Below are 133074 nucleotides of genomic sequence, written 5' to 3'. Positions count from 1 at the left end.
CCACATGCCGCGGAGCAACTGGGCCCGTGAGCCTGCGTGTCTGGAGCCTGTGCTCTGCAACAAGAGAGGCCGCGATAGTGAGCGGCCCGCGCACCGTGATGAAGAGTGGCCCCCGCTTGCCGCAACTAGAGAAAGCCCTCGCACAGAAACGAAGACCCAACACAGCCAAAAATAAAAATAAATAAATAAGTAAAAATTAATATATATATATATATATATATATATATATATATATATATATATTCCTCTGTAACTGATTAAATCAGCCAGGCAAAGACCAGGACCTAATAAGGAATTGGTTTTCTAGCCCATGCCATATCTCCCTCTACTTGCTGCTGTGTGCCAGCCCCAAGACGAACACAGTTCCTTTTCACTTTTTGGAACTGTGACAATCTTCTGGACATCAGGATGGGGTCAGCCCACCCTTGTCACTCAGAGCTTGAGCAGTCACTAAACCTCTCTACAACTCGGGTTCTAACTATTCCATAAGAAACTGGACTTGAATAATTGCAAGATCCCTTTCACTGCTGAAATTAGGTATTTTCATCCATCTTCAGGCATCTCTGGCATTTTTCTATTTAGGAATATGATGGCAACACAAATGAAATGTGAAGATTCGGTAGGAATCAAGACAAAAATTGTAGAGAGAGAGAACATGAAGGGCTGTTTTTCTTCATTCTTCTGTGGCATGGGAAAATCTATTTATAAGAGTTAAGGGGAGGTATTCAGCTCACAGCTAAGTGCCAGGCCCATTCTCTAAAAGGATTACTAATATCTATTTATAGAACCCAGCAGGTCATCATGTCCTGGATCAAGATACACACACTGTCACAAGAACAGAATAGGCAGCAACACTCCACAGAGTATTTGTGTAATATTTTATTTGACACTGTCTTAAGTATTAAAGGAAAAATTAATTTGTAGCTTAAAATTATTAGAGCACACTCAATATTTAGCATTAGATTTTATTTTTAAGGCAAAGGATTATCACAGGTTTTATATTATTAAGTAAACTGTACATAAATATGCGGGGGGCAATAAGCCAATAAATAACGTTGCTTGAAACACTACAGAGTCCAGTTTGTGGCGTATGATTTTCTACAGTACAAAACAAATACAGAAAACACATTTGGAAAGATCACAGTGTTTAGAACATTGTAACAGCAGTTTTAAAGACAGTGAGGTGCATCTCTAAGCTTCTGACTCAACCCTGCTTCCAAAGAGATTTCACTATACCATGCACTGTGAGCAAGTCCCCCACCTAAGGGGAGGCAACATCAACTGACTGTAGCACTTCCCCTTCCAGGAACAACCAATAACGAAAAATCTGATGAGCATTGGCAAGTTGATCCTTTTCAATCTGCACACCAGCTAACTTGCCCCAGTGACTATGTCTTTATGTATTATCGTTTGCCATTTTGTTCTTGAGAATAATGTATACATTCAAGCTTATGATTGCTAGTTTCCCTGTCAAATACCTAAATGGATTTTGACTAAAGATCAACTGAATGTCACGTATTGCATTATACTTCCTTGCTTGGACTGAAATACCCATTATTTTCTTAAAATATTATATTCACAATAATAGCTAGAAAGTGGTTTTTTGGTATAATAATATGTAATATACCAGAATACTTGAGAATTTGGTTTTATTATAAAATACAGTACTACAACATTTTGTGATATGGCAAAATATCTGACAGAATGTTCTGCTCTAAATTTAGATCTAACTGCTACAGATATGTCTTTGAAAGCGCTTCAAAGTATCCCTAAAGAAATATAATAATTAGCAATAGGTCATAGAACTGTTTTTGGCAAAAAAGACATTTTTGAAGAAGCCTCTCATTTTGTGTGCAAGACTTTCAACATTTTAGTTATATACAACACATAACTGGTGTGGGATTTAATGCTATTGGAAATTAGAATTTTAAAGTCATGATAACTAATCTGTATTATTTGGTATATTTTAAAATAAATATATGTTTTTAACTGCATTTGTGCTGAGGCAAATGTATTGTAAAGAGTACAATTTTATTAATAATATGAATTTATTGAGCAGTTCTTCAGAATTCAATAGTACTTTAAATAATAGTATATATTCATTCCTAAATACAGTTAAGAATAAGCAGTTATATTCTATGGACAGATTATTCTTTTGCATCCCCCCAAATAATTAAGGAATTACACTAGTTTACTAGTGAATGTGAAATGTATCATTAGAGAGGTGAGCTTTTTTTTTCTCCAATGATACAATCGTATTTCTGTAAGTATTGTGAATTGTGCAAAAAAATCTTTTTGGTGAAGTAAATTCTATTCACTTGGGAAATGCACATTCCAAAACTAGCACGTGGTGTTTGACTATTCCCCAGTATATGGCTTTGCTAAATGATTTTCCCTAATAATTGGATTCTACAAAATCCATTTTAAAAATTTGTGTTAATTTAGCGCCATTAAATCCATGAGATTAAAATTCAGACTTCTTTTCCAAGTAGAGCTCCCCCAGATGTTCAAAGTTGGGAAGGCTGTTACCTTTCTAGGGAATGGACTGCCCTTCCTAATCAGACAGATTGTAAAGCCAAACTTTTGCACTTAGAATGTTCCACTCCTACTACTGGAAAGTCTATATGAAACTCATGGTATAATTTGCATTTTCAAGAGCAAAGGGATTCTACTGCTACTAGAGTCTTCAGAAGACATCTCTAATATTGAAATACTAAAGTGCTAAAAAACAGAGACAAAACAGATCATTTAAATCAATCTTATTTAAATACATCCACATATAAGCATTACTACAGTCAACTTGGACCAAATTCAGTGATAGAAGTTATTTAACTGGTAATTGCCACTTACGTACAGATCATAAAACAAAACTTACGGGGGCAGCGTCAGAGGTCCCACTAAAACAAAGGCAAAAAGATAATTTGCTAAAGATTGACAGTTGTCAAGTATAGTGTATATCTTCTTCAAACTGACTGCTGTCACAACTACTTTACACACTTTACAATAACAGTACACATTAAAGCATGTAAATTAACACCACACACAAAATATTTTTTAAAAGAGCATTAGCAGGAACGGTATTACTCTACTCATGAAACTGTATTCCGTGTTTACACATATACACATTCAGATGTTTCTCCCCTCATCTTTGTAGAGTGCTCATCATTTCTGAAAGAATGAGAGGAAGGTGTGTATTTGGGTACTTTCTGAAAATCTGTGTGCACGTACAAGACATTACAGCCATCTGCTGGTTTCAAGTTAGTAGGTGGTTCTAGATCAAGAAGACATATCTTGGCTCTCGGGTGATTCTGAATACAAAGAATAAGTAGAGATAGGCTCTGAAAAGAGTGGAGGAAGGGAAGACAGTTTTCCTTACGCAGAGACACTTGTGGCAATTCCAGAATTCTTGTCCCCAAAAGTGTAGTAAAGAATGACCTCAGGTTTTTGTGAGGGCAAGATAATTAACAGGGATAAATACTCAGGGACAGAACCACTGTTCTGGTATCTTTCATGGGCCTGGAGGGGTGAGCGTGGGGGAGGCAAGGGGTGTTAGAACACCTCGGGAGGAAAAAAAATATTATAAGCATACCATAAATGTACCATGCCAGACTAACCATGTTGTTATAGTGGTAGCTGGGTAACAGTCACACTCAGGAGGTGGAACCTTACAGACACAGAAGCCAACTTCCAACAGGCTCCTTTACCCAAGAGAGTTTTCTCAGAGTCTGTGCTATGTTAGCACACCATGTAAATCTCCAAAAGGGGGTACTAGAATAGAACCTTCCTAATTTATTTCATCACCGAATCTATTTTTCCACAGGGCAGCTCTTGATCCTAGTGTCCTACACTTGGGGAAACAGTGCAGTACTCAAGTAACATGTAGCGTTTGGTTTCCATTTTCTCTTGTAACAACGAAAATACACATACGCTGTAGGAGGACCTTCTCAATACTGTGAAACAGCAGAGGGATGCTAGCCCTGCTGTCCAATGCAACAGCCAACCCATATGTGGCTCTTGAGCACTTGAAGTGTGGCTAGTCCGATTGGAGATGTGTAGTAAGTGTAAAATACACACCAGATTTTGAAGAGTCAGTACCAAAAACTGTCAAATATCTCATTAATAACTTTATATTGATTACATGTTGAAATGATAATATTTTGGATAGACTGAGTTAAATCAACTACATTTAATCATTTTTAATCACTTTCAATGTGGCTGCTAGAAAATTTTAAAACTACATATGTGGCTCCCATTTGCGGCTCTATTTGTGAAACTCACATCTGTTCTCTTCTACAAGATAGCCACTAACGGCTTTAACCTGGCAGCAGAAGTTTTCATGAAAATGAATGCTTAAGATAGACAACTCGAAGTATAACTAGAGCCCTCATTAATTACGTGGTAATTTTTTAGAGAGCAGTTAACACACAATGAAGAGCCACTCATTAATGTTTACGCTTGCATATATCTGTTCATTCAGATACATCTCCAAGCTAAATATGGGGTTTTATTTCATATGTGATTCTGACTCTAAGTCAGTCTCTCTCCCTCCCTCTCTCTCTCTTTCACACTCACACACACACACACACACACACACAAACTATTTCCTATAGGGACAAAAAAAAAAAAAAAAAAACCCAAACAGGAAACAAACAGGAAGTCCTTGCAAACTGTGTTTTCACGGTCTTTGGCAGTCAAGGCTTGTGTATCTTTTTCCCTCTCTCCCTCTCCTTCCTGGATATTGTGTGTGGAGGAGAAAGGCAAGGAAAGAAAGGGTCATCTGCTCTTTTAATCATGCTATTCACCAACCCCCACCCCTGGCAAAGAATAAAAATACGGATGATTTGGTTTTCATTTTAAATTATTTTTTTCAAATTCAGTTCAGGGGGGTAATGGATACACAAACGCAAAAGAGGTGCAGGAAATTCTGCAGATAAGGGACTTTGCCATTTGTGGAGAAGTCCACGTGGAAATGACAAGCTTCAGTACTTTGAGAAAATAAAAGCAAATATATTTTCCACTCCACAGGCATCATCCATCAGGACTCAATTCATTACCACTTGCAATTAAAGAAACAAGGAGAGAGAGGGCACCCTCCCTCAGTATGTGATTTATGATAATGCAGGAGGCCCAGATATTTAATGTAGCATGAATTTTGTTTTTTTTAATTTTCCCCACAGCGGTACAAATAAAATGACCAGGTTTCTTTATGGAGGAGAAGCAGGATAAACACAGCCGCTGTTCTCCTCTCCTGAACAGCTGCACCCCGGCTAGCCTGTCTTGGACCTGGGATGTGACTGCAGAATGGGTCCAACTCCTTCTGCTGCTGACCTTGAGATCTGCCCTTCCACCCAGAGCAGAGTCCAGCCTTCCTGAGCCTGGAGCTCTTAGCTACCAACTGACATGGATGGAAGGGATAAGGAGAAAGCCTGCCCTCCCAGGTGACAGGAGGTCACATGATTAAGCAGAAACAGGAAAAAAAAAAAATCAGAACCTACTATTTAAGAGGAGAAGGACAAATTGCTGAATCAGGGGTGGTTTGGGATTAGTGGTCCCAGGAAGCAATAAAACCCATGACTAAGATGCCTTTTTTTAACATCTTTATTGGAGTATAATTGCTTTACAATGGCGTGTTAGTTTCTACTTTATAACAAAGTGAATCAGTTATACATATACATATGTTCCCATATCTCCTCCCTCTTGCGTCTCCCTCCCTCCCACCCTCCCTATCCCACCCCTCTGGGTGGTCACAAAACACCGAGCTGATCTCCCTGTGTTATGTGGCTGCTTCCCACTACCTATCTATTCTACGTTTGGTAGTGTATATATGTCCATGCCACTCTCTCGCTTTGTTACAGCTTACCCTTCCCCCTCCCCATATCCTCAAGTCCATTCTCGAGTAGGTCTGTGTCTTTATTCCTGTCTTACCCCTAGGTTCTTCACGACATTTTTTTCCCTTAAATTCCATATATATGTGTTAGCATACGGTATTTGTTTTTCTCTTTCTGACTTACTTCACTCTGTATGACAGACTCTAGGTCCATCCACCTCACGACAAATAACTCAATTTCATTTCTTTTTATGGCTAATATTCCATTGTGCCACATCTTCTTTATCCATTCATCTGTTGATGGACACTTAGGTTGCTTCCATCTCCTGGCTATTGTAAATAGAGCTGCAATGAACATTTTGGTACATGTCTCTTTTTGAATTATGGTTTTCTCAGGGTATATGCCCAATAGTGGGATTGCTGGGTCGTATGGTAGTTCTATTTGTAGTTTTTTAAGGAACCTCCATACTGTTCTCCATAGTGGCTGTATCAATTTACATTCCGACCAACAGTGCAAAAGGGTTCCCTTTTCTCCACACCCTCTCCAGCATTTATTGTTTCTAGATTTTTTGATGATGGCCATTCTGACGGGTGTGAGATGATATCTCATTGTAGTTTTGAGTTGCATTTCTCTAATGATTAAGGATGTTGAGCATCCTTTCATGTGTTTGTTGGCAATCTGTATATCTTCTTTGGAGAAATGTCTATTTAGGTCTTCTGCCCATTTTGGGATTGGGTTGTTTGTTCTTTTGATACTGAGCTGCATGAGCTGCTTGTAAATTTTGGAGATTAATCCTTTGTCAGTTGCTTCATTTGCAAATATTTTCTCCCATTCTGAGGGCTGTCTTTTGGCGTTGTTTATGGTTTCCTTTGCTGTGCAAAAGCTTTTAAGTTTCATTAGGTCCCATTTGTTTATTTTTGTTTTTATTTCCATTTCTCTAGGAGGTGGGTCAAAAAGGATCTTGCTGTGATTTATGTTATAGAGTGTTTTGCCTATGTTTTCCTCTAAGAGTTTGACAGTGTCCGGACTTACATTTAGGTCTTTAATCCATTTGGAGTTTATTTTTGTGTATGGTGTTAGGGAGTGTTCTAATTTCATACTTTTACATGTACCTGTCCAGTTTTCCCAGCACCACTTATTGAAGAGGCTGTCTTTTCTCCACTGTATATTCTTCCCTCCTTTATCAAAGATAAGGTGACCATGTGTGCGTGGGTTTATCTCTGGGCTTTCTGTCCGTTTCCATTGATCTATATTTCTGTTTTTTGTGCCAGTACCATACTGTCTTGATTACTGTAGCTCTGTAGTATAGAAGATGACTGGTTTTTAGCAGCATTAAACGTGCCTCCACAACTCACGCTGAGATGCTGGGCTGAGGCAAGCTTTCCTCCACCCACCCCCTTGCCTGCCTTATCATTTGCTTTCCTTGCCAAGTTTATACCAAAATCACCTGGCCTTGGCGAATATGAGGCTTCGTCATTTTTCTATCGATTTGGGACAGTGTTTCCTTCCAGGTCCCCAAAGGAAGGCCTTATATCCCGTGGAGAGTATATTTCTATTGCTCTATGTCATGCAGTTCTGAGGCCTGAATTAAAGTGCAGACCAAACTCAACCCCAAATTACTTTATTTCCCAGTTCATGTTTTCTCTGCAGACTTAGCCTGCAGCTCCTTTTCTCAAGTTACTGGCACTGTAATCCTTTGTTTCCAGGGAGCAAAATAAATATTTCCATTAAAAGGAGCTCTCCAGTGAACCAGCCTATTCCTTTGTACTCAGCCCCAGTGAATCAGAACTTTCTGAGGCACAAATGCTATAGTCAGGATTGGTTCTAGAATATAAAGAACATACTTTGTTTTTACCCATCAAGTGATCCAGACTCCAAGCTCTGCATCCAGACAGGGAGATTCCATTTGGCTGAAATGCCTACTTGAAGTCATAATTGAGCATGGTTTTGTATGCACGTAATAGGTACTTAAAATATAGCTTCCGGGCTTCCCTGGTGGCGCAGTGGTTGAGAGTCCGCCTGCCAATGCAGGGGACACGGGTTCGTGCCCTGGTCTGGGAAGATCCCACATGCCGTGGAGCGGCTGGGCCTGTGAGCCATGGCCGTTGAGCCTGTGCGTCCGGAGCCTGTGCTCCACAACGGGAGAGGCCACAACAGTGAGCGGCCCACATACCGCAAAAAAAAAAACAACACAACATATATATATATATAGCTTCCATTTTAAACATATAAAGTACCTGCCTATTATAAAACTCTCTTATATCCATTTTATCACTGACTACCCTGTGAGGTGGAGAGGGTGATGGTGATGATGATGGTGATTATAGCTACCCATGGAGGTCACCAAGCAAGGATTTGAGATTTCCAAAACAGGGCTCTTTGCATTACTAATGTTTTTTCTTTTAATCATGTGTTCCCTGAACATGGCTATAAATCACAAACTTACATTTGTTGCATTGAAATTATTGAGATTTGCTCTCTACAGAAATTCAAACAATTTGAACACTGTCTTGATTAAAATATTAAGTGTGTCAAAGAAAGTTAAAGATACAAATTGCCATGGAAAAGTTCCAATTTATCACAGGCCAAGAAAATGACTCTGTTTCTCAGAGTTATCAGAAAGTGAATACAATTATCTTAATAGTGTAGTCAATTACCTAAAGAAGCACAGGGGAATATATGCTCTCAAACCTCTGTTCTCAGTTACCAGGTTACAAATGGAATAAAAAAGTAAAATCTGATGAGTGAAATGGGATTAGGCAAAATAAAGATACATGGTGGGGGGGTACATGAAAGAGAAGGTACATAATTGTGTTAATGAAACAAAATACACGGAGTTGTAATACTTTCCAAAACTTCCTGTTCTCCAAGTATAAGGCAGTCTCCCCCATTGTTGAGAGATTCTTTCAATCTATCCTCAAATTTCCACTGTTACCTTCAGGTTTATAATTGTTCGTATCACATATAGTAAATAACATTAAAGTTACACTAGTGGTGGTGAAAATACCCTCAAGAGGCAACACACTTCAGCGCTATTCAAAAAAGAATATTAGGGACTTCCCTGGTGGCACAGTGGTTAAGACTCCACGCTCCCAATGCAGGGGGCATGAGTTCGATCCCTGGCCGGAGAACTAGATCCCACATGCGTGCTGCAACTAAGACCCAGTGCAACCAAATAAATAAATAAATAAATATTAAAAAAAAAAAAGAATATTACATTGAAGGGAACAGGTTGGTTAATTAAACAAGAAGTGACATGCCACACTTTTCTACAGCAACACTAAAGGGTCTTTTTCCCACTTCTTGGGAAAACAAGATAGAAGAAGACCTACCCAAACTTGTAATTCTACTCTCTCAGGAAAATAAAAATATTCAACATGTTTAAGTGCTAAACAAGCTTACCCTTGTTTCTAATTTACTGAGGTGTCAATTCATAAAGACACAAACATGGCCTTTTCTTGGATTTGACAAAATGGTTGCCTTTTCACAATGATTAGCACAACAACATGATAGTTACCATACTGGACCTTAGAAGGGCAGGTGAGCAGAAATGAGTCCAGTTTTTCTGAAGTTCCTAGAGATGAAACTGGTATGTTGAGCTAGATGATCACTTCTTAGTGCTTAGGTCTTAAGGATGAATGGTGGAAGGATCAGCAAACAGAAACAGAAGCTAACTTCCTAGGGTATTTTGTTCACTGCTGTATCCCCAGGTTCTAGTCTAGACTACCAAATACATACACGTGGGAAGTGAAACCCTGGGTCTCAATCCTCATTCTGCCCCTTCCTAACTGTGAGACTTTGGATCAATTACGTAAATCACCTTGAAGGGTTGCTGGACGATGAAAAACGCATGCGTTCTATAAAGCCCTGTATATTGAATGTTTATTACCGTCAGCCTATAGGGGTCAGATGAAATGAATTTAAATCCAGATGGTGGAAAGCAGCTACCACTATCATTTCAAAAGGAGACTACTTTGTAGAAGGCATTTTGTCTTAAGGCTTTCTGAGAGGTCCTTGACCATTCATGAAAGAACTTGTAGAACCCAACTTTGGGAGTCACCTGAAAGCTGCTATTTATGGGGTATTGCCCCAATCTGAGTATGTTCAAAGATGAACAATTGAGGCCAATTTTATATACTTATATCTGAGGATGTGAAAATGAAACAATGAGCTACAAACATACATGCTTTTCAAAACCACTTTGTCCTAGTTTGTTCTGATGAGTGCAAACATAAAGAAAGTCAGAAAATATCCAAACAGTTCTTACCTTTCTTCAGCCCCAGATTCTTCGAGAATCTTGTGAATGCTAGAGATCCTCTTTCCAGAAAAAAGAGCGTGCATACACACACACACATACACACACACACACACACATTTTTAGGCAACAAAGTATTCCCCAACTCCTCCCAAAGTTCATCTATGAATCAAGAAGTTAGGAACTACTGAACTGAATAAGCGCTTAGGTATCTATCTATCTATCTAGATACATATCTAGATATATATACATCCTGATGTAAACCTAAGCACTTAATGATACATATTCTACATCTATCACGTATATCCAAATATTTAATGACTATTTAAATAATTGTTAAATATTATACAGTATGCAATTTCCTCCTCACTCTGATATATGTAATTGACACCGACCAAATTCTAGAAAATGGATAAACTCATGTTCTGAGTATTGAAGTGACAGATGCTCCCACAATGTTCTGGAAACACTATTTACTTGAAGTAGTTTTACAGCTTCTATGTGTTTATGGCAGGGCTGAATTTAATAGGACAACTTGGCTCACTGGGTATTGTAGACAAATTCTAGTGGAGCCTGTGTCTTGGAGGGTAAGGTGATCAGCCAGGGAGTTCACGCATCTCTTAATCTTACAGTATAAAATTGAGCAGCGTTCTTTTCATAATCCCTGGTCCCTTTCTAGGCCACTGTGTGCCTGTCCCAGGGGACACAGTATTCCATCCAAGGCGGAAATAACCCACCTTCATGGTGGTTACCCTGATCTTTGAGATGAGTGATTTTTTCCACGAGTATATTTTACAGTTCAGCTAATAGCTTCATAGGGATTACATAAGCATTTAAAAAATAACTCACAATAGACAGTACACAGCTTATGCTTCAAATTGAGAAAAACACTTGACAGTATAACACTTGCTACAGTATTTGTTAGCCTGTGAGTTTTGCTATTCTAATTGAGCTTTCGGAAAGAAAAAGGAACCCAGGAAGAGAGACGCTCTAAGATCTAAGGGAACTTGGAATTTGGGGGGTTAAACTAAGTTATGATATGACCTCTTTAAAGTGCCCAGGGTAATGATAAAAAATAGAGATTCATATGCAAATTTCTCCATTCATTAAAAATCATGAATTTCAATAAGTAAAGGCAAAGGACAACCAAGAGTTTCCCTTTTTGCCCTTCGGCAACCTGACACATCCCTTCCTAGCAGTTTGAGCTGGGCAATTACTTTAGTTTTCTGATCGTCTTTTTTTCTGAATTTAGGGGTGGAGGGCACCCACAAATGGTCAAATTCTCTCTCCAACTGCAAAGGTATTTTTGGCATTTCATTGCCATAGTCCACATTTCAATTTTGTTTTCTATCCCGCAAGTGAAAGCCAGATGATTTCTCTTTCCCTTTTTCCTCTGATCTCTGGTCTCACATCTATTCCCTGAACTATTCCATCTCTAGGGGTTTTAGAAGAGTTGTGGTGTCTTTATGTTTGCAGGTTCTCACACTGTTCTCCCTTCAATCAGGTATCATGTTGCCTTCACCTGCTTGCTCCCTCCCTTCCGACAGCAATGTTAAGGCTCATGGTTTTGATACCATTGAATGTGGCTTATGTGGAAACTGCCAGGTAGTAAGCTCAGGAAATCTCAGGAACCTTCTGCAGGGCCACGGTGGGACACGGAGCCTTCTAAACAAAGACGCTGAAGAGAGGGAACTCAGCCTGGTTGGGCTGCAGCAGATCAATCAGAAAGCACACCGTCCCGGAGAAGCCTTCATACAAGCTGTATATACTTTCAAGGACCCGGGAACCAGCCTTGAATTCCTCGGTAAACAAAAATTCAGCAAACCTAAGAGAAGGAGAAAATATGAACAGTTTTCACATGAGTGTTTCCATATTATTGGCCCTGGGTTGCTTCTTCCTCCTCTCCGCTAAGTTCAAGTTTTAGCATCATTCTCTTTCCAGATGTGTATAATATCTTAAGGAAGCTTTCTTCCCTGTTAAAAAACGGAGAAGCCATTATGCCATTGTGTATGTTTCACAACAGATCATATTGGCAAGCAAATTCAACTATTTTCAGCATTTGCAAAGCAAAGCAGTTTCTGAGGATTTCATTCCTTCTGTCATCCGATAATTAAAAGTAAAAAAGACAGATAAATAGCCATACTTTTATTTATCTTGAATAGAAGCAAGCTGATATAGGCCTCTGGCTTTAAAAACAGTAAATATGCTGTGTTTCTGCAGGCATATTATTTCTGAGCTAGGTTTCATTTATATGTGACAGAGAGCAGAGACTGAAAATAAATGGGCAAGGTTTTATACAATCTGTGCTTTGGGCAAACCAAAGAATAAGATGAATGGGAACAGGCAAGCAACATTTTATAATCATGACATCAAACGGCAAACTCAGCTACAAGATAGATTACTTTTAGGACACCTGCCTTAAAAATAAACCACTGACCTCTAAATTCTCTATGAGAGATCTTTTTTTCTTTTACCTGTATTTGCCACAAAGCCTATTCAAATCATTTATAACGAGTAACATTTTTAGTAGCTTACAGGTTTTAAAGTGCTGTCACCTCCTTACAGACTTCCTCTATCCATTCCCATCAACAACAAAAATAATCACCACTTCAGAGGCTAGAGCTCACAGGTTGAAAAGGCCTGACAGCTGATTCTGCCATAAATTGATTATTGCTACTACACAGGGGGTCCTATGAAGAGTAATTACTTGTTTGATCTTTTTAGGGCTCTTAGAATTGACAGTAGCTTAAAATAAATCAGCAGGAAACATACTGCAATTCTGTCTGGGACAATTTTTCTCTCAACTGTTTTCCTGAATATGCAACAATTTTTAATGGAAGTCAAAATTTGAAACAGTAGAATAATGATGCATCTTAAGAGTTAATTCAAAATTTGTAATTACACACTGAAACTTCGTGGTATAGCTTCAAGGAGTCTTAACTGTTTTAGTGCTATGGATCATTTGGCAGCCTGGACTCCTTCTCAGAAAAAAAAAAAAGTCTTCAAATATGTAAAGAAAAATACACAGGATTCCCAAGGAAATTAATTATATTAAAGCATGGTTAGTAAAAAGTTTTCAACCGAATTTGTGATACAGTGATATATGGATTCTTTATTAACACATTAAATAACAAGATCTAGTAGTGGGTCTAATAACTGCTGACATTTCTAAGTAGTGATGGGAGTAAAATACATTTCACAATATCTGCAACAAGACTAATAACATAAGAATATCTATGACATCTATTGGTGACAGAGTCACAGCTACTGCAAATTCAGAATTGAAGGAAATGCTACATTTCAGCTTGAAATGTAATACTTTTCTCAAGTAAATTCACTAATCCTAGATTGCGAAGTCCTGGTGTAGCAGGAAGAGGAAGGGCTTTGGGGTTGCAATATGCAACTCTGATAATTTCAAGTTAGATGACCTTTGGCAAATTTCTTAATCTGACTTTAAAACGGTGAAGTTGCAGAATTGCATAAGATTATCTGTAGAGATCAAAGATACCATATATTAGGGCTCTGAGCAAAGAGCAAGCATTCCATACATGGTAAACAGAATTTTTTCACAAAAACATAGTATAGCAGAATATTTGTAAAATAGAGACAACCATCCCACCACATTTTAAGAGAAATCCACAGTTAATTTTGCTCCCTCCTTTGACCTTTTTCCCCCCTAGAGTTAGATTTATTTATTACATTATTGAAATCATAGTCTGTATAATATTTAGTATCCTACATTTTTTTATTTAAAAGTAATATGATAAACATTTTTTGTGCTTTTCAAAATAACTTCTAAATGATATATAGCAATTTACAAGAGTACCCGCAGTGTGTGAGAGTAGCAGTTTCATTGTATTCTGACCTACACATGTTATCATACTAAAGTGAAAATGATTGTTTCCAAAATTTACCCAATGGTGCAAAATTCAAACAAACAAATTCATTTTTCTAAAAAGCTCTGTCAAAATAGAAGTCAGAATGGTAATTATGGAACTAAAAAGAATTACAGACACTGATAACATTACATATCAAAACCTATTGACTATGACCAAAACTGAACTCAGAGGAAAATTCATTGATCTGAGTTGTTGTTGTTGATGTTATAAAATGGAAGGTATTCTAATTAAGCACTTTTTAAAAACTGTAGAAAATAACAAAATAAAGGGAAGGAATACTGGAAAATCAAAAATAAAGGCAGAAAACAATGAATTAGGAAGCAAAAGAGAAAAACAAAAATAATTAATAAAAACCAAAAGCCAGTTCCTTGAAAGGATAAGCAACATAGACAAAATGCTGGTGTGTCTGGCCAAAAAGAAAAACCATTAGGAATGTGAAATGGCATGTAATCACAGACATGGGAAATTTTAAATATCATGGAACTATACTGTTAGAACTTTATGTCAAACATTCGAAAATACATATGAACTAGATGCTTTTATAGTAGTTTATTCACTACCAAAAATAATTCAAAAAGAGGTAGAAAACCTGAATAATTAAATAATCATAGAGGAAACTGAAAAGGTGGTCAAATATTTTTCTGGAACCATAAATTCCAACTCTGTGTTAAAAGAGTAGTAGGCGATGACCAAGTAATGTTTATTCCAGGAAGGTACATATTGTTTGACTTTACTGTTTTAGGAACGGCCAAAGGAAGTCTCCCCAATTTGGACCACACCATATTTAACTTTGAGTTATGATGAAGTGGAAATTTCAGTACACTAAACAATTAAATGCAATGCCCAAACAAAATTCAGATATAACCTGCACATTTTCAGTCCTTACCTGTAAGTGAGAAATTTAAGTTGTCTGAAGGGCCCTGTAATCCCAGACTTATAATTAAGACTCTGTAAACTAGGACCAGTCTCCCAGAAAAATAGAGGGGTTGTTCTGATTTTTTTTAATAGGCTTTCTAGAGAATGACAACCCCGATGAAATTTATTCCAAAGGTGATATCACATTAGCCTAAGTAAGATCCCAAATGACTTTTTTTCCCTATATTTGGGAAATAAAGGGTCAGGTTGCAACCTAAACAGATCAGGGAGCCATGAATCAAAATATATTAACAGACTTCCAAAACAATGGAGCTACAAATGGGGGACTCACATATGTTAGTATTTTTCCTTCTGTGCATACATGCAAATATCATAAAGGGTATTTTATGTTTTTTTTAAAGATCGAATATTAGAAAAATTGCCTTGGGAAGACCTCTCTGACAAAATGACTTTTGAGTGATGGTCTGAATGAAGTGAGAGAACTGGGACATATATGTAGAAAGTGAACATCACAGGTGAAGGAGACAAAAACTTCAAAGGCCTTGAGGTAGAGATTGTACCTGGTATCTTAACAGAGTCACAAGGAAGCCACTGTGGTGCAAAGAACCAGGAGCAAGACAAGTAGGGCATGATATCAGAGACGTAATGGGAGGCAAGATCCTGGAGGGCTTTTTGTTCAGAGAACTGACTTTGGCTTTTACTCTGATTCATGTGGGAAGCCATCAGATTATCCTGAACAGAGGAGTGTCATAATCCGACATGATACACATTATAAGAAGCAAATTTAAAAGATCACGGTGAGGGCTTCCCTAGGGCTTCCCTAGGGCTTCCCTGGTGGCGCAGTGGTTGAGAGTTCGCCTGCCGATGCAGGGGACGCGGGTTCGTGCCCCGGTCCGGGAAGATCCCACGTGCCGTGGAGCGGCTGGGCCCGTGAGCCATGGCCGCTGAGCCTGCGCGTCCGGAGCCTGTGCTCCGCAACGGGAGAGGCCACAGCAGTGAGAGGCCCGCGTACCACACAAAAAAAAAAAAAAAAAAAAAGTTAAAGTAACTTCTAAATTGGTGGGAGAAATGGGTGAAGGGGTACAAATTTATTTTAAAAATGAAAATAAAATCATAAAAGTATTAAAAGTCAATGTAAATTAATATTTTTATAATCTTAGAGTGGGAAAGGTCTTTTTAACTATAACACAAAGTCCAGAAATCTTGAAAGTTTGACAACTTTACCAAGAAAAATACTTAAAATTTTTGTCTGGCAAAAGACCATGAACTAAGTTGAAAGAAAAATGGCAAAGTAGAAAAATATTTACAGCATATATTGACAAAGAGTTACAGTCCTCAAAATAAGCATCACAATAGGAAAAAATGGGCAAAAGACAAAGTTTAAAATACCTCTGGATTTAATGACTTCAATTTAAAAATTTTTCTCATAGTGCACAGAAAGGTATGTATTGGATATTTGGGACAATTTTGTTTGTATTAGTAAAGATTGCACATATACCAAGTGTCCATTACTTAAAGATTGGTTAAATTAATCATGGTACAACTATAATAAATAACTATATAGTCATTAAAACAATGAGATAGATCTATACAAACTGAAATAAAGGATGTCCCTTAAAAATTGTTTATTTAAAATTATAAACTGCAAACAGTGTGTATAGTACTGTTACACATACATAATTGTTGGATCTTATTAATATGTACGTATAATACATATATATATATATAGGAACATACATTCATGCATAGAGAAATGTCTAGAATGATATAACTCAAATTGTTAGTGATAATAACAGTGAACACTTACATTGCAGTTACTACGTGCCAGTCACTGTTCTAAATGATAAATGAGGCCATTATGCTAAGTGAAATAAGCCAGTCACAGAAAGACAAATACTCCATGATAACACTTGCATGAGGAATGTACAAGTCAGTCAAGCTCATAGAAGCAGAGAATACAGTGAGGGCTGCCAAAGGCTGGGGTGGGGGAGGGGAAATGGGGAGTTTTTGCTCAATGGGTATAAAGTTTGTTACTGAAGGTGAATAAGTTCTAGAGATCTGCTGTCCAACATTGTGCCTACAGCTAACAAGATATTACTGTACATTTTAAAATATGCTAAGAGAATAGATCTCATATTAAGTGTTCTCGCCACAATAAAAAAAAATCACAAATATACATATCTTTTGGCCCAGTAATTCCACTTCTAGGGATTTACTTACAGATGTACCCATACGTGAACAAAATGATATATGTACAATGCTTTTCATCATAGCATTATAGGTAATGCAAAATATTGGAAAGAATCCAAATTGCCCTCCATATGGGACTGGTTAAATAAACTATGGCTCATTCAGAAGATGTAATACTATGCAGCAATAAAAATGAAAAGTCCTTTATTTACTGATTTAGGGTGATCGTTAAGATAGTGAAGTACTACCATTTGTAACAAAAAGAGGGACAAAATATTACATATATGCCTATCTGCTTGTGTATATATACAGATATGTATATCCCTGAGAAGATAACTAAGAGACTGGTAACTGTCTCCTGGGAAGTGAACTAAATCGCTATAGTGCACAGTGGAAGTATTTCTTTTTACACTTTAAAACTATGTGACTCGGGCTTCCCTGGTGGTGTAGTGGTTGGGAGTCCGCCTGCCGATGCAGGGGACACGGGTTCGTGCCCCGGTCCGGGAGGATCCCACGTGTCGTGGAGCAGCTGGGCCTGTGAGCCATGGCTGCTGAGCCTGCGCGTCCGGAGCCTGTGCTCTGCAACGGGAGAGGCCAGTGTACCGCAAAAACAAAAACAAACAAACAAACAAACAAAAAAACTATGTGACTCTATTACCTGTTCAGAACATTAATTGTATTAACATTTGGAGAAAAAAAAAAAAACATGCAAAGAAAGGCTGACCTTTGGGCTCGGTAGATGTATTTAGAGTTTCCCGTGAGCCGGTATAGCAGCAGGAAGACATAGGCACTGCCAGCTACCCCGTGGCAAATCCCTGGCCCCTTCTTTAGCAGGCCCTTCTGCCACGTGAGTTCCCCACACCGGATACATGTGTCCAGGTACTGTGGTTTCTTGGAAACCAGATAAGCTTTTGCAAACAGATAGGCAATTCCTGTGAAAACATCAAAGACATTAGAGGTGATTTTCAGGGCTTAATACTATAGAGCTGAACTTCTCAAACTCTAAGAGGCTCACAGATCACCAATGTATTGGTAAAATATCCACTCTAATCTAGTAGGTCTAAGGTGGGCCCAGAGATACTGCATTTCTAACGACAGCCCTTCCGGGGACCACATTTTGAGTAGCAAGGCTATAGGATCTTCTCCAAGGGAATCTTATTTTACCTGTGAGATTTAGTTTAAGTTGTTTGAATTGTATGGTGATACTGGCCCTGAGAGAAAGAGCAACAACTATCTAGATTGATAAAATTCATAATTTACAAATGGGCTAATATTCGATGACACATACCCTGGTAAGCATTATGCATATCTGGCTATTTGGAATGGCTAAATGGTTACACAGTTTGCCCATTCCCCCACGGATGTTCAGAATTTGTAATGTTAAAGTACTTATAACTACACACCTTTTCTTAAGAGCCAAACTGGGAGTCCTTCCAAAAACAACAATGATCCCAAGTAACCTGGCCAAGACTCTGGCTTCAGCTGTGAAGTGAGGCCCTCCCCACTTGATTGTTCTAAGGAAAGACACGTTCCTTCAAAACTCCTCAGCCAAGACAATCTCAATTACACAGGCAGGAATGGAAACAAGAGAAGTGACAGCTATTAATAGAAACAATTTCCTCCACATTCCAGGTGCTCATATTCAGAGAGGAGATTAATAACACAAGATCACTTTCTTTCCTGCCTCACCTACCCTTCTAGTATAGAAAGTGGGAAAGACTGGAATTTAGTAGATATTTTGACTAGCTCATCCATCAAGGGTATCTCTGCCTTTGTCTTTGACTAGCCTATTTTACAATTGTGTAAAGACAGAAATTACCTTGTAGAAAACTGACAGTAATGTAAATAATACCTGTCTCTAGAAACTCATATTCTGTACGGTAGACGCTGCATTGACTTCCCTCAGTCTTCGTGGAAGCAGCTAGTTTCTGCATCTATTAAGTAAATTCATGTCAGCATTCCTAATAGCCTAGAAATATGTCCACTCTTTGGATTTTCCTTTGAACCAGTTGTAATACCTTTGTGGTTCCCTCATTCATTTATGAGTTAAAATTGTTGACATATGTTTATGTTTGTATGAGAGTCGTGATTTTATTCTCTTTTAAAAATGTATCCTTTAACACTCCCTATGACGAACACATAACAACGGGCTCTCCTCAGCCAGTGCTTCCCAGTCAACCACCGACAATGGTCACCTATAGCACTGTCCTCCTTCAGTTTTAGGAAGGAAGTGTCATTCCCACAAAGAATGATTTTTAAAAGAATTGAACTCAGTTAATTACACATTCATTCATTCACTGTATCCATTCATTTGAAAGTGCTCATTGATGATCTGCTGTATGCACAGCCTTAGGCAGGGCCAGCTTCATGGGCGTGTGACCTGTACAGCCTCACAAAGGGCCTCCAGAAGGGCCCCACCCTGGATTGAATGCTCTGTTGTTGCCATCTTGAAATTCTTAATCATTTTTTAAAAAAGGGTCTGCATGTTTATTTTGTACTGGGTCCCCCAAATTATGTCGCCAGTCGGCCCTGGGTGATATAAAATAAATGCTAAACACGATTCCTGCCCTTCAGGAAGGCACTGTCTAGAAAGGGAGAGAAAAATATGTACTTTTGACTGATACATAATAAGACATGTAGTTCATGATGCTGTGGGGACATAAAATGAATGGCCCTGAAAATAATACTAGAGGGATCAGAAAAGTGGAAGTTCCCTGAGGGAGACAGTCAGGGGAAGCTTTGATGGAAGCAAGGCTTTCTTCAGGACTGTGTAGGATGCATAGGAAACTGCAGGCCTGAGGAGATGGAGAGAGAGCATTCCAGGCATCAAATCAGCAAGGGCAAAGTTTCTAAGCCACAATAAACAAGTCACATGAAGACCAGTGGGGCAGTGTTCTAAGCAACAGGACCATGGGCTGGAAGGGTAGATTGGGCTCACATTTTGGATGATTTTACAAGTCCAGTTGGGCAGCTTGGACGGTATTCATGCACAGTAGGGAACCAGTGGGAGTGTTTTGTTGTGAATTGGTTGGTTTATATTTTTAATGATGTGATTAGTATTATAGACAAAATGCCCCACTGTGGGGTCAACCAAGACTGAAAGAAGGGTAATAGGGTAGCTATGAGCTGATCGTGTCAGCAGAAAGATGGCAAATAGGCTAATGAAAGAGACAGCTCACAGAATGGATGGCTGTTTAGATATTAATTGAGCATCTACTATATACCAGGACAGTAGTAGGTGCTAAGGTTTTTAAAAGCCTCTGCCAGGGCTTCCCTGGTGGCGCAGTGGTTAAGAATCCTCCTGCCAATGCAGGGGACATGGGTTTGAGCCCTGGTCCGGGAAGACCCCACATGCCGTGGAGCAACTAAGCCCGTGCGCCACAACTACTGAGCCTGCGCTCTAGAGCCTGCGAGCCACAACTGCTGAAGCCTGCACTCTAGAGCCCATGAGCCACAACTACTGAAGCCCGTGCGCCTAGAGCCCATGCTCCACAGGAAGAGAAGCCACTGCAGTGAGAAGCCCGTGCACCGCAACGAAGAGTAGCCCCCGCTCCCCGCAACTAGAGAAAGCCCGCGTGCAGCAACGAAGACCCAACGCAGCCAAAAATTAAATAAATGAATAAATAAATTTATATATAAAAAAGAGAAGCAGATGGTTTAAAAAATAAATAAATAAATAAAAGCCCCTGCCTTCATCAGTCTTTACAACCTAACTGGGGCATTCATTAGGCTACGTGAGGGGACAGAGAGGCGTTGAGGAAGCACAGAGGAAGGCTCCTAACTGACACTTGGAGGTAGGAAAGGCCCACTGGTGAAATGACACCATCTAACCTGGGTGCCAGAGGAGGAGGAGGAACAGGCCAGGTGAACTGGAAGCCCTTGGTGCTCTATCGGATCCCTTTACTTTACTGGCAGGTGCCCCATCCCCCAGTGGCTGTGAGTTGATTGCTGACAAAGCTCACTGCTGCCCTCTTCTTGGGAGATATGGCCTTAGCCAAAGGGGTGGCTATGCTATGCACCTCCCCCAGCAGGTTTCGGCCAATGATTGGCTGCCTCAAGACAGAGCAACTCTGTGGTGTCATCTGTGCTTCTTAGCTTCCCCGCCACCCAGAATGCAGGTGAAGCTACTCTCCAGGTGAGACACAGAGAGCCCTTTGCCACCCAGCTCCTACTCCGTCCTCCTGCCACTTCTCCCCCATGCCCTCCATGAAGCGTTTACTTCAGTGAAACCAAACCACCCCACAGTTCCCCTTCCTTCACCATGCGGTTCCATGCCTCTGACTGACTTTTCTTGGAACAAACTTCCCACCTTTCTTAGTCTAACTTATCTCAGGCATCACCTCCTCCAGGAAGCCTTCCCGGAACCTGGAGGAGGACCAGAAATTCCTCCTTTGAGCTCCCATCACTCCTTATACAAACCTTAGCACTCACACAGTATCATATTAAAATTACCTGTTTTTTAATATAAGTAATTTTTAAATTGAAGTATAGTTGATTTGTAATATTATATTCGTTTCAGGTGTACTGGATAGTGATTCAGTATTTTTACAGATTAACTCCATTAAAAGTTATTAGAAGATGACTATAATTCCCTGTGCTATACAATATATCCTTGTTGCTTATCTATTTTATACATAGTAGTGTGTATTTCTTAATCTCCTACCCACATCTTGCCCTTCCTCCCTTCCTTCTCCCCACTGCTACCCACTGGTACCCACTAGTTTGTTTTCTATATCTGTAAGTCTGTTGAAATTACTTGTTTTCATGGCTGCCGTCCCTAGTATTGTGCCAGCTACCCAAGGGCAGGTACTCTGTATTGTTCATTTTTGCTCCTCGATCTGCGGCATGGTGTTTGACACATGGCAAGGCCTCCACAAATGTCTGTTGACCCTATAAAGTCCCATTTCGCACCCCAGCGCAGGCCGATGCTGAAGCGGAGATGAAAGATGTGGAAGGAAGACGGGTTGAGATGGTCTAATTGCTAAACCAGGCCATTAGCCCCAGGCAGCTTAATGGGTATTGATCCTATGGTTCTGGCCAGAGACAAAGGGCCTCTTCCTGCAGCCTGGCTCATGGAATGGTACATGGACAGGACCTTGAAAAACTTCTACACCTATTGTCTCCTTACCTAACCTAATGAAATCCACAATAAGGTGGCTTAACCTAAAAGGAAAGGACGTTGGATTTCTTTGCATTTTCTGGGAACGGTGTCATTTCATCCTGGGAACACTGATTATTGTGCATTGACATGAAACCCGGAGGCAGCAATGATATATGTCTTTGTCAAATACAAATGGGAAAATGAATTATTACTTAAGAAGTATGGTGTGAGAGGCTAAATCTTGGAAACATGTGATCCAGCAGAGCCTCGTGATAGCCAGACTTGGCACGTTTCGTTTCAACATCCTAGAGAATCAGCGCACAGGTCCATTCTGGGATCCAGAATTTCACCGAAGCACGCATTGTACGGTGTGCACTACAAAGCTTAGTGACCAAAGACACCTGCACTGTACAAGTACTTACTGTTCTCTATTCAAAGTCACCTACCCAGGAGGCCTAATGAAATAATTTTAAAAAAAATATAGCTACACCTGTGTTTCACCCAGAGTAAAGGAAATGTGCTGTCAGTGTGACCACAGTAATGATGTAACATAATGCGATCTAGAGTTTCTTTTAGCCACAGTATTTGTTTTAATGATTTTGTAAATGACTTTTGACCTGTATTACAGAATCTTTAAGGCTAGGAAGGGGTCAGGTGAATCTGCCTGCTATACTTCATTGTATTTAGTGAGAAAAACTCTACGCCGCACTGGGTATTTATAAATGTGGGTGTCTGCAAATCTTTTGGGCCATATCCCTCACAAACGGTAAGGGTCCACAGGATTAAAGGGGTCTGTGGTGAAAAAAAGACTGAGTTTCACTGCTCCACCTCAATGCACTCCTTCCACAGATGAACAAAGGCACAAAAGAAACAAAGTGGTTTTCTCAAGGTTACTTAGCTGGTTAGTGTCGGAACTATAATTAGAACCCAGAGTTATTAACTTAAGAGTCCAGAAGTATATTCACAGCGCATAAATGATAACTAAGGCTGTCACCTGTAGAGGTGGGTTGAAGGAAAGTCAGTAGGAAACAATTATAGTATCATTGATGAAGATAAGGTATCATTGATGAAGTTCCACACTGTGGATTATTTCTGGCAGGTTTTTAATCACAGAATCAGTCTGCCGCCCCAAACCATCTGCGCTGTTCATAAATCTACTCTCAAAAAATCTTCTCACATAAGTGAGAATTATTTTTCTAGGTCATCTCTTGTTTTAGAATTTTTGGAGAGCTTACTGTTGCCAACTTCAGAGGCATCTTCATGGGCTTTAACCTGCACTTACCATATTTATAATCACTCTTGATGCTATTTTTAGCACATCTCTTAAAAGGAAGACCAATACCCTTGAGATGGAAGTGCGGGTTGGCAGACATAATGGGCTCCATTTGGTTCTTTATTCATTTGTGAATTAGTTTATTTTTGGCAGTCCAGTGAATATGAGGATTGAATGATTTTACCCTGCAACCTGCGTTTAATCTAACCAAGATACTGAACATGAATGATAAATGAGGATAAATAAAGTCCCCAAGGTGATGAATGCTATGCTGTACTATTATGGTCCATGATTTACAAAGACAGATGGGATGTGATGTACAGAGAGAATGGAATAACTGCCCTTCAAGAACCCCACATCAATTAAGTGACCCAGCCACTCATTTTAGTATATTATCTTCCCACTCTTCACAGGGCTTTTACTATACATTGAATCCTTTCAAAATAGGCTGTATTTAATTTGGAACATCTCCAAAATTCAAGGATCCTGGGGTGCTTGGAGGATACCCAAAGGCCTTCACTGAAAATGATTAAAGGGAATAGGAAATGGGAGTGTTGAGCGTAACATGAAGAGATATCATTTCTGGAATGGTAAATAGCTGCTGCTTTTCTTTAGAAAGTTCAAAGCAAGAAAAAGGTGGGCTCAAATGATCACTGGTGGGAATTAGCCTGGACATAATGCACAATGCCCTGGCGCTGGTACAAGCACACACGGGAGCCTTTGAAGTCCTTCCTTAAGTACAACTGGCAGGCAGAGAAAATATGGCCAATGGACTAAGACTTCTATTATTCGTCACCTCAAACTGTACTGAAGAAAAAATGAAATTCCGGTTGGATTAAAGAACATTAATTAGGTAAGGAGGGGAAAGGAAGTAATAAAAATCAGGTAACAAATGAAAGAGAAATCAAACATATTTTAAAGCTGTACTCATGGCACTGAAGCATAGCCTTGAAAATTAAATAACACTCCTAATCAAAAATGTGTGTGTTGGGCTTCCCTGGTGGCGCAGTGGTTGGGAATCCGCCTGCCAATGCAGGGGACACGGGTTCAAGCCCTGGTCTGGGAGCATCCCACATGCTGCGGAGCAACTGAGCCCGTGCGCCACAGCTGCTGAGGCCCGCGTGCCTGGAGCCTGTGCTCCGCAACGAAGGAGGCCACCGCAGTGAGAGGCCTGTGCGTTGCAGCGAGGAGTGGTCCCCGCTCACCACAACTAGAGAAAGTCCATGCACAGCAATGAAGACTCAACACAGCCAAAAATAAATAAATAAAATAAATTTATAAAAAAAAATGTGTGTGTTATTTTGGTATTTTAAGCCTCTCCTCTGGCCAATCGACCAAAATGCACTGTCTTTTTTGAATTGCCCCTTCTCTAAGGCCTAATTAGCAGTGTAATGGGATTGGAAAAAAAAAAAAAAAAAAAAAAAAGGAAAAGATGGGGCCTGATAAGTTTCCAGGCTCGATTCCAGAGAGTTCACTGCAAACGGCTTCTCATTTCTCTAGACTTTTCATTAGGTGATAATGGAAACCGTCATTTGGAGAAGAATTACAGAATAGTCCATCTTCAACCTTAATGTGCGTACAAATCACCTAGGGATCTTGTTGAAGTGCAGATTTGGATTCAGTGGGGCTGGGGTGGGGCCTGAGATTCTGGATATCTAACAAACTCCCGTGCCACTAGTCCAGGGACCACGTTTTGAACTGCCAGGTTCCAGATCTGCACTGTCCCATGAAGTTACTGAGCGCTTGCAACGTGGCTAGTCTGTATCAGGATGGGATGTAAGTATAACAGAGACACGGGATTTCAAAGACTGGATATTTAAAAAATATGAAGTCACTCGATTTTTAAATTGGTTGCATGTTGAAATAATATTTCGTGTATATTGGGGTAGATCTATTATTAAAATTCATTTTGCCTGTTTCTTTCTATGTTTTTAACAGGGTTACCAGAAAGTTAATTTCATATGTGGCTCGTATTATATTTTGTTGGACAGTACTAGTTTAATTTGTATACAAATATTGTAGATAAAGATCATATATTTTTTAAACACAGGATCATTTCTGGACATCCTTTACTGATGGAGACTTTCTTGGCTTTGAAAAGTTTCATCTTGACCTTTTCATCTCCCATGGTAATGGCATAAGATGAGAAACACCCTCACTTCTCAGAAAAGGCACCCGTCTTTGGCTAAGCCCAATGAAAGGCAATGCTATCAGATAATAACATGAGTGAGACCTGGGGCGCCGTGGCACCAGTGCACCAGCTCGTTCTCCCTCTCGATGGCCTCGCCGAGCTCAGGTGGCCAGTTGCAGTTCTGCTCCTGCTCCATAAGGAAGTCCACGCTCTGCCACACCAGCTCCTGATCCGAGGGCTTAAGGTGCTCATGGTAAGAAAGAAGCATCTGGAGGATGGACGACAGGCCATGAGCTGCTCCTATATAGACAAGCAAAGCATCATGAATTCACATAATTGGGAGGAGAACCAGTTTGAAGTCTGGGCGTAAGTATTACAGATTGATGAAGGGGTTGGGGAAAGCCAGGCATTCTAGGCAAAGGTTACAAAGGTATGAGAACACTCTGCCTGCTGGAGACTACGCTGGACAGAACCAGGGAAGGGAGAGATAAAGCTTGAGCTTGGAGAGGGAGGCAGGCGATCTACAAAGGGGCTTGCAAGTCATGCTTGCAGGGAGTGATGGGGAGCCACTGAAGGATTCAGAGGGGTAGTAACTAACTTTCACTTTACAAGCCTCATAGCTCAAAAGTAGTCATTGTGATTCAGTAGTCTGTTATTAATCCACTAATGTTAAAAACTTGAAACTGTCAGCGGCTGAATCCTGCTTCCCTGTGCAGACGTACTATTGGCAGTGAGCATATAAGCTGTTAATTTTCAGCAAAATTAGGCCAGTGAGTTCACAATCAAGAATAAAGGATTTTAGTCTTTAGTGAAAGTCATTGTTAAAATAGCTCCATTTCTTTTTTTGTTTTAACATCTTTATTGGAGTATAGTTGCTTTACAATGTCATGTTAGTTTCTGCTGTATAACAAAGTGAATCAGCTATATGTATACATATATCCCCATATCCCCTCCCTCTTGCATCTCCCTCCCACCCAAATAGCTCCATCTCTGACAGGTAGACTCTGAAAACAAATATGAAATTGTGCTTTGTAGTATCCATCAATATTTGTTTTTAAATGGCCTTTCAAAGGGTTCTCAGTGAAAGCAATAGTCATGACCTATGCCAAAAACAAAATCTTCCAGTCTTTAGCCAATGCTGCTGTTAGAGACTGCCTTCCTCCTCCAGGCCTTTGCCAACACCCTCACTCACCCAAGTATTCGGTTCCATAGTAAGAATACATCAGTGGGAATGGTTTCCTCTTTTTCATGGCATATTGCTTCCCGGAGTCCAGGATTGCCTGGCAAATTGATTTGATCTGTGCTGGGGTCAGCACCTGAGTAAGGAAAAGAAGCAGAAGTCAAGTCAGGATCTTCATTATTCCTCAGACACTGGATTTTCTTGCTTAAAAAGTGCATCAGCATATCCCCCCAGGCCTTTTCCTATTTGTAAATAAGCTCAGCCCACCATACCTTTTTTTTAAAACCACTGATTCTCTCTTTGTTGTCAAGTTTATCTCCCCTTTTCAGAAAATTTGCAGTTCTGATGGGAAACACACACCTTTACTGCCATAGGTTTTTATAAATGGCAGAGACCACCTAACAGCTGTTGTTATATCATTAATCCTTGTCACAGGAACAAGAAGTTGCTCAGGAAAGAACAAAGACTGGTCCTAAGCGACCATGCTTAGCAAAGCTGTTACTTCTGATGTATGGCGCAGGTCTGGCTCAGACAATGGGCCTTCAGTTTGTGTCATTTCGACTGTGCTTATAAAGCCACAATTCTATGACAAGCTGCTGCATGACAGACCCACTGGAGCCTTCTGCAGTCCATGAAGGAAACCAAAGTCCAATAAAGACCAAGGCAAAAGAACTTTTACTATCAAAATGATGCTGAATAGAGAATGACTAAAAGGCCATCTCCCATATTTTATTTAATCTAGGTACCGTCAGTTTTAGGGCTATACAGGTTAAAATGTTCTCAAGCCTACATAGCATCATTGCATTTATTAGGGTTCTGCTCACGTTTGCAATGTTCTCTGTCTGCCACTCTGCCTCGGGGCACACTGGATGCTCCCTTTGGCACAGCACTTGTCACCTGTTGCGTTCTCTCTGTCTCTCTCTACTGGATGATCAGATGCAAAGACTGTGATGTCTCATCATTTTGGTATCCTTGGTTCCTGACTCTGAGCCCGAGGGGGCCTTTGGTAACTGATGAGCGAGTAAGTGCCAGGTGGACTGCCATGAAAAGCAGAGCCCCCCCTCCTCTTTTTTTTTTTTTTTTTTTTTTTTTGCGGTACACGGGCCTCTCACTGTTGTGGCCTCTCCCGTTGCGGAGCACAGGCTCCGGACGCGCAGGCTCAGCGGCCATGGCTCACGGGCCCAGCCGCTCTGCGGCATGTGGGATCTTCCCGGACCGGGGCACGAACCCGTGTCCCCTGCATCGGCAGGCGGACTCTCAACCACTGCGCCACCAGGGAAGCCCTCTCCTCTTTTCTTTATTCGCCCCCTCCCTCCCTCTTCCCTTTCCTTCCACAATTATTTCTTAAGCCCTTACTATAAGCAGGAAAGCCTGTTCTAGACGCTGGAGACACAACAGTGAACAACACGACAAGACCTGTACTCTCATGAAGCCAACCTTCCAAAAAGGCAGACCTACACAGGAAAAGTACTAGCCAGAGTAACCAGAAAAAGAAGAAATCACCTAAAGTTCAGCCTTGACCTGACTAGATGAATCTGGGATCAAGGAACAATCTATTGGATTTTGGCCTTTCTCCGAAGACTCACACATCAAATTTTCCTACCTGATATCTGCCATTAGACTCACCCATTCCTTTTGAAATAACTAATGATTTCTTAAGTCATAACTTGCTCCTGTGATTTATGCAACATTAGAAGGGCAAAATATAATCCAGGTTGTGGCCCCTTCAAATTCAGCATTTAATTTGGAAAAATAATCACATAAAGAGGAAGTTGTTCATTAATTAATTCTGCCAGTTAACATTACTGAGCTACTATTCCAGTGAGGCCCTCAGGTAGGTATTGTGGGGGAAACTCTAGAAGGCCTAGGACACATTTTTTTTCCTACAAGGAACTTACTATCCAGCACTGGTGATAGACATAGACAAAAGTCTACAATAGAGTGATTAAAGTTCATGAGCCCACCTCACACCAGTCAGAATGGCCATCATCAAAAAGTCTACAAACAATAAATACTGGAGAGGGTGTAGAGAAAAGGGAACTCTCTTGCACTGTTGGTGGGAATGAAAATCGATACAGCCACTATGGAGAACAGGATGGAGGTTCCTTAAAAAACTAAAAATAGAACTACCATACAACCCAGCAATCCCACTACTGGGCATATACCCTGAGAAAACCATAATTCAAAAAGAGACATGTACCACAATGTTCACTGCAGCTCTATTTACAATAGCCAGGACATGCAAGCAACCTAAGTGTCCATCGACAGATGAATGGATAAAGAAGATGTGGTACATGTATACAATGGAATATTACTCACCCATAAAAAAGAATGAAATAATGCCATTTGCAGCAACATGGATGGACCTAGAGATTATCACACTAAGTGAAGTAAGTCAGACAGAGAAAGACAAATATCATATGATATGACTTATATGTGGAATCTAAAAAAATGATATAAATGAGCTTATTTACAAAGGAGAAATAGACTCACTGACATAGAAAAAAACTTGTGGTTACCAAAGGGGACGGGGGGGAGGGATAAATTGGGAGGTTGGGATTGACAGATACACACGACTATATATAAAATAGATAACCAACAAGGACCTACTGCATAGCACAGGGGACTATATCCAATATCTTGTAATAACCTATAAGGGAAAAGAATCTGAAAAGAAATATATATATATACACACACATATATATATGTAACTGAACCACTTTGCTGTACACTTGAAATACTGTAAATCAACTATACTTCAATTAAAAAAAATTTTGTTAATTAAAAAAAAAAGTTCATGAGCCCAGGCAGGGGTGGAAAGAAACAGTAATGCAGAATATTTAACACATCAGCTTCACTAAGACTTCATCTCCTCATTTTCCATCTGGTTGCTCAGAAACAATTACGTCATGGGTTCCAACTTAAGTTTCCCTTTTATTAGGTACCTATCTTTGCCTCTTGGGTTTACTCCTCCTTTCTGCCTAGAAATCCTAAAGACCCTATCTTCCCATGCCTTGCCACCGTCATTTCAGGGCTCAGCCTCGGGTCTCTCCCTTAGCTGGATGGCACACTTCTCCTAAATGATTTCCTCCTCTGCATCCGTTTGAATTGTTACCAAAATTTCATTTGCCACTGACAACATCTTACTCTCTCTGTACCTTTATCAGCACCAACTGACCTCACATTTAGTCTTACTCGATGTAATATCTTGCATCATCAGCCTCATATCGACCCCTCCATCCTGGCTTACTCTCAGAAACCTGCCAAGAGCCTCAAAGGGCATGAACTTAAGAGGAGTCTATCCTGGTCCCATCCCATAATTTCCTGGGAATATATCTGGCTCTTCACCTGAACTGAGGTCCTGTATGCCACTATTGGTCTTGAATCCATGTGACAGAGGCAGTTTTTGTGACAGGAAAAGGCCACTGGATTTTCAGGGTACGTACTCATTTGAATGACTAGAATTTTCCCTATTTGACTTCTGTGCTGATAATTGAAAACCGGATTATTCTTTCCTCAGCTGAACATTTATTCATGTCTCCTTTCTCTCCCCGCCCCACCTGCTTGTTTTTTTTTTTTTTTTTTTTTTTGCGGTACGCGGGCCTCCCCCTGCCGCGGCCTCCCCCGCCGCGGGGCACAGGCTCCAGACGCGCAGGCCCAGTGGCCATGGCCCACGGGCCCAGCCGCTCCGCGGCACGCGGGATCCTCCCGGACCGGGGCACGAACCCGCGCCCCCTGCACCGGCAGGCAGAATCTCAACCACTGCGCCACCAGGGAAGCCCCCACCTGCTTGTTTTTAACCCAGAAAAGGAAAATCAACTTTGGTTCTATGTGGTGCCCTCTTTCTTTCCATCCCTGATCCACAGCTCAGAATAGAGAATGAGTTTATAAAATATTTCAAAACTTCCCCGGTCATGCATCATGTCTGGGTGGTTTCCTCTTATCTCACAGAAACACTGTGAAAAACAAAGAGAAACGGCGCTTGTTGGGCCGGATAAAGACCAGTTATGCGTGCAGTTCTTTATCGCTGGGAACAGACAAGACCTACCCTTGGCTTTATTGATCAGCAAGTAAAAAGGGGAAAAACAGTGTACATGAGAAGTGTGCAGAGGAGAGTACTGAAGAAGAGGGTACTGGTCCCCGCCCAACACACAGTACGTTAGGAAGAAAGGAGATGAGACACGGGGCAGGGGCTGCTTCGTGTTCTCTCATTTGTCTGACCTCTCAGACAACCCTCCAGGCTGCACTCCCAGCACAGAGGAACACACGAGCGCACACACTTCCAAGAAGACGGCCTCCGTGCTGCTGAAACACCCTGAGGCCTCGGGAAGGAGGAAATGGCATTTCCACCGGGGGAAAAAAGTGACTGGGGATGGCAGAGAGCGGCTCCCTGCGCATTAGGCCTTTATCAGGACAAACCCAAATTCCCTCTCCTGTATCTGTAGCACATAAGGCTATGCATGTGTTGATGTCTTGGATGGATTTGGTTCTTTTAAAAAAAAAAATTTTTTTTTAATTAAAGTATAGTTGATTGACAATGTTGTGTTAATTTCAGCTGTACAGCAAAGTGACTCAGTTATACACATATACACATTCTTTTTTTAATATTCTTTTCCATTATGGTGTATCCCAGGATATTGAATACAGTTCCCTGTGCTATACAGTAGGAACTTGTTGTTTATCTACGTCTGTATCTTTATTCCTGTCCTGCCCCTAGGTTCATCAGAACCATTTTTTGTTTTAGATTCCATATATATGTGTTAGCAATACGGTATTTGTTTTTCTCTTTCTGACTTATTTCGCTCTGTATGACAGACTCTAGGTCCATCCACCTCACTAGATTCCACATAGAAGTGATATCATATGGTATTTGGATTTGGTTCTTTAAATAAAAATTGGTTTTTACACTGGATTGAAATAAATTAAGATATCTCAAAAATACAAAGCAAGTCTCTGGTGGTTTGGTGTAAATATTTTCATTAGTTTAATCGATTCCCTTCGCTGATCCTTGAACAGAGGTGTTTGCTGTGAAATAGTCCCATTGGGCTGGGCTCTGAGTATGAAGAGAGGAGAGAGCAATAAAGCCCATTCTATGCTTCCTGGCCCCGCCTAAAGGTTGTGCTCTGATGGAACCAACTCCCTGCTGAGGAGAGAGGACCTTTGTTAAGGAAATGAGTGAAATGGGCCAAGCCACAGAAAGCCTGCCTCACCACAGACCCCTTTCCAGGGTTAAGTGTCCCGCCCACAGGCCCTCTGAAGTGGCAGTCTTTGCTAGCTTGATATCAACCACTGCCAGCATTAGCAAGCAGCAGTCCAAAATGCCCAAAGTATGTGACTGCCCATCCAGGTGGAATGCAGAAGGTCACTCCAATATCATGCCAAACACATATGTAACAGAGCAAGAATCTGACATTAACTTAGGTGATTTCCTCCAGCAATTTATTTCATCCACTCCTTTGCCCCGCCATTCTGGTGGTAGCACAAGCTTCTGCCTGAGAGAGAAAAAAGCCATTTGATGACCAATGAACATCAAAATGACTTTTTTTAGGTTAACTTTTAAAAAAAACTTATTGGAGTATAGTTGAGGTACAATGTTGTGTTACTTTCAGGTGTACAGCAAAGTGATTCAGTGATACATATACATATATTCATTCTTTTTTTGAGACCCATGGAGATAATAGCTCTGAGGAAAAAAGGCTGTGGAGTTGTAGAAACTGGGTATTTTAGTACTTGAAGTTGAGAATACAAACAACAGACTTGAAGGATATGTAGAGTCAGGATGGAGCTAAAGCTGTTCATGGTGGAAAGAGGCGAACCAGGAAACTGAAAGTCAGTGTGGAGTTCCTGCTCTCCTAGCCCCGCTCCCTTGCGCTAAGCATTAGGAGAGATCCTATAAACCCCCGAAAAGGTTTGGGGATCTATAGGTAGTTAGGATGTGTGTCCCCCACTCCCACCTGGAATTGGGGAGATGGCAGCCTCAAAGATGTGGCTCTTGCCTCAGGGTCTGGGGCCAGTAACAGAGATACTGCTGCACGGCATGTCCACAAGAGAGCCAGAGACAATCCTTAGTTTCCTGTGGGCACCATGGTGGAGCAGAAAAACATCCCATACCCTAAAGTAAATTTTTCTAAAAAAATTCACTACCCAAATTTAAAAGTTAGGGAAACTTTTTGGGTACAAAGTCAATATAAACATATGGTTAGAGTTTTACTTTTGAGGCCTGTTTGGGGCTTTGATTCAGTTGGAAGCCACTAGGTTACAGGTAAGAGCCAGGCCTTCAGGAAATCTCTGGAGTGGGTGGAGATGTACTTCAGGTGTTGAGAAGACAAAAACTCAGGGGAGCTGCTTTGATGCAGAAGAAGCTTAAAGAGATAAAGTAGGGCTAAGGGAAGGCTTTCAAATAGGAAACAGATCTCGATGAATCAGACAATTCATATTATGTGCCAGGCCTGTGCCAGGCACTTTGAGAGAAGATATCATCTTAACAAATAGACTTAAGAGCTGAATCATTTAAATAATGAAATATTTCGCATTTGTTTAAATTCTCAAAGTTATGATCTATAGGGGTAAGGTGGAGGGAGTGAATATTCAGGGCTTCACAGAGGAAGAGGGACATGAGCTTAAGCTTTGAAGGACAATGAGGAAGTGGATAAATGCAAGTGGCGGGGGGTGGGAGGGAGAGAGGGTATTTTAAGCTGCGGGATGATGGGGAAAACCCTGTGTATTAGGGCAATGCTTCTCATGCTGCAATGTGCACACAAATCACCTGGTGCTCTTGTTAAAAATGCAGATTCTGATTCAGTAGGTCAGGGACGGGACCAGGAGAATACAGTTCTAACAAGCTCCCAGGCGAGGCTGCTGCTGGTCCCAGGACCACACCTGAAGTAGCAAGCGATGGGATTATGGGCGCACAGAGGCTGGTTGCAGCAGAGGATTTCTCTTGGGAAGGGTGAGAACTTGGAAGGAACTGTAGGAAGTTCCCAAAGACATTCAAGGAAGCAAGAGGGAGCACCAGGCAAGAACACTGCACACCATAATTTCAATGGTCAGATTACCCAGAAAAGAGAAGGGGCAACGATGGGAAATTCTCTTCCAATATGCCATGCGTAGGAAAAGTGTGTCTGAATCTGCAAAACCCAGTGGGGAGCTCTCTTAGCCAATGTGGCCAGGTTTATTTTCTTAATTAGTCTCCAAATGGGGCGCATGTGCTGGTGCAGAATGAGCAAGTCCCTTCCATCTGGCTCTCCTGATGCTCCCTGACCACCATTATGCTGGGCGATGAGCAATCGGAAGGGGGTTGCTCTACTTAATGGTTATCTTCCAATCTTCTAGAGGGATTCAACAGAGAATTTCACTTATAAACACTTGGTCCCAGATACCATTTCAAAGTTGTTTCTTTTCCCTTCTCATGTCAAGAAACCCAAGCCAAGAAAACAATGGAAACTAGAAAAGAAAAACCGGTTTTACCCCATTCTTGCTGGCTTGAAAGATTTATTACAAGTACCTGGTAACCCAGTCTGCACCAAGCGTCACTAGATGATTTCCTGTTCTATTTCTTGCAAGACACGAAATGTCTCAGAGCCTGAGTTTCCTTATCTACAAAAGGGGGATCACAATGACTTGCCCTACCTACCTCCTCAGGTGACGGTGAGACTATTACTAAAAAAGCAGTTCCCATTTGGAATTAGCAGATGCAAACTAGTATGTATAGGATGGATAAACAACAAGGCCCTGCTATATAGCACAGGGAACTGTATTCAATATCCTGTGATAAACCATAGTGGAAAAGAATATGACAAAGAATGTATATATACGTGTAACTGAATCACTTTGCTATACAGCAGAAATTAACACAACATCGTAAAACAACTATACTTCAGTAAAAAAAAAGAAGTACTTTACTGTCTTGTTAACTTTTATATTGGCTTTCTATTGCTGCTTAAACTTGGTGGCTAGAAACAACATGAATTTAGTCTCTGACCACACCCCAAATCGATGACATCAGCCTCTCAGGGTGTGGAACATAGGCATCAGTATTTATGAAAACTCTCCAGGTGATTCCAGAGTGCGGTCAAGTTTGAGAATCACTGAGAAACTTCGCTTCACCACTTTCTAGCAGTGTGGATTTAGGCAAGTTACTTATACTTTCTAAGCCTCACTTTACTCATTTGTAAAAAGTATCGATAATAAGACCTCCCTGTCTCACTGGATTGTTATGAGGATTCCATATAAGACACTTAGCACAATTCCTGCCATGAAGCACGTGCGCAATGCAGTAAGCTGGGGTTAAGACAGACGTTGCAAGTCCAGCAGTGACTCAACCCCACCATTCAGCACCACAGGCCTTGGAGGTCTGTGCTCAGAATCTCCCTCATAAAATAACCCTGCTGTTGTTACTCACCTCCCGCTCCCCATCTTCCATCCAAGGACCAGCTTGTGTCAGCTTGCATTCTTAAGGCACCGTAACTTGTAAGTCATAGATTAGTAACGTATGGCTCTTCATGTCTGTGTATTTACTTTTCTTTCCTCAACACCACACTTCAGGCGTTTCACTGTCCCACTATCTCCAAACCACATTGCTTTGCTCTTTCAAAACTACTTCTCAAGTTTACCTGGTTTCTAGACAAGTCTCTGTCACTAACTTTGTTACTTTAGACCAATCACGTAACCTCTCTGGTTCTCAGTTTCCTCACCTGAAAAAACAAGGAGTTAAGCTGAGGTGGTCTTTAATGTGTCTTTCAGCAATAGTATTTTGTCATTTTGTGATTCAACACTTTATGACAACCATTTTACAAATCTATAAATACTTATTTGGGCATTAATTCTGGGATGTGGACGGGATGGTATGTTTCAGTGGTTTCATTCTGTACAGGCTAGGCAAAAAGCCCTTTGCAATGAGATTACAGTGCATGTTTAACTTGACCTCTATTCTAGGCATTTTATTTTATGAAGATGCATATTCTCCCATGTGATCCAGCAATCCCACCCCTGGGCATATATCCAGACAAAACTATAATTCAAAAAGATGCATGCACTCCTATGTTCATAGCAGCACTATTCACAATAGCCAAGATATGGAAACAACCTAAATGTCCAGGTACAGATGAATGGATAAAGCAGATGTGGTACATATATACAATGGAATATTACTCAGCCATAAAAAAGAATGAAATAATGCCATTTGCAGCAACATGGATGGACCTAGAGATTATCATACGAAGTGAAGTAAGTCACAGAGAAAGACAAATATCGTATGATATCACTTATATGTGGAATCTAAAAAGAGTGTACAAATGAACTTATTTACAAAACAGAAGTAGACTCACTGACATAGAAAACAAAGTTATGGTTACGAAAGGGAAAAGCGGGGAGGGATAAATTGGGAATTTGGGATTAACAGATATATATTACTATATATAAAATAGACAAACAACAAGGACATACTGTATAGCACAGGGAACTATATTCAATATGCTGTGATAAACCATAATGGAAAAGAATATAAAAAAGACTGTATATATGTGTATAACTGAATCACTTTGCTGTACAGCAGAAATTAACACATTGTAAATCAACTATACTTCAATAAAAAAGTCATAACTTCTTACTAAAAAAAAAAGATGCATGTTCTCTTATGTGCTTTCTTCCTAGTAGAAAGCTTAGGGACCTAGAAGTTGTTTTAGCCTCTTGGCATTGGTTACTTGACTCTCTGGAGTCTTTGTCTCCCGATGCCTCCAAAGCGAATGACTACGTCATTAAGGCCTGATGCGTAACTGACCATTTCACGTCAGACCTTCCTCTAAGCCACGGTTATGTCATTACACTAGTCTCAAACCATGGTTCAACAGACATTTTTCAAGTGCTTGCTGCGTGCATGACACTGGGCTAGAGGCTACAGGAGTACAGAGATGAGTAGTTGTGTATAGCTAGGTATCGAGTAAATGCCTTTCTTATTTGGAAAGGTCAATTCTGATTACATACTTATGGCTTATACTATTAGTTAGCCAGTCAACATCCATTCTCCCCTTACTCCTTGCTAACTGGATCTCAATTTTATTAGGCTGACAATTGTGTTTAACTCCAGGTGATAGTGAATATGAGCTTCAGCCAGTCATGTCAATCCTATTGTCCCTTGCCAGATATTCAGTTCTCAGCCTTCCTTGAAGCTCGAGTTGGCTATGTGACCTCACTTTGATCAATGGAGGAATCTGCTGAGGTGGGAGCTTCTTGGAAAGCTTTTGATTTCATGATAAATGGAAATAAACTGGACAGACTTGGCTGTTACCTGCCTTTTCTCTTTTTGGTGCCTTGAATGTTTATGTGAGGCTGGAGCTGTAGCATCCACTTTACATCCTGAGGTAATAAGCTTGTGGATGAAACACCAACATTCACAGAATGAAAGAGGAAAAAGATCCTGGGGGTTGTGGACATCGTTGGGCATCTGTACCACAACGAGGAGCACCTATCTCCAGACCCTTGTTATGAGAGAAAAAGTACTTCCTTTTTTAGAGTCACTGTTCATTGGATTACTTACAAACTCACATCAACTGGGCAGCTGTAAAGTGCCAACCTAACAGCACTGCTAGTATTCATTTTCCTGTAAAGCAATTTTTGCCCACATATTTCTCTGTTTCCATGGAAACCTCTAGCTCCAGAGCTCTTTAAAGTGAGGCTGACTGCCTGAGTGGACAAATTCAAATGCAGTTTTCAGTGCGGGCTGTACTCACAAGGTTGTGATCGATTTTTCTTGTTAAGTGCTATCCTAGAGCCCGGAGACAAAGCCTGGCAAACACACTGTCGCCTCGCTGCCATCGCCCTGGGTGACCTTCCTACTCCTTCCACTTATCTTGCTCCAGGTCAGGGACAAGGGACACTCTCCAATCTGCCCCCAGGACAGTATGTCCTCCAATCCTCAAAGTCGATTTGGGGAGACAGAGAGGAGACTTGCGGGAGCCTCAGCAACAAGTGCTGTGAAGCAATCATCTTCCTTACCAGGAACCGCTGTCACCTCAACTTAAGTGACAGTATTATGTACTACCTGCCCTGTCACTTGAGAGAGCTAGTCACGAAAATGGTCCTAGAAGAACAATATCTGAAGCATTTGTGACATTTTAAGGCTCAATAACTCTTTCACCTAGATATTTTCGACAAAATAAGCTAGGAGGGTTTCTTTGCCATGGGCCTGTGGGATTGATGGGTGCCCTGAAGGTCACAAGTGGGGGAGAGAAGGCAGAGATTCTTTAAAACGGCTTACATCTTTTTGTCTTTTTTCCCCCAGTACCTTAAAATACATTTTAATAAATGTGTTCCTGGGGGGGGGGGTGGGATGAAATGGGAGATTGGGATTGACATATATACACTACTATGTATAAAATAGATAACTAATGAGAACCTACTGTATAGCACAGGGAACTCTACTCAGTGCTCTGTGGTGACCTAGATGGGAAGGAAATCCAAAAAAGAGGGGATATATGTATACGTATGGCTGATTCACTTTGCTGCACTGCAGAAACTGACACAGCAGTGTAACGCCAACTATACTCCAATTAAAAAAAAAAGTGTTCCTTGGGGCTAAAGGAAGCTAAGGCCCTGAATAGTACCTTCTCTGCATGCAAAATAAAACCTAAACCTATTGGGGTGGTGGGGTGGACTGGGTGACCGTGGCTAGGAAATTTGAAATTTCTGGCTTTGTCATTATATGGCCCTGAACAAGTGATGTAACCTCTCTGCCTTCACAGTCTTCATTGGTAAAATGAGGTAGGTGACCAAGTAACTTCCTGAGACCTTTCTGGTTCATGATGGTTTATAAGTATGTATCTAACTTTCCTTCCTCCTCTTGTATTCATTGAGGCATTGGAGGGAATCCTCTGTGTGACCCTGTCCAAAGTAGTTTCGTTATGGTGACACCGTGCTTTCAGGAACTTCGAAGGGAAAATGATTCTGTTTTTTTGTTTTCTGGTTTCTTTTCGGAAACAGTTGTAGCCAGGGGTCTTTAGGAGAGCTAGGTTATAAGATTCCGAAAGAATCGCTTTCTATATAAACAACATATCCAAAAAGGAGATTTGAGGTGACCTGGACATGCAGGTACGCTGAAGGGAGTGGTCACCCCCCACCCTCCCCCCACCCCACCCCATTAGGGACCAGGCAGCCAGGATGAACAAAAGCGTCTCTGTGGCTGCTTTCAATTTTCATTTTAGGCCTAGGGGAAGGAGGAGAAGAGAGGGTCTCAGGAGGAGCTGGCTCTGTGGCTGAAGGGGAGAGAAGAGTGAAGTAAATCGACACCTTTGCTCTGTTAAGGACACGAAACTCCCCAAAGCCGCTTCCTTAGATTTCGGTATCCACAAGCTCCACGTGGTTGCTGTGGAATGAACACAGCTAGGGAGGCTTCGTCCTGGTCCTTACAAAGGCTGGGGTGAACCACCGGGTTATATAACCAGTACTAAGCAAAGCAGGATTTACAACCTCGTAAATTAGTAACTAAGGTCTTTGTCTCATATGAGGTTTGTCCTGTAAATGTTAATCGAGCCCTACTATAGCTCACTCAGAGAACGTCTGTCAACAAAAGAAAAACCTCTGCCATTGTGGAGATGACATTCCAGTCTGAATAAATGCATATTGTGCTCCATATTTTATTGCCCCCAATATGTCTTATGCGGCCACTTTCCATAATTTGTTATTATTTTAATGGGGCTGTCTTCATAAAGAAATCAGTGTTAAGTAAATTGTGTGCCACATCTCAGGTTGCCTGGGGAAAATTTAACAGGAGATGAAATCCATTCACAGGCTCCGATGTTCAACTGAGAGTAATCACCAAAAGTGTAAGGATGTACATAGGACAGAAATGGCCAGCTGGCCAGTTGCTATAGCAGATAATTACATGGAAAGGTTTAAAAACAGAGCTCCCAGTCTATACCAAGATTTTATAGGAGGTAGGACTGAACACTCACCTTTTTTAAAAAAAAAGCCCCACTCAGGATGCTGGGACACAGACATTGCTTTACATTGCAAATCCAGCATGATTTAGTATTGCAAATAGCACAGGTGGTTGGAACAAGGACCTCAGCTTAATCTTATGTGGTTCATGTAAGCTGTGCTGTTGCTATTCCTGGTCACGGACTAGACTCTTAATTATAAGCTTGATGCCAGGAACCATCTCTATAAATCTGCTTCATTAGTTGTGACACAAAATACTACTGACCATTTACCAATTTTTCAAAAGCACGTATCTCCATGATACTGAGAGAGGAGCCCCATGTTTAATATGTAAAGCGGGGAGATACATTAAATATAGAATTAGTTATGAAGAGGCACTTACAGAATAAGGTCTCCCAACTACACGATGACAGAACAACTCCAGACAAAACTGATCCACGTGATAAATGCATGTGAGATAAATAGATTTACTGTGAAAGATGTATAACTTGGACTTCTCCTACAGTACATCAGCATCAAAGGAAAGAAGTAGCTAGGTCCACTAGTATAAGAATGTCCACAGCAGCTTAATTCATAAGCTTTATTCATGAGACCTGGAAACATCCTCAGTGTCCATCGACAGGAGAATGAATAAATTTGGAATATTCACACAATGGAATATTACTCAACAATAAAGAGAACAAATTACTGATACATACAACAGGGAGTGGATCTCATGAACATGCAGAACTAAAGGAGCCAGGCACAAAAGAGTACTTGCTATATGATTCCATTTATATGAAGGTCAAGAATAGGCAAAATCAAGCTATGGTGATAGAGATCAGAAGAGTGGTGAACTCCAGTATCTTTTTTAAAAAATTAATTAATTAGGGCTTCCCTGGTGGCGCAGTGGTTGAGAGTCCGCCTGCCGATGCAGGGGACACGGGTTCGTGCCCCGGTCCGGGAAGATCCCACATGCCGCGGAGCGGCTAGGCCCGTGAGCCATGGCTGCTGAGCCTGCGCTCCGCAGTGGGAGAGGCCACAACAGTGAGAGGCCCACGTACAGCAAAAAAATAAATAAATAAATAAATAATAATTATTTTTGGCTGTGTTGGGTCTTTGTTGCTGCGCGCGGGCTTTCTTTAGTTGCGGTGAGTGGGGGCTACTCTTCGTTGCGGTGCGCGGGCTTCTCATTGCGGTGGCTTCTCTTGTTGCGGAGCACGGGCTCTAGGCGAACAGGCTCAGTAGTTGTGGCTCGCGGGCTCTACAGCACAGGCTCAGTACTTGTGGTGCACGGGCTTAGTTGCTCCGCGGCATGTGGGATCTTCCCGGCCCAGGGCTCGAACCCGAATCCCCTGCATTGGCAGGGAGATTCTTAACCTCTGCACCACCAGGGGAGTCCCTCCTCCAGTATCTTTTGTGTGTGTGTGTGTGAGGCAAGTGGTACTAACTAGGATAAAGGGACTTTCTGGGATGATGTAAATTTTTTTTTCTTAATCTGGGTAATAAATATATGAGTCACAGTGAAATCATTGAACTATGCATTTAAGATTCATACATTTTGCTATATGTAAACTATACTTCAATTTTAAAAAGCAAAATAAATCAAGGTATTGAACAGCTTATCTATCAAATGATAGAACAAATAGTTTAGCTGTTCATTAATACATTTTGTCTGAATTTCAAGGTCCTTTGGTTGGAAGACACCAACTTTGCTAGGTATCCTGAAGAAGGGCCTTCCTAAATCTTGTGTGAAATTAAAAAAAAAAAAAAAAAAAAAAAAAAAAAGGTGGTCTCCCTTCTGGGCAGATGAATTGCATAAAGTGGCACATTACCTCTGGGCTGATGCAGCCCCAGGCCAAGGCTTAGTGACCAGAACACTGAGGCTGGATTTCACTTCCCTCGCCGTTTTGGCCAGGTGCCCTTGTGCAGGGCACAACCCTGCCAATCACACAGGGCTGCCCAGTTCTCTGGAAGGAAGCTAGGGACCTGAGGGCAGCCAGGGCTGAGAAGGGAGTCACACTGGAAGCCAGAAAGCTGCCAGATCCCAGGCAGTGTTCTCTCTTTTGGTGACACTGGTCTCTGTCTCTCCCTTTCACCTTCTACAGACCCATTTTCTCTCCTTCTCTATGGCTGAAGGTGACCTCCATCACACCATGATACACACCAGCTTGCAAGTCTTATAGTGTCCCTCAGGTTTAGTCACACTTCAGAATCAACTAGAACCTCTGAAACCTAATTTCAAATCCCTGAGACAGAATCTGATTGGCTCAGCCTCGGTCAGGTGCATTCACCCCAACTGCATCAATATGGGTGCAAAAATCCACCCAGAGAGGGAGGAGGATGGTGTTTCACAAAGAACTGGGATTATTCTGAGCTAGGCAGACTTCCCTAAAAGGGTCTACTACACTCTTAAACTACTAGAAAATCCGACTTCCAGTGGCTTAATCAAATAAAAGGTTATTTTCTCACATTAAAGAAAGTCTAGAAGTGGCTGACTGCTGATAATGTTTACTGGTTTGTGATGTCACAGCCAGGATGTCACAATTCTCTCTTCCTTCCCTCATATTGGCCCATAGGCACAAAATGGCTGCTGTAACTCCAGGCGTCATGTTTATATTCAAGGCAGGAAGAAATGCGGAAGCCAGCGCCAGTCATGTTCGTTTTCTCAGGAAAGCAAAAGGTTTCCCCAAACTCCCGAGCAGACTTATATTGACAAGTCATTAGCTAGTACTGTTTGACACAGCCACCCTGACAGAGAAGTTGGAAAACCAAATAATTATCTGAGAACATTGCTATGCCAAACAAGATTAGGCTTTTGTTAGTAAAGACAACGTGGAAAATGAATATCTGGCAGGCAGCAGTGTCTGGCACCCGAATGAACTATAGGAATCCACATTCTCTGAAAAATTTATGTTAGCCATTCATGATCATGTCTGAACACAGGTGATGGAAAGCACACTTAACTCCTTTTTTAAAAAAATTCACTGCTTCTCACCAGACGCTAAGCCACTCGATTTTGCACTCCACCATCTAGGATCCTTTGGCTAGGATTTGCATTCTCTCTCAAAAGCTGTCAAGGCACGTAATTGGTCAAGGCAGGTTTATCAGCTCCCAGTCTAACGGTCCAAGCGCTACACAAATGCCTTTTCGACACCAAAAGACAATACAGGATTATAGGAAGCATGGTTAAAGGAGCTCTGCTTTCTCTAATTATACTATTTCAGAAGTGATCTCAAAGATAATTATTTCGGTATATGCAAATAGATCCTATTCCGTTTTAAATCTGCTCCTTAGTGTGAAACAGGTGTAGGAGTTGAGGTGAGAGTGAGCAGCCAACCGCAGGCAGGCTCACCTTTCAGAGGAATGGGTGGGACTAGATGACTTCTAGGAGTCCCTACATGCCTGATATTACGCTTTCTAAATGGTCGGCAATCACAGTCTCTCCAAACCACTAGGGACATCTCCAAGAATCAAGTGTCGATTAGCTTTACCTTTCCACCGACAGACAATGTATTCTATGAGGTGAGAAAGGGGCATGGGAAAGGACAGAATGTACCTACCCACAGGGCGAGTGGAGAAATTCAAATCTTCTAGCTGATTTTCACATACAAATAGAATTGTCTTCAAAGACAATGACACTGCTTTTTATGTTGAAATATTGTATTTATCATATATACATTGAATGACAAAATTGGGGGAGAACCATGTTAATCATGGGGGGGGAATCTTGTTTAGATAATTGTTCATAAAACCTACATTTATGTTACTGCATACTTATATATGTTAATCTTCTTCTTACTTCAACTCATATCCTAACTTCAAAGTTTAAGGAAAAGAATAAACTTTGGGGATCCATTTATAAACCAATATGAAGAGGAATTCTAAACCTCTACAGCTGGAAACTGAAGTAATTATCTGTGATTCCCCGGGCAAATCACTTTTGCTGTCTGGATCTCAGTTTTTTCATCCATGAAATGGAGGCATGAGAGGACCTTAAGAGCCCTTTCTTGCTCTAAATTTCCAGGTTTCTATCATTTCGTTAAAGAAATTTACCAAGGTCAGAGTTTGCTCTGGTGGCTTCACTTCAAGTTCCCAAGGTCCCCATGCTGCCCTGAGTCTGACATCTCTTCATTTAATTCTGTGAAGTTCCCCAGGATTCTGTTAATAAAACTCCCTTTTAATTTTATTTTTGTAAATGTTCAGTATAGAATTCCAAAGGATTCTAAGAATGATGCAAAATTTCCCATATACCATTTACCCATAGTCATCTTTTGTTAACATTTTGTCACATTTGCTTTATCATTGCTTATTTTCGAAGGGGGAATTTTAGAGTAAGTTGCAGACAGGATGCCCCTTTACCCCCAAATACTTCAGTGTATATTTCTTACAAACAAGGACATCCTCTTACCTAACTACAGTGTAATTATCAAAAATCAGGAAATTCAACATTGATACAAATATTATTATGTAATCTATAGTCCATATTTAAAATTTTCCAATAATCCCACTAATGCCCCTGAAAGATACATACACACACACACACACACACACACACACACATACATATACATATATATGTGTGTGTGTGTATGTGTGTGTGTTTTCTGTTATAGGATCCAATCCAGAACCACGCATTGCATTTAGCTGTCATGCCCTTTAGACTTCATTAATCTAGAACAGACCCTCAGCCTGCCTTTGTCTTTCTTGACTTTTACATTTTGGAAGAGTACGGGCAATTTATTTTATAGGATGCCCTCCATCTGGATGTGTACAGTGTTCCTCATGATCAGATTCAACTTATGTATTGGGGGCAGAAAGCTCCCAGAAGTGATGTCATGATATTTGATCCATACTGGTGCCCACCTCTACCCTTTTAGAATTAAGCTACTTCAACTTGAATTTCCATCGTCTGAGACTTTTTAAGTTACGACTAATTTAAGGCTTGAGTTGCTGAACATACACAAGCTCTTTTAATACTGTCTCAACAGTAAGGTGTGTCATCGCTTAGGCCTGGCTACATCCCAGCTGGACAGGACCAGAACTTAGGCATCTGGGCCAAAGAAGACCAGCTGTTAAATAGACTCCGGGAGTCATCTGAGTCAGCTAAGTCGGTGGAGAGCAGACAGGTATAGGCCCAGGAAGTCAGAGTCCACGAGGTCAAAGTTGGCAAGCGCCAGTCAACAAGGAACGTTAAACACTGATTGCTGGGCAGGGATTATGGGCTCATTGCCTGGCATTATAAAGCTGATGGGTGGAGCTGGCCCTGGGCCCATGGGTGTTAGTCACAGACCTCAGATGAGGGCAGGAGTAAGGTGTTCCTGCCCATGGCAGCTTCTGAGGTGCCCGCACTCTCTCACGTACCTCAGGCTTGGCATTACTGTGTGATTCCCCTTACTCCAGACCAACGCTTCTTGCATTTTAACATGCATCTGGATTCCCTGCGGGTCTTGTGAACGTGTAGAGTCAGATTCAGTAGGTCTGGAGTGAGGCCTGAATTTTCTGCATTTCTAACAAGTTCACAGGTGATGCCAGTGGTGCTGGTTCAGACCATACTTGGAGCTCCAGAACTGTCGGAGGAGACTGGTTTTGGCTGTGGCAGAAATGGAGGTGCCAACACTACCACACATACCTTGGAGTCAGCATTACTGTGAGATTCCCCTCTACTCTAAATACCATCACACAGAAGCTTCTTTGAGTCCACTGATTCACAATTCACTGAATACCCTTCTAAGTCATTTAAATCCAAAACGTGACTCCCAAAAGATAGAGAAGTGAAAAAGGAGAAGATGACATATTTGGCACCCTGCCAAGCCAGAAATAAAGTGGAACTCCATAAACATTAAGCAGTGAACAGTGGCTTTATAAAAAAAAATAAATTCACATGAAATCTCCTCTGGATGGCCCTGGAAACATGTGTGTCCTGAGAAAGGGTGGCTCCCGCCCCTGGCAGGGGCCAGTGCTGGCTTTGCAGCAATCCTCACTTTTTCTACACAAAATCATAGTCTACCTCCATAACATAACAAACCTGGTGACTCAGGCTAATTTCCTTTTAGCCTCTAAATAGGCCTGTCACAGCCTTCCCATAATACTCCCAGATGTCCTAAAACTGAGAAGGTCAGAATTGAAGTAGCAAGGGCATGACTCACAGGAAACAAGAACCTGCTTATTATTAACAATTCACAATTCTGGCAAATTCTTTAAAGTCAGTCTCTTTGGTAAGGCTCTGTTTTGAAAAGGCAAGAGTGCCGGTTGGTATTACAGCTCTGTGGCAGGGAAATTTAGGATGTGGCAGCAGAAACACTGTGTGAAAAGCCAGTCTAGCCATGCAGCAAATTTTTGATTACATTTGCTTTCAATTAAAGGGAAAGGATGTTCAAGTCTTGAGGACAAAACCTGATGTTTTACTCCAGCAGAGGGAGCCTATGAAACAGCCAAGCATCAATCCTAAAATACCAGTGTTTGTATGCTCTTGTCAGACTGAATTAAGTGTCATGTGCCAAAAAAAGAAAAAAAAAGTTACGGTTTATTGAAGCATGAAAGCATGACAATGACCTTGAAATGATGGTTTCAGGTGTTCAGTGAATAAACGGATTGCCTCCTCCCGCAGGGAGCCTTGATGTTGACTTCTCAATCCACTCATCTACCTCAGGGGAAGCCAACATTAAATCACACGCCACACCTGACTCGGGGGAGGAACTCATTAGGGAACAATCAGAATTTGGTTGTGGGGGCAGGGGAGGGCCACCTATGGTCTGTGTTTAATCTTCATACCAATCCAGAGCAAAGAGCCCTGTGCCATCTGGAAGATGAGGAAACGAAGGTTCTAAGAAGCTAGTGATTTGTTGATGCTCACACGTCTAGCAAGTGCGAGAGGTTGGATTCTTATTCTAAATCTTCATTCTACTCTTACAGGATTATACACCCACACCTTTGTCACATAACTGCAGCACTTCCCATTGTGAGCACAGCATACTTTGCTGCCTTATTTATTGATGGTCTTGGCCATGTGAACTGCTTTGGTCAGAGGAATGTTAGTGACATAAGTAGAAGCTTTAAACATGCTTGCATAGTTTGTCTTGTTCTGAAACACATGAAGTGGGGCTAAACCCTACTCACGGCCTGAAGCAGAGCCACCCCACCCCCTCCAGATAACCTGCAGACCATTAGCAAGAAAAATCAACCTATGTTAGTTATTGTAAGTTACCGAGATGTGGGATTGTTTGTTACAAAGCGAATCGGACTAATACAACAACACTGTGAAATATATCTAGCCCCAACTTGCAGATAAGAATATCGAGGAGTTGAGGAATTAAGTGGATTACTCAAATAGGAAAATAATTTCCCATGGGCACCCAGCAGGGTTCTCCTGATGTCTCATTGGCCAAAACTGTGTAACATGTCTACCTACAGCTGCAAGAGAGGCTAGAAAAGTATCTGGCGTTATAAGCCCGTACTGTGGGGACTAGTGTCCACCAGCATGGAAGGAAGAGGAGACAGTTTTTCAGCAGGCGTTCAACAGTGTCTGCCGTCCCAGTGTTGTCAGGCTCCAATGTCCATTATCTTCACCAGTTCCCTATATTGTGTTCTATCAGAGGTAGGCAGAAGCTACTTGGAAATCCCTTCAACTTGACCTTAGTGAGCTCAATATGGTAATGTGAGTTGGCCCGTCCTTTTGCACTTGCCATGAGAACATCCTCCAGGTAACTGACAGCCCAAGGAGAACGAGGACACACATGGAGCCAACTTGAACCCACACGGAGCTGCCCCAGGAGTGAGGAAAAATAAATGTTTGTCATTGTAAGCCACTGAGATTTAGGGGTGTTTATAAGAAATTTTAAAATGGTAACAATATTTTGAAGTTCACTCAGCCCCACCTTGCTATCAATTCCAGACTCCAAACTAATGGTAGAGGTAAGCTCCGATGCATAACCACCCAGGGGAGTCCGCACATGGCAGTGCATGTAGCTACCTTAGTCAAAGCACATTCCAAAGAATCTTCTAGGACATCCCCCTCTCCCCACTGCCCTCAGTTTGACTGGTATACAGTACTGTGAGTTTTCTTCCACTCAGAGACAGTTGAAGGTGACCAAATCTCACATGGGAGTGCCAGGAAAGTGCTGAATGTGGGGCGATACACTTCTGGGTGCTACCCAAGGCCCATCATGAGGAGGAAGTGATGGAGGTCAGGGTGGAGGTCGACTCCTTAACCATTACCATCACCTCCACCGCTGTTGCCCAACTGCTGCTACTTCAGTCAAGTGTGGTATGGTATGGCTTATCCCTCCCAAACTTCAGGTCAGAGAATCTTTTGAGAGAAAGTTGGTAAAAAGAGCAAAGAAAATGCCAGAAATGTGCTACCCATTGTATCTTGGCCACAACTGGTACTAAAATAATGTGTGAGATATGAGGTATACAACGGCTAATTTAAAACTTGGTCTCTATTCCTACGGAACTCACAATCATTTAGTATAATAAAATAATTTCCAGATGGATAAAATATTTAGACAACATTTAAAAAGTAATCAGAAAAGTTGCAGAAGAACACACATTAGGAATGATTTTACATATGTTGGCAAAATATATGACAGACGATATTAACATTTAAAATTTCACAAACCAGTCAGAGAAAGAGTAACAATTCAAAGGAAAAAGGAAAAGGACATGAACAAAGAATCTGCATATAATGATATGCAAAAAAACTTAATAAAACTTATGCAAAGATCATCTTTGCACATAATTAGAGAAATGCAAATTAAAATTAAAGACCATGTTTAATCTAGCAGAGGGGCAGAAACGGGTAAGTAAAATTTGTAGCACAGGCAACTTGTGGGGAAACACTCATACACTCTTAAGGGGGAAAGTAAATAGGTGTTGCCACTTGGGAAGGAACTTCACAACACTGATCAAAAATTGTCTTAGCAATTTCAACAAATATTCATTTCCAGGTGTACGAAGATATATGTATAATGCACTGCAGTGTTATATACAATGGCAAGAGACTAGAAACAACCAAAATGCCTGTTACCAGGGTACTAGTTAAATGAAGTGTGGTACCACCCACTCAATGAAATATTATTCAGTAATGAAAGGTATAAAGTAGATCTATGTGTGCTGATATGGAAAGTTCTCCAACTTATCTGGTTGGATTAAAAAAAAAGTAGAGAGTATAACAGTGTTTGTAGCATGTTCCACTCACACGTGCATGTGTGTGGTGGAATGTTAAAATATTCCTGGGAAGATTTACAAGGAACAGGTAAAACTGTTCACTCATGGGGATAACTGGAGCCTGAGAATCTGAGGTGAGAGGAGGACTAACTTCTCATTTTATGTAGTCGTCCCTCGTATCTGCAGCAGACCGGTTCCAGGACCCCACAGATACCAAAATCCTCAGATGCTCAAGATCCTTATATAAAATGGTGTAGTACAAAAAATACAGTCGGCCCTCTGTATCCCTGGGTTTCCCATCCCCGGATACAACCAACCGATCTGCAAATCCGTGGACGAGAAACCTGCAGATACGGAGGGCCCTATGTGTACCCTTCGTACACTTGGATGTGTGTGTTTACCAAGTACATGCAATACTGTTAAAAATGAAAATCTAGTTAATAAAAGTAAAAACTGAACAGTCCCTAAAGGTATACAGGAAAAACAAAAACAAAACCTAACTGCCTTTCTATTACTCTAGAAAAACGGATGCATTTAAAAGGATAACCTTTTTTTTTTTTTTGATCTAGTGATTAGACTGCAGAAGGTTGAATTCCCAAGGACTATTGAATTTCATTCAGTAGACAGAGAATGACCTGAAAAGCAAACTAATGACAGTTTTTCAGTCAGTAAGGAAGGTGGGGTCATTTACATAACTCTGAGGACACATGAAAGATAATGTCTGCATTATCGTCATGGCTCAACTTCTACTGCAGAGAGGTGGAAGGAACAAGACCCTCACGTTACCACTGTGGTATGACTGGTCCAGGGAGAATTGAAGTGTTTCTTAGGCACTGAGCCATTATGAAATTTCTAAGCTGTCACTTCAGTTAAATCAGGGGGAAAACCCCCATAACATTCATTCTCTCCTTAAAATAAAGTAGAAATAAGTATGCTAGGCTTTCATGGAGGTAAATGCAGGGTAGTTGCGTTCTCAGGAAGAACTGAACTGTACCTGGTTAAGGAAACCACACTCCATGCCCCCAAAACTGCAGATCAAAAGGTGCCACTTTGTATGGTACCTTGTTATCCATCAGTCAACGAAGAGGTGGTTAGTGCGTTTTTTACATCCTCAAAAGAAGCGAAGGAGAAACAGTGCAGTTGGATGTGATACGGTCATGCCTGATGGGAATGTACAGTTTCATTGCTGGGAGAGAATTAGGCCTTCACTTGGCGCAGGACTGGAGACAAAGCGTATTGGCAGTTGGAGGGCTGGAGAAGGCTTCACACGGGATTTGGAACATAAGCTGTGCCTAAGGGTAAAAGTATGCAGGTGGGTAAAAAGGCATGAGGAGTACCCAAATTTCTCCCCAACTTGAGTTCCCCTCTCACGTACATACAATCCTAACACCTTTTCACCACCCTAAGAACTGGTGAGATGCCATGTGGGAGGTCCATCCTGGGAGGGGTGTGGCTCTTAGAATAAAGAGGGAGCTGAGAATTAGGAGGTAAAACAGATGGCGAAGAGCAGCAGGGGCTCTGGCAATGATGTCTTGGGAAAGACAAAGGAAGATGAGATCAGCCTTGACCTCAGAACTGGAAACTCTCCTTGGGGGCACCGGAGAGAGATGCGTGTGAGAGGAGCTGATGGAAGGTGCTCTGGCTTGGGCTTGTGGGGGTGGGGGGGCGAAGGGATCCCACCAGTTAAGGGGCTGGGGGCAGAAGCTGAGCTAGATCCACCCCAACAGAGCTTTTTCCATCTCAAGCTTCCAAGGGCCTCCACATCCCTGGGATACGGTGGCTCGCTAAGGTGGACCACTTGAAGTTCAAGGTCAGCAAGTTCAAGTCCTAAAATCAGAAGGACTGAAATGCTGGACATAGGACCAGACACAGGCCAAAACCGGCTTTTCACACACGAATATTTTCTGCAAGAAAGCAAATCATTTTCTTGCAATTGGAGAGAAGACATAATTCTCAGGCGAGCTGAGGAAAATTAAAAAAAAAATCACCAAATACTAACTGCAGGTGATAAAATGTTATTAATAGTCTATTTAGAATGCCGGTTTTAATGTTTTGTTTCAGTGAATGTGAAAATATCTGTAATGGGTTCCCACTGATCCACCCACCCTTACCCTCTGCCGTAAAGATGACCTTCAACCAGGATTTCCTTTAGCCTCTGGGTTTTCTGGAACTTAATGCCTACAGCTAGAGAAAGACTACATAATTGATCTTCTTCAGAATCAACCAAACACCTTGAATTTACATGTTATGCAATAGTATGTCTGTGTCCGGCAAATACTGTGTCAAGCTCTGCGTAGAATCTGAAAAACTAATAAAAGACACAGTGCATGACCTCAAAGTATGTGTAATTCGACAAAAGGGGCAGGGCTACACAAATACTGTACTACCCACCAGAGCTGTAGACACTGCCTCAGGAGCAAAATAATGGACTGAAAAGGACAAAGGTACTTGTTACTGAGATACCCAAAGCCGGCCTGGTCCAATCTGGAAACGATGAAATCTTGTATTAAGATTTTCTTCATTTGAATTTAAATGAGACAGGGGAGCTATTGATGTGACAGAAACTAGGATGTGATCTGTGGGAATCAGCGTCGAGAAGTTGTAAGCTAAGGGTCGGTGCCACTTCACCGGTCCTTTTAGGTCATTCCAGGAGTGCTCTAGAAGAACTCGTGTGATGGCAAGGGCATCTCAAGCGTCTCTGGCAACGACACTCCTTTAAGTCGGGCATGTGGGGTTCAACATTAAAGGACAGCCAAGGATCCAAATGACTGTACTGGAGACAAGATCTCATTTATCAGTTTTCAACAGTTGCTATCAAGGGTGTGAAGGTGTTGAAGAATATAGCTGAACTCCTCAGTCCTGGCCATAGTCTCATGGTTAGTTCTACAGTCTTGGCCCCATTTGCAAGTGCCCTGTGGCACTTGGATGCAAAATGGCCATAGGCATGCTGGGATCTCTGGTTCTGGACGTGGGGCCACCAGCAATTAAGAACTGCATGGGCAGGGAAGAGTTTGTGTTCCAGTGGTACCCAAATCCAGGCTACACTGGACTTAAGTCCTTGGAACTTCTCTGCAACTTGCCCCAGCTTCTGTAAGACCACACAGACTCTGGAGCTGGTCCCTGTTTCCCTGGACCTGATAGGAACTGGGTAGATGAAATTCACTGACTCTATCACAGGTCTGAATATCTGCCTCCTTTTCTTCTTTAGGAGAGGTTTCATCCTTCAGCAGCCAAGTGGTACCCAAACCTCCAAGTGTGCCCTGTTGGTTGTAGTTGTCTTCCCATGTCTGAGACCTCAAGAGTTACCTGCTCTTTCGCCTTGGGCCCTCTTTCTCTGGAGACTCCCACACACTGCATTTCATCCTAGAAGTTAGCTGGGTTTTAGGAAAGTAGAGATCCAGAAAACCCCAACTGGTCGATAACAATGAGCACTTGAGGCATGACCAATTAGGAGGGCTACAGGGAGAGATGAGGAAGCCAAGCTGTGTCACCTCAGGATGTGTTTACCTGCCTTTCTGGGGGCTTCCCCATTTTATGCCTTCCTAGATGTGCTCCAGAACTCTTTCCTCGGCTAAGTATTCAATGAAGAAAGGAGAGATTTTGGCAGAATATTCAGAAGGAAAAGCATTCTAGGTAGGCATGACAGTGTAAGCAATGGTTTGGTGTCACTCGTCAAGTGCTCTGATGAGGAGAAATGAATGGAGCTTGTTGATGGACTGGGATAAAGGAGAGAGAAGACGTGATGACATGAATAAGAATCTCTGAGTACAGGGAGGGCTGAATGGAGGTTTTGTGCAGCTGTTTTTCATTTGCAGAGAAAATGGGGTAAGAGGAAATTTCCACTGAGTAACAGGAAATGATCATAACATCTGACAACTGGTCAAATGCAAGAAAGTGGAGAGACCAAAGCCAGTGTCGTAACTTCCCCTTTTTGCTTCCTTGATCAAGGGCAGATTTTCGTCACTAGTAACTAGTATTTAATTAGCAAGTTTCCAAGTTTAAAAAATAAAGCATGTCACCAAATTAGGACCATATAACCTAAAATAACTTGGCTCAACCAAATTTTGACCCCACCTTTGTCAGTGCCCTTACCAAAAAAAAAAAAGGTGTTTTTCTATAAATTCTATTTCACATTTCTTCAGTGTCTCATTTACTGTCTCTCTCCATCTTCCCTTACTTGGGTTTCAGCTCAGTGTGGCATGAACTCTGCTAAATTTAGGAAGATCCGGTTACATCTCTAAGTAAAGGGTTTTCTGCAGACAATCCTGTCAGAAAACATCCTCAAGGAGAACTTATTATGAGGTAAAAGGGGATGGGAACAAGGGATCTTGACCACTGGCAAAAAAAGGAACGTGTTTCCAAATGAGAGTCTGTGTGAAAGCGCTATACAAATGATAATAGTGGTAAAATTATAATAATTATTATTCAGTCTTTTGATTCCATTCTTATTTCTTCAAACTTAGGGTCCCATGCACAAGATTGAATATGGGTATATAATTTAGTCCAGAGTTTCTTTTAATACACTATTCTACACAATCATCCCTTCAAACAGAATAGTCAGGTTGAAATATTCCTTGAAATCACCCACGTTCCCCCACTAAATTCCACTGGTGTAAGAGTTAAGTGACTAGACTGTGACCACTGGGAACAAGAGTGGGAGGGGAAGGATCCAGAGAAAGGGAAGTGGGGGTTTGGAATATGGGATGTGTTATGGACTAAATTATATTGCTCCAAAAAAGAGATGTTGAAGTCCTAACCTCCAATACCCGTGGGTGTGACCTTATTTAGAAATTGATGGTTAAGTTGAGGTCATTACGGTGGGCTTTAATCCCATGTGACTGTGTCCTTATAAAAAGTGGAAACTCGTCATTGAAGCACTATTCACAATAGCCAAGACATGGAAGCAACATAAATGTCCATCAACAGAGGAATGGATCAAGAAGATGTGGCATATATACACAGTGGAATACTACTCAGCCATAAAAAGAATGAAATAATGCCAACTGCAGCAACATGGATGGACCTAGAGGTTTTCATACTAAGCAAAAGTAAGTCAGACAGAGAAAGACCAATATACGGTATCACTCATATGTAGAATCTAATTTAAAAAAATGATATAAATGAAGTGATTTACAAAACAGAAACAGACCCACAGATTTCAAAAACAAACTTATGGTTACCAAAGGGGAAATGTTGGGGGGGAGGGATAAATTAGGAGGTTGGGATTAACATACACACACTACTATACATAAAATAGATACCCAACAAGAACCTACTGTATAGCACAGGGAACTCTACTCGGTGCTCTGTAATAGCCTATATGGGAAAAGAATCTGAAAAGGAATGAGTATATGTACGCGTATAACTGAATCACGTTGCTGTACACCTGAAACTAACACAACATTCTAAATCAACTCGACTCCAATAAAATGTTTTTAAAAAGTGGAAATTCACAGATGGACACACACACAGGGAAGACAACGTGAAGGCATAGAGGGAATACGCCACGTGAAGATGAAGGCAGAGATCCACAAGCCAGGGAGCGCCAAAGACTGCCAGGAAACCACCAGGAGCTAGGGGAGAGGCCTGGAACAGACTCTCCTTCTCAGTCCTCAGAAGGACCCAGTCCTGCCCACACCTTGGTCTTGGACTTCTGACCTCCAGAATGGTGAGACAATACATTTCTGTGGTTTAAGCCACCAAGTTTGTGGCATTTTGTTATATCAGCCCTGGGAAACTAATACAGGCTGGTGAGGGCAGGAGGCGAGGAGGCAAGCCACTTCCCACAAGGAACACAGCTCCCCTTCCTCTGGCCGTTTCCTCACGAGGCTCTCCTCAATTCCTGTTTTAGTGATTCAGGGTCAGGAAGAGAATTGAGAGGTGCGGGGCCCAATGTGGCATTTTCAACGTCCACCACCATAAAAACAAGCACGTGTGGGCTTCCCTGGTGGTGCAGTGGTTGAGTCTGCCTGCCGATGCAGGGGACGCGGGTTCGTGCCCTGGTCTGGGAAGATCCCACATGCCGCGGAGCGGCTGGGCCCGTGAGCCATGGCCGCTGAGCCTGCGCGTCCGGAGCCTGTGCTCCGCAACGGGAGAGGCCACAACAGTGAGAGGCCCGTGTACCGCAAAACAAACAAACAAACCCCCCCCAAAAAAAACAAGCACGTGGACCCAGGCTGGATCATTATATTTCCCATACATAGCTGTGAAGTTCCAGTTTGAGGCCAGATGAGGGACCTTGCTAATTGTACCTCATGGTCTCCTGCGAGGAGGGGGCCCCAAGGAACCTCGGGCGTGGCAGGGTCAAAGGAGCGGGGCCTGGGGGATCGTTTTTCAGTCTGGCCTTCAAGAGGCCCTTTTGGTACAACACAGTGACTATAGTTAACACCGCCGTATGGTATATTTGAAAGTTTCTACGAGAGGAGAATCCCAAAAGTTCTCATCACAAGGAAACAATTTTTTTTTTTTTGGTAACTATACGAGGTGATGGATGTTAACTAAACCTATGGTGGTATTCATTTCACAATATATGTAAATCTAATCATTATGCTGGATACCTCAAACAGTGCTGTATGTCAATTATATCTCAATAAAACTGGGGGGGGGGCGGGAAGCAGCAGCAGCCCTCTTTCAGCTGGGGTAGGCCAGAGGCTGAGCAGGCCAGCTCCAGGCCTCCCATCCTACTTCTGATCAAAGCAGCTATGCTCTCCTCTCCTCTGTGAATTGGGCTTCCACAGAATAAAAATAAATGTCTGGAAATTCCTTTGTAAGACCCCTACGCTTCAGTCAAACTCATCTGGTAACTATTCTTCACACACCCTCCACTCTCCGTGCTTTTGTTAATGCCTCTCCCTCTCCCGGGAACGCCCTTACTCCTGATTTCACCCACTGAAGTCCTCCTGTGCCATACGGTGTTGGTGGATTACTCCAAAGCTCTGCCACTTACAAATACTTATTCCCTGCTTGAAACAAGCCCAATTCGACATAAGTATTGGGTTAGGATTCCTAGAAGCCCTGGAGGGTAGACCAGCCCCTTGTGGTCATATGCCCCAGTCCCAGTCAATAAGGCGAGGGGCGAGTTTGCTAGGAGGCCTCTAGGAAACAGCTGCCTCCTTGATAAGAAAGCAGAAGGAGAATCCTTTGGCCCTAGGGCCCTCTGCGTCTTACATCTGAATACAGTAGGGTGAGGATGGGATTCCTAGCTTGCCACAGTCATCTTGTGACCCTAAGCGGGAAAAAAAAAAGAGGGCAGACATCCTTCCGTACCTGAATCAGCGCTGGAGGCCACCTACCTCCAGGCTACTTCTTCTGTAAGAAAGAACCACCCCTCTTCCTTAACTCACTCTCAGTCAGGTTTTGTGAGTGACAGCCCAGGGCCTGCCTAGCCAATACGTTTCCTATCCTCCGAGGCCCTCTCCAGGAAGCAGATTTCCCCACCTGCCGTCAAGCAAAATTTTGCTACCGCCCGTCCCTCTTTGCTCCCACAGTCACATCTGTTAATGTTCCTTCTTATCACATTCGATTATTCATATTCAAATTGCACTTTTTCCTTTAAATTGCAGACCCTTGAGGACAAGACCTTAGAGTGTTCTTCCTCGGATACAAGTGATCTTCTAAAACAGTGCTTCTAAAACTTCAATGTGCCTACAAATTACCTTAGGATCTTGCTTAAAATACAGATCCCTGGGTCCCAACCACAGAGGTTCTGATTCAGTGGGCGTGGGGTGGGGCCCAAGAACTGTATCTCAAACAAGCTCCCAGATGATGCTGATGCACAGTCCAGGGCCATTCTTTGAGGAAACACTGCTCTATGACACTGTGTACCTTTTGTATTATCCTTGTCACACACTAGCTCTTGCTGTTAACCTCTTTCCTTTTTGTACAGTATCCTCAGTAATTCTGTGAACGCCTTGAGGGCAGGCACCATGTTTTATGTCCCTTGGGACCTTCAGAGTACCTAACACAGTGGCACTCAACAACTTGTATTGAGCAACTGAATGAAATGAATGAATGAATGAATGAGTGAGTGAGTGAGTGAGTGAGTGAAGTGAATACAGCCGCTAATCTTCCGGTCTAATTTCTCATTCCCAGCAGTGACTAATATGAGACAACTAGTACCTCAACTGACATTTCTGCAGACAGAATAACAGCTTCAGAATTCTAGTCAATAAAATACAGCCGAGAGTCCTTTGCTTAACACTGGACCCCATTACAATGTAGAGATGCTGGGATTTCACCCCTTATTTCTGTTGCATGAAATCACATATTTTTTATAAGTCACATATTTTCTATTACACAGTTTGTTCCCTCCAGTTCTGAGCCAAGAAGTGCCTCTTAAAATAACCTAATAAGTAAATAAATTTTCTTCCAGGCAAAGCCTCTTTGTCACATATACAGTCATCCCTCGCTATTCACAGGGAATTGATTCCAGGACCTCCCACAGCTACCAAAATCCGAGGATGCTCAAGTCCCTTACCGACAGTCAGCCCTCCTTATCAGCAGACATGGAGCCCACGGATACGTAGGGCTGACTGGATGCATTATCTAGCTGGAAAACATTGTCCAGGGTGGTGGGAGTGCACAGAGAGCTCTTCCCGGAACCTATAACTGTTGAATTGTTGCAAGGAACATGAAATTTCATTCTTATTTTGTTCCGATGGCCTTGCTCTCAGGAGGCCCCTCAGGGAGTAAATCTCTATTATCAGGACAGAGTGGCCGATGAGAGCTTGAATCTCATCCACCGCACAATTGAACTGGGCCTCCTGTGCAATTGGGGGCAGGGGTCAAGGCTATTCGTGGAAATATTTTCTTTCCTCCAAAAAGTGGAAAACAATCTATTTGCTGATGACAAAAGCTTAAATAGTGGCATTATTTCCAAATGAATATTGCTTCTACATCTACTGATACTGCTGTTCAGTTTAGTAAGAAATATTCACGTCAGCAGGATGCCAGATCTGTGCCACTTTTTCCAAAGCAACAGACACACGGAAAGGTAACCCCAACGAATACTTGCTGAGCTGTTTCATTTATGTTCTATCAACAGCAAAGGTGCAAGGACCTGCTTAGGCCATGAGAAGAAAATTTGGTCAAGATAAAAGCTGACAGTGGATTCAGTTCCAAGATGTAAAAAGTACCGACGAAAGATATGTGATTACCTGGGTTCTATTCATTATATTCCAACCTCTGGCTACACAGTGGTGATCTGTTAGACCCAGCACCCAATGCTTACTTATGGGTGTATTTTACTGAGTGCAAGTTATACCTTTACTTACTCACTCAGTAGCGGTATACCAAGGACCCAAGCATATTGGTTAAACCACCACCTTTGAGACCCCATTGCATGAATTCTAATTATAGCTTCACTGTGTATTTTCTGCGAGAAGCTGGTGAAACCACTCTCCTCTCTGAGCCTCAGAGTACTCACCTGAAAGTGGGGACGGAAATAGAAACGATCTCACACGGCTTGTCCTTGCTACTCAAAACGTGGACTATGAACCTATAGCATCGACACCACCTGAAAGCTTGTTCGAAATGCAAAATCTTGGGTCCTACCCCAGGTCTAGTGAGCCAGAATCTGCATTTTTAACAAGATCCCCAGGTGATTTCTACATGCGTTAAAATTTGAGAAGCACTGGGTAGGTGATAAGGAAACAGCCTCTGAGCCCAAATTTCTTGAAGCCTGGCTCTACCAGTTACCAGCTGTGAGCCCTTGGTACATAACTGAACCAATCTGTGCCTCAGTTTCTTAACCCATAAGATGGAGATAATAATAAAAACTCAACTCATAGGGCTGTTGAGTAGAGTAGATGAATGAATGCATGCAAAGAGCTTAGAAAAGGGGACAGTGCATAAGTATTCAGAAAGGCTGTTGTTACAGTTGAGGATTAATTAAGTTTTAAACGCCGAGTGCAGTAAATAACAAATGTTAGCTGCAGTGGACAAAATACTGTTGGGTATTGTCAGGAAACAGATGATTAAAAAATAGACCCTGACCTCATGACACTTCTGACCTGGTGGTACTAATTCTGTTTACATGTGGTGCCCACTTAAAAATAAAAATAATCACAAATAACAGTCTTTCAGACAAATAACATATGATATCACTTACATGTGGAACCTAAAATACAACACAAATGAACCTATCCACAAATCCGAAACAGACTCACAGACATAGAGAACAGACTGGTGGTTGCCGAGGCAGAGCGGGGTGGGGGAGGGAAGGACGGGGAGTTTGGGGTTAGCAGATGCAAACTGGTATATGTAGGATGGACAAACAGCAAGGTCCTACTGTATAGCACAGGGAACTATATTCAATATCCTATGATAAACCTTAATAGAAAAGAATATGAAAAAGAATGAATATCTATGTATAAGTGAATCACTCTGCCACACAGCAGAAATCAACACAACATTGTAAATCAACTATACTTCAATAATGTAAATTTAAAAAAAAACAAAAACAAGTAACAGTATTTCAGAAGTACCCATCCAATGGTACTCAAGGCGTCTCTGCCACAGCCTGGAGTTTAAATGATGGATCTCAATTGTAATACATGAACCAAACTTGAATTAATACTGCTCTACACACCATGGAGTGACTAATATGGTGGAAGAAAAAGCCACATTCCTTGACTTCCTCATTTTAAGCAGTTCTAATATAAACTGCTCACTGCAATTTATAACGCTGACAACATGCAAACGAGCCCTATCTAGTAAGTCCTGTAGAAACAAGTTGATTCTGTCTGATGGGGGGAAAGGGGCTGAGCTGATTCTACACATCTGCACCATTTCCTATGATAAGATGTGTCCTCTAATGGTTCTCAAACTTGGCTGGCTATTAGAATCATCTGGGAAGCATATGTAAAACACTGATACCCAGGCACCACCCCTCCAGGGACACTGATTTAATTGCTTTGGAGTGGGGCTCAGGCATGGTGGTGTTCAAGGTTCCCCAAGTGACTGTAATGTGCAGCCGTGGTTGAGAACCCCTGTTACAACACACATGAGGCCTAAAGGGGCCCCCAGTTAGTGGAGGGAATTAGCAGAAAGTGAACAAGAATCAAGGACAAAAGAGGAAGAGAAGGGAAGGCCACCAGGAGGGCTGGCTAATAGCGTTTTGCTTCTATGTCTTGGGAATGAACCACCAGGAATGTGGCTTTGCTCTACCAGGCCAAGTAGGGGTTTTGTAAATTTGACTGAGTTCCAGGCAGACATCACAGGTCCAAGCATAATCAGAACCCTGACAAAACAGGAGGAGGGGTAGAGTTCCAGAAATGGAGGACTGAGAAAATGGGGTAAGAGTAAACCACCCAAAAAAGTTGCCATGACATTCATGCCCTCTAACTCACAGAGCCTTGCAGGACCATTCTCAAAACTTATTTTCCTTATCAGCCAGACCTGGAAACAATCCACGTGTGAGCAGAATGGGTTAAATATATCGCAATAAATTCACTCAGAACATTTCAAGTAATGAAATAAAGCATGAGGTGCCGCTACACTGAGCAGCATGGATGAATCTCATAGGCATAGTGTTGAGAAGGCTGACACATAAGAACACAGACTACATGGTTACATTTACATGAAATTCAAGAATGAACAAAACTAATCAATGGTGGTGGAAGTCAGAAGAGTGGGTACCTTCTGGAGGAGGTGCTGACTGGGAGGGGTCTGAGGGACCTGCTGGGTGGGTGCCAGAAAGGCGCTGTATCCTGCTCTGGGTGGGGTTACAACGTGTGCATGCACGTACACCTGTTCCTTGAGTTGAACACGTAAGATGGGTGCATTTTACTGAGTGCAAGTTATACCCTGACAAAAAAGAGAGAGAGAAAAAAAGACATTTATCTGCTATTATTATTACTCACTCAATATTTATTAAACACCTATTCTGAGCCAGGTCAGGTTCCAGGTGCTGGATGCAGAGGTGGACTAAGCTGCCTCTTGGCACTTACATCCTAGGGAAGAAGGCAGACCATCGAACATAAATGCATACATGTAACGTGTCATCAGGAGGTGACAAATGCCACGAAGGAAAGTCAATCAGGGTAAGGGGCTGCAGACCGTGAGGTGGGGAGGGGGGCACACTATCTTAGACGGCAGGTCAGAGAAGGCCTTTCTGAGAGGGCAACGTTCCAGCAAGGTCAGGGTATCCAGTTTCCAGCCCACAGCAGATTAGAAGCAGTGCAGTAGGTGAGGACAGGAATGTCATTTGAACGCAGGCGAATTGACAGAAGCAAGGAGTGTCAACTGACAGCCAGGGAAGGACGCACGCAGAGGGCCCAGCGTGAGGGCCACATACCCCCCGCTCCCGCTTCCACAGCCTTTAGGACATCCCTGCGACAAAGCTCAACACCGCCTCTGTCCTATCACCCCTCTTGCTGCATCAGCACCATTTCCTGGCCTTTCCTTCGCTAGACGGTGAGCATCTTGAAGGCAGCGTTTTGGTCCTGTTTGTCACTGTATCCTCAGCACCTACCACACTACGGGGACACAGCGAGGCAGTCTATAAATATTTACTATCTGCATGACTGTCTCCTCCCAAAATACTGCTAACAGCAGTACTATTTCCAGAATCCTCTGCGCAAGCTTGTACTAGAATTTAGACTTCAGGATGAATAATACATCAAGTTTTAACTTTTATGACTGGGTGTTTAAAACAAGAGAAAAGCTCCAGACATCTGGGCAACGGACTTACAGGAAACTCCCCATTTCCCGAAGTTGCTGGGAAATGAGATGCTCCTGGGCTAATCAATCTTGCCTTGACATCACCTCATAGCTCTCTCCGTCTCTCAGCCTGGAGAAGTGGTGTTCAAACTTCAGGATGTATATGAATCACACATGAGGGGCTGCTTTGAAATGAAGGTTTCCAGGCTCTATCTTTGGTGATTATGATTCACTAGGTCTGGGATATGGACAAGAATGATAATAAAAACAACAACAAGCATCACTGAGCACTAAGTAATTGCCAGGTGTCATTCTATATGCATTTCATGTTCTCTCCTATCTAATCCACAAAACAATCATATGACACCCTTTATAGATGAGGAAAATGAGGCACACAAGGCTCAGGTAACTTGCCCAGGGTCATACAGCTGGGATTCCAACTCAGGCAACTGGACCCAAAGCTCAGAAGCACCCCAGTCTGTTGCCACCCGACATGTATTCACATCAAGCAGGCCAGGTATATTGGTGCTGGAGGAGTGTCACTTTAAGAACACTGGCCTGTATCAGTCGTCTTCAATTCTTTCATCCTCTAGCTATAATGACTATGACCTTGACCCTGGCCATTCAAGGGACCCTTCCATTTCCCACATCAGAACGGGCAGACAGGCCCTGTCCTCTTTGTTTTAAATGAGAGGATGACTCAGACGTAGAAAACAAACTTATGGTTACCAGGGAGGAAAGGGGGGGAGGGAGAGATACATTGGCAGACCGGGACTGACACATACACACGACTACATATAAAATAGATAACCAACAAGGACCTGCTGTAGAGCACAGGGAGCTCTACTCAGTACTCTGTAATGGCCTATGTGGGAAAGGAATCTCAAAAAGAGTGGATATGTGGCTATGTATAGCTGATTCACTTTGCTGTACACCTGAAACTAACACGACATTGGAAGTCAACTATACCCCAATAAAAATTTTTTAAAAAATGAGAGGATGGGGGCTTCCCTGGTGGCGCAGTGGTTGAGAGTTCGCCTGCCGGTGCAGGGGACGCGGGTTCGTGCCCCGGTCCGGGAAGATCCCACATGCCGCGGAGCGGCTGGGCCCGTGAGCCATGGCCGCTGAGCCTGTGCGTCCGGAGCCTGTGCTCCGCAACGGGAGAGGCCACAACAGTGAGAGGCCCCTGTACCGCAAAAAAAAAAAAAAAAAAAAAAAAAATGAGAGGATGACTAGGCCTGCCTCCATGAGAAGGATGAAATATGACACAAACCATGGTGAGATAGGTAAGCAAAGGCATCCTTCTAACCATGGTTGGGGATGGGAGACAAAAAATTAAAAAAAAAAAAGGAAACCACCAGAGCCGTGGAGCAGAGGAGATGCACAAGGGCTGGGGGTGCTGCGTGGGAAGAGGGGGAGGGAAAGCCAGTCGGCATTCAGCAGTTTACTTTTCTGTCTCGGGCTGAAGCACAGCCTCATGTGGGAGACAATGTCAAGATGGGTACTGTCTGCCTGAAGCCTTCCTTTGGCTTCGTGAGTGTGTTTGGTCTGGGCACGGGGCAGGCTAGAAGTGTCAGGGTTAATGCCCCCAACAAACGAGGGACAGGAACTGGTGGATAAACACTCCACTCTCCTCATTCCTCCTAAGGGACAGCTCTGGGGTGTGTTCTACACCATCTATCAGAAGTCCCCATGGGACTGTGCCCCAGAAGCCCACGGGGGAAGCGGCTCAGTATCATACACTTCGTTGGCTTTCCTCCCTTCCCTCCCTTACTTTCTACTCCCTCACTGTGCTTCCTGAGATCATCTCCCGACTAAACTACTTGCTCCCAAATCCTTGTCCCAGGGTGCACTTTAGTGAAACCCAAACTAAGACAAGGAGTATACACAATTAACATAGTGCCTGCTACAGGTGAAGTTCCAGAATCGGTGAATCTCTTAGTGTGTTAGGCAGGGCCACTGCTGGTTGGAAAGGCTGCTGATTAACACTTGCAATTTCCGCTTCTCTTGTGTAATTCTTTTTGACTCTCTCCTTCCCAGCTCTGTGACCTGAAATGTTTAAAAATGGCCCAAATTGTCCTCTTAAAAAAAGATGGGAGAAGATTAGGGTTGCTGCTTCTAGGACTGGACTTCTAGAAAGGGCTAAGCATTCTGTCTACAGGAGTAAAAGGAGGAAAAGAAGCAAGGTGAGAAGCACTGAGACATGTGTTTGACTTTTGTAAACACCAATTCAAAGCCTAGACCATGCCTTAGGTTTCCCTGTGTGGCAGATCACCCAAAAATGTCCATCCACATGCTTTTCCAGGGCCTTTCCATTCCCCTTCTCCTTGAGCCTCAAAGGACACCGTGATTTGTTTTGACCAGAGTACTTCAGAAGTGACAGTATATGACACCTGAGGCTAGGTCATGAAATGCCATGCACTTTTGTCATATTCTCTTAGGATGCTCACTTAATCCAGCCACCATACTGTAAGGAAGCCCAAGCAGTCCATGGAAAGGCCAATGGGGAGAGAAACCAAGGCTCTGAGTCCAGATGAGCTCCCAGTAGAGAACCAGCACCAACTTGCCACCCATGTGAGTGAGCCATCTTGAAAACAATTACTCTAGCCTCAAGTTGAGCCCTCCCAGCAGACAAAAGCAGAAGAAAAAACAAGCCCTCCCTGCTGAACCCTATCCAAATTGCACATTTTTGAGCAAAATAAAAGATTGTTATTTTGAACTACTGAGTTTTGAGGCAGTTTGTCACGCAGCAATAGGTAACTGATACACTGTTTCCCCAGAATGGAAAGGTGACTCAAGAGTTTTTACTAGAACCTTTTTTTTTTTTTTTTTTTCTGAAACCACAGTATATTTTTCCCTTTTTGAGGCCTGTAGTCTCAAGTTCTCCCCTGTACCTCCATGCCCTATTTCTTTCACTACTTCCACCGGAGCAGTGCAGAACGTTTCCCTTCTCACCAACAGCAAGAGCCCTCATGTGACTGTAAATATCTGTTAATTGATAGATAGGCATAATGTTCCTCTTATCCCATCCAGGCTGGTTTCCTTGGAAACCTAATTTTCCATGGATTCCCTTGACTCCCTCTTGCAAACAAATTTTATTAGAGCAAAGACTGAATTGTAGGTACTTTGAGTAAACTTAATAAATCCAAGGACGCATGTGGTCTAATCTTGGAGCAGTGTCTCTTTTAGTAGCTACAGACCATTGAAAAAGCAGCTCTTTTCTTTGTCTTTCAAAACATAGTAATAGAGATCCCTTCATAACCCACATAACACTTTCTCAACCCCTTCCCCAATCACTAGTTCCTTTGTCCCTCACAGTTGCTTTGGAACCTTTTACACACAAATGATCTCTTGAGCCCCAGAATCCTTTTGGGTTCTTTTCCTCCACTCTCTCTTCTCTCCCCTTCTCCCAAAACTTTGATTTAGTCTCTAGGCCAGCAAGGAATAATTTCTTCCTACTCTAGGAAGGTGAAGGGGACAATTTAGAGGGGTTCTGAGCAGGCAAATATGGGTTTCTTTTTAGCAGGTAGGAGATTTCTGAAAAGAGGCAGGAGGAAAGATTGCGACCAACAATTTTGATTTTGTCTCAATATATTATAAAGCATCCATTTCAATCTAACTAGCTAATGAATACCGACCAAAAGATAAAAAGAAGAAATAAAGATAAACTTTATGTTAATGAAAAGATGTGCTTAGAATCTACCATGAGAACTTGGTTTTTAGACATCATCTTACTATCAGACAGTGTTCACATTCTGTAGCAACAACGAAAACGTAAAGCACATTTCTGGCAACAAATTTGTTAATTGGCCCAGAAAAACAAAATTTGGAGGGATAAAATTCCTGCTTTAAGTTCAATTCTCTTTGTCAACTCAATTAACCAATTTTTTTGTCTGCAGTCGCCATTTCTGGCTCTCTTTTTTCCTATGTTAATGGGAATGCTCAAGATGAGTAAAGGCAACTTGATGATTTCCTGGTAATGATTTTGATTCTGAAGAGGTGTCTACAATCAACCATTATTCCATATTTTAAAATACTTCTTAGGGATTTTCTTTTCCTTGGCACTGATTTGCTGTGGTCCCCTTTACCCATTATCCAGGCCCGCAATGGGTCATAATTCTGAGTCAGGAAAGAAATTTACCACTTGGACTAATAGTAGAAACCTTATTTAACAATAAGTACAATAGGAAAAGTAAAATTACTAACAGACCTTCTATTCTCTGAGTATGAAGATACTCAGGAGTAGCTAAAATCAATCAGTCAGTCGTTCCCTCTTCCCCTGCAGAAAATTCCACATTTATTCTTAGTTTCCTCACTATCCCTTCCAACCCTTAGCCCAGGGGTTCTCCAAGTGTGGTCACTGGACCAGGACCAAGAGCATCACCTGGGAACTGGAGAGAAATGCAAATTCCCTGTCCCTATCCCAGACCTATGGAAACAAACTCTGAAGTAGGACCCAGGAGGCTGTGTATTAACAAGCTCTCCAGGTGATTCTGATGCCCCTAGATTTTGAGAACCACTGCCTTAGACCAGCAGTCCCCAACCTTTTAGGCACCAGGGACGAGTTTCATGGAAGACAGTTTTTCCTCGGACGGGGGCAGGGGTGTGGTGGTGGTGGTTCAGGCGGTAATGTGAGCGATGGGGAGCGGCAGATGCAGCTTCGCTCGCTCGCCCGCCGCTCCCCTCCTACTGTGCGGCCCGGTTCCTAACAGGCTGCGGACTGGTATCAGTCTGTGGCCCGGGGGTTGGGGACCCCTGCCTTAGACCATATCATTGGATCAGAATGGCACAGCAACCTGAAAGTGAAGAACCTGAGTTCTGTTCTGTGCTCTGCTTGAGTTTACTGTGTGGCTGTCATCAAGTCACTGCACCTCTCTGGACCTCAGTTTTCTCATCTATAAAATGAAGGACATGGATCAGAAATTTTTTTAGGTCCTTACCAGCTCCAGAAAGTAACAAAGTCACTGTCCTCAAGAGCACTGGACGAGTACTGTAATATCCTGCCATATGATTCCCTTTTTTCTAACATGTCAGTTTTGTTTTGTTTTTTTTTTTAAGTTTCAGGAAAGGCTAACCCAATCTTGTCAAGATGACTAAATACTTTAAACATCTAGAAGCTGTATTTAAAACGTTTCTGTCAAGACCAAGTCATTTGTTAAAGTCGCTGGTGAGGGGCTTCCCTGGTGGCGCAGTGGTTGAGAGTCCGCCTGCCGATGCAGGGGACACGGGTTCGTGCCCCGGTCCGGGAAGATGCCACATGCCGTGGAGCCGCTGGGCCCGTGAGCCATGGCCGCTGAGCCTGCGCGTCCGGAGCCTGTGCTCTGCAACGGGAGAGGCCACAACAGTGAGAGGCCCACGTACCACAAAACAAAACAAAAAGTCGCTGGTGAATGCTCCCTGACAGTTTTCTCCCTCAGAATTTACCATTTCTCAGCCAGAAATATTAATTCAACTGATCAGTCCGGCAATCTTGATGGGCAATTATTTTTTATTTGCCCTACGAGTAGATTCATAATTCCTTCCATTCAGAAGAATATTCTCCCTATACAAAAGTGACTCAGCATTAGTTAGAATTGTTATTAATATGCCAACCTAGCCTATTCTATTGGTAGGAATGATGGGTCAACACATTCTTGCAATAATATTAAACCTTAATTTTGATGACAAATGTTACATGAGATTTATATTCTCAGATGGTACTATGATATGCATTTTAAAAACCTTTCATTTTTTTCCCTGCTGATAAATGCAATTCAGTATTTTTGAGTTGAGACCAATCTTAAGCTGAGACACAGAATATGGGGCTGGGCGCTCTTTGCTGAATTTCAACAAATGATTCATTCCATCCGTTTGTCAAACTTCAGAATGAGACAAGCAAGCCTTTTATGAAACAGACTTTCCAGATGGGATGAAATCCTGACACAAGTAGTTTTGAAATTAGCTTAATCTTTCAATTATTGAGGGAACGGGGAATGAAAAACTGAGGTTTTTACCCTGAAGAGTCACTGATCGTAGGAAAACTACAGAGCTTACAGAGTCACAGTGAAAAATGGTTCAGGATCTGGAAAGAGAGAAGGAGGAAATGTATATCGTGTGAGGGAAAAGTCCTTTCACATGGCCCTTTTGCCTTTAAAAATAAACACTAGAAGAAGACACTAAGACATTGCTTGCATAAATGTCACAACCAGATGCAGGTCAAGTCAAATGGTCCACAACTAGGCCAGTTTTCATTCCAACCCTCGGCACTGTAGGATGGCAAAAAACAAACATGGGAAGAGGAAAACCAGGATCAAAAGACCTGGATCCTCACCAAGCAACTACTCTGAACACATTGCTCCTGGACAAATGGACTTGTGAGGGTGTGGAGGCCAGGCTTGTTTCAGGTCCCCTGGACAGGGGCTGTCTGGATGGCAGTCGTACATATATGGGCCTGCTGCTTCAGGTAAAGCCCCGTAGGGGTAAATCAGGAGACTACTCCTCCTTTGTGAGGTATTTCTGCCACAGGGAGTAGTCCACCCAAGGGCCTATATTCCTCCTCTTCATTCAATAAATATTTGTTAAGGACTTAGAGCACTTGCTATGTGTCAGACACTGCTCTAGGGGGCGCATGTTGGCACAAAACAAAGATCTCTGTCCTCAAGGAGCTTAGATTCCTGCGTGGTATGGAGAAAAAAGTTACCACAGCAGGCCCGAGGCTGCCATTCTTAGAGAGACCTGTTTGCAAGGCTGGCCTTGGCTGGCATTTGAGAACTGGGATTTCTAGACAACCACGCCCAGGCCTAGTAAAGGTGTGCCTCAACTGTTTGTGCAAACAATATAGTTTATTCTGAACACCTGCTTTCCTTCTGGGAGTCTAGAATTTTGATATGTGCTGGGCAGAGGGCGCCTACATGACCAGCCCCTAGTAAAGACCCGGGGTGCTGAGTCTCCAATGGGCTTCCCTGGGAAACCACATCTCCCATGTGTTGTCACAACTAGCTGCCAGGGGAATGAAGCGTGTCCTTTCTGACTCTGCAGGGAGAGGACCCTTGGAAGCCAGTGCCTGGTTTTCCCCCAGATTTCACTCCCGGCACCTCTTCCCTTCGCTGATTTTGCTTTGTGTCCTGTCGCTGTAGTAAATCATAACCATGGTTAGGACAGTGTGTTGAGTCCTTTGAGTTCTCTGAGTGCATCATCAATCCTGGGGTGGTCTTGGGGACCCCCAAAACACAGGAGGAAGAGGTTCAGAAAACATGCAATTAATATGATAAATGAGTGTCTAGTATACTAAAAGGTGATAAGCATTAAGGAGAGAAGAGAATGTAGAGCGGGGAAGGAGGGTTGGGAGGTTGTGGGGAGGGGTACGGTATTCTGTATTAAACAGGAGGGTCAGGGCACGTTTCGTAGAAAAGGCGCCATCTGATCAAAGACCTGAAAGAGGTGAGGACACTAGCCAAAGTGATGTGTGAGGGAAGAGTTTTCTAGGCAGAGGGCACAACTCATGCAAAGGCCCTAACGTGGGAGGGTATCTGTGTGTTTAAGGAACAGTATAAGGAGGCCGGTGTGTCTGCAGCAGTGAGAGCCAGGGGGAGACAGGCAGGAGATGAGGTCAGAGAGGCGAGGCCAGGAAGGGAGGATGCCCAACATATAGGACCTTGTAGGCCACCATGAAGACAACAAGAAATAAAAATGAGCAGGATAACTAAGATGAAGTCAAGGGTGGGGTAAATACACAAAATTATGTACACCATGGACCTTCATAGTTGGTAAGTAGGCTGTATATTTGTGTTGGTCTGAGGGGAAAAAAAATCTCAGGTGTTGAGTCATTGTATTTCAATCTTAAGGCAAGAACTATGGCAAAAGCAACCATACTGGGTTGACCCTTGAACGACATGGGTTTGAACTGCACAGGTCCACTTATACGCAGATTTTTTTCCCAATAAATACGTACCACAGTACTACATGATCCGAGGTTGCCTGACCCCATGGAGGTGGAACTATGGATATGGAGAGCTGACTGTAAAGTCATAATGCCGAGTTTCAGCTGTGCAGAAGCTCACTGCCCCCAATCCCCACGCTGTTCAAGGGTCAACTGTAATTGCTTAATAATTGGGTTAAATAATCACTATCCATTTTCGGCTCTTCATGTGAACAGCACCACACTGTTCTGGCCTCACTCTGTAGTTATATACATTTAATACCTAGCATTGGCCTTCTGGGAAGGGCAGGAGGACAAAGGGTCTATGATACCCGTGAGGTGAAGGAAGCTGTTGGGGACTGTTTTCGGCAGCCCTAATGAGAGATGCTGAAGGCAAGGGGAGGTGGAAAGCTCCTCAGCACTGCCCCAACCCCTCTCCAGCACACCTGTCTCCCCACACCTCCCCAAAGCCTACAACCCTGAGAACGCACATCCACACGCAACACATGACTTCAGGCTGCCTCTGACATCACACACTGACAGACTGCAAGGCTGGCCAAAGTCTCTCCCCCTCTGCATCCAGGCCCTTGCAGTTTTACTTTGTAGTTCCCCTCATCAAGAGGTGGAGTCCGGCTGGCTACCCTTTGACACTGACTGCCCACGTGACTTTGCTTCAGTCAACAGGCACGGAAGTGGTGATGCAGCACTTCCGAACCAAAGCCTCCAGAGGCCTTGCATACTTCCGTCCTCACTCTTGGAGTTCAGTCACCCCAATCACGCCAGCCATCAGCTAGCCAATGGAAAGACATACGAGTGAGGCCACCCCAGACCAGCCAGTTCCAGCTGACCTTTCCGCTCAGTGCAGACACGTGGGCAAGCCCAGCCACGATCAGCCAAGCCTGGCCCAGACCAGCCAAACCACTAGATGGACTCGGAAGTACTAAATCATAACCAAAACAGAAGCCAGGAAGTTTTAAGGTTCTTTGGCAGCAACAGATAACCGAGACACATGCCCAAGCTTGAATGTCTCTGCAAAAGCTTTCCAGATGCCTCCTGACAGGGGCTTCAAAGTTGAAATCACTGCAGAATCTCTCACGGGCTCTCTCAGGACAAAGGCAGGTCTGACAACCATTTCAAAGCCGGAAGGACTTGGAGGGTGGCCACTCACTTTAAAGATGGAATGCTTAGCTTCGGGAAAACCCTTACATTTTGGCTTGAGAGTCAAACAATTGTCACACGGCTTCTCCCTCTCCCTCTCTCTCTGGCTCCCCAGGAGAAGAGCAATTGAAATGTTGGAAACAGTCCCTGCTCAAGTACAACAAAGGGCAGATTCTCTCACAGCTCAGGGAGGCTGGCCTTTGGCAAAGCGGGGAACAGCAGGAAGGGCACAGACGCCAGAGCAGCTGAGAAAGAACTCAAGGCCTGGGTGAAATGCAGGCAAGCTGCCCAGCAGGGAGACTGGCAGCATTTCAATATCACAGCCTCATTTTGTAGAGCTCAGAGAATATTCTCATCTCCCAAGAAAAACAGAGCTGCCCACTTCACTGTATGCTTCTTGGGCAGCGACATGTCAAGTTAATTGAAAACCTGAATGTATCCATGCCCATCAACCTCCATGCTTTTTTCATTCTCCTCAACTCCCCACTTTTTTTTTTTTTTGGCTTGACTGCTGCACCAGGTATCCCCTTCTAATCATTGTGCTCTGAGAAGAAAAGGTCAAGATATTTTGAGTGCCTTTTGAAGTCACACCAAGAACTCTCTCAACATGAGTTGAAGGAGTACAGTGAAAGCAGCCATAACGTTCCCATGAAAATGGGGATCATAAGATGAGAGATGAACTCAAATCGAAGCATAACAGTGGGCTGCTTCAATCCCGCGTCCGTTTACTTGGTACCATGCACGGTGAGGAGCAAGACCGGACACACTCCTTGCCCTTTGGAGTCTGAGGCCTTGGGTCTAGCCTCAAAGAGCCCTCTGCCCTGGCAGAGCTCTGGACACAAAGTGCCAAGTGCTATGATAGGAGCAGGTTCCAGGTTCCAGGCAAACACAAAAGAGGAAGTCATGCTTACAGGTCTGTCAGTAAGGGCGGAGGCACCGATGTGAAATCAGAGCACAGCACTCCAACGTTCACCTCTCCCAGGGTGTGTGAGTTCAGGCCATCCACTTGGAGGTACACACGGAAAGCCCTAAAACTCTACTTTGTCTTATCTCTGCCACACAATCCCACCAGGATCCCAACGGGCCTTTAGACCCTGACACAAGCTATTCCGCATTCTCTTTGGAAAGCAGGAATGGGAAGTCTGCTTAAGAACTAATCTCCTGATTCAAGACAGAGCAAAAGAAGCGCGCCCATCTCTCTTCCCAATCTCCATCTCCTGCCAGACTTTCTATGGGAATCTGTGAAACACTTCTGTAGCCTTTAGACGAATGAAACAAAATGAAAAGTTGTCTTTTATTGCACTTTTCTCCTCCAAATTCTAAAACCTGCACCACACAAATCATCATTCCCTCTCACCCAGTGACCAGGCTACAGATAAAAATGTATGAGCTAATTCAGAGCCAGAAAGCACAGAGAGAGAGGATTCAACAAGGCAATCACCTTCAAAATGTTACAAAGCCAAGCTGAAAGGCCTGATCTTGACCACATACACACACTGTTTTTAATCAAGAAGGAGAAATACATCACCCTCTCCCCCACCAAACCGTATTTTCCTTCATCTTCAAAATAAGAGTGAACTCCTAGCAACTAAATTATTTTAATAAGGTTAAATGAAGAAGAATTTAAAAAGCAGTTACCCAGCTCCACGGTGGGCAAAACCCTAATCGAATGCAGGTCTAATTAACTCTAATTGATGCAAAAGGTCATCTAAAAATCAACAGAAAATATACAGTAACATCCTTGGAAAGATAGTCATTATTTAAGAATCAATGTCCAAAGAATGTTTCTAAAAGGAATATAATACCCCCCAAGATGTTCATGTTCCATGCTGCTTCATTCTTTATCAAAAGACCTTATCGACTGCTCCTTATCAAGAACTGAATCTTGAAGTGTCCCAAGAGGCAGTCTAATTATAATTAATAGTACAAGGTTTTTTTTCAAAATCTTTAGGGATTCATTAAGCTGACAACAGAAGCTGTTTAATACCTGAACTGTCTAATAAAATTGCAGGATAAGGGGTACCACCATATTTATGACTTTGGAAATTCTGTTGTTGAATTTCCAAACTACTCTGTGTGTACAGTGTGATGTCCATTACCTTTCCTTTTGATTTTAGGTGTAATTTGTGCCTTCAAAACCCAATATGTAGGGCTTCCCTGGTGGCGCAGTGGTTGAGAATCTGCCTGCCAATGCAGGGGACACGGGTTCGAGCCCTGGTCTGGGAAGATCCCACATGCCGCGGAGCAACTAGCCCCGTGAGCCACAATTACTGAGCCTGCGCGTCTGGAGCCTGTGCTCCGCAACAAGAGAGGCCGCGATAGTGAGAGGCCCGCGCACCGCGATGAAGAGTGGCCCCCACTTGCCGCAACGAGAGAAAGCCGTCTCACAGAAACGAAGGGCCAACACAGCCATAAAAAAAAAAAAAAAAAAAAGAAAAAAACCCAATATGTATATTTATCTCACTCGGAGGAAACGGAGTTTGGATGTTGAAAGGCTGTTTGACCTTTGCTTCTTCACTCTACCAAACCCACCCCCTACCCCCAGCAGACACTGGCTCTCTCTCCTAGTAGTGAATATTGGATTCTGCTAAGAACAGTTGAATCACAGAGGCAGGGACATTTTACTTCTAGTTACTTTAGGTGTGGCGTATAGTTAGTTGCTTACCCAATATCCATTTATCTCTTCTTTCTTCCTAACAGAAACCCAGCAGTTTTCAAGGTGGCCCAGATAAATGAAAGCTTTCCCAGTCTCCCTTGTGTGGCCATGCAACCACCCTGCTCAGCAGATACAAGGAGAAATTTGGTGATGTCTTGGACAGCTTTTGCTTCCCTGGTCAGTTCAGACATACTTAGTACAGCCTTCCCTCTGCTTCCTGCCTTGAATATAATCATGGTGTCTGGAGCTTCCCCACAGATTCTGCAACTATGACCTGGGAAAGACCCTGACAGCACCAACTCATTTTACAAATACCAGCAGCCATCTAATGCCAGACCTCTTTACATGTTAGAATAATAAGCCTAATTTGTTTAAGCCACCGTAGTCAGGTTTTCTGTCACCTACAGCTAAAACCACTGGTAAGTGATACATCTGGCCAGGAAAGGAATCCAGCTCCCACCCTCAGATCTGAGTAGATTTTGTTGTTTGAAATAATCCCTGTTAGGTTATGGTAATTTGCTCCTTGGGAATAGAAACATATGAGCGCCTTGTAGTTAGCAATGGCCGCACACAGGCTCTAATAATATCTCTCATCACTCCTGTGTCACCCAAGACCAAAGCAAGCAATGAAACCATTTTATTAAAGCAATATTCGGTCTCCTGCACCACTGATCACATGCTGAAGTTTACAAAGGAAAGCTGTGCCCTTCTGAGGACATCATTAAATGGCACAGCACAGAGTCTGCATTGTATCTCTCTCCTTGGGATTTGGGGTTTTCCTCTGCTACAATGCTATGGAATTACCTTCAATATGACATTCATGACAACTCTTCCCTCAACAGAATTTTTTTTTTTGGCCGTGCGGTGCTGCTTGCAGGATCTTAGTCCCCTGACTAGGGATCGAACCCGTGCCCCCTGCAGTGGAAACGTGGAGTCCTAACCACTGGACCACCAGGAAGTCTCCCAACAGCATTTTCTGATGAAAATAAAGTTGACCTTTCTAATGACCAAGGTAAAAAGTTCTTAAAGGACACAGACATAAAAGCAGTAGTTGCTAATGTGAATACTGTCCACAGAGTAAGCAGAATGTTTTTTTACTAAATGAACATAAAGAAGCAGGTAATGCCTTTAGGTGACCAGGCTGAGCTTCTGGGTGAAGAGCTATACCAGTACCCCACTTGCTAGTTTGCAGGAAGGGGTACTCTATGAAAGCACACTGTTCAAAAGTGTCCAGCAAAGGACCACTCAGTGGAACACTGGCATCACCTAGGAGCTTCTAAGAAATGCAGAATCTCAGGCCCCATCCCAGAGCTTTAATAGATTCTCCAGGTGATTCAGATACATTAAAGTTTGAGAAGCACTGGTTTAGAACACTAAAAATGTTCCTAACATGCTATAACACCTGAAATCAGGAGATGTTAATTACTCCCACCCCAGCGAATGGCAGGCATTGCCCAATATTCAGAGGGCCATAAATGTTGCCTGTGGACCTTGCAAGGATTTACAGCACTTGCCATGGCAGCAAGAAGGAAATTTATTCTGCCCGTGGCACCAATGATTAATATATTTGACTCACCTAAAGATATTAGTTTTCCCCTAAAGGGTCATTTATCAAAGTCTCTGAGGTTAATATATATTCTTCAAGATGACAGTGATAACAAGAGTTGTTGCTGGGAACTATGCAGTGGATATGCAATACCAATTTTTCATGAAGATGCTTCCTCCTGTCACCTCAACAAAGCAACACAAATAGCTCAGAAGTCTGGAGTGCGGTCTGGTTTATACCACTGGAAAGGGTTATCTTGGGCATTGGTGCTATTTGACCAGACCCTAGAATGCTGTCAATGGATTGTCCATGGCATTATCAAAAGAACTAGGAGTGGGCTTCCCTGGTGGCACAGTGGTTGAGAGTCCGCCTGCCGATGCAGGGGACATGGGTTCGTGCCCCGGTCTAGGAGGATCCCACATGCTGCGGAGCGGCTGGGCCCGTGAGCCATGGCCGCTGAGCCTGCGCGTCCGGAGCCTGTGCTCTGCAACGGGAGAGGCCACAGCAGTGAAAGGCCCGCGTACCGCAAAAAAAAAAAAAAAAAAAAAAAAAAAGAACTGGGAGCTTATTTACACCCAACCATGGCATCAATTCACTGAAAAAATAAAATGCACATTTTGCTCTTCTAAGGAGATTGTGAACATCTAACCAAATACGATCGCATATACCTTGGAGCCTACATTGATTGTGACAGCCCTGAAAGTCAGTGGTGTTCTGAACGGTGTACCAAGGAATGGAGATGAAACAAACTGAAGTTTAAAGAAGTTATTCTAAATTCATTAAAAAAAAAAAAATAGTGATCACCGGAAGCAGGAACTTTCCAAGAGAGCATCAGGATTTCTTGTCCTACAAACCAAGCCGGAAATCCTTGGCAATAAGATTTCTGCTTCCAGCAATACGGCAGTCTAGGGCAGTGGCTCTGGAACTGTGGTCCCTAAGACAGAAGCATCAGCATCATCTGGGAACCTGTTAGAAATGCAAATTCTCACACTCTATCTCAGACCCACCTAAAACCTGTTTAATGAGCCCTCCAGGTGATTCTGCCGGAAGTTAAACTTTGAGACCCATTTAGATCAAGGCTATCTACCAACTGTCATTGGTGAAAGACCAATTTTGTTTATTTCTAATACATCACGGGCTGATGTTTCTGTAAAATAACATACTGATATATTGCCAGAAAATGAAATGAAAAAGACATATGAAATATGAGTCCCAATTTTTTTTACTAGATCCAACTGACAAAACAATTACTTGGTATAATTACTAAAAAAGTTCCTAAATGCCTAACTCTCCATTTCTGTACTTATCCTTTTAGACCAGGAACAAATTTGCAGAATGGCAGTGGCCTGCAAGCCACACTTTCAGTAGCACTCATCTGGATACTCAGAAAGGTCTTTCCCTATAACAGAGGAACTGCATAATTTAATTGATTCTAAGATGCACCATTTTAAAAAATTTTAATATCTCTGTAATTAAAATGTATCTCAAAATCACTATCTGCCCAGAGGCAGTAGGACTTAGCTCTCCTGGTCTGTGCATGGTGCATCAAAACCTCCAAAATGGATGTCAAGCACTTGGAAAAATGCCAGAGACAAAGTGGAACACTTTTTAAAGAAATGCTGCATCACCAGTGCTTTTGACAGCACAGAGGATGATATTTTGCAGAAAAATCACAGATGCTAGCGACTCTAAGGAGAAAGTAATTAAAGCCTGTTGGAGTATGAATGTAAGAAAGTGTTGTGAATATCATGAACCAATTTATTTTGCTTATATTTTTCTTCTAGGTATACACAAGAGTGATATATGATAAAAAATCACTGTCTAAATAACTCTAAACGAGCTCTTTCAATAAGTGTAAAATGCTAGTGATAAGAAGTATTATGTCAGTTTAATGGACCTTTTTTTTCTTTCTTACTGGTACATAAAAAATGCATCTTAATTTGGCAGAATCTTGTAATTGATTAAATACCGCATATCCTTCATGAGACTTATTTACCAGTATATAGTTAGGCTCAAATACAGCAAGGGGAAGCCCCAAGTCCCCCTAAAGAAGCAAAACGAAACAAAAAACTTGAGCAGAACCATATGTGATAAGCCAGGCAAGGTCGCCCTGAGGGCAAATGTTGCATTCTCCTGCATCAAGCTGGGGACACCAAGGAAAAAGGCTAAAATGGTTCCAGGCTGGCAGCATCCCTGAATCCCAGAAGCAGAGAACACAGATCTCTGCAAAGAAGCATCCTCAATTTAGACACCACATATTAAAATCAACCAACTATATGTGCATGGTAGAAGATCAAGGACCCAAGGAAACAAGTCCCCATAAGTGACAGTATGCAGAAACCACAAACAAGAAAATGACACCATCAAGGACTTCCAACATTTATATTACCAGATATGAAGTACCCCCCCAAAATCACAAAACTTAACAAGCAATATGAAACCATGAGAAAAGCTCAGCTGGAACTTACAGAAAAGAAAAAGTTGATAGATGTAAAACTCAACAGATGGGTTTAACGGCAGGTGAAACATGGCTCAAGGGAGAACTGGTGAACTGGAAGATAGATCTAATGAAGTTACCTAGAATGCAGCACAAAGAAATAAGTAAATGGAGAACATACATACAAGAGAGGATAAGCAATATGAAGTGATACAAAGATGGAATATATGTGCATCTGGATCTCAGAAGGATGTAGAGCAGGGGTTCTCTACCTTGGTTGCACTTGTGGAGCTATAAACTATTGATGACTAGGTCCCACCCAGGACATTCTGATTTAATTGTTCTAGAGCATGGCCTGGGCTTCAGAAGTTTTAAAGCTCTTCAGGGGATTCTAATGTGCAGCCAAGGTAGAGAAGCACTAATATAAAAAAAAAACATGGCGAAGATCACTAACTTGATTTAGTCACTCTTCTTAGAAGTGATGCCAAAAGCACATCTGGCAAAAGAAAAAGTAGATAAATAAGGCTTTATAAAAATAAAAATTTTGTGCTTCAAAGGAAACCATCAATACAGTTAAAAGATAACCTACACAATGGTACAACATATTTGTAAATCATATTTCTGATAAGGGATCTGTATCCAGAATATATAAAGAAATTTTACAACTCAATAATAAAAAACAAATAACTTAATTAAGGGCAAAGGATCTAAAAAGACATTTCTCCAAAGATGTGCCAATAAGTACATGAAAAGATGTTCAACATCATTAGTCATCAAGAAAATACACATCAAAGCACAATTATATACCACTTTCCACCCGCTTATGGCTATAATCAAAAAGTCTGATAATAGTAAGTGTTGGTGAGGGTGTGGAGAAACTAGAACCCTTGTATGTTGCTGGTGTTGATGGAAAATGGCACAGCTGTTTTGGAAAACAGTCTGACAGTTTCTCAAAACATAAAATTACCATATGACCCAGCAATTCCATTCCTAGAGAAGTGAAAACATTGCAAACAGATGTCCACAGCAAAAACCTACACAAGAATGTTCACAGAAGCATTTTTCATAGTACCCAATAACTTTTAATTACTCAAATGTCCATCAACACAGAACAGGATGAATAAAATGTGATATATCCATACAATTAAATATATTTGGTAATAAAAAGGAATGAAGTACTGATACATGCTCTAACATGGATGGACTTTGAAAACATTTTGCTAAGTGAAAGCAGCCAATCACAAAAGACCACATAGGGTATTGTTCCATTTCTATGAAATGTCCAGAACAGGCAAATCCATAAAGACAAAGAAGTAGATTAGTGGTTGCCTAGAGCAGTGGGAATAGGAAGAGGGGTTGGGTGGAATAGAGGAGTGACTGCTAACGGCATCAGGGTTTCCTTCTGGGGTGATGAAAATCTTCTAAAATTGATTGTGGTATACGTATAGCTGATTCACTTTGTTATACAGCAGAAACTAACACACCACTGTAAAGCAATTATATTCCAATAAAGATGTTAAAAAAATAAATAAATAAAATCAATTGTGGACAACCCTATGGACACATTAAAACCACTGAATTGTATACTTCGAATGTGTGAATTGTTATATCTCAGTAAAATTGTTAAAAAATGAAGAGGTGATATTTGAAGGGCCAATGACTGAGAAATTGCCAGAACTGATTAAAGACACAAATCCATAAATATAAGAAGCACAACCTATAACAAGGAGGGTTATTAACATGAAATCTACTCTAGACACACTATGGTGAAACTGCAGATAGTCCAAAACAAGGAAATCCCTGGCAATCAAAATTCAGAGGGCATTGCGAACACATTGAAAGCATCATAGCACCTTAACTGCCAGAACATCAGGAGAAGAGACTACTCAGAAGGTAGCACCTTTGGCCTGAAATCTCTAGAAAAAACAAAACACTAGGCAGTAACAGAAATCAAAAGAGTATTATTGTTCTGTCTTTGATTCACATTTGGCCAGGAACACGGCTTGCCTAAAGAAAAAAGAATGCCTCAAGCTTGAAAGCTAAATGTCAAAAGCCATTTTACACAGTTTTAGTTAGAATCTCTAAGTCACCTGCACCAAGAAGAACTGGGGACTTTTCTCTGGCTGCTAAAAATACTGATGGGGAGTTAGTTACGTGTTGGTCAATATTCAATAGTATAAATCAGAAATAGCTGTGCCATACAGGGTACTGCCTTGCTAATTAAAAGCTCATGCTATCTAAGATGAAGAGAAATATTAAGTCACAGTATGCTGTAGAAAAATGCTGAGGGTTCATTTTTCCTTCTAATTTCTGATTTAGTTACCTCTTCAGGTATCTGTTTATTCACTATGCGATGGACGTGATGAGCTGTTCATTTCTTAGCTGTAGTAAAAGTATACTTACTGAAAACTGGCTTTGATACTTCTACTCCCCTACATATTCTTATTCATAAATATTTACTTTAACAGTTGTTTGAGGAACGGTATTTCGCTATGCAATTAAAGGGATAGTTTTCTACATTCAGTTCTCCTTTGCTGGAAAAGCATGTCCTTCCAAACAAACAAAAAAGAAATTCTAACAGCTGATTATGCGTCTACATCTGTCAATGGTTAATTTATCAAGAGTGAATGCAAGTTTTAAAGAGAGAGAGAGATAAAGGTTGAGAAACACATGCAAGTTTTTATCACCCGCATGAATATAAAAGTAACAGATTATTTTAAAAACAAAAACCTTTTTAGATGTCACGTACTGTACAAGTCCAGACTTAGAGTTTCCTAAAAAGTCTATTAAATGTTAACAATCAGAGAGTTCTGTGTGTCAGCACAGAAATGCATAAGTGGATCATTTTGACCTGTCACAAGCTGGGCACTCTTCTCATTTTGTAATGTAAAAGTGGTAGAATTTTACCATCCCTTGGCTGTTACAAGGCTGACTGCAAATGAAAATATGACAATATTCACGACCAATCAACTATCCTGTCCATCAGGTATTTCATCCTACGTGGCTCTGCTGTCAGACCCATAAAAGCTAAAACACATTTCAATAGGAGCTCCTTTTAAAATGTGGGTTGTCCCTTCTTGAGCCTCAAATAAAGGGGATTATTTAGTTTCATGAAATTAAAAACAGTTCATCTTCATTCCTTCCTTCCTTCCGTGAATATGTATTAAGAATCTTCTGTTTGCCGGGAGTCTGCCTATTATTCAGCTCAGTAGTAGTAAAAACGGAGTGGAGATGAAGAGCTTAGAGCTGCCCCAGTCATGCTGCAGGCAAGGCTCCCTAGGAAACATATAGGATGGAAACAAACACGATATGTGCATTGAACAGTACATCCAAAACGGGCAGCCAGAGGTGCCGGGGAAAGGGATCGATTGAGAAAAAAGGCTTGTGAGAAAAATAACAAAAGATCCTACATGCTGCGGAGCAAGTAAGCCTGTGCACCACAACTACTGAGCCTGCGCACCACAACTACTGAAGCCCGTGCGCCTAGAGCCCGAGCTCGGCAACAAGAGAAGCCACCGCAATGAGAAGCCCTCGCACAGCAACGAAGAGGAGCCCCCGCTCACTGCAACTAGAGAAAGGCCACGCACAGCAACGAAGACCCAACGATGAAGACCCAGCGCAGCCAAAATAAATAATTTTTAAAAAAAAGGAAGATAACAAAAGAAACTCAGGTGGTGTTAGGCACTTCCTGCTGAGCATCCTTTCTCTCGCAGCTTGCCATCCACTTTCAATCCCCACACTTAATCATCCATGCTTGGCTCCAATATCACACCCCCAGTTTTTTTTTTACCATGTTCTATTTGGGAACTTGTCACCTGTAACTGAATGCCTTCCAGACACCTCCTCTCTTTGAGTTTTCAAGCTACTATGTGGAATCTGGGGTGAGAGTGAGCAACTAATTTGGTCCTGAAGCCCCAGAACTGATTCAGAAGCTCCACCTACTCCCTCGAGGGTTCTCTCAACAGAAACAATTATTTGCCATTTATCAGTCAACATTTATCGGTATATTTAGGGAATGGGGAACTTTGTTTAACACTAAGGGTACCACCAGCCCAAGGTAGCAGAAAGAGCATGAGTTTGCAGAAGAACTTGAGTTCTAGACTAGATTTAACCCCTTATCAATTGGGGACTGTAAGTCCCATAGGTAAGTCTTGGTTTCTCTCTCTTGTCTTAGATTCTCAACTGGCTGGTTCCTACCAAAAGTATCCTGCTTGGGCAATAAATGTTATTATCCTACTTCTCGACCCTACGTCCTCGGGAGAGTTACTCAACCTCTCTGCAATGCTTTCTATTTTCTGTTCAGAAAATGGTAGTAGTAATAATATGTAACTCGAAGAGATATTGTGAGAATTAAATGGGACAGCTTACATAAAAAGTACTTAGCTGACTTAATGTTCTATATAATAATTAGTTACCACTGGCTGCAATGACTTGGAAGCATTTTAGAATCTTGGAGCGTCTTAGAGCTATTGCCTCGGAAAAAAAAACTTATTCTTATTCTGCTTTACGTAAGTGGTTCCACCAGTCTTCATTGTATTCTAACCATCTATCTTTTCACTTTTAATTAACTGGGCTCTCTCCTCCTTCTTCTTGGGTAGCAGCTTAATAAATATAGCTCTGATCCTCATTATTTTACTCAATACTTTATTAAGGAAGGCACAACTATTTAAATTAAACCATATGAAGATTTTAATTGACACTATTCGACCATTCAAACTAATAAAATATCATTAAATCCTAATTTAGTATTATTTATAAGAATAAAACACATATATCCAGCTATATTTTTGATGGGGAAATATCTGTTGACAAAGTTTATCTATATATGACATCAATTCTATTATTAGGAACATTCCATAGATGTTCTCTGGGAACAATCATCGAGCAGGAATAAGATATATGTGAAGAAGAGAATATGGAGAAATCACAGCTAAAAAGCTCAGGTGAGATTAAGAAAAATAGTTCTTATTTTCTTGGCATTTATATTTCTCAAAGAAATACATGTGCATAACTTAAAAAGTGAACAGTTCTTTAAAATAATAGCAGGCTCCCGCCCCACCCCTCCCCATCCACATTCTGACTCCTCCAAGGCAAAAACTGAAGACATTGTTTTGGGCATTTTTTTCTAGCTACTTATCTTCATATTTCTAGATGAGATGCTTGTACAGCTATTTCTTGACTTTTCCATCAAAGGTGTTATCTATTAACCTCCTAACATGGAAGATGAAGACTTTGCTCTCTTATAACCTCTCCACACATACATTTCCTTTCCCAAATACCCAAAACAGTTATATCACTTTTTTTCCCAAACAATATGAGGTTAAATCAATATCCATTAAACAAAGCCGTGTGCAGTGATTACCATTTCCTTTCTCCCCGTGCCCCCCGCACAAGTTAGTAATTTCCTTTTTTTAAAAAAAAATTATTTTTATTTATTTTTGGCTGCGTTGGGTGTTCGTTGCTGCGTGGCTTTTCTCTAGTTGTGGTGAGCAGGGGCTACTCTTCATTGCGGTGCGTGGGCTTCTCATTGCGGTGGCTTCTCTTGTTGCAGAGCACGGGCTCTAGGCACGCGGGCTTCAGTAGTTGTGGCACGTAGGCTCAGTAGTTGTGGCTCGCGGGCTCTAGAGCACAGGCTCGGTAGTTGTGGCACACGGGCTTAGTTGCTCCATGGCATGTGGGATCTTCCCGGACCAGAGCTCAAACCCGTGTCCCCTGCGTTGGCAGGTGGATTCTTAACCACTGTGCCACCAGGGAAGCCCAATTTCCTTTTCTTATTATATTGTTCGGTTTTCAATTTTGTCTACACCAAATTCATGCCCGAACTTTCCAACAAATTTGCAAAACTCCCCTAGGTACAGCCAAACATATCAGGTAAGCCGCCTATTCTATTTTTTGTTTTTTCTCTTAGCATCATCCCGACTATAGCTCTGCTTCAGTACTTACCAGCTGCCTTCAAGGCCTGATACCCAGCTGCCATCTCGGGCTGTCCTTTACCATCACTCTCGAAGTTTTCTGATCCCACCTGCGTTGGAGCTCCAGGTTTTGAGATCTCATATTTTCCTGTTTCTTGGTTCATTCTCCCATCGCAATGGACCCCCCTCAGAAATGTTTTACCAGCTCTTGCAGTGTTCCACATGGTGGCTGGTTCATTTGGAACGTCTGGCCCCTAAGTTTTTTTAACACATTCTGTGAAGCTAGATTACCTCTGCCTCATGTTTTTGAAAGAAAAAAAAAAGTTTTGTTTTTTTGAGAACTTGCAAAGATTTTTTTCTACTCTCACATTTGATAATTTTGGCTGCTATAGAATTCTAGTTGAGAATTTTCTTAGTGAACTTTGGGGGCCTTGCTCCATTGTCCTGTAGCTTCTTAAGTTGCTATTCTAAGTCCAGTGCAAATCCTTTTAAGGAAGCAGTTTTGTTTTTCTTCTTAGAAGCGTTTAGAATCTCTTTTTATTCTTTTCCCATCCAACATGCTGGTGGGCCCCTTAAATCCAGCAACTCATGTGCTTCACATTTGCCCCATGGTTCCAGAAGCCTTGAAGTACCTGGAGGATCACACCCCCCACGCAGCTGTAGTGAATTACTGGTGGGAGAGTGATACCTCTAGTCAGGACAAACTCTGAGATGTGATTTACACTCCGGAGCTCCCCTACAGAATGAGACAGAAAGCTGGGGCTTAGCCTAAAATCACACCTTTGTTTTGGCTTCTGACCCCTCACTGTTTCCCCCACTCCCATACTGGTTTCTCCTGAGGACTCTTCCTTAATGGAGCGTGCCCATATCTGAGTCAGCTTTTGGAGAACCTGGCCTAAGACCATTATCTAGTTGCTCGGGTTTGGGAAAGGATCCGGGAGTCTAACCACTCTATCAGACTTGTAAATGACAAAGTTGAAGTTGAGTCTTACAGGCTTCTGGAACTTTGGGACCAATGTAGAACACTCTCCTGGACTGCCATGTTTATTCAATCTGAAGTTGAACTTCAGAAATACCCTGAGGTTCAGAGAGCCAGGTTAAAACTATCCTTCCATATGGCTTGGGGTACAACGCACTCTCCTCTTGGCAGTGTATACATTACTAGAAAAACATGCAGAAATCTAACCTGACTTAAATCTCTAAAAGAAGCTCTGTAGTCTGAAAAATGTGGCTTTAACTGCTTGACCAGCTGTGTGATGACAGGCAAGTTACTGAACCTAAGTCCCAGTTTTCTCCCCTGAAATGGATATGTTAACCACAGTGCCTGTAATATAGTGAGTCCTATCTTTATTTATATATATATATATATATATATATATATATATTTATTTATTTATTTACATTTTCTTTTTGGCTGTGTTGGGTCTTCGTTGCGGCGACTGGGGGCTACTCTTCGTAGTGGTGCATGGGCTTCTCATTGCAGTGGCTTCTCTTGTTGCGGAGCACGGGCTCTAGGCACACGGGCTTCACTGGTTGTGGCAAACGGGCTCAGTAGTTGTGGCTCACAGGCTCTAGAGCACAGCCTCACTAATTGTGGTGTGCGGGCTCAGTAGTTGTGGCTCATGGGCTCTAGAGCGCAGGCTCAGTAGTTGTGGCGCACAGGCTTAGTTGCTCTGCAGCATGTGGGATCTTCCCGGACCAGGGCTCGAACCCCTGTCCCCTGCATTGGCAGGCAGATTCTTAACCACTGCACCACCAGGAAAATCTGAGTCCTGTCTTTTGAGTTCTTTTCTGGTGGTGGTGATAAGTTTGTGGTACTACCACCACATGCCTTCACCCAGTTCCCCCATTTCAGAGATGCTTGGCCAAGGTTAAGGGTATGGTCTAAGGCAGTGGTTCTAAAAAAGTAGTCTCCAGGCGAGCAGCAGCATCAGTGGAACTTGTTAACAGTGCAAAGTCTCAGGCCCGACTCCAGAACTACTGAATCAGAAACTCTGGGGATGGAACAAGCCCTCCAAGGTACTCTAATACACCCTCAAGTGTGCGAAACACTGACCTAAGGCCACAGATCAGAGAAAGATATAATAGACCCCCATGGAGATGAAGGCCACAGATCTAGAACCACGTGGTATGGCACTGAAGATTGTAAGCAGAACTAATGATTATACATGACACCTAAATGATTAGGGATAAGAACTCAATGATGCCTCTACTAATAGAGTAGTATAGTTTATACATATCAAGATCATCGTGTCATAAATGAATATGAATAGCAGCTAAAGAGTAAAACATAGATTTAAGTTTGTAAAATTGACAGTGAGTCTGTATGACATAGCCTTGAAATGCAAATAGAAAAGTGCATTAATGCAAGAAAAACATAATTTCTGGGCCCAGAAGCTGAAGAAACACTTGGAAGAATCCTTAATTGTATTAATCCTTTTCTGAAACAAGCTACCGACTGTACATGATCTGGAACATTTGCCGAGGAAAACTCATTTGAAGTTGTCATTTCGCCAGAGGCACAACTACTGAAATTTGTCTGAAATTCTGAACTGGCGCCATGCAAGCAAATGATCTTTAGAAGCAAAGAAGAGAACTTAAGAGCAGGAAAGAGGTCCTTGAATGTACCACTCAGGTTCTGGGGGAAGAGAGCAAAAAAACAAACATTCCAACATCACCTGCATAGCAATTTACTGCCGATAAAGCCAATTAGGTGATTTACTCTGAGGAGTACAAATCAGACACAGGAAAGCCAATTCCTAGATTAAGTCTTCAAGGAGCCTGAAATTTTAAAAAGAGAAAAGAACACCCTCCTGGAGGAAGCAAAGTGAAAAGGGTAACTTTCATGGCTTCGGGTTTCGGGGGTGATGACCAGCCACTCAATTTACCTTGACACAATCTCTGTGAGCTGCTCAGCTTAATCTCCTGTGTGGCAGAGCAGAGGATATTTCCCTCCAGCCCTTTATGGCCTCTGTTTGTAGATCTCACAGCTTTGCTGATGTGATCAGGGGCAGAGCAGCTCTGACTAACACCACAGGGAATATTAGACGGGCTGAATGTCCAAAAAGCATACTTGTATTATTTAGTCAACACAGGGTCTCACTTACATTAATGACAATAATACTCAAAATACTAATAAAACAAAGACTGACTTATACAGAGTCTTTACTCTGTGCCTAGCAGACCCTCTGCTAAGCATGTTTCATGCACATTCTCAGTGGATCTTCATACCACACCTATGAAGTGGGTGCTGCTTGTGTTACATTTTGCAGATGAGGAAATCAAGCCTGACAGATGCTAAGTAACATGGCTGAGGTCAACCAGCTACTGTGATGGAGCCACGATTCAATCCCAAGGCTATATGACTAAAAGCCCTGTTCTTTTAAAGTAATCTCTTTTTTTAAAAAAGTACTAAGTTAGGGCTTCACTGGTGGCGCAGTGGTTGAGAGTCTGCCTGCCGATGCAGGGGACGCGGGTTTGTGCCCCGGTCTGGGGGGATTCCGCATGCCACAGAGCGGCTGGGCCCGTGAGCCATGGCCGCTGAGCCTGCGCGTCCGGAGCCTGTGCTCCGTGGCAGGAGAGGCCGCGGCGGTGAGAGGCCCGCATACCGCAAAAAAGAAAAAAAAAACGAATTTATTTATTTAATTTCGGCTGCAATGGGTCTCAGTTGCAGCACACAGATCTTTAGTTGCGGTATGCGGCCCTGGGCTTCTTAGCTGCCGCCTGTGGACTTCTTATTTGCGGCATGTGTGCAGGATCTAGTTCCCGGACCAGGGATGGAACCCAGGCCTCCTGCATTGGGAGTGCAGAGTCTTACCCACTGGACCACCAGGGAAGTCCCAAAAGCCCTATTCTTAACCATCATCTTTTAATGCCTTCATTGAGACGCTAACCTATTTCAACAGCTGCAACTGGTGATACACGTGCAATTCTCTTTGCCTTACAAGGAAAGAGGAAACATTTTAAATAGCAAAATTATGTTACTGAAATGTGCATGAGAACAATACCTCCTTTCTGGTTGAGCACTGGTTCTCTTCAGCCTTAGATAGCTGTAAAGTTTGTTAGGAATGTGGCTCTCTCCTAAAGTCATTGTAGGAGTGGAGATTCAGCTGGTCCCCATAGTATTTGCTTTGAGATTGGTGATGCTTCGGTTGCCATGGACACCAGACCTCAATACACCACTGAGCATGGGGAATCCATTCCATGCAAAGCAATGGAGCCAGTAGATGGGTACAGTAACAGCTAACTGCACATAATGCTATGACCAATATTTGTTTTGCCACCTCTCATTCAGATGATGTTCTCACCCATGAAGTCTGTAAGACTGACTCTCATCTGGGAAACAGCTTCTTTATGGCCCAGGTAGCAGTGCTCACACTTCACAGTGTCAAAGGCATTCATTTGTCTGGGTTGTTGAATGTGTAAAGCTATTCAGAAAAGGAAATGTGACCTTACACAAAACACTTCTTTGTTCAGCTTGCTAAAAGAAAGAATGGATCAGGGGCTTCCCTGGTGGTGCAGTGGCTGAGAGTCCGCCTGCCGATGCAGGGGACACGGGTTCATGCCCCAGTCCGGGAGGATCCCACATGCCGCAGAGTGGCTGGGCCCATGAGCCATGGCCGCTGAGTCTGCCCGTCCGGAGCCTGTGCTCCGCAACGGGAGAGGCCACAACAGTGAGAGGCCCGCGTATCGCAAAAAAAAAAAAAAAAAAAAAAAAAAAAAACATTGTATGCCAAAAATTAGATAACTCGCCACAACTAGAGAAAGGCCACGTGCAACAACGAAGACCCAATGCAGCCTAAATAAATAAATAAATAAATAAATAAATAAGTACTTAAAAGGGGCTTCCCAGGTGGCGCAGTGGTTGAGAGTCCGCCTGCCGATGCAGGGGACACGGGTTCGTGCCCCAGTCCGGGAAGATCCCACATGCCGCGGAGCGGCTGGGCCCGTGAGCCATGCCCGCTGAGCCTGCGCGTCCGGAGCCTGTGCTCCGCAACGGGAGAGGCCACAACAGTGAGAGGCCCCCGTACCGCAAAAAAAAAAAAAAAAAAAAAAAAAAAAAGAATGGATCAAATGACTTCTTGAAAATTCCATCTGTCCAAGTGGCTAGCACCCCAAGAATAATGAGTCTGTTAACTTGGTAGGTTTCCTTAGTAGCTAAATCCATAAAGAAAGTAACTAGGAAAAGATAAGAGGTACTTAGATATATATAAATAACGCATGAGAACAACATGTTTTTCTTTGAGACAAACCAAACACCCAACGTCCAAGGCACTGTACTTAATTAGTGAATGAAGGTCAGAGAGTAATCAGTAAAAGTGAATCACGAAAAGAAATGCTTATTTGGACACATCATGGACTGTTGGCAAGTTTACCAAGAGACCATCACCACATGGGGATATTAAAGGACCCCCTCCACACATGGAGGAAATCCACTGTGTGTTGTGTAGGAGCCAGTCGAGTGACAAACATCTCTCATTAACCAGCAAAGAGGAAATTAGCCAAGTTAATAAGAAATTAATACAATCTATCATTTTCACATTCAGAAGTCAATAAATATAGTGAAATTCCATTAAAACCACCTTCTCATGGAACACTGGGAGGTCAGGTTATTGGCAAAACAAATAATTCAGTACATTTAAAATAATTTAGGGACTTCCCTGGTGGGCCAGTGGTTAAGACTCTGCACTTACAATGCAGGGGGCACAGGTTCAATCCCTGGTTGGGGAAGTTCCGCCTGCCATGAGGTGCAGCAAAAAAATAATAATTTTTACTATGCACAGTTCCCCAATTTACTTCTTCAGTAATAGGAAAATTATGAATCATGCTCTCTCCAAATAATTACAATACAAATGATAAGTTTAGGTTTTAGTGGAATGTATATTAGTAGATTAATTAAAAGGGGTAAACAAGTTATCTCTAAGGAAATCCAGATTATTCTGTGTTAAATCACTGTATCAGAAAAAAAAAAAGGAAAAAAGTCTACGCATCTTCAATTTAATTTAGAGTTGGGGCAGCACTCCTTTATGTCACACAGGTAAATTTAACTGAATGATTCTAAAATGGGAGTATTTCTATGAGCATCATGTTTTCGATCTGATCTGGGAATGATAGTGTCTCTTATTATGAAAGGATTTAAAACTGCTGGAGCATGGTCTATTTGGGCCTTTAAAGAAATGTAAAAAACAAACAACAACAACAACAACAAAATCCTTGTGTATATAGTGCAAAATTACATTTATCAGAAAAAAAGAAATCCATGTAGTCACTCGGAGTCCCTAAACCTGCAAGAAGATGTGCCAGGCAGTGATTCTTTCCTTCAGCATCACCCATGAATTGGAAAGCTGATATTCTGGCATTTGTGGAAGAAATCATTTTCAGTACAAAGGCCAAACGATGAAAATCATGAAGTTTGGCGGAGGCGGGTGGGGGGGATCAGTCAAATCTGTTGACAGGCAATCCCATGAAATTGAAAAAAATATAGTGATTTCAAGCTTTTTACTCAAATCTTCTCAATGAACCAGCAGCAGCAGCATCACTTGGGAGCTTGCTAGAGATGCAGGATCTTGGGCTTCACCCCAGACCTGATGAATCAAAACCTGATTTTTACCAGGATCCCCAGGAGATCTGCGTGCACGTTAAAGTGTGAAGAGCGCGCACTGAAAGCACAGATTTGGCGACCAGCCGGTGGGGATGGAACCCCCCTCTGCCACTGACTAGCTGTGTAACCTGGAACAAGTTCCACAGCCTCTCTGTGCCTCGGTTCCCTCACTGGGGAGGATGGAGATAGTACTGGAGCCTAGGTCATAAGTATTAAATGACATAATATCTGTAAAGTGCTTACAACAGTGTGCACAACAAGGGATCAAGCAGTGCTAGTTCTTATGTCCTTTTAGCCATCACAGGGTTCTGGATCAAGAGTAACAAAGGATCTAAGACGCAGCCCACAGAAGTGCCCCATTTCCTGATAGGTCTATAATCGAGCAATTAGGAACTGGACTCAGCTTACAAAAATCCAGCTTCCCCAACCTGCTGTTATTTCAAGCCAAACTGCAGGGTTTACTTATTCAATGAACAACACACAGCTGCTTACAAACCAGGGACCACTCAAATTCAGACTGAGTGAAATCTTGCATGTGCATTTTGTTCAGTGAGTGCTGAATGGAACGATAAGAGGACACATCTCCTACCGGAGAAATTTCCATCCTCATTTTTTACCCATCAGTTTGTCATATACTAAAAAGTCTCATGAAACCTAGTATTGAAGATAATGTGCGATTGCAACAAAAAGAATAAAATACCTAGGAATAAACCTACCTGAGGAGGTAAAAGAGCCATATTCAGAAAACTATAAGACACTGGTGAAAGAAATCAAAGATGACACAAACGGAGAGATATACCCGTGTTCTTGGACTGGAAGAATCAATATTGTGAAAATGACTATACTACCCAAAGCAATCTACAGATTCAATGCAATCCCTATCAAATTACCAAGGGCATTTTTTACAGAACTAGAACAAAAAATCTTAAAATTTGTATGGAGACACAAAAGACCCCAAATAGCCAAAGCAGTCTTTTTTTTTTTTTTTTTTTTTGCGGTATGCGGGCCTCTCACTGCTGTGGCCTCTCCCGTTGCGGAGCACAGGCTCCGGATGCGCAGGCTCAGCGGCCATGGCTCACGGGCCCAGCCGCTCCGCGGCATATGGGATCCTCCCGGACCGGGGCACGAACCCGTATCCCCTGCATCGGCAGGCGGACTCTCAACCACTGCGCCACCAGGGAGGCCCGCCAAAGCAGTCTTGAGGGGAAAAAAATGGAGCTGGAGGAATCAGACTCCCTAACTTCAGACTATACTACAAAGCTAGACATCAAGACAATATGGTACTGGCCCCAAAACAGAAATATAGATCAATGGAACAGGATAGAAAGCCCAGAGATAAACCCACACACCTATGGTCAACTAATCTATGACAAAGGAGGCAAGGATATACAATGGAGAAAACACAGTCTCTTCAATAAGTGGTGCTGGGAAAACTGGACAGGTACATGTAAAAGAATGAAATTAGAACACTCCCTAACACCATACACAAAAATAAACTCCAAATGGATTAGAGACCTAAATGTAAGACCGGACACTATAAAACTCTTAGAGGAAAACATAGGAAGAACACTCTTTGACATAAATCACTGCAAGATCTTTTTGGATCCACCTCCTAGAGTAATGGAAATAAAAACAAAAATAAACAAATGGGACCTAATGAAACTTAAAAGCTTTTGTACAGCAAAGGAAACAAACAAGATGAAAAGACAACCCTCAGAATGGGAGAAAATATTTGCAAACGATTCAACGGACAAAGGATTAATCTCCAAAATATATAAACAGCTCATGCAGCTCAATATTAAAAAAACAAACAACCCAATCAAAAAATGGGCAGAAGACCTAAATAGACATTTCTCCAAAGAAGACATACAGATGGCCAAGAAGCACATGAAAAGCTGCTCAACATCACTAATTATTAGAGAAATGCAAACCAAGACTACAATGAGGTATCACCTCACACCAGTTAGAATGGGCATCATCAGAAAATCCACAAACAACAAATGCTGGAGAGGGCGTAGACAAAAGGGAACCCTCTTACACTGTTGGTGGGAATGTAAATTGATACAGCCACTATGGAGAACAGTATGGAGTTTCCTTAAAAAACTAAAAATAGAATTACCGGGCCTCCCTGGTGGCGCAGTGGTTGAGAGTCCGCCTGCCGATGCAGGGGATACGGGTTCGTGCCCCGGTCTGGGAGGATCCCATATGCCGCGGAGCGGCTGGGCCCGTGAGCCATGGCTGCTGAGCCTGCGCATCCGGAGCCTGTGCTCCGCAACGGGAGAGGCCACAACAGTGAGAGGCCCGCATACCACACACACACAAAAAAAAAATAGAATTACCATATGATCCAGCAATCCCACTCCTGGGCATATACCCAGAGAAAACCATAATTCAAAAAGACACACGCGGGCTTCCCTGGTGGGGCAGTGGTTGAGAGTCTGCCTGCCGATGCAGGGGACACGGGTTTGTGCACTGGTCCAGGAAGATCCCACATGCCATGGAGCAGCTGGGCCCGTGAGCCATGGCCGCTGAGCCTGCACGTCCGGAGCCTGTGCTCCGCAACGGGAGAGCCCACAACAGTGAGAGGCCTGCGTATGGCAAAAAAAAAGAAAAAAAAAAAGACACATGCACTCCAATGTTCACTGCAGCACTGTTTCCAATAGCCAGGACATGGAAGCAACCTAAATGCCCATTGACAGACAAATGGATAAAGATGTGGCACATATATACAATGGAATATTACTCAGCCATAAAAAGGAACGAAATTGAGTTATTTGTAGTGAGGTGGATGGACCTAGTGTCTGTCATACAGAGTGAAGTCAGAAAGAGAAAAAAATATATCGTATATTAGCGCATATATGTGGAATCTAGAAAAACAGCACAGATGAACCGGTTTGCAAGGCAGAAATAGAGACACAGATGTAGAGAACAAACGTATGGACACCAAGGGGGGAAAGCGGTGGGGGTGGTGGTGGTGGTGGGATGAATTGGGCGATTGGGATTGACATGTATAAACTAATATGTATAAAATAGATAATAAGAACCTGCTGCATAAAAATAAATAAAATTCAGAAAAACAGTTTAGATTATAAAATGTAAAAAAAAAAAAAAAAGAAAAAAGAAAATAATGTGGGAAAACAGGCACCCCCAAACGCTCATGGAGGGAATGGAAACTGATGTAACCTTTTTGGAGAACAGTTTGATAATCTCCATCAAGAGAAAAATATCTATAAATTTTGACTCAGCAATTGGGTTTTAAAAATTTATCCTACATATATACTTGCAACAGAAGGCAAAGATACATATACAGACATACGTATGTATGTATATGTAAATGTTGTATACGTATATATGCACATTATATGCAGTAGTGTGTATACTTTACAGAATTAATTTTGATAGCGAAAAACGAAAAAAGTTTGAATCAACTTAATGTCCATCAATAATGGTTAAATTATGGTATAGCTATTAAATCAAACCAGTATAAAGAATGAGATCTCTCTACACGGTCATGTGCAAAGATGCACAAGGCACATAAGAGAACAAGCTGTAGTGTGTGTATGTATATATTGGGTTGGCCAGAAAGTTCGTTTGGTTTTTCCATCAGATCTTACAGAAAAACCCAAATGAACTTTTTGGCTAACCCAATACACACACACGCTCACATACACACACACACACACAAAATATCACATAAATGGATAAAAATATAGGTATTTTATATATCCAGAATATTTCTTTAAAAATGTTCAAAGAAGACATTTTTTAAAACATGCATACCTTGTTTTATGCACTTCATTGTGCTTCACAGACATTGCCTTTTTTTTTTTCTTTACAAATTGAAGGTTTGTGGCAGCACTGTGTCAAGCAAATGTATCAGAGCCATTTTTCCAACACCATTTGTTCACTTTGTGCCTCTGAGTAACATTTTGGTAATTCTCCCACTATTTCAAACTTTTTCATTATTATTATATATGTTATGATGGTCTGTGATCTCTGATGTTACTATCATGATTCGCTAACGTTAGGCTGAGATGGTTAGCACTTTTTAGCAATAAAGTATTTTTTAACTAGGGTGTGTACATTGTTTTTTTAGACATAATGCTATTGCACACTTAACAGACTACAATATAAGAGTAAACATAACTTATCTGTACTGGGAAATCAAAAACTTCATGTGACTTGCTTTACTGAGACATTCGCTTCATTGCAGTGGTTTGGAACTGAACCCACAATATCTTTGAGGTATGCCTGTATATCTTTCTGTATCCTCTTATTGTTTGTGTTTACCTTGTGAGTATGACAGTAATAATTTTTAAGAAAAACTCAGGGAAAAAACTCTCAAACAACCTAACATTTACACCTCTAGGAACCAGAAAAAGAAAAAAAAACTAAGCCCAAAGTGAGCAGAAGGAAGGAAATTATAAACAAACATTAGAGCCAAAATAGATGAAATGGAGAACAGGAATATACAAGAATCAATGAAATTAAGAATTGGTTCTCTGAAAAGACAAACAAAATTGACAAATTTTTAGCTAGACTAAGACAAAAAGAGAGAGAAGACCCAAAATCAGAAATTAAAGAGGAGACACTAAAACTGATATCACAGAAATACAAAATATAAGAGACTACTATAAACAATTATATGCCAACAAATTGGACAACCTAGAAGAAATGGATAAATTCCTACAAACATACACCTTACCAAGACTGAATCATGAAGAAATAGAAGTCTAAACAGACCAATAATGACTAAGGATATCGAATCAGTAATCAAAAACCTCTCAACAAAGAAAAGTCCAGGACAAGATGGTTTCACTAGTGAATACTACCAAACATTGCAAGAAAAATTAATGTCAATCCTTCTCAAACTCTTCCAAAAGAAGGAGGGAACATGTCCGACTTCATTTTATGAGCCCAGCATTACTCTCATACTAAAGCCAGATAGGAACACTACAAGAAAAGAATACTACTGGCCAATATTCCTGATGAATATAGATGTAAAAATTCTCAACAAAATACTAGCAAACTGAATTCAGGAGCACATTAATAGGATCATACCCAAGGATCAAGTAGGATTGATCCTTGGGATGCAAGGATGGTTCAACAAATGCAAATATGTGAGGTGATGGGTGTGTTAATTAACTATATGGTGAGCATCCTTTTACAATGTATACATATATTAAGTCACCATGATGTAAGATGTAAACATCTTACAATTCTGTTTGTCCATTATACCTCAGTACAGCTGAAAAAATGAAAATAAAAATGTATACATAGTACAAAGGACACTGCATGGCACTCAGTCTGTTCAATAAGTAATTGAATGAGTAAATAAAAAAATGTTTTCCTCTAGAAACGTTGATACATCACATTAATATAATGAAAGATAAAAATCATGATCATCTCAATAGATGCAGATAAAGAAAGAATCTGACAAAATTCAACATCTTTTAATGATAAAAAGTGAACAAATTGGGTATAGACAGGATATACCTCAACATAATAAATACCATATATGACAAGCCCACAGCTAACATCATACTCAATGGTGAAAGGTTGAAAGCTTTTACTCTAAGATCAGGAAAAAGACAAGGCTGCCCACTCTCACTCTTATTCAACATAGTACTGAAGTTTTAGCCAGAGCAATTAGGCAATAAAAAGAAAAAAAAAGGTATCCAAATCGGAAAGGAAGAAGTAAAATTGTCTGTTTGCAGATGATATAATCATATATATAGAAAGTCCTAAAGAGTCTACCAAAAAACTGCTAGAATAAATGAATTCAGTAAAGTTGCAGGTTACAGCATCAACATACAAAAATCAGTTGTGCTTCTGTACACTAAAAAACCTATCTGAAAAATAAAGAAATCCCATTATAATAATATCAAAAATAAAATACTTCCAAATAAATTTAACCAAGGAGGTGAAAGATCTATACACTGAAAACTGTTAAGACTTGGATGAAAGAAATTAAAGATAAATAAATGGAAAGACATCCTGTGTTTGTGGATCAGGATTGATATTAAGATGTCCATACTACCCAAAGCCATCTATAGATTCAATCCAATTGCTATCAAAATTCCAATGGCATTTTCACAGAAAGAGAACCACAGTCCTAAAATTCATACAGAACCACAAAAGACCCCGAGTAGCCAAAGCAATCTTGAGAAAAAAGAACAGAGCTAGAGGCATCATAATTCCTGATTTCAAACTATATTACAAAGCTATAGTAATCAAAATGGTATCGTACTGACAAAAAAACAGACACACGGACCAATGGAACAGAATTGAGAGCCCGTAAAGAAACCCTCACGTATATGGTCAACTAATACTTGACATGGGAGCCAAGAACTGGACCCCTATCTTACACCACTTACAAAAATTAGCTTGAAATGGATTAAAGGCTTAAACATAAGACCTGCAAATGTAAAACTCCTGGGAAAAAACATAGGGGAAAAGCTCCTTGACACTGGTCTTGGCCATGATTTTCTGGATATGACACCAATAGCACAAGCAACAAAATCAAAAATAAGTGGAACTACATCAAACGAAAAAGCTTCTGCACAGAAAAAAGAAACTACTAACAAAAAGAAAAGGCAACCTATGGAATAGGAGCAAATATTTCTGAACCATAAGAGGTTAATATTCAAAATGTATAAAGAATTCATACAACTCAATAGCAAAACAAACAACTCAATTTAAAAAAAGGGCAGAGGAACTGAATACACATCTCTCCAAAGAAGACATACAAACAGCCAACAGTTGGATGAAAAGGTGTTCAGTATCACTATCAGGGAAATGCAAATCAAAACCACGATGAGGTATCTCCTCACACCTGTCAGAATGACTATCACCAAAAAGGCAAGAGATAACAAGTATTGGTGAGGATGCAGAAAGAGAACTGTTGTACACTGCTGGAAGGAATGTAAGTTGCTATGACAACTATGGACAACAGTATGGATGTTCCTCAAAAAAGTAAAACTAGAACTACCATATGATCCAGAATTCCCACTTCTGGGTATTTATCCAAATGAAATGAAAACAAGATCTGGAGGAGATATCTGCATCCCCATGTTCATTGCAGCATTTCTGACAATAGCCAAGTGGGAGGTCATGAGACAGACCTTGGTAAGGGAGCCAAGGGGCAGACACTTTGGTAACCACCCAACAGCCATTGCCCTCCCCTTTCTTCTTGTCAGAACCTGCATCCGCTAGAGGTCAGAGGTTAGAAATGAAGGATATTAGCCTTTTTGGCATCCCCAGAAACCAGAAGTGGCCAGTGCTGGCTTGTTGACCAAGTGCTGGGCAATGAGGCAGAAGGGAAATTCTTCAAGGATAGAATGTTCCATACGATAAGAAAAAAATTCAAAGAAAGAAACCTCAGACCCAGTTGTATGGGAACACAATGCTTGGAATGGCAGCAGCCATCTTGCAATTTTGAAGAGTGATACAGCTCACACACCCAGAATAGCAGAGAAAAAGGTTGGAAAGGGCTTGGGTTCTGATGATTTTCCTGAGTTGCTGAACCAATCCTGTAATGACCTAGCTCTACACTCCTTGTCAAGTGAGGTAATAGTGTTCCCATTATTTAGATCAGCAGTCCCCAAACCTTTTTGGTGCCAGGGACCAGTTTTGTGGAAGACAATTTCTCCATGGACGCGGGGTGGGGGGGCGGGGAACGGTTCAGGTGGTGATGTGAGCGATGGAGAGCAGCAGATGAAGCTTCGCTCTCTCGTCCACCTGCCGCTCACCCCCTGCTGTGTGGCCCGGTTACCTGATTTAGATCACTTTCTACTGGACAGTCCATTATTTGCAGCTAAAGGCATCCCCTCTTAGACAGCTGCCAACCACCTGCCTTAGGAATGAGCTAAGGACACAACCAACAATCTGGCAAAAGGTGTTTTCCTTTAATCATGGCAGTAAGATAGATTCCTTGTATTGGGTATAATTTTCTATGTGATGTTCAGAATCACTTTTGATTTTTTGTTAGTAGGTGCAAAGGGAAATAACACTGATCTCATTAAGCAGGTACTTTGTGCCAAGCACTACACTAGGCACTTTATCTAGGGTGAGTCATTGCAGCAACTTCCAGAACAGTCCCCTTTGGGAAAGGAAAATCACATCTATATTTTCTCCAATCTTATTTAAACAACTTGGCATTTCCTTTCATTATGAATGCAGACCACGAACCACCCAGGAGTACTTGTGACTTTGCCACCTATAGAAATCACAGATATATTCATGTCACACTGCAGTTGTCGAAGATGTCTTGAAATATCATTGACCCTGATGATACAAATGTACAACAATCCTTAGGCCCCGCTGCAAAACCTTATTGAATGCGTTAATCGAGCAGCACATACGCTACTGCATCACACATTTTTTAAATGTTTTGGTAACCGAATGTTAATATAATTCACTTCCTTTGTAATCCTGTGTATTTTATGCATCTAAAAATGTTCTTCTAAAAAGAGGTACTGTAGGTTTCACAAGATTTACAAAGGAGTCCTTGGCACAAAAGGGGTTTAGACCCCCTCTAATCAGCCCCCCTTGTGACCCTTCTTAATACTGGTCAACCCGTTATCTACACAGAAAACCAGGGAAATCTTTTTTTGAAAGGTGAGTAAGATGAAGACATTCCCGTTTCAATCTGAAACAAATGCGAACTCCTAACTTGGACTGCCCCGGCCCTGCAGGATCTGCTTTTCCCCTGCTCACAGCTCCTACCTGGTCTCTAGCCCTCTAGCCCTTGCGCACCCTGCTCCAGCTGGGCAGGCCACCTTCCTTTTCTTCGAAATCTCTAAGGACTTTCCCACCTCGGGGGCTTTGTCCTTGCTGTCCCCTAGGCCTGGAATGCCTGCCCTTACGGCAGCCACTTCACTCTCATGCTTCAGTGCTGAGCGAGGACATCACCTCCTCAGAGAACGCTTCCGCGCTAATGTATGCCAGGCAGCACCCTTCCCCTCTCCCGCCCCACCTGCACTTATTTCCCGTTTACCTCCTTCCAAGCCCTTCTGACAACATAACTATATATTGATTTTTGTTCACTGCTCAATCCTGGCATCTAGCAAGGTGCCTGGCACACGTGGAAAGCTGACATTCACTGAATGAATGAATGACAGACTAAGCGAAGGAGGAAGCTATTATTAATCCATTTTACAAGTGAGGAAATTAAGGCTCCAAGATGTTAAATTATTTGTCCAAGGTCACCCGGGGGCAAAAGTTATTATTTTAACTGTGGTCCCTAGGCCTCCCGCTTAATCCCTCCACCATACTTTCTAACTTCCTTTTCCCTGCAACATTTCCACCAATCTGGAAAGCAGAATAGACCCAATGCAAGTTTTTATGGTGTGATTTCTTAAGACTTTAGCGCTCCATTGCTCAAGGCTATCTGCCTAACAAACCCTCTAAGCTATTTCCCTTGAGTACTTCCAGGAGGGCCAAATTAACCAAAAATATATTATCTGGATAGAGTGGTTCGTTCTGTCTGTCTGTATGTCTCTCTCTCTACATACACACACTTTTTTTAATGTATGAATTTTATAAACAAATACAAATAATAAAATCAAATGTAAGGAAGAAAATTCAGAAAACGGTAAATGAAAGACGAAAAAATTACATAAACCCAGGGCAAAGTTTAGTATGCAAAAATACACGTGATAAGGTATTGTACATAAGCTATGTGGACCACAATTCTGCCATATGCTTCCTAGTAGCCAACATAAAGTGAGAAACACAATCAGTTACACAACTTATCTTGGAGATTTAAAAAATTCAGTCAATTTCCAGGAGGAGCACAACTCTTCCTGTTTCAAAGCCCTGACAGAAATTCCTCTTGTGGATCCTTATAATGAAAGCATGGTAGGATGTAGTGATCAGTATTCTAAACTAAAACCTTATAAATAAATATACCAAGCTTCACAAAACAGTGTCTTAATAGACATGGCTGGTATAATGCCGAAATCTATGCAGCACTGTATTGCCTTGCTGGTCAAAGTGTGGTCCCTGGACCAGCAGCATCAGCATCACCTGGGAACTTGTCAGAAATGCAGAATCTCAGGCCCAATCCCAGCCCTGCTGAATCAGAATCTGTATTTTATTAACAAGATCTGAAGGTGAGGCCTATAATGTTAAAGTTTAACAAACACTGGTCTAGTGGTTAAGTTTGATTTGAGGTCAAATTTGTAAGAAACTAGTATTCATTTATTCATGCATTCAACCAATATTTACTGATATCTTGGCAGTAGAAAAGGATTTTTTAAAAGTTTTTATTGAAATAGGAAAGGATTTTTTTTAAACATTAACACCAAAAGCACCACCATAAAGGAAGATATTGATAAATGGGATTCCATTAAAACTGAGTGATGAAGCAAGCCACAGAGTAGACAATATTTGCACCACCACCAAAACAAGGAAAGTTGAGTACCCAAATATATACCAGGCACTGTCTTAATGCTAAGTACAGAAAAAACCCAAAAACTCTCTACTCTTATGGAACTTACATTCTAATTAAGAAGACATAAACAGGGACTTCCCTGGTGGTGCAGTGCTTAAAAATCCACCTGCCAATGCAGGGAACACAGGTTCGAGCCCTGGTCCTGGAAGATCCTACATGCCACAGAGCAACTAAGCCCGTGCGCCACAACTACTGAGCCTGCACTCTAGACCCTGTGAGCCACAACTACTGAGCCCACGTGCCACAACTACTGCAGCCTGGGCGCCTAGAGCCTGTGCTCTGCAACAAGAGAAGCCACGAAAATGAGAAGCCCATGCACCACAATGAAGACCCAACACAGCCAAAAATAAATAAATAAAATAAATAAAGTATGTTTTGTTATTTTAAAACAAGACATAAACAAAATAAGCAAAATGAAGTAAGAAAGGGGCATAAATCAGGGGACAGGTGGCAGTTTTAAATAGGGTGGATAGGGAAGGCCTCACTGAGGAGCTAACTTGGACAAGGTCAGGGAGCTAACCATAAAAATAGCCAGGGGAAGAGTATTCCAAGCAGAGGGAACAGCGAGTACAAACACTCTGAGACAATAAATACCTGAAACAGCAAGAAGGCTGGTCTGGTTGAAGCAGAGTGAGCAAAAAGTAGAATAGGTAAGCAGGGGCCAGACCACATGGGGCTTTGTCAGCCATTTTAAGGATCTTAGCTCTAACGGCGAGTGAGATGAGAAGCCACTAGAGAAAAGGTAATAGGGAGCCACTGCAGGATGTTGAGCAGGGTAGTGACATAATGAAAAGTGTTTTAAAGAAATCTAGTGTCTCAGAGATACATGGAATGGCTTGAGGGAGAGAAGCCAGCTCAGAGTACATATATTGCACTAATCCCAGTATAGGGTGATTCATTCATTCAGCTACTTATGAGGTGGCAAAGATGTGCCTAGTAGGGTGGGGCAGAGCTAGACTAGGGTGGTAACCGAGCCAGAGGAAAGTGAATATAAATGACATTGGAGGAAAAGAAACCCAGGACAGAATGACAGATTATTTATAGAGAAATGACAGAAGTTCACAATTCAATTTAATCAAGGTTTATGGATCACCTACTGAGGGCAAAGCCATATGCAGGCTAGGACATGGGGGTGGGGATGGTGCAGAAAACTTGTATTTTCCCCTCAAAGGGCTTCCAGCCTGGCATGCCTAGCCTCTGCCCTGCACCTTTCAAGCCTGAACTTTTTGGGTTACCACAGCTGAGGCTGGCACTGAGACTAGCTGATTTGCTCAGGCTAAGAGATGGGTTTTGTTTTGTTTTTTGTTTTACTCTCAGAGCTTGTTCTATGTCCTGGGAGCAGGGGCCAGAGCACCTCAACTTGATTAGTATAAAAAGACAGATCTGGTTTGGCAGCAGGGCAAAAGAGAGGTCTTAATAAATGTCTTTGTGGATCAGCATTGCAGACTGGCCCTGGGCCACCAGTCTTGGGGCAAGGAGTCCTTCTGATCTGTTGCCACCTGCGTAGCCTGATGGGTCTCCCACTCTGCCATTCCATTCCAGAGAAAAGCATAGAAAGGGAAAGCAGCAAGTTTAAGGAAAACAACTGGGGGGGAAAAAAAAAAACCCGCACAATTTGAAAATTGCCTGCCACCAGACAGCAAGGTCTGAGAAGCAGTTGCAAATATAATGCAAATGATATGTAAATCGCCCTGTGCCCTTCTCAAAAGTTTTATACAGCTGGAAGGGCCCTTGGGAAACGGCCAGCAGGTAACAGTGACTCAGAAGCAGAGTGAACTATTGCAAGACAACTTTGTCACACAGCCCTTTGCTTCCCTGCTAGCACAGTGCAGTCTTTAGTAATCTTTTTTCTCACTTGAATTAACCTCACCTGCTATAAGTTAAAACAAAAATCAAGCCTGCCTCTGTAGAGGTTATCTAAGTTAATTACACTTTAAAAACACTGTGTGCCTTTAATTTTTCTTCAAACGCCGCTCTCGCCCAAATAGAGCCAAGTTAAATGTGTCACTTCCTCCCTAGAACAATATTTGGCTCCAGTGGGTTATGAATGAAAGTGCCTCTCTTTCAGTTCTAGTTACTATGATCCTTTGGAGGATTTGTTTTTTCCTACTCTATAGGAACTGGCACATTCTCTTCTAATATCCACAGGCTGTATTCAAAGTGAATCCGGAAAAAAAAAAAAACCCCACCCCATATGCAGTTGTGAAATCCAATTCACTTCAAGGAGCCACTGGAAAGCTATTTATTAAGAAAACCTGCCCTGTCAAGTATGCTGTCGTCTTGACAATCCTAAAGACACATTTGAAAATGAAAAAAACAAAAACACATTCGATTACAATGGGGTAAAATTCTGTCTACATTTATTTAAAAGAGGACACCCCATCAGATATGCATTTTATAAGAGCCATGAAATGAACTGAATAGAAAGCAACACAGGAAGCACATCAGACCTATAGCTGGGCAGTTATTCTGGGTTACAGACTTGGGGATCGCAGAAGCAACTTACCTTCACCTTAATGATGGGAACAATAATAGCATAATCAGCCCCCCAAACTTCTATTATTTTCTAGTACTCTAACATTCGAGGGTGCTTCAGCTTTTGACAGGAGGGTCAAAGGAAGGGAAATCTTTCATTTGGGATTAAAAAAAATCTCACTTGAAAGGGCCTCCAGAAAACTACTGGGCAAAGAGGCTTTTGGGGAGGCGCCATGTCCGCCGTAAAACACGAGCAAAGCGCAAAGGCTCAGAATCCCAACTGAGAGACCGAGAGTGGGTGGGGGGAGAAGAGGGAGAGGGGAAAAACCAGGAGATAAACCTCAAGAGACTCAAGAAACGACAATGTCAGACAAAGAGTAACAAAGAGAGGTGGAGAACAGCCAGGGGCTCTGTTCCCGGAGCCGCGAGTCCGGGGCAGGGCGGCGGGGCAGGGCCGGGCAGGCGGCGAGCGCCGCCTCGCGGCCGGGGCTGCCTCTTACCTCCTGGGCGAGTTTCTGCTTGAGCACGAGCGCGGCGCACAGGTAGCCCGCGCGGCCCACGAACAGCTCGTCGGAGCCGCACTCGAGGAAGGAAACCGGCGCGCAGACGGCGCACAGAGACCGGAACTTGCCCAGCGGCTGCACGTAGTCGGACCGGCCCAGGGCGTGGTACACAAGCGTGGCCACGGCGTACACGCCCGCGCCCCCGAGCAGGAAGGCGGCGCGGGTGTCGGCGTCCGGCTCGCCCCACTCCTCGGCGCGGGCGCACGCGTCGATGAGGCGCTTGGCCGAGCGCAGGTAGCGCTCCCGGGCCCCGGCGAAGAGCGGGCTCTGAGAGACGTGGTAGAGCATGTAGGCCACCCCGGCCACGCCGCCGTACAGCCCTCCCTGGCAACTGCTGGCCGCGGCCGCCGCCCCCCGGCCCTCAGCGCCGCCCCCCAGCGGGGGCAGCTCCTGGAGGATGCGCTCAATGGTGGCGGTGACCAAGGGCGCCACCGCCTCCTCGCACTGGCCCGCCAGCAGGCTGCCCTGGTAGTCATCGAAGCGGTTGGCGAAGCAGCGCTTGGTGTCCATGCTGCCGCCCGTGCCCCCCAAGGCCTGGCTGGGGTCTGCCGAAGGGCGCGCCCTGCGGTCCCGCGCACCACCTCTCGCTCTTTGAGGCACTCGGATGGCGGTGGATGCGGCCGGAATGGAGCGAGGAGGCTGAGACGGGAGGTGACAAGAGGAGGCGGGCGCGAGAAAGGAGCGCGGAGCGGATTGCCAAGTGGGGCACCGGATTGCCGCGAGGCTCCCGAGTGGCCCCGGCGAGCGCGGGGGATGCGCGTCTCGCGCTCCCCTCGCAGAGGCCGCGCCCTTGCCGAACCCGCCCCCTCCTGCGCCGCCGCAGCTCGGCCGCCTCTCCTACGGGCCGAGGTGATCTCCGGCAGGACCCACGCGGGGGCCGCGCCACTCCTCTCGCTCCGCCCCCGGCTCCTCCCCTCTCGGCGGAAGGCCAGGAACGCGCGGGACACCGATCCGGAACGCTGAGGCTGGGCGAACGCACACCTGGCGGCGGAGGTGAAGACCTCGAGTCTCTCGTGTACTCCAGGGTGGCCCTCCTCGAGTCAGCAGATCAGCATCACCTGGGAGCATGCTAAAAATGCAGCAGCTCAGACTTCACCCCAGGCTTAGTTAATCAAAATCAGCATGTTTACCAAGATCCCCAGGTGATTCTCATGAACAGTAAAGGTTGAGAAGCCACGCAACTAGTAGAGGCTACTGGGAAAAAAACAGAGCGCCCTCCTGAAGCTTGTTTTTCGTCTTGGTCAACTTGGCTTTCTCATTCTGAGTGTTTCATCCCAAAGGCGGAGGGATTTGAATGCATCACGCACGTTTCGTGCAGTAAAACTGTGAAATGCCCCACAGGGTAATTTTTTTCTCGGCCTTGGCTGTCGTGTTGTTTTTCTTGGACTATCCAGGAGTAAAAGTTCAAAGAACCACACCAGGATAAGGTAAGGGATGGGGATTCTGTCTTTCTCCTACTCTAGAGACCACCCCCGACCCCCATTCATGCGTAGTGAGCGCCCCATAAATGTCTTGACGCCATTAACTAATGAATATAAGGGTAAACGCTGCTGAGAATTTTAATTAGGCGTTTTTTTCGTTTGCTTGGTTTTTTGCCGTACGTGGGCCTCTCACTGCCGTGGCCTCTCCCGCTGCGGAGCACAGGCTCCGGACGCGCAGGCCCAGCGGCCATGGCCCACGGGCCCAGCCGCTCCGCGGCACGTGGGATCCCCCCGGACCGGGGCACGAACCCGCGTCCCCTGCATCGGCAGGCGGACTCCCAACCACTGCGCCACCAGGGAAGCCCTAATTAGGCGTTTTGACCCTTTTCTGTGTGTCCTTAGTTACTTCCTTCCCTCCTTTCCTTCCTTCCCTTCCCATGTTTCTTCCCGTCTGCTCCTCCGCCACCCCCACCCCCACCCCCCGCCGCAGGCGTATTGAGTGTCTCGTATGGGTCCTGGACCCTGAAAATAGATGGATAAACAAAATAGACATGGTCCTAGACCTCTTGGAGCTTACAGTCCAGTGGGAAAGACAGAAAATGAACAATTAAACAAATGAATTGCCTTTCTTTTGCTCAGCTGTTTTGAAATAATTCTTCCTTTCCCGAAGTGTTGACTAGTGAGGGCCAAAGAGCTCACCTTTCCCAGGGGTATTTGCCATTTGATAGGGACGGTGCAAGGCACAAAAGAATGAGTGATTCATGGAAAAGTTTCTGACACTTTGTTGGGAGAGCAGCAACTCCACTTACTTGAAAGGCCAGTTTTGCTTGGAGGTAATTTTTTTCCTCAGAAGTGTTAATTGTCGCAATGATTTGGAAGCAGAGATTAAATAGGCTGCCCCTCTGTCCCTGCTTGGTGTATTCTGGAGAAGTTCAGTTTGCCAAGACGACCGCCAGGACTGACACATCCATAGAGCGGATGGTATGGCCTCCGTTCTCCTGTAACGTGCCGAAACAGGTTCATTTTTAATTAGAATAATAAAAAGCTAAGTCCACTTTTAGGCAGGGAGTGTGATGGGCTAACGGTATCAAAGGAGCATCTGGAATGTTCTGTTTCTCCTTGGGGCTTCTTCCTCATCCCTCAGTTGTAGTAGGCGTTAGGAGTGATTTTTGCCCCTTTGGGCAAGGAGACATCAAATGCAAACCTGCATAAGCAGAGATGCAGCCTTATTCTACTTTATTCCTCCCCACCTCACCCTCGTCATGAATCTACAGGCAACTCTGTTCATTCTGGCTCTGATTATCCTTCCACACAGCCCAGCACCAAGGTAGCACCAGCAGCAATGAAAGGGACTTGGGCTGATTGCCTTCAAAATAAAATGGAAGCAGGTCAGTCCTGGCGGTCATCTTGGCAAACTGAACTTCTCCAGAATACACCAAGCAAGGACAGAGGGGCAGCCTATTTAATCTCTGCTTCCAAATCATTGCGACAATTAACACTTCTGAGGAAAAAAATTACCTCCAAGCAAAACTGGCCTTTCAAGTAAGTGAAGTTGCTGCTCTCCCAACAAAGTGTCAGAAACTTTTCCATGAATCACTCATTCTTTTGTGCCTTGCACCGTCCCTATCAAAAGGCAAATACCCCTGGGAAAGGTGAGCTCTTTGGCCCTCACTAGTCAACACTTCGGGAAAGGAAGAATTATTTCAAAACAGCTGAGCAAAAGAAAGGCAATTCATTTGTTTAATTGTTCATTTTCTGTCTTTCCCACTGGACTGTAAGCTCCAAGAGGTCTAGGACCATGTCTATTTTGTTTATCCATCTATTTTCAGGGTCCAGGACCCATACGAGACACTCAATACGCCTGCGGCGGGGGTGGGGGGTGGGGGTGGCGGAGGAGCAGACGGGAAGAAACATGGGAAGGGAAGGAAGGAAAGGAGGGAAGGAAGTAACTAAGGACACACAGAAAAGGGTCAAAACGCCTAATTAGGGCTTCCCTGGTGGCGCAGTGGTTGGGAGTCCGCCTGCTGATGCAGGGGACGCGGGTTCGTGCCCCGGTCCGGGGGGATCCCACGTGCCGCGGAGCGGCTGGGCCCGTGGGCCATGGCCGCTGGGCCTGCGCGTCCGGAGCCTGTGCTCCGCAGCGGGAGAGGCCACGGCAGTGAGAGGCCCGTGTACCACAAAAAACAACCAAAAAACAAAAAACAAAGCTACATGACAAAGGGTGTGTATACAGGGTGGGGTGAAGTATTAGGGTTCCTAGGGGTTTCTTTTCTGCAGTGATGCCCACAAGTAGAACAAAGGTCACAAGATGGATGAGAAATAGCCTGGTTTGGGAGAAGCAAGAAATTAGTGGTATCTAGAAGCCCTCTTAAACTCACAGGAGAAATTAACCCTTTTACATGTAAACTTCTTTCCCAAAGACCTTGCCACTTTGTTGCACAATTACCTGGCAAAATCTCAGCGCAGAACATTCTTCAGGGCGAAGTTAGCTGGTTAGACCATGCGAAGCCTCGCCTCTAATTGTCATTTACTTAATTTGCAAGCAGTGTTGTTTATTTTAATATCATGACTCCACTAGAATATACTCTCCGTGAGGGTAGGGCTTTTTGCTACATTAATTTACTGATCTGTACCAAGAGCCTGGAATAGTCCCTGGCACATGTAGTAGGCACTCACTAAAAGTTTGTGAAATGATGAATGAATTGCCATTAAGAGAACCGTTAGCAGTGTCACCTGGGGTGTAGCATGCAGTGAAGCCTTTATTGAAACTTTAGCCTGACTTGATTAAACTCCCACTGTTTTCTTGGATCCTTTTGCTCTTTTGAATGTGAGGATGTAAACATTCTGCAGTTTCTGCCTCCTTACTTTGTTTCTCCACAAAGTCTGGTGACCTCTATACTCTACCTTGAATTCAGTGACTTCACACATTCTATTTTTAATAACTAACCCTGTGTGGGAGATTATATTTTCCAACTACGGCCCCAACAATATCTGCTCTGCCACATGCTCCTCTACAATGTAACCTTGACACTCCTCTCATCAGGTGGTAAGGTATGTGCCCCCTGAGTGGGCTGAGAATCTGAGTGGGAATCTGAGTGGGCTTATGACTTACTTGTAACCAGTGGAATGTGATCAAAATGATGCCGCATGTCATGCAAGGCTAGGTCATAAAAAATGATACAGCTTCCGTGCTACATGCTGAAACACTCATATTTGGAGCACTGAGCCACTTTGTAAGAATCTAAGAGAGGCTGCCATTTTGTGAGGAAGCGCAGACAACATGAAGAGGCCATTTGTAGGTGCTTGGATCAACAGCCCAGCTGAAAGAATCAACTGACAGTTATGTGAGTGAGCCACCTTGGATATACAGCCCAGTTGAGCCTTCAGATGACTACAGCTCCATGAGAACCCCATCCCAAACCCTTCCAGAATTCCTGACCCACAGTATTATGAACAAAATAAAATAGTTGTTTTGAGCTACTAAGTTTTAAGATAATTTGTTTTTCAGCAATGGTAGCTAGAACATCCTGCTAGCTTCCCATCATCCAATGCCATAAAATCCCTGTAATCAATAGTGCACTCAAGAGGCTTTTTATGGAGGAATCTAAGCAGGGAGACAGCAAGTATGCAGGCACACAGAAAGTTGTGTTCCAAAATAATCTACTTGGACTCTTCAGAAGTAGCACTGACCCCACAAGAAATATGCAGCCTATACAAAACTTGCCAAAGCCATTTATTTTGCCCTTACCTGCAAGATTTTCCCTGATATTTACAGAATCTCTAGCAGCATTTGCTGACAGGCAGCTCCCAGCACGTGGTTTCTGTGATCCTGCTGAATTGCCCAGTTCCTAGCTCTTCCTCAGTATTTCCTTAGTATGCAGATCATGCAAAACTATGGATGGAAAATAGTTTTAGTGGGTTAATCAAGGAAATCATGTAAAAATTATGCAAAACTATCCAGGAAATACATATTAAAATTAAAGGGCTTCTCTTATGGAAATCATTGCTATCTAAGGGTGAATATGAAAAAAAAATCGTTGTATAACTGTCAAACCTCAACATGTAAGGTTTAGTACATTTTATGGGATAAACCATCTTAAAATTACTTTCAGAAAGTTTTCCAAAGTTTTGCTCAAAGCGTGCGTTTTGAAAATGGTTTAGATAACTGAATCAGTGCTATGTCCAGTCCTTATAGCACATTCTCTTTGGAGATGCATCTCTGATTTTTAAAAAATTTTTACTTTATACTAGAGTATAATTGATTTACAATGTTGTATTAGTTTCAGGTTTATGGCAAAGTGACTCAGTTACGCATATATATATGTATATGTATATATATATATATATATTCTTTTTCAAATTCTTTTCCCATTTAGGTTATTACAGAATATCAAGCAGAATTCACTGTGCTATACAGTAGATCTTTGTTGGTTATTTATTTTAAATATAGTAGTGTGTATATGTCAATCTCAAACTGCCAATTTATCCCTCCCCCCACCTTTCCCCTTTGGTAACCGTAAGTTTGTGTTTTAGGTCTGTGAGTCTGTTTCTGTTTTATAAATAAGTCCATTTGTATCATTTTTTTAGATTCCACTTATAAGGGATATCATATGATATTTGTCTGACTTACTTCACTTAGTATGATAATCACCAGGTCAAACCATGTTGCTGCAAATGGCATTATTTCATTCATTTTTATGGCTGAGTAATATTCCATGGTATATATGTACCACATCTGCTTTTTCCATTCATCTGGCGATGGACATTTAGGTTGCTTCCATGTCTTGGCTATTGTAAACAGCACTGCAGTGAACATTGGGGTGCATGTATCCTTTCGAACCATGGTTTTCTCTGGATATATGCCCAAGAGTGGGATTGCTTTATCATATTGTAGTTCTGTTTTTAGTTTTTTAAGGAACCTCTGTACTGTTCTCCATGGTGACTGCACCACTTTACATTCCCACCAACAGTGTAGGAGGGTCCTCTTTTCTCCACACCCTCTCTAGCATTTATTGTTTGTAGACATTTTGTTGATGGACATTCTGCCTGGTGTGAGGTGATAGCTCACTGTAGTTTTGATTTGCATTTCTCTGACAATTAGTGATGTTGAGCATCTTTTCATGTGCTTTTTGGCCATCTGTGTGTCTTCTTTGAAGAAATGTCTATTTAGGTCTGCCCATTTTTTGATTGGGTTGTTTATTTTTTTGATATTGAGCTGTATGAGCTGTTCGTATATTTTGGAGATGAATCCCTTGTTGGTTGCATCATGTGCAAATATTTTCTCCTATTCTGTGGGCTGTCTTTTCGTTTTGTTTATGGTTTCCTTTGCTGTGCAAAGGCCCAGGGATCGAACCTATGCCCTCAGCAGTGAAAGTACAGAGTCCTAACCACTGGACCACCAGGGAATTCCCGCCATTTTGTTAATTGTTTTGGATTTGTTTTTCAAGGTCTTTTTTTCTTCCCTTCATCTTTTGTTCTCTTGTGATTAGACGACTAACTTTACTGTTGTGTTTGGATTCCTTTTTCTTTTTTGTGTGTGTATCTATTGTAGATTTTTGGTTTGTGGTTACTGTGAGGTTTTGACATAGTAGTCTATATATAAACAAGATTGTTTTAATTTACTGGTCTTTTCATTTCAAATGCATTTCCAGTATCCTGCATTTGTACTCTCCTCTTCTCACGATTCCTGTTTTTGATATCATATTTGTGTGTGGATGATTTCCTACCTTTACTTTATGTTTGCCTTTGTTGATGAGCTTTTCAATTCATAATTTTCTTGTTTCTAGTGTGGTCTTTTCTTTTCCATCTAGAGAAGTTCCTTTAGCATTTGTTGGCAAGCTGGTCTGGTGGTGCTGAATTCTGTTAGCTTTTGCTTGTCTGTAAAGCTTTTGATTTCTCCATCATATCTGAATGAGAGCATTGCTGGGTAGAGTATTCTAGTAGGTTCTTCCCTTTCATCACTTTAAATATATTATACCACTCCCTACTGGCCTGCAGAATTTCTGCTGAAAAATCAGCTGATAACTTTATGGCGATTCCCTTGTATGTTAATTGTTGCTTTTCCCTTGTTGCATTTAATATTTTTTCTTTGTATTTACTTTTTTGTCAGTTTCATTAATATGTGTCTTAGCATGTTCCTGCTTGGTGTTATCATGTATGGGACTCTCTGGGCTTCCTGTACTTCAGTGACTGTTTCCTTTCCCAGGTTAGGGAATTTTTCAGCTATTGTCTCTTCAAATATTTTCTCAGGTCCTTTCTCCCTCTCTTCTCCTTCTGGGACCCATATAATGCGAATGTTGGTGTGTTTAATATTGTCCCAGAGTTCTCTGTGACTGTCCTCATTTCTTTTCATTCTTTTTTCTTTATTCTGTTCTGCGGCAGTGATTTCCACCATTCTGTCTTCCAGCTCACTTATCCGTTCTTCTGCCTCATTTTTTCTGCTATTGATTCCTTCTAGTGTATTTTTCATTTCAGTTATTGTATTGTTCATCTGTTTGTTCTTTAGATCTTCTAGCTCTTTCTTAAGCATTTCTTGTATCTTCTCGGTCTGTGTCTCCATTCTTCTTCCGAGATCTTGGATCATCTTTACTATCATTACTCTGAGTTCTTTTTTAGGTAGATCACCTATCTCCACTTCACTTAGCTGTTCTTCTGGGGTTTTATCTTGTTCCTTCCTCTAGTACGTATTCTTCTGCCATCTCGTCTAACTTTCTGTGATTGTAATCATCTTGCTTTTGCTGTCTGCCGCCTGGTGGGTGAGGCTGTTCTAAGAGACTTGTGCAGGCTTCCTGGTGGGAGGGACTGGTTCCTGCCCACTGGTGGGTGGAACTGGGTCTTGTCCCTCTGATGGGCAGGGCCATGTCAGGGGATGTGTTTATCAGGCAGCTGTTTATTCAGAAGACTTTAAACAGCCTGTCTGCTGATGGGTGGAGCTGTGTTCCCACCCTGTTGGTTGTTTGGCCTGAGGTGTCCCAGCACTGGAGCCTACAGGCTGTCTGGTAGGGCCAGGTCTTGGGGAGAAAATGGCGGCCTCTAAGAGGGCTCACTCTCATGAGTACTCACCAGAACTGCCGCTGCCAGTTTACTTGCCCCCGCAGTGAGCCACAGCCACCCCCTGCCTCTGCAGGAGACCTTTCAATACCAACAGGTAGGTCTGGCCCAGGCTCTTAGGAGGCAGCTGCTTTTTCCCCTGTGTCCTGGTGCGCACGAGACCTTGTATGTGCCCTCCAAGAGTGGAGTTTCTGTTTCCCCCAGTCCTGTGGAATTCCTGTGATCAAACCCCACTTATCTTCAAAGCCAGATGCTCTGTGGCCTCCTCCTCCCAATGCCAGACCCACAGGCTGGGGAGCCTGACGTGGGGCTCAGAACTTTCACTCCTGTGGGAGAACCTCTGCAATATAATTACTTTCCAGTTTGTGAGTTGCCCACCCAGCAGGTATGAGATTTGATTTTATCACGGTTGCACCCCTCCTACTGTCTCATTGTGGCTTCTTCTTTGTCTTTGGATGTAGGATATCTTTTTCGATAGGTTTCAGCATTTTTTTTAATCAATAGTTGTTCAGCAGTTAGTAGTGATTTTGGTGTTTTCATCATGGGGGATGAGCTCACTCCGCATCTTGTCTCCACCCTCTGGTCAAGTGGTTTGTTCAGATCTGCATCTTCTGGCGTCTAAGAGCCAAGGAGTGTGGTGCAGCCACCTTACCGTTCTCAGTTCTCCCATGGCACACCAACAGCTGCCGCCTGGGACAGCCCAGCTGGGGCCTTGGGGCGGCCTCCCCAGCCCAAATCGGGTGCCACATCTCTGATTTTTTAGCTCAGCAACCTAATTGGAGATTTCTCCTGCTTCTGCTCTTTCATCCTCTATAGGCTCTTCTCAAAATAGCAGCCAGAATGATATAAGCCATATCATCTTCTAACTGATGATATCAATGTTTCACATGTCCCTCAAAGTAAAATTCAGAGTCCATAGGATGGCCTAAAATTCAGAGTCCATAGGATGGCCTCATCACTTCCCCAACTTCTCCTCTTTTTCCTCTTCCCCCTGCTCTTTCAGTTCTAGCCACACTGGCTACCTTGATGTTCCTCAAACCTATTAGTCATAGCCTTAACTTAGAGAGTTTCCTTTGCAGTTTTCTCTTCCTGATATACTCTTCAAAAGATATACTCATGTCTTGCCCCTTCAAATCTCTCTCAATGAAGTATTCCCCGACTTCCTATTTTATTTTATTTTATTTATTTTTAAAAATTTTGCTACACAGAATGGATAATTAACATTTTTTAAAACTTTTATTTATTTTTGGCTGCATTGGGTCTTCATTGCTGTGCACAGGCTTTCTCTAGTTGTGGTGAGTGGGAGCTAATCTTTGTTGTGGTGCATGGGCTTCTCCTTGCAGTGGCTTCTCTTGTTGTGGAGCACGGGCTCTAGGCGCGTGGGCTTCAGTATTTGTGGTGCATAGGCTCAGTAGTTGTGGTTCACGGGCTGTAGAGTGCAGGCTCAGTAGTTGTGGCACATGGGCTTAGTTGCTCTGTGGCATGTGGGATATTCCTGGGCCAGGGATCAAACCCGTGTCTCCTGCATTGGCAGGCAGATTCCTATCCACTGCGCCACCAGGGAAGTCCCCGGACTTCTTATTTTAAATTACAACCCTTCCCCCAACCATTAGTGTCTAAAAGGTATTTACTTAGTGTCCAAAAATTTTTACTGATTTATGTTTTTTCTTTTCTGTCTCCCTGCACTAGAATGTCATCCCCATGAGGGCAGGAATCTTCATCTCTCTTGTTCCCTGCTTTATCCCCAGCATCTAGATTAATGCCTGGCACAGAATATTCACTCAGTAGATATTTATTGATGTCTGTGATACCCTTGATAATATCAAAAACTTCCACCGATCCCTAACTGATGGCTGAGCTTTGTTGTCTGCTTTCTTGACCAGTTTCCTGATTGTGCTCCTCTGTACAGGCAGCCATAAAAACGTGCATTTTTAACATAGGATTTGATTCTTGTCTCTTTTTCTGTACCTCCAGTATTATCAATTTGAAGCTATTTTTAGCCATTATAAGTCAAACATAATCACACACTGTAATGGCAGAATTAGAAACCAGGTGCAATAAGTAAGTGGACTGGCACTCATTGCTCCATCTGAAGGAGAGGCAGCCCAGTTTGATCAGTCACATTGTCCAAGAGCAAGTAATAATGCACACCCTACTGTACTGGATGTGAGAAAAATATATTTGCTGCTTTTCTATGGGTACTGTAATGTGTGTGTATGTATGTAAGATTTGAATGTAATATAGTAAATCATTGCTGTATGGGACAGTGCTAAAACAGGTATGCCTCTATTTTATTTTTAATTTCTATTTTATATTGGAGTATAGTTGATTTACAGTGTTTTATTGGTTTCAGGTGTACAGCAAATTTATGCCTCTATTATTTTTTTAAGTCTTTATTGAATTTGTTACAGTATTGCTTTTATTTTATGTTTTGGTTTTCTGGCCACGAGGCATGTGGGATCTTAGCTCCCCGACCAGGGATCAAACCCACACCCCCTGCATTGGAAGGCAAAATCTTAACCACTGGACCGCGAGGGGAGTCCCTGTATGCCTCTGTTTTAAATTGATGAATCTGTGTTGTTACCTTAAATCAGCAAGTGGAGATGGAGGTGTTCATTTGGTTAGAGTGAATTCTTTTAACTTGAAATTGATAATGGTTTCCTACATGTAGTCATTTCCAAGGTTTTCTCCAATATTCAGGATATTAGGAGGAAAGGAGTGCTTAAAGATCTCTATGGTGGTATAGTTCAATAGGTGTCGAATAATAACGTACTAATGAATAATGCATTAACATTTCTGCTCTTCATCTTATGATAAACCAATATTTCTACTTCTGCATCTATATAGTTCTCATTGTTGCAAGAAGTTCCAATATCAGAAATATAACATAGTTTATTCTCTGATACAGTCAGTCTCTAGACATTTTCACGAATGTAAGTGGTGGTAGTTAAAGAATCAGATATGTCTCAAATAATTTATATTGATTTTGACTCTGCAATGCCCATGCTTACACTTTTCCAGCTGTTCTCAATGTGAGATGACTTCTCAAGATAGCTTGACCCAGCGTCCCTATGAGGTACAATAAGGAGTGATACCCAGAAAGAACCTGAGTCTTAGCCCATAATCCAAAAGGCAGAAAAAGCCATTACCAGATGGCCAAAGAAAAATAACTGCTTTAGGTTGGCAAACATTAAAAGAATTACGGAGCTGGAAGGATCCAAGAGATCATTAATTTAATCCTTTCCTTTAACAATAAGGAAACTGAGATCCCTGGCAGTCATACAACAGGGAGTCACTGAATGGTTGTAAAGAGGAGAGTGATGGGATCATATCTGTGATTTAGAAAGATTATTTTTCTGGAAAATTGGACAACATATGTGAAAGGAGTAAGATGTATTGGGATGGTAAGTAGAACAGTCAAGAAATGAGGAAATCTGAGCTGGGTCTGTAGCAGGAAATATGGAGGGACTTAGAACGGGTCAAGAGATATTATGCAGATAGGATTTACAGGGCTTGATGACCAACTAGATGTGGGAGTAATGTAGGATAAGAGTCAGAGATTATGGCTGTTTTCTGCTCTGGACAATTGGGCCAATGGAGATGCTCTACACCAAGCCAAAGGATACAGGTAGTAGAATAGGTATGGGGCAGGAGGGGAAGGACAATGGCTAATACAGTTTTGAAACTGTTGAGTATGACTTTATAGTCTATTTATGTGAGATATATAGATATAAAATTTCAGCACTTAAGTCCTGAAGATGCACTCAAAATTCAGTAAGACTGACTAAAGGAGGCTGATGGAGGTAAGCTTTGGAAATGGGATAATATAGTGATAATATGGGAAAAGGCGTGCAGCTAGACGTCAGAACGAGGTCTGCTGTGCTTGCCAACCCAGCTTCCATTACATTCTATCAATAATATCTTGAGTTTCCTTTGAAAGACAACCATCCCCCATAACCATAACGTGTGATGTGAGTGGAGCGAAACGATTTCCATGTCCCCAAGGGGAAGCATATATCCCAGGCCTGCTCTAGGAGAAGTAATTCTGAGCTTTCTCTGCTAGAAACATTGGGAAAGCTGGCATTGCTAAAGTAAAAGGATTAAACTTACTGCTTCTGGTGGCCATCCTATCAAGCCGAGGATAAGCCACACAGTGGGAAGCAGAACTGAGGAATGGACAAAAAGTGTGACCTGATGACATTGTTGGCATGCCTGTACCTGGCCTTATCTGAAGGACTATTCAGTTATAAGGCCCAGCACATTTTTTTCTTTTGCTCAAGCGGGTGACTGTCATTTGCAAAAGAAAGAGGTCTGGACTGATTCGGGTTTTTGATCATTTAAAGTAGTTTGCCGTGATTTGTTTAGAGGAGCTGGGTAGGTAGGGAGAGGAGCAAGGGAAAATGTTTGAAACAGTTGTAGAAGTCATGTTGGAGGAGATGATTGAGAATAAGAGCTTTTTGAGAACAGCTCTTGAGAAATGAATTAGTGGAGGTGTTACATTTGAGACCTGATGTCAAATTCCTGCCCTGCCAAATCTAACTGTGTGACCTTGGGAAAGTTATTTAACCTTCCTAAACCTCAGTTTTCTCATCTAGAAATTGGTAGTGATAATAGAATCTGCCTCACAAAATGGTTAGGATAAAGCTTATAAAGGGTATAACTTGTTGTCTAACACTGAGTAAATGTTAGCATTTGTCCACAGTCATTAATATTCTGCATGTAGTTGCTTCAAAAAGTGAATTCCCACTGCCTGCTTACCACCTAACCTCTTGTATCTTTGTCTTTTTCTAAATTGGTTCTCCTTAGAAGAGAGTCATGGGGCAGGGGTGGGGGGTTGTTTTGCTTATTCTTTCTCAGTGATTCCTAAATCAAACATGTTCCATTTACAAGCTTAAAGAATTTTTTTTTTAGTGCGACAAATTCACCTTCTAAGGTGAAAAGAGAGATTATGCTGTGTTTTTCAGCTTTGATGTGATTGCCGGTAATAAAGATTCAAGTTGACAAATTTTGTTGCTAATGCATAAGACAGAATAAAATTAATCTTTTTCGAGGTTTTCTGTTTCTACAGTGGTACGAGTGGGCAGGAAAGTAAAAACATGTGACATAAAGCCATGCTGGTGAGCATGTCTGCAAAGAGGGGTAGGCGGGCACTACATGAGGGGGATATTTGACTCAGTGGTTTTCGATCTTTTAAATACAATGGAAGATTTCCACCATTTCTCCTTACTTTATCACTGTCTCACAACTTTTAAAAGAAAACCTGCAAGATATCTTTGGGTTTTTGGGTTATTTGAGCTGCTTCTGGAAAGATTGATAGAGAAATTTGGTTTTATTATTGGCTGGAAGTTGTACAAGACAAACTTAGTTAAGAAAAGAAATCAGTATTTTCAGTCTTTAATTATATTTTCTCTTTCAATTAAATGTTCTAGAAAACCGTCAACATTCTCTTTCTGTTGAACATGCGGGTGAGAGTGGCTCCTACATGGTCACTTGAAATTCACAATTAGAACCTCCACATAACTGAACCTTCAGGCCACCACTACTCAGTAAAATTGGTTTTTATTCAGATGGGGACATTTAGCCTTTTTTCTGTCAAGAACACCGTACATTTGGACTTTAAGTTTCGCATGAGATATACAAAATTGGAATTCAGATATAGAGTACTAGCAAATGCAAAAGAGATAAATAGGTAAGTATATATAAATGAGGAGTGTAAAAGCATCTGAAAGATTGGCCTTCTGTAAAAGGGAGCCTGGCAATAAGTCAGTGGAATAGAATATCATGACAGTCTAATAGGTTCCTGCTGCCAGATAAATGTCATGGAAAAGCAGAGATATTTATCTCGTCTCAACGTTTATTTTTAAATCTGAGGTCTATTATCTTTTCTAATGGCTTTATTTCGTTTACCAACTGGTTAAATATAAATAAAATGAGACCATTTATTTAATACAAGCTGACTTGGGTTTCTGATGCAGACAGTTTCCAGACCAAAGAAAAATGTGGAGTATGAGGGATTAACATCTGGATGTCTGTTCTGTTCTTCCTAATTAACCAAAACAGCATGAAAGCCATTATTTTCCTATGGGTAAAAACAACAAAAAAATCAAAGAGGAGGACTTGCTTCCCTGGGAACTGCACTTTTATGCATTTTCATCATTTCTTTTTAAAAATTTTTTATTGAAGTATAGTTGACTTACAATGTTGTGTTAATTACTGCTGTATAGCAAAGTGATTCAGTCATACATATATATGCATTCTTTTTCATATTCTTTTCCCTTATGGTTTATCACAGGATATTGAATATAGTTCCCTGTGCTATACAGTAGGACCTTGTTGTTTATCAATTCTATATATACCAGTTTGCATCTGCTAATCCCAGACTCCCAATCCAACCCTCTCTCACCCCCCTTCCCCTTGGCAACCACCAGTCTATTCTGTATGTCCCTGTTTCTGTTTCTGTTTCATAGATAGGTTCATCTGTATCATATTTTAGATTACATATATTAGTGATATCATATGGTATTTGTCTTTCTTTTCCAGACTTACCTCACTTAGTATGATAGTCTCTAGTTGCATTGGTGCAATCTCTAGTTGCATCATGGTTCTGCAAATGGCATTATTTCCTTCTTTTTTATGGCTGAGTAGTATTCCACTGTATATATGTACCACCTCTTCTATATCCATTCATCTGTTGATTGACATTTAGGTTGTTTCCATGTCTTGGCTATTGTGAATAGTGCTGCTATGAACATAGGGGTGCATGTGTCTTTTTGAATTATAGTTTTCTCTGGATATATGTCCAAGAATGGGATTGCTGGAACATATAGTAATTCTATTTTTTAGTTTTCTGAGGAACCTCCATACTGTTTCCCACAGTGGCTGCACTAACTTACATTCCCACCAACAGTGTAGGAGGGTTCCCTTTTCTCCACTCCCTCTCTAGCATTTGTTGTTTGTAGATTTTTTAATGATGGCCATTCTGACTGGTGTGAGGTGGTACCTCATTGTAGTTTTGATTTTCATTTCTCTAATAATTAGTGATGTTGAGCATCTTTTCATGTGCCTATTGGCCATCTGTATTTCTTCTTTGGAGAAATGTCTATTTAGGTCTCCTGCCCATTTCTTGATTGGGTTGTTTGTTTTGTTGTTGTTGAATTGTGTGAGCTGTTTGTGTATTTTGGAAGTTAAGCCCTTGTCGGTCGCATTGTTGCAAATATTTTCTCCCATTTCATAGGTAGGCTTTTCGTATTTTTTATGGTTTTCTTTGCTGTGCAAAAGCTTGTAAGTTTGATTAGGTCTAATTTGTTTATTTTTGTTTTTATTTCTATTGCCTTGGGAGACTGACCTAAGAAAACATTGGTATGATTTATGTCAGAGAATGTTTTGCCTATGTTCTCTTCTAGGAGTTTTATGGTGCCATGTCTTAGTTTAAGTCTTTAAGCCATTTTGAGTTTATTTTTCTATATGGTAAGAGGACATGTTCTAACTTCATTGATTTACATGCAGCTGTCCAATTTTCCCAACACCACTTGCTGAAGAGACTGTCTTTTACCCATTGTATATTCTTGTCTCCTTTGTCGAATATTAATTGACCATGGGTGTGTGGGTTTATTTGTGGGCTCTCTATTCTGTTCCATTGATCCATATGTCTGTTTTTGTGCCAGTATCATGCTGCTTTGATTACTGTAGCTTTTTAGTATTGTCTGAAGTCTGGGATGGTTATGCCTCCTCCTTTGTTCATTTTCCTTCAGGATTGCTTTGGCAATTCTGGGTCTTTTATTGTTCCATATAAATTTTAGGATTATTTGTTCTAGTTCTGTGAAAAAGGTCATGGGTAATTCGATAGGGATCACATTAAATCTGTAGATTGCTTTGGGTAGTATGGCCATTTTAACAATATCAATTTTTCCAATCCAAGAGCATGGGGTATCTTTCCATTTCTTTGAATCATCTTCAGTTTCCTTTATTAATATCTTATAGTTCTCAGCATATAAGTCTTTCACCTCCTTGGTGAGGTTTATTCTTAAGTATTTTATTTTGGGGGTTGCGATTTTAAAAGGTATTGTTTTTTTACATTCCCCTTCTGATATTTCATTGTTGGTGTAAAGAAATGCAACCAATTTCTGTAAACCTTGTATCCTGCTGCTGGGCTGAATTTGTTTATCAGTTCTAGTAGTTTTTGTGTGGAGTCTTTAGGGTTTTCTATGTATAGTATCTTATCTGCATATAATGACAGTTTTACCTCTTCCCTTCCAATTTGGTTACATTTTATTTCTTTTCCTTGTCTGATTGCTGTGGCTAGGACTTCCAATTCTGTGTTGAAGAGAGGCTGTGAGAGTGGGAATCCTTGTCTTGTTCCAGATTTTAGCAGGAAGGCTTTCAACTTTTCACCATTGAGTATTATATTGGCTGTGGATTTGTCATAAATAGCTTTTACTATTTTGATATATGTTCCCTCTATACCCACTTTGGTAAGAGTTTATCATGAATGGATATTGAATTTTTTCAAATGCTTTTTCTGCATCTATTGAGATGATCATGTGGTATTTGTCCTTTCTTTTGTTTATGTGGTGTATCACATTGATCGATTTGCATATGTTGAACCATCCTTGTGAACTTGGGATGAATCCCATTGGTCTTGGTGTATGATCTTTCTTACGTATTGTTGGATCCAGTTTGCTAATATTTTGTTGAGAATTTTCACATCTATATTCATCAAATATATTGGCCTGTAATTTTCTTTTTTGGTGGTGTCTTTCTGGTTTTGTTATCAGGGTGATGGTGGCTTCATAGAATGTCCTTGGGAGTATTCCCTCCTCTTCAGTTGTTTGGAAGAGTTTGAGAAGGATTGGTATAAGTTATGTTTAGTAGAATTCACCTGTGAAGCCAGCTGGTCCTCGACTTTTTTTGGTAGGGAGTTTTTAAATTACAAATTCTATTTCAGTTCTAGCGATTGGTCTGTTCAAATTATCTGTTTCTCTTGATTCAATTTTGGTGGGCTGTATGTTTCTAGAAACTTGTCCATTTCTTCTAGGTTGTCAAATTTGTTGGCGTATAATTGTTCATAGTGTTCCCTTATGGTTTTTTGTATTTCTGTAGTATCAGTTGTTATGTCTCCTTTTTCATTTCTTATTTTGTTTATTTGGGTTCTCTCTCTTTTCTTCTTGGTGAGCCTGGCCAGAGGCTTGTCAATCTTATTTATTTTTTCAAAGAACCAGATCTTGGTTTTATTAACTTTTTCTATTGTTTTTTAATCTCTTTTTAAAATTTATTTCCTCTCTGATCTTTATTATTTCCTTCCTTCTGTTGACTTTAGGTTTTGTTTGTTCTCATTTTCATCATTTCTTAAAATTTCCTCTTTTTCATAAAATATTTGGGAGAAGAAAAATAATTTGAATCTTAGATTTGGATCATCCTAGATTTGTAGAGTTTTAAGACTTCATCTAGTATTACCTACCATCCAAAGCAGGCATCTATCTGCATCCATTCAAATTATATTTAGCTGCTTATAAAGAAAAAATATATTTGAGAAAATTCTAAGTACAGTAGAAGTTTATTTCTCTCTCCTATTGAAAAAAAAAGTCAAAGGTATAGAGAGTAATGTCAGCAATATGGCAGAATAGAAGCCCCAGAGCTTCCTTCCTCCCAAGGAAATACTGATTCACGCATGCAACTGGTCACACTGAAGTCCATAGGAAAATTTGTGACAATCTCTTGCTGTAGTCTCTTTCCCTGCTATGGTGCTATGCAATCTTGGATCAAACTCCTAGCTCCTGGCTTTTCCCTGGGGAGTGAAAGAGAAGACTAGACCTTACTTTCAATGTTCTGACTTTTAGGGGGCTGCCCAAAGTACTGGTTTCTGTTTCACCTGTCTTGGAACACTTATGTGAACTAGCACACTCTAGATGCCTGGAGTTGCTGAGCTGGATGGCATGCTAGAGCTCCAGGGGAACCACAGTAGACAAAGGCTGATACAACTTGGTGGCCTCTCCCTCAGGGGGAAAGGAGTGGACTGTGCATCCAACATTCTGGCTTTTCAGGGGGCTATGCAAGGACTAGCTTCTGTCTCACCTGTCTCAGAGCATAAACACGAACTGGCATTCTGTACTGCTTGGGGGCCCGCTGAGAACAAAAAAAGAGCTGGCCAGCATGCTGCTGCTTCAGAGAGCCCGCAGTACAGCAGACAGACAACAGAGGGAGCAAGAGATTACAAACTACTGAAAAAAGAAACCAGCAAATCCCTCTAATTAGCAGTTTACATGCCCAAGTTTAGAGAAGAGACATCTACAGAAAAGGTTTGAGAGGCCCCCAGAATCTCTAACTAGGCTGATTGGTGTAAGTTTTTCCCTGTATGATGTTGGTCTATAAAGACTGGGAGAGTTGACTGTTTTTTCAATTGTGCAGATATCAACACAAAATTGCAAAGAACACAAACAAGGAAAAATGGCCCAGTCATAGGAACAAATAAATCTCCAGAAATCAACCTTAAAGAAACAGGGGTATATGAATTACCTGGCAAAGAATTCAAAATAACTATCATAAAGATGCTCAAGCATCTCAGGAAAAGTATTCATGAACAAAATGAGAATTTCAACAAAGAGAAAATATAAAAAAGAAAAAACAAATTTTGGTGCTGGAGCATGCAATAACTGAATTAAAAAATTCCTTAGAGGAACCAGACATGAACAAGCATAAGAAAGAATCAGCAAAGTTGAAGAAAAGGCCATTTGAGATTATCCACTCAAAGGAACAAAAAGACAAAAGATGGAAAAATAGTGACAAAAGCCCAAGGAAATTATGGGACATCAAAAAGAGGACCAATATATGCATTATGAGAGTCCCAGAAGGAGGAGAGAGAAAGAGGCAGAAAGCTTATTTAAAGAAATGATGGTTTTACTTCCCTGTATAGTCAGACAAGAAAAAGAAATGAAAGGCATCCAAATTGGAAAGGAAGAGGTAAAACTGTCACTATTTGCAAGTGACATGATACATTATATAGAAAACCCTAAAGTCTTTACACAAAAACTGTTAGAATTAATAAATGAATTCAGCAAAGTTGCAGGATACAAGATTAATATGCAGAAATATGTTATTTTTCTATATACTAACAATGAACTATTAGAGAAAGTAAAAAACAAAAATCTGTTTAAAATCACATCAAAAAGTAAAAATAAAATACCCAGGGGGGAAAAATACCTAGGGGGAATTTCCTGGCAGTTCAGTGGATAGGACTTGCACTTCCACTGTAGGGGGCATGGGTTCAATCCCTGGTTGGGGAACTAAGATCCCCCAAGTCATGTGGCATGGCCCCCCCAAAAAAAACCAAAAAAAACCCCTAGGAATAAACTTAACCAAAGCGGTGAAAGACCTATACTCTGAAAACTATAAAACATTACTGAAGGAGGGGCTTCCCTGGTGGTGCAGTGGTTGAGAGTCCGCCTGCCGATGCAGGGGACACAGGTTCATGCCCCGGTCTGGGAAGATCTCACATGCCATGGGGCGGCTGGGCCCATGAGCCATGGCCGCTGAGCCTGTGTGTCCGGAGCCTGTGCTCCGCGGTGGGAGAGGCCACAACAGTGAGTGGCCCGCATATCGCAAAAAAAAAAAAAAAACATTACTGAAGGAAATTTAAGATGATAAAAAGAAATGGAAAGATACCTTTAGCTCTTGAATTGGAGGAATTAATATTATTAAAATGGCATTACCACCCAAAGCAATCTAATCTATTTTGATAGGAATTTAATCCAATTCCTATCAAAACACCCATGACGTTTTCACAGAACTGGAACAAATAATCCAAATTCATATGGAACCACAAAAATCCCAAAATTTCCAAAGTGGTCTTGAGAGAAAAGGACAAAGCTAGAAGTATCACCCTCCCAGACTTCAGACTATACTACAAAACTACAATAATTAAGATATTATGGTACTAGCACAAAAACAGACACATAGATCAATGGAACAGAATTGAGAGCCCAGAAATGCACATTATGGTCAATTAATCTGTGACAAAGGAGGCAGGAGTATACAATGTAGAAAAGACAGCCTTTTCAACAAGTGGTGCTGGGAGAATGACAGCTACCTGTAAAATAATGAGATTAGAATATTTCTTCACATCATATACAAAAATAAACTCAAAACGGATTAAAGTTCTAAATGTAAGACTTGAAACCGTAAAACTCCTAGAAGAGAATATAGGCAGAACACTTTGACATAAATCACAGCAATACTTTTTTTGGATCTGTCTCCTAAGGCAAAAGAAATAAAAATAAAAAAATAAACAAATGGGACCTAATTAAACTTAAAAGCTTTTGTACGGTAAACTATTGACAGAATGAAAAGACAACCCACAGAATGGGAGAAAATATTTGCAAATGATATAACTGACAAGGAGTTAATATCCAAAATATATAAATAGCTCATACAAATCAATATCAAAAAACAAAGAACCCAATCAAAAAATGGGCAGAAGACGAGAAAAAACATTTTTCCAAAATAGACATACAGACAGCTAACAGGCACTTGAAAAGATGCCCAACATCACTAATTATTAGAGAAATGCAAATCAAAACTACAAGGAGGTATCACCTCGTACCTGTCAGCATGGCTATCATCAAAAAGGTCTACAAATGACAAATGTCAGTTTGCTTACATGCAGTAAAGTCAATTTACTAACACCGGGTTGTGGTGAAGGAAAGTGCAACATTTACTATGGGACACCAAGCAAGGAGTAAAGGTGACTAATGCTTAAAGTCCTGAACTCCCTGAAGTCCTTCAGGGAAAGGTTTTAAAAGATGGTGGAGGGGCTTCCCTGGTGGCGCAGTGGTTAAGAATCCACTTGCCAATGTAGGGGACATGGATTCGAGCCCTGGTTGGGGAAGATCCCACATGCCACGGAGCAACTAAGCCTGTGTGCCACAACTACTGAGCCTGCGCTCTAGAGCCAGCAAGCCACAACTACTGAGCCCACGTGTCACAACTACTGAAGCCCACGCGCCTAGAGCCCACGCTCTGCAGCAAGAGAAGCCACTGCAATGAGAAGCCCATACACCGCAACAAAGAGTAGCCCCTGCTCGCAGCAACTAGAGAAAGCCCACGTGCAGCAAGGAAGACACAATGCAGCCGAAAATAAATAAATTAATTTTAAAAAAAAGGGGAAGGGGGAGAGTTTCAGGGTGTATAATCAGTTTATGGACATTCTTCTGATTGGTTGTTGGTGAGGTAATCAGGAGTCAACATCATCAACCTTCTGGTTCCAACTGGTCTAAAGTCTATGTGCTTGTGGTCAGCACATAGTTAACTTCTTCCACCTGGTGGGGGTTTCAGTCTCTTCAAAACAGTTCAAAGGATTTGGCTCAGAATATTATCTATAGCCCTTGAGGAGGAACTAAAGGTCCTTGACTTTGTTTAATGGCTAAACTATTATTTTGTCTTGTTTGTTTTCCTTTGTTTCTGTACTTTCTTACTCCTCTGATTAAATTTATCTGTTGGAATTTGGGGAAGGCCTAGGGGGTAAAGTTTTTCTACAAACAAGAGGCAGGCAGAGGACATGGGAGGTTCTTTCCCAGGAAGGCCCCATGGAGTCCTGCTCAGTTATGAAACTAAGCCCAAAAATACCAGAAGGAAGGAAATTATAAAGATTAGAGCAAAAATAAATCAAACAGAGAATAGAAAACGAATAGAAAAAAACAAAATAAGATTTGGTCTTTTGAAAAGAACAACAAAATTGACAAACCTTTAGCTAAACTAAGAAACAGAGAGGACTCAAAATCAGAAATTAAAGAGAAGACCTTAGAACCAATGCCACAGAAATAAAATGGGTTATGAGACTACTGAGAACAAGTATACACCAAGAACTTGGATAACCTGGAAGAAATGGATAAATTCCTGGAGACATATAACTTACAAAAAACTGAATTATGAAGAAATAAAAAATCTGAATAAACCTACAACTAGTAAGAAGATTAAATGAGTAATCAAAAACTTCCTAATAAAGAAAAGCCCAGCATCAGATGGCTTCATGAGTGAATTCTGCCAAACAATTTAAAGAACAAATAATGCCAATCCTTCTCAAACTCCTCCAGAAAATTGAAGAGGAGGGGAGACTTCCAAACTCTTTTTATGAGACCAGCATTACCCTGCTAACAAAACCAGAAAAAGACAGTTCAAGAAAACTACAGGTCAATATCTGTGATGAACATAGATTCAAAAATTCTCAACAAAATACTAAGAAACTGAATTCAACAGCACATTAAAAGGATCACACACTATGATCAGGTGGTATTTACCCCTGGGATGTAAGGATGGTTCAACATACCCAAATCCATAAATGTGATACAGCATTAACAGACTTAAGGATACAAATCACATGGTTACCTCAATATATGCCGAGAAAGCATTTTACAGAATACAACACCCTTTCATGATAAAAACTCTGAACAAGGTAAATATAGAAGGAATTTACCTCAACACATTAACAGCTATATATGAAAAGCTTGAGGAATTCACATTTTGTGAGCTTTAGTGAGAGGCAGAATCTACCTCCTCTTATAGAATAAAAAAATACCACACTCAGATTTTTCCCAACATCCCTTGCAGCTAGGATGTAAGTACATAACTACATTCTGTTACTCAGATACATTTGTGAGTCCATTCAGACTTTGGATTGAAGTCAGCCATGCACAAAATCCATAGCTGTGGAGATTTATCTTGGGTAGAAAGTATGGTTGTGTCAAGATAGAGATCTCAGGGCAGCAGAGACAGGATCCTAGTGGCAGCATGTAACGTCCGATACTGTGGTAGCTGTGGCACAAACTATAGTATCCACTGCTCAGAAATTGTGACAGCTGAGTCCTCAGTAGGCTGTTCTGTCAGGTCATTTAGGTCAGTGTCCCTGCCTTTAGTCTCTGAGCCTAGCTTTCCACCCCTTCCAGAGTTTCTATGAGCTACCCAATTTCCTGTTAATAAATCACTTTTCTGTTCAAATCAGCCAAAGTTTTCGACTGAAATAACCTCCAGTCTCTGTAAGTGTTCCTGGTTTTCATTTTCTCCTGATCTTTGTTGTTCTGACATTTTCAATTTGAGAATAATTTTCCTCAACGGAAAAACAATAGAAACAGAAGTGGAATAGTTTTAACTTTCCTTCTATCATCTGTTATGACCCAACAAATACTCCTATAGTTTCCTATATCTTCTTGCTGAGAAAATAATTTTAAAAAAAGGATTGTATCTTATTTTTGCACACTTACTTAATGACCTAAACTCTCTCTGTGTCTTCCTGATGCCTCCCTTAGACCTTCATGCTACTCCTCCATATTCATGTTTGTTTAGTTGCTCCATCGTGTCTTTGTCTTTCTAAAATATTCGTTGCTCAGCAAATGCACTGTGCAACTACATTGGATTCTTTAGATGCCTCTGAATTAGGCAGAACTCAGCTCAACCTTTCTACCTGGGCTTTGCCAAAAGGCTCAGAACCAAAATATCCTGGCATGGCTGGAACCAAGTGCTAAAATAATGATGTTAAGATATCTCCTCTCTCTCTGCCCATTCCTCCCCCTCCCTCCCCCTCTCTCACCCTCTCCACTCCCCATGTTGGATCCCTTCTTAAGCAGGCTCTTTTCTTATACTGACAAAATAGCCACCATCAGACAGTGGAGACAGGCTTAAGTGGTACAAATTAACACCCTAATAAAAGTGCTTCCTGGGGACTTCCCTGGCAGTCCAGTGGTTAGGACTCCATGCTTCCACTGCAGGGGGCCCAGGTTCGATCCCTGGTCAGGGAGCTAAGATCCCCCAAGCCGTGTGGCTCAGCCAAAAAAAAAAGTGCTTCTCTCAAAGTTTTGGCTCTCTTTGGCCTGATTTAGGTCACATTCCAGAACAAATCTGATTGTTCAGACTTTGGTCATATGTATGACCAAATAATATGTATTTATGTGTGTGTGTGTGTGTGTGTATATATATATATATATATATATATATATATATATATATATATATATATATAAAATAGGCTGTTTGTTGATGTCACAGCAAAGGAAGAGGGATGCTGGCCAAAAAAATCATCCCAATCTCTTAGTCTTTCACCCCCACACTTATAACACAACTGTCAAAAGAGTTTATTCCTGTTTTTCTTCTGTTAAAATTTTGAAATCTCTGGTTACCAAATATCTAGACAGATATATCCAGGGTCATCTAAGTCAGACAATTTCTAAAACAACAAGGCAATATTCTTCAGATTCCTAACACTTCTACAGCACCACCATCACCAGCCAGTTCTTCCTTGTGATTAGAATTAAATCAAAAGCAACAGTTCCCTTGTTACCCTCACTCTCCATTGACAGATGAAACTTTCACTGGGGCTAAATAAGAATTTATCAGATATTTCATGTGTAGTAGAATGAGATTTCTGAAAGTACCTGGTGGCTGAAACTCTCCCTCTTCACTGAACCAGTTATGCTATAGTATTAAGTTAATTGGAAAGCATTAGAGGTAAAAACAGTTCAAGGCTCTCAATCTCTCCCAAGTTTTATCTCTTCTTTTCCACCAGGAAGGAAGCATCAATACAAATCTTAGTCCTGGTTTTGCCACACACTAGCATATAACCTTAGGTGAGTCTTCTCAACCTCTTTGTATCTCAATTTTTAAAATCTATTTCAGAGGTTGCTTTAGACTAAAGTGTGGTAAAATATCATAAAATAATTTACAAATAAGAGACTCTAGGGACTTCCCTGGTGGCACAGTGGCTATGAATCCGCCTGCTGATGCAGGGGACACGGGTTTGATCCCTGGTCCGGGAAGATCCCACATGCCGCGGAGCAACTAACCCCGTGTGCCACAACTACTGAGCCTGAGCTCCAAGGCTTTGAGCCACAACTACCGAGCCCATGCACCACAACTACTGAAGCCTGCACGCCTAGAGCCTGTGCTCTGCAACAAGAGAAGCCACTGCAAGGAGAAGCCCACGCACCGCAACGAAGAGTAGGCCCTGCTGGCCACAACTAGAGAAAACCTGCGTGCAGCAATGAAGACCCAACTCCACCAATAATAAAAATAATTAAAATAAAATTAATAGACTCTAAGATCCTGGTTGTACTTATTAGAATATTTTTGGTTGCAAGTGACAGAAACCCAAATCAAGCAAATTTGGACAATAAATTCAGGCAATTTATTGGCTCACAAAACTAAGGGAAGGACAGGGAGATAGTTAGACTTCAGGGACAACTGGAATTAGGGACTTGAGTATTTCTAGGACAATCTCATTCTGTCTCTATACTTCTTCCAAACTTAGGGGAATATGGCAACCTCACAGCTCACAATGTTCACCATCAAAGGGAAACTGAGACTCTTAATAAGCTCCTACTATGTAACCAATACTATTTGAAATGCTAGGTATACATCAGAGAACAAAACAGCTTCTGCTCCTCATGGAACTTCTAGTCCAGGGGCCCCAAATTTAACATTCTGAGGAAGAGCTCTGATTGGCTCTGAGTGATGGGCTCACTCCTGGGCCAATCAGTGTTGGTCAGGTGGAGTTTGATAAAAGGGAGGGCCCTATCTCTAGAAGTTAGGATTCAAAAGGTGGATCCTGGAAATTTGCATTTTCAATGTGCTTTACCAACTGATTCTGATTTAGGTGGTTCTTTTTTTAAAATTTATTTTTTATTGAAGTATAGTTGATTTACAGTGTTGTGTTAATTTCTGATGCACAGCAAAGTGACTCAGATATCCAAATACACACAATCTTTTTTAATATTCTTTTCCATTATGGTTTACCCCAGGATATTGAATATAGTCCCCTGGGCTATACAGTAGGACCTTGTTGTTTATCCACTCTCTATGTAATAGTTTGCATCTACTAACTCCAAACTCCCAGTCCATCCTTTCCTCACCACCCTCCCCCTTGGTAACCACAAGTCTGTTCTCTATGTCTGTGACTCTTTATGTTTTGTAAATAAGTTGATTTCTATCATTTTTTTTTAGATTCCACATATAAGTGATACTGTATGGTATTTGTCTTTCTCTGTCTGACTTACTTCACTTAGTATGATAATCTCTAGTTGCATCCATATTGCTGCAAGTGGCATTATTTCATTCTTTTTTATGGCTGTGTAGTATTCCATTGTATACATGTACCACATCTTCTTTATCCATTCGTCTGTCGACAGACATTTAGGTTGTTCCATGTCTTGGCTATTGTGAATAGTGCTTCTGTGAACATAGGGGTGCATGTATCTTTTTGAATTATAATTTTGTCTAGATATATGCCCAGGAGTGGGATTGCTGGATCATATGGTAGCTCTAGTTTTAGTTTTCTGAGGAACCTCCATACTGTTTTCTGCAGTGGCTGCACTAACTTCCATATCCACCAACAGTGTAGGAGGGTTCGCTTTTCTCCACACCCTCTCCAGCATTTGTTATTTGTAGACTTTTTAATAATGGCCATTCCGATTGGTGTGAGATGGTACCTCATTGTAGTTTTGATTGGCATTTCTCTAATAACTGGCAATGTTGAGCATCTTTTCATGTGCCTATTGGCCATCTGTATGTCTTCTTTAGAGAAATGTCTGTTTAGGTCTCCTGCCCATTTTTCACTTGGGTTGTTTGTTTTTTTGTTGTTGTTGAGTTTTATGAGCTGTTTGTGTATTTTGGAAGTTAAGCCCTTGTCGGTCACATCATTTGCCAATATTTTCTCCCATTCCATAGGTTGTCTTTTCGTATTTTTTATGGTTTCCTTTGCTGTGCAAAAGCTTGTAGGTTTTATTAGGTCCCATTTGTTTATTTTTGTTTTTATTTCTGTTGCCTTGGGAGACTGACCTGAGAAAACATTGGTACGATTTATGTCAGAGAATGTTTTGCCTATGTTCTCTTCTAGGAGTTTTACGGTGTCTTGTCTTATATTTAAGTCTTTAAGTCATTTTGAGTTTATTTTTGTGCATGGTGTGAGTGTGTTCTAACTTCACTGATTTACAGGCAGCTGTCCAACTTTCCCAGCACCACTTGCTGAAGAGACTGTCTTTTTCCTGTTTTATATCCTTGCCTCCTTTGTTGAAGATTAATTGACCATAGGTGTGTGAGTTTACTTCTGGGCTCTCTATTCTGTTCCATTGATCCATATGTCTGTTTTTGTGCCAATACCACACTGCTTTGATTACTGTAGCTTTGTAGTATCGTGTGAAGTCTGAAAGGGTTATGCCTCCTGCTTTGTTCTGTTTCCTCAGGATTGCTTTGGCAATTCTGGGTCTCTTCTGGTTCCATATGAATTTTAGGATTACTTGTTCTAGTTCTGTGAAAAAGGTCATGGGTAATTTGATAGGGATCACATTAAATCTGTAGATTGCTTTGGGTAGTATGGCCATTTTAACAATATTAATTCTTCCATTCCAAGAGCATGGGATATCCTTGAAAGAAATTGAGAAATGGGCTTCCCTGGTGGCGCAGTGGTTGAGAGTCCGCCTGCTGATGCAGGGGACGTGGGTTCGTGCCCCTGTCCGGGAAGATCCCACATGCCGCGGAGTGGCTGGGCCCTTGAGCCATGGCCGCTGAGCCTGCGCGTCCGGAGCCTGTGCTCCGCAACGGGAGAGGCCACAACAGTGAGAGGCCCGCGTACCGCAAAAAAAAACAAACAAAAAAAAATTGAGAAGCACTTTTGTCTGCACAGAGGCACCATCATTTTTGGCCTTGGCTTAGAATTTCATACCTCTATCCACATGCCCTAATGCTGGGAAATATGTTCTCCTTCAGCAACATTTTCTGGTACTTTGGCAATAAGGGCCAACCATGACAATGAATGAAGAACTACAGGATTAAAATAACAACAGCCACATTGAAACAATTGTGGACTTTTGTAAAGAGCTGGCATGAGGCAGCAACTCAGCCATGGGGAAGCCCATGGAAAAATGACTTTTGTTTATTACATGTGCCAAAGTGATGAAAAATACTTCAGGTTTTCGGAATTTTTGCAACAGCTTTTTTTTCCAGGCTACATGTTTAGCCAAGCCTAATTTACATGGAAATTGGTTGAAGCTGGAGATCAGTTTTCTCTCTAATAAGATGACTTCTGAAATTTAATGTACAACTGCTTGATGGAAGGAACATTCCAAGGCATTATAGGTAACTGAGTTAAAGCAAACAGATTTAGGAAGGGCCGCTTCCCTTGTTCTGGGGACTGTCGCTTCTGGGAGATGACAAGAAGGGGTGTTTTGCAGGGCAGCCAGGTTGCTGAGCTCATTTGCCTGCTGAGAGGATTTTGCATGTGAGTGTCCCAAATGGGCTTAGCTGCAGGGTGTTAGGGAAAAAGCATTGGGTAGGACTGGATTGGATGGCAAAAGAGACTTGATGAAACCTTTTATCCCCTCTTTCGTTTCTAATTATGGCTTTTTGAAAAATTTGTGTCAGATTATATTTGAGTAATTTTAGCAGGAATTAATCATAAAATGGTCCAAAAGACAGATTCTGTAGTGGTGTAATTATTTTCACCATTTCTTACTTTAAATCCCTTTTGATGATGAATTCATTTTAAAGAAAAATTCCCTTGGTTATTTTTAAGTCATAAGACTTTTAAAAATATATGTTCTGCCTGCCTAGAAAAAGAATCCTTTAATAACATATGGTTTAAGTTTTTTTGGACTATTCTTAATGTACATGTCTATAAAATGTATGTGAATCCCATCTGGTTTGAAAAAACACAAACAACATTATTGAGCACGTATTCTGTATGGGTGGTCTGTGACGTATTGTCGGGGTAGGGAGGGAAGAGATAAAGGGACACAGGGAATAAAGCATTTCACATTCTCAAGGACCCAGAGAGAAGTACAGATATATAAATAATATAAATGACTAATTGATAAAGGCAGAATAAAATACAGGCTAAAGAGTGCTGAGTGTATTAAACTCTGTGTGTGTGTTTTTATATAGGAATACAGCATAAAAAAACTGCCTTAGGTCATGATTCTCAGAAGCAGACCGTGAGAAGAGGATTTGCGTGCAAGTGATTTATTAAGGACCTGTTCCCATGGCAGAGTGGGGGATGAAGTAGGGGAGCTGGGGGAAGGCTCCAGTAATGGGAGTGGGAGAAGTATAAAGGGAAAAGAGAGAAAGCCAAGTAAGGGTTCCATTTTAGGCCAAATTTCATAGAGGGTAGCTTCAACCTGTTTTCATGAAGGAACTCTGGAGTGTAAGTTACACTTCAGAATCATGCCAACTTGATTGTTTTCATACTTCCACATCCACAATCATTGCAAAGCAGTTCCAGTAGCCTGAGGGGAGTCTCCTTCCAGAAGAAGAGCTGCAGGTATTGGTCTGGCTGTTGAAAGCACACCAAAGTTGAGTCAGAGACACACAAAAATCCATAAAAAGGGATCATTGTGCCTTCTACAGGAAGTGTGGGATGTTTTGCCTAACTGTAAAATATACATCATCTCCTATTGTAAG

The 133074-nt window shown here is 41.9% G+C and overlaps 1 protein-coding gene across 1 annotated transcript; it reads right to left on the bottom strand.

Moving 5' to 3' along the window:
- Positions 1-11748: 11748 nt before the first annotated feature.
- Positions 11749-103684, bottom strand: LANCL3 (LanC like family member 3; the record flags this gene model as incomplete). The annotated part of the gene is made up of 5 exons (XM_079726966.1): positions 11749-11908; positions 17773-17980; positions 25656-25853; positions 26746-26869; positions 103112-103684. The coding sequence occupies 5 exons, from the start codon at positions 103682-103684 to the stop codon at positions 11749-11751; spliced, it is 1263 nt and encodes a 420-aa protein (XP_079583092.1).
- Positions 103685-133074: the final 29390 nt, after the last annotated feature.

This window comes from Hyperoodon ampullatus, assembly GCF_949752795.1.
Source record: "Hyperoodon ampullatus genome assembly, chromosome: X".
Classification (NCBI taxonomy): Eukaryota; Metazoa; Chordata; class Mammalia; order Artiodactyla; family Ziphiidae; genus Hyperoodon; species Hyperoodon ampullatus.
Note: the sequence above shows the minus strand (reverse complement) of the source record. Positions and strands in the feature narration are given on the sequence as shown.